Source organism: Talpa occidentalis, unplaced genomic scaffold (genome assembly GCF_014898055.3).
Source record: "Talpa occidentalis isolate TD23 unplaced genomic scaffold, MPIMG_talOcc4v2.1, whole genome shotgun sequence".
In the NCBI taxonomy this organism is placed as follows: Eukaryota; Metazoa; Chordata; class Mammalia; order Eulipotyphla; family Talpidae; genus Talpa; species Talpa occidentalis.
Window position 1 is genome coordinate 35,164,525 of NW_026555331.1, and position 143,307 is coordinate 35,307,831.

The 143,307-nt window shown below is 39.5% G+C and overlaps 2 protein-coding genes across 11 annotated transcripts; both read right to left on the reverse strand.

Annotated features, from left to right (window-relative positions):
- Window positions 1–5,127: 5,127 nt before the first annotated feature.
- On the reverse strand, window positions 5,128–63,347 carry DPY19L4 (dpy-19 like 4). 4 transcript variants are annotated; one of them, XM_037504027.2, is made up of 19 exons: window positions 63,257–63,347; window positions 56,279–56,389; window positions 47,503–47,627; window positions 44,170–44,260; window positions 43,318–43,439; window positions 43,067–43,212; window positions 39,712–39,835; window positions 35,070–35,204; window positions 31,658–31,789; window positions 31,446–31,544; window positions 30,835–30,908; window positions 28,285–28,443; window positions 27,092–27,211; window positions 20,705–20,825; window positions 18,120–18,176; window positions 17,382–17,464; window positions 14,314–14,446; window positions 11,498–11,656; window positions 5,128–9,304 (listed from the first exon to the last, which is right to left on the reverse strand). In XM_037504027.2, the coding sequence occupies exons 1-19, from the start codon at window positions 63,273–63,275 to the stop codon at window positions 9,140–9,142; spliced, it is 2,175 nt and encodes a 724-aa protein (XP_037359924.1). In that variant the 5' UTR covers window positions 63,276–63,347; the 3' UTR covers window positions 5,128–9,139. The 4 variants fall into 4 exon arrangements, with proteins under 4 accessions (XP_037359924.1, XP_054548076.1, XP_037359933.1 ...); XM_054692101.1 differs by lacking the exon at window positions 63,257–63,347 and adding an exon at window positions 58,057–58,178; XM_037504036.2 differs by lacking the exons at window positions 47,503–47,627; window positions 63,257–63,347 and having other exon boundaries at window positions 56,279–56,354.
- A 7,148-nt stretch (window positions 63,348–70,495) lies between these two features.
- Window positions 70,496–130,780, reverse strand: ESRP1 (epithelial splicing regulatory protein 1). 7 transcript variants are annotated; one of them, XM_037504069.2, is made up of 15 exons: window positions 130,323–130,780; window positions 129,707–129,835; window positions 128,375–128,488; window positions 125,327–125,441; window positions 111,409–111,507; window positions 111,224–111,278; window positions 109,654–109,764; window positions 109,402–109,534; window positions 109,265–109,307; window positions 105,715–106,016; window positions 102,258–102,476; window positions 100,149–100,335; window positions 95,724–95,892; window positions 84,964–85,114; window positions 70,496–71,996 (listed from the first exon to the last, which is right to left on the reverse strand). In XM_037504069.2, exons 1-15 carry the CDS (start codon window positions 130,452–130,454, stop codon window positions 71,976–71,978), a joined length of 1,980 nt encoding a protein of 659 aa, XP_037359966.1. In that variant the 5' UTR covers window positions 130,455–130,780; the 3' UTR covers window positions 70,496–71,975. The 7 variants fall into 7 exon arrangements, with proteins under 7 accessions (XP_037359966.1, XP_037359955.1, XP_037359985.1 ...); XM_037504058.2 differs by having other exon boundaries at window positions 100,137–100,335; window positions 130,323–130,484; XM_037504079.2 differs by lacking the exon at window positions 84,964–85,114 and adding an exon at window positions 81,465–81,574 and having other exon boundaries at window positions 71,961–71,996; window positions 100,137–100,335; window positions 130,323–130,484.
- Window positions 130,781–143,307: the final 12,527 nt, after the last annotated feature.

Below are 143,307 nucleotides of genomic sequence, written 5' to 3' on the forward strand. Positions count from 1 at the left end.
AATAGATCAAAGCAATTAATAAATGGGAGTTGATGGAAAAAGATGCCATAAATCATATTTAGGAAGGGCTTAGCCAAAGTAATAAGGAAATAAGTGGGCAGAGGTAACTAATTGTTAAAAGAGTCAGGAGATGCAATGAGATGCAGAGACCCTAGAAGGGACCATGCAACAAGTGAGAGACACAGGTTACTTAAAAGATTTGACTCCTAATATTTATTTCCTACAGTGACACTCTTTGTTCCCCGGTTTTGACTAGAGTGAGCAAATTTCTATTCCTTACAACTGAATGTGCTTGACTAAAGGGTTCTCCAGTTCTAACTGAACTGATATGATACCACTTTGAGTGTCTTTGCTTTCATTAAAACATTAAACTAGTTGTATATAAATCAGTTATAATTTAATTAGCTTTAACATAGAAGTTTCCAGTTGGCTCTCTACTCCAGGAAAGCAGGTAGTCATTAAAAGAGATGAGACCCTTAACTCTGATCAAACATACATTTTTCCTGTGACTGAAGCAGGGTGAATTTCTGAACTAGTCTTATAAAGGATGATCATGAAAATTCCTTGCATTTTACCCTTAAATTCAAATAATGAAAATTCATATCCAATCATAAGGACATAAATAGTAAGATTTGTTTAGATTAATACTAAATAGGGGTTAAGAAAGTATCTCAAGGGCCTCCCCCAGTGGCGCAGTGGTTGAGCGCTGGGCTGAGAAGCTGCCTGCAGCCTTTGCAGCACGGGTTGGATCCCCGGCCACCAGCAAGGGTCCCACATGGTGCGCAGACCTCTTCTGCCGCCCGCTGCTCCCCTCAGCAGTGTATTTCATCAGGTTGCCTGTTCTGCTCCCCGCTCTGACTCTGGTGAATTCTCTCACCCTCCCGGGCTTCTGACTGTACCCAGTGCTTGTATAAATAAATAAATCTTTAAAAAGAAAAAAAGCATCTCAAAAAATATATACACATATTGCTAAGTTTTACTTGGTTCAGAAGTCTTGAAGTCATGTAAACATATATTACTAGTTTTTGGGTTCACTATACTTACATTTATTTAATATGCCAATCCTTAGTTAGCTCTTGCAAAGTTAATTTACAATAAATTACTTAATGATTTTTAAAAGACAATACTGTGTAGAAGTTATGATAGCATGTGTTACGTATCAGGAACTAGATTTACTTAAAAATCACATTTTATTTCTCAATAACCTCATGGAGTAAACATTATTCACATTATACTTTGTTACTTATGAAGTCTATGAAATAGCATTATAACTGGATAGATATAGCACTTGTTTGAGTCTGTTCTCATTCCTATAAGACATTTTCTTTATTGGATTGACAAAAAACTGTTCCTTCCATCAAGAGTTCTAGTCACAACTTTTCAGGTAAGCAAAAATTATTACTTCTGTTTCCTTACCAAGGACACAACCAAGAGAGAAAGTCAATTAGTAAATGGTCTGCTAAAATTTTCTTCAGTCATTCATTACCAGCCTTAAAGCTTCTGCATACAGTCCCACACATGGAACAACAGTGTGTGGCGCCCACTGTGAAACAAGCATTAAATGGTGGTAACTATTTTTTTTAAAAACAACCATTTAAATTCTCCAAAACTTGGGGCCTCCCCGGTGGCGCTGCAGTTGAGCGCTGGGTTGCGAAGCTGCCCGCAGCCTCCGCAGCGCCGGTTCGATCCCTGGCTGCTCCCCGGCCACCAGAGGAGGGGCCCACATAGCGCGCAGACCTTTCCTGCCGCCCGCTGCTGCCCTCAGCAGTGTACTTCTGTCCTTCTGCCTGCTCTGCTCCCTGCTCTGGCTCTGGTGAATTCTCTTACCCTCCCGCGCTTCTGACTGTACCCAGTGCTTATATAAATAAATAAAATAAATACTTAAAAAAAATAACACTAATAGAATGTTTAAGATAAAATTAAATAAATAAATTCTCCAAAAATTGACCAAAAGTCATATAGCAAACGAATATTTACTCAAAGCATCTACTAAAACTCAGTAAGAACAGCCAGTCTGTAGCATTTGAAATCATATGGCATTTGAACCACTACCAACTCCCTCCATCTGCCCTCCTCACTCAACATGATGGAGACTCCAGTCCATGTGGGCACAGCCAAGAACACATGGCTACCTCCCCCAAGCCCCCTACCCCTCACCCCCTACCCCTCACCTCCCAGTAAAGGACTACACTATCTTGCTGAGAGAGGCAGACCACCAGATTCTCTCATCTCCAGACACATGTTGCAGAGGTTAAGTTATCAGTAGGTCAAGAGATAAGGGGCTACCTTCTTTAACTCAGCTTGCCACTTTAGGCATGATACAGTGAGAATAGTGGGCCCTGAGAATGCTCACCCCAGCTAATTTGCAGGGCAAAACTTCCAAATCAGGAGAGACAGATTAGGAAGACTAGAGGCTGACATCTTTACCCAGTAGCCTACTTTTAGAGGGACATATGGCTGGGTTTCCACCCTGGGCTTGAACTGTGGCTCAGTGATTTCTGCCTAGAGAGAGATCCAGGATGTAAGGTAGAGTTACGAAGTTATCTCCAAAGCAACTGACTACTTGAAATAGATGTAGGACTCAAGTCTATGGATTCTCAAAAACAACATAGATTTTGATTGAGCTTCTTTTTTTTTTAAGATTTATTTATTTATCTATTTATTTATGAATTTATTTATACAAGCACTGGGTACAGTCAGAAGTGCGGGAGGGTGAGAGAATTCACCAGAGCCAGAGCGGGGAGCAGAGCAGGCAGAAGGACCGAAGTACACTGCTGAGGGGAGCAGCGGGCGGCAGGAGAGGTCTGCGCGCCATGTGGGACCCTCCTCTGGTGGCCGGGGAGCAGCCGGGGATCGAACCGGTGCTACAGAGGCTGCGAGCAGCTTCGCAACCCAGCGCTTAACCGCTGAGCCACCAGGGGAGGCCCACAACATAGATTTTTGATAGGAAGATTTAAGAGGAAGCTGGTATCTTCAAAGAGATAGAAGCAAAACCACAGGCCATTTAGTTTACCAGAAAGACAGAAAGAGACATATAGAGACATATCCTGGCATTAGAACAAATCACAAACACACCCTCCACACACACACACACACACACACACACACAAAAGCAATCCCTTCAAAGGAGCCAGGATTTAACTGGATTAGGTAGTAGGAATATTTGTGCCCCAGGGCATCTATTCTTAAAAATAGAGCAATCTGCTGATTAGTGGAAGCCTAACAACTGGACAGGATCAAGAAAGAGACAAGTACCCCTACCAAAACCACTATCATGGGGATGACTGTACATGCCAAAGGCAGTGATGTCTGAGAATCAACATCAGAGGAAACAGACACCACCGAAATAGTCCTGCTGGACACTACAGAAATAAATAAGCCAACTGTAATAACAAGCTACAGGGAAAGGGGATACTAATATCCAGAGTTGCTACAAACAATGAATATCAATAAAGATTATTCTTTTAAAAAAAGGAAATTTTCAAACTGAGCTGAAATTAAAAATACAACAGGCAAGCTCAATAGTAGTTTCGAACAAAAAAAAATAGTAGTTTCGAATAGATGAGCAAACTGGTAAGATTATACAATTCAAAAAACAGAAGAAAAATGAAAATTGAACAGAAACTCAGAGAAATGAGTCACCATTAAGCACACCAACATATAAGAGAATACCAGAAATGCCAATTTTGATTTTTAAAAATTCTTAATGTATACAACCAAGAAATGCAACAAATTCAAAGTAGAACTATGTACAAGGAAGGTGACCTCAAACACATCATAGTAGAAATGCTAAATCTAATGTGAATGTATTAAACAACACAATTAAGTAATTTTTGCTTCAAAAGACATGATCAAGAAAGTGGAGAAAACCCACTGAATGGAAGGAAATATTTCCAAATCATGTCTCTGATAAGGGACATATATCTAGAATATATAAAGACTTTTATTAGTCGATGATAAAGACAACATAATTTAAAAATCAGCAAAGAATCTGAATGACCATTACTCCAAAAATTATATACAAATGGCCAGTAAGCACACTCAAAAAATGTTCAACATCCACCATGATGGAAATGCAAATTAAAACCACAATGACATAGAACTTCACGTCTACAAGGATGGCTAGAATCAAGTAGGGATATAATAACAAGAGTTGGGGCCTCCCTGGTGGCGCGAGGGGTTAAGCACCGCACTATGAAGCAATCCACAGCCTGTGCAGCTCAAGTTTGATCCCCGGTTGACCAGGGAGAAACCCACGTGGTGAGGCAGACCTCTCCTATCTCGCCTGCTGCTCCCCTCAGCAGTGTATTTCAGTCAGTCTGCCTGTTCTGTTCCCCACTCTGTCTCTGGCAGATCCTCTCACGACCCGCATCTCTGGCTTGCACCCTGGCTCTTGTCTGCATAAATAAATAAATCTTTAAAAAATAAGAAGAGTTGGTGAAGATTTAGAGAAACTGAAAATCTCATAAATTGTTGCAACAATTTTAAGTAGTATAGCCAGTTTGAAAAATAATCTAGCAGTTTTTCAGTTACCACATGACCCAGAAATTCTACTTATATACCCAAGAAAAACAAAAACATATGTCCACACAAAAACTTGTATATAAATATTCTCAGCAGTATTACTTACAATACCAAAAAATGGAAACAACTCAAATGTCCATCAATTGACAAATGGCTAAATAAAATGTAGTTCAGCCATGTAATTTAATCCATAGTGTTATTTCGCAATAAAAAAAAGGATACCTGCAACTAGATGACTAATCTTGGAAAACGTTATGTTAAATGTAATAAACTTAATCACAAATCCACCTATTAGATGCTTCCATTTATGTGAAATGTCTAGAATAGGCAACTACAGAGACAGAATAGTATATTAGCTGGCATGGTCTACAGATGGAGTAATTAGGAATGATAGCCAAAGGAATGGGCTCTATTTGGGGCCATAAAATGTTCTTACATTGACTGTGGTGATAATTACATATTCTGTGAGCACACTAAAAACTGTCAGTTGTACACATTAAATGGGTGAACTGCATGGTGTATCAATTGTATCTTAATAAAGTTGTAACAAAAAAGTTCATATATAAATAAAAGACAACTTAAAATTCTAAAAAGAGTTTTATTGTGGAAACAAAGAGTGTATTAAAGCATGAAGTTGATAAAAGTACATTTAGTGTTACAAAATCTGAGGTAAACTAGTTTTTCACCCAACTCTTTTTAAAGGGTTTATAATTATTAAAACTACTTTTTATCCTTTTGCAAAGATTTAACCTTAATTACATGAGGAATACATTTAATCTAAATATACATTGTCATAGATATGATTTAGAAGTCAACATACATAAAAACAATTGTAATCATCTCTGCTAAACAGCTACGTGAAGTGAATAATATAAAATATGAGTTGTTTATGAGATATTCCAAGCTATAAGCTTGGAATTCAAGTCTCATTCTGATACCATTATTCCACTAAATATACATATAGTGGTCAGATGTTCAGTGTATTGTAAAACCATCATAGGATTATATTTGCCAAGGTTAAAATATTGCAAATTCTTTATTTTTTTTATTAAAATGTAGATTCTAAGAGACTTATATAAATAGAACTGATTCAAAGGTGCAAAGGATGACAACTACATTCAGCAAATCTGGTTTCAAAATGTCCCCTTTTTTAAAATTATGGAAAATAAGTATTATATTTAGAAACCTTAATGCACCAAATAGTTGAGTCAAATACATTCCTTTGCAATTCTTAGATCTAATTTTATCTAATGTTTGCCTTACACATTCAGAAACTTAATGAGCTATTATTTCCGAAAGAAATTATTTAGCTTTATTTGCAGTATTTTTAATACTTACTAGAATCTAAAACTATTAGCAAATAGCAACAACAGAGACTGCATTTTAAAAACTAATAAATTTAAAGAGACTATACTGAGATGTAAATCAGGAAGTAGTTATTTGCTTTACAAAAGGTTCCTAAATATACAGATAATTCTTAGCATGTGCTCTTTAAATATTTGTGTATTTAAAATAAGTTTACTAAAAAGTTTGACATACCAAACTTTAAGAAACCCCACCAATTACATAAAAAGAGGCACTATTTTTACCCACAAAAGGCATGAAAATGTTTCAATACTTCAAAATAGAGAGGGTCAGAAACAGGTGATTTCTCAAAAACAAAACAATTTAATAAGATGGCTATTCCTGTGCCCTTCAAGAAATTAACTCCTACTTTTTAAAAAAATCATATTTTTCAGGCCTATTTGTAACACACTTTGACGTCCACTTCTGCTTTTCCATGAATTAGTCTGTACTGTAGGGAAAAGTGCCACACCAAAGCTACTGGCAATTTGGGTTAATGTCCTAGAAAAAAACCCTGTCTAAATATATAAAAAATACCAACAAAAATACCAGCTTCGTTCTGAAATACAATGCATACTCCTTAGGTTGTTAAAACTTTACCAATCTAACAAAAAGCACCAAGATACAAATGCTGAAGTTAGAAAAAATATAAACCAGCACAGAGTCATATAACTTATCAAGTAAGTTTTCATTTTTATTGAAATGTTTGCTATTTAGGAAGCTAAATAACTTAAATTTATAGACTAGAAATTCCATCTCTACCCTTAACAAAGATTTATTATTAAAGAATAAATGTTAAAACTAAAAACAACATTGTGAGTACTCTTTCTCCATACCTAATAAGCAAAGTTATTAAGTTTGGTAAAAAGTTACCAAATTTTCCAATGGAAAAGAAGTAATTTTTTTTGAAAATAAAAAGTAAACTTAGAAATAAAGGAATTAAGGCACTTATTTGAATTGCTTTGCAACATAAAGGGGAAAGTATGCTTTGTATTTCTTCAAAAACCATAAACTTTGTTCCTTTCATAATAGATCTCTATTGTCAAATCTGCCAATTCTAAGTTACCCAAATAGAACTGGGAGTTACAGAATTTCTAATTATGTGTTACTTTACATATAAGTAAAGAAATTAAATGATTCTCAAAGTTTTCTTGTAATATAGTTCTAAATAGTTAAAATAGAAGCAAATAAGCTTCTCTCATTTCCAGTATTATTTCTATAATAAAGTTTATATTTTTCTTTCCAACTGATGATGATGAAAATGTCATTATTTAAGAAATTCAATTAAAAACTCCAAATCTACTTTATTTAAGACATAAATTGACAAAAGCAAAAACAACTAATATGTCAAAAATAAAAACAAAAAAGCCCACAACAATCAAAACTAATTTAGCAAAACTAACTGATCAAACATAAATCAAAAAAAAAAAAACAACCAAAACCACAAATATTTCATGCTACGTAAGTAGGGCAGTATAGCTCCCTTTCAAAATATGCAAGCTGACTTTTAAATGACGTACTCTAATCACAAGCACGACTATGTACTGTGTACTCAGGTAACTAGTCATATTTTCATAAGGCTTAGAGCTAAATACTAATAACTCACTACTAAGATGTACACAGAACCTGAAATATCTTTGCTTGCAGTTATCTTAAATTGTTAGAAAATACATATAAAAGCATGAAATGAGACCCAAAAAGGTGAATGTACCAGATATATGACTGTCATCACACAATTCTTCAGCTCCAAAAGAGCAGAGCACCTAGTTAGTCTAAGAATACTTGTGCTTTTGTACTTTAAGTATATATACATATACACATAAAATAAAGACAATGGAAAGATACTCCTTTCTAATGTAATAGTTTAGAGTACTGAAACTATAATTTTTAAAGCACTCTAAACAAGTGAAAATCTAGAAAACCTGTTCACTAAACAGATATGCAAGATGAAACGAAACATATATCCTGTAGTATTAAAATGGTACATCTATCTTCAATCTATTTATTAAAAATAATGGCTGTTTATTGTTTGGCCTTTGGTTCCAATGCTTGAAAATCCAAAAATAACAAAAAAGATCTCCCCTCCCTCCAGTCCCCTTCTGAGTCTCTTTTTGTAAGTTCACATTAATCACTTAGGATTTTAATTAAGGATTTAAAATATTAAGTGTTTAACTTAAAGGAACACAACATTTAGACAGTGAAACTGTGATGTGAATTTCATTATAATTGTCATATCATTAATAATATTGAATACTGTCACAGTTTCATAAATAAAAGCACGTGTTTTATAGTAAATATATCTGTGGCAGAGGTATGTTTAACAGCATCTGTTCATTATCTCCAGAAATTTTTGCTCATTGTAGTGTACATATTTTTATTCTGAAAAAGATGTAATTTTTCCTTAATAGTTCAGTAGAAAACATGTGAATAGATTATACACTCCATTCCATATTTCTTAAAAATCTGAACCATCTTTTAAATGTCTATTTTAAAAATATATATAGGTAATAACAGTTACTGTTTTATCATGATTAAATTAGTATCCAATTTATGGGCTTAAGTGAAAAAGCTACCACTTAATAGACAGTCATAAAATAATAAAATGCAGTATCATGCACTATATATTACTAACAAAGTGCTCACTTTTACATAAGCAGCAGATGATGAAAACAGTATTATGAAAAATCTGGATATATCTTTATACATATATCCTTAAAAATAATTTTCTTTACATAATTTCCATTTTAATTTAAATGCCATACTTTTTCGCTAACATTTAAATTAGTTCTTTATTGTAATTATTCACTTCTATTATAAACCATGAAAACTTTTCAGAAACTGCCTTGAGAATAAGTCTTTCCTTCTATTCTTTAATTATATCACAGTAAGTATTTATTAAATGTTATGTTTGAGAGATATAATCTAACCTTGAACATATTTAAATTCAGTATCAATGTTATGACAGAAGGAAAATTTATGAGGAAAATTCCACAACAGTTTAGAAGGTAAAAACTTTAAATACCATGTAACAACAAGGAAAACATCAGGCTATAATATTGCAGAGTGCTAGAGCTGATATATTACCAAAGGACAGTAATGCTTGATTTTCTATTCCCCTCCAGAACTCTGGATCCAGTTAACATCAATAGGGGAAAAGCAGCAGCAACATTTTAAATGTCCATATTCTATTTCCAAAAGATAGCACGTAGGTAGAAGAAAAAATTTTTCCTTCAGTTGGTATAAGTCTTTGAAATGAAGGCTCTGCTATTTTTCAAGACTGAAAGGATATCACAGTGTTGATTTTATATACAAAGTAGGATCTGTTCCAGTATACTCTAGTGAAGTAATTCACATATGGAGAATAGTTAATTTTGACCTCATGACAAAATCGCCCGTATTTTGAGTAGGTTAACTTGTCACCTTCTTCACAAACCACCTATCAAAAGATATGAAACACAGTATTCAAAAGTTTATTAAGCTTGTAAAAGAAATGCAATCAATGTACAAATGACTATATTACATGAAAAAAAATATTATTTCTAAACATGGACTATCTCACAAGGGAAGGTGCTAAGCACCTCACATTGTTTAACAAATAAAAGCCTCTTCATAAGAGTCATCATGTCCAAAGAACTCTTGAGCTTCCCACTGAGGTTAAGAAAGGAAAGGCGTTGTCCCCACATAATTTCTTTAAAGAACCTTATCATGGAGCCTACCAAGGCTAAGAAACAAATATATTATATTCTTAATGTATATTTAAACTCTTCTTGTGTAGAACTTTTCCTTGTGTAGAATAATTATCAATATCTTAGTGAGCAAATAAATTTTTGTGACTTATCTAGTGCAAACCTTTACATTATCATCTTAATAATGTTTACTAAGATAGCTTAACTAGCTTAGAGGATTTTTTAAAATATAATAAAACACTAAATATTATTCTACTGCCTAGGAAAGATGTCAGCGAGTCAAGTTTAAGAGTAAAAGGATGGATTAGCTTAAGTTCATGCCTAGTAATATATGAAAAAAGTTGCCTATATTCAAAATGAAACAAAAAGGTGGGCAGCCAAAAGCAGAATAAAAAAGCTCCAAAAAGCAGATAGCATATAGCAGTAAATATTGTTTAATGAAATTCCATTTTGCTTCCAATTAGCCAAAGACCACAGACACCAAGTATCAATAAAGAAAATTCAAAATACATACAGCAAACAGGGCCTCCCTGGTGGTACAAGGGGTTAAGACGTAACCTATGAAGCTGTCTGCAGCCACACAGCACGAGTTTGATCCCTGGCCAGGGAGCTACCCACATGGTGCAGCAGACCTCTCCTGACTTGCCCGCTGCTCCCCTCAGCAGTGTATTTGTCATTATGCCTGTTCTGTTCCCCACTCTGTCTCTAGTGAATCTTCTCACCCCCCACACCTCTGGCCTGTACCCCAGTTCTGCATGCATAAATAAATAAATCTTTTTTTTGGTTTGTTTTTAAAGATTTATTTTTTATTTATACAATAGTTGGGGTACAGGCCAGAGCCACAGAAGGGTGAGAGGATTTACCAGAGACAGTGGGGAGCAAAACAGGCAAACGGACCAAAAGCACTGCTGAGGGGAGCTGAGGGGAGCAGCAGGAGCAACAGGAGAGGTCTGCTGTGCCATGTTGGAATCTCCCTGGCCGGCCGGGAATCGAACTTGCGCTGTAGAGGCTATGGACAGCTTCACAGCGCTGCACTCAAACTGCTGTGCCACCGGGGAAGCCCTAAATAAATAAATCTTAAAAAAAAATACATACAGCAAACAGAATTAAGTTTATACCACAAGATTAAGGAGTCATAAAAAAAAGAGAAAACTTATAAAAACTAATTTCTCACCTCCAAACTGTCCTGGGATGGTAAGAGAAAGAACTAGTTATTTAAGAAGGGACAAAAATAATAATGGTTGCAATCTGAACAGAAATGTGCACTCCTACTTAGAATGACTTACTAAACTTTTCCTAAGGTCCTCCACACCCAACTTTCCCAGGAGTAAAAGCATCCATTCCAGGCAACACTAATTATCAGCTATACACACTTCCCTGACAGTCTTCTTATTTGACAGATATACAGTATATACATTGCGGGCTAAGAAGTTAGAAAGGTTAGTACAATAGCTCAAATCGATGAAAAATATCAAGATACAGCTAAATCCTAAGGACTAAAAGGGCTCTGCACTCATGAGTAATAGGGTCTCAGAGTACAAGCTCTGTGATAACTTAGTAAGCATTTTTTCTAGATAAGTGTTAAATTACAGGAATTCTTCTATGTAAGAATATAACAAAGCAAATACAGTTAGTTGCTTTCTAGATTACTGTAATGAGTTAAAATCACCATTCAAATCAAATTATACCACCTTTTTAAAATAAATGTTGAACATGCACAAGTACAAGCAATGAATAAAAAAATGCAAGTATTGGTAAAATTATTTTTTACAAAAAGCCTAAATTTTCTTTTGTGCACTGAAAAAATACTTCAAAATAGTTTTACTAAGTTCCCCCATTGTTATCTAACTTTATATTCTTAAATTCCAAAAATGAAGTTTGAAGATTGTAAATTAAAATAAAGTCATTCTTGAAGAAATTCAACTTTCCAAATAATTACTTACATGGCCATTTGCAACGTCTAATAAATCTTTAACCCTACAGCCTCTCATGGTTCCAACCTCATTGCAGATAGCATCCTCTACAATTAAGTAATTAGCTTTGTATGATGTCAGTATTTTATAAATATCCTCAGCAGACCGCTTTGAATAGATTTGATAGATCTGAAAAGAATATAATTAAGAGTGATTTTAAAAGACATTCATAACTTCATTAACCAAAACTATATACTGAGCATCTACTATGTTTTGATATTGAGTATTATTTGTGAAAAATAAGATATTCACTAAGATTTGATTCTGCCCTCAAGAAGCTTAAGTTCATATATAACTATTGGCAAATTCTTTATCTTTTTGGGGGAAACATTCATTCAAGTCCTCTGCCCATTCTAACCAAAACTATATACTGAGCATCTACTATGTTTTGATATTGAGTATTATTTGTGAAAAATAAGATATTCACTAAGATTTGATTCTGCCCTCAAGAAGCTTAAGTTCATATATAACTATTGGCAAATTCTTTATCTTTTTGGGGGAAACATTCATTCAAGTCCTCTGCCCATTCTGTCTGAGAGATAAATGACATAACACTGTAGTTTTAGGTGTTTAATGAGTTAATTTTATATATGCATTGCAAAAGATCACCACTATAATGTTAACATTTCCATCATGTCACATAATTACCATTTCTCTTTTTGTGTTGACATTTTAGATCTACTACTGTGTTACCAACTTGAAAGTTGCTACGTGTTATTAAATCACTGGGGTCTCTCAGTTGGCCCAGGGGTTAATTCTCAGTACTATCACCACTACTGCCTGAGTTCAATCCCCAGCTAGGGAGATAACCCACATATGGCATAGCAGACCTCTCCTATCTCACCAGCTGCTCCCTTAGGCAGTGTATTTCAGCAGATCTGCCTATTCTGCTTTCCACTCTCTCTGGTGAATCCTCTCACCCCCCACACCTCTGGCTTACACCCCAGTTTTTGTATGAATAAAATAAATAAATCTTATAAATAAATAAATATGGCTCCTATTTTCATAGGCAAGTCACTTAACATTCTAAAACAATTAATTAGAACCTAATTAAAAGTGATTCTGAAATTATATAGGGGAAAAAAAAACATGAAAAAGACAACAAAAAAACAAGGCAAGTTCAGAGTTGGGTTGGTTTAAATTCACAAAAAATAATGTTCATCTATTATATGTTATATATATTCTATTATATGTTGTATATATTCTATTTTCAAAATAGGGGTGCAAAATTCTGCAAAATCTAATTACAGGCAGCTGTTGTCTCACAGGTAAATCACTCTCTAGTAGGTGTCCCCATCTCTGACCTCACCCTACTTCAATGTGCTCTCTCTGCTACGACCATAAATATCTCTGACACAGATTTAAGAGTTGCACTTTCAGGGCCTCCCTGGTGGCGCAAGGGGTTGAGATGCAATCTATGACGCTTTCAGCAGCTACTGCAGCATGAGTTCGATCCCTGGCCAGGGAGAAACCCACATGGTACAGCAGATCTCTCCTGACTCGCCCACTGCTCCCCTCAGCAGTATATATCAGTCAATCTGCCTGTTCTGTTCCCCACTCTGTCTCTGGTGAATCCTCTCACCCCCACACCTTTGGCCTGTACCCCAGTTCTTATATGCATAAATAAATCTTAAAAAAAAAATAGTTCCACTTTCAGATTTATTAAAGGTCTTTGATGACTCCCAACTTACTCCTCAAGGGTAAGTCTAAATTCTTCAGCATGACCTTGCAGATACTTCAAAATCTGGCCTCATTTTATTTTCTAGTTTCATAGCCACACAAATTTCAGGGCTCATGTTACTTTTTTAGTCTGGAATCGTTTTCTTTTCCCAATCACGTTTCTACTTATCCTTCAAGTCCCAGGTCAAGGAAATTCCCTTTATGAAGACTTTTTGGAGGCAGAATTGTTTCCTCTTGGGTTTGAACTCCTGTCTGTACTTTGTGCATTTATATGTATGTGTGTATGCACCTACAATTGCAACTTATAGTACATACTAATAGTATTTAAATTTGACTACATTTCTGGCATAGTGCATTATCTCAATTAATATCACATTTAGGAGTTGAGAACTATTATTATTTCCCCATTTAGAAACTTGGTAAAGGTCACAAAGCTAGTTCATGATAGAGCTAGCATTTGAGAACAGATGTTTCATTTCAGAGTCGCATTTTTAAGAGTCTAACCTTGGTATCAGAATCTAACATCTATATTGCTTATTTCCACCCTTAGAGTACACTGAAAAACTACAAGAAATTTTGTCAGCTTGAAAAAACTAGACTATTTCAAACTCAGGTTCAACTGGTCTTTACCTCTTCCAGCTATGAAGTTCATCTGAATTCATTATCAAACATTTAAAACAATTTATTCTCTGAACAAGAAGTAATTAGATATCATTCTAATGTTATACTAAATAATTACAAGTATCCCATGTGTATCAAGACATTAACTGAAAATCTTCCTTCAGTAATTTGAGAATAATGCTATTTTTGAAGGAATGGTTCCCTTTGTGAAATATTATACATCAATTTCCTTGAAACTCTGTGGAAAATGAAATGTGTCTCCTAGAAACAACAATACTATTCAAAAACAAGAAACTTTTGATATTTTAATTTTGGCTCTTCTCTTAGTTAAGTGAATTACATAGCTTTTTAAAAATTAAAGCTGATTAACTCTTCTATAATTGCTTGGATTTTCCTAACTAACAGGAAGATATATAGTACAGAACTATACCGAAATAAAGAATGATAGAAAAAAAGATCCAAAGGTAGAATCTAAAATGCCTTACATTTTCATTTCTCTTGAGAAGATCATCATCATTGTAAAGAGGCAAGCTTGTCACCATCCACCCAGTACATAATTTAATTGCACCCATTAATTGTGGGCTCCCTGCAAACACAGCTGCAACTGGAGCTTGTCTTCTGCAAAGAATCAAAAAGATTTACACAGTGAAAAGTATACTATTTAGATCACCAGTTTATATTAACTCTGAAATACCAGTCAACTTACTATGTATTACATAATTTTTTTTTTTTTTGGTGGGACCCTTGCCGGTGGCCAGGGAACGAACCGGTGCTGCAGAGGCTGCAGGCAGCCTCACAGCCCCAGCAATCAACCATTGCGCCACCAGGGGAGGCCCTTACGTAAGTTTTAATGTCAGTTTTTATTTTATTTTTACATTCATTTAAAAATATAAGTGTCTACGATGTACCAAGAGCTTTTCTGAATGCTGAGGACAGAAATTTTTATAAAAGGGAAAGACAGGGACATAAGATGAGCTCCCTGCTTTTGAGAGGGAGTAGAAGGAGGGAAGACAAATTAGGTGGTAATGATGGTATTAAAATATAATGCAGGGTTGGCCTCCCCGGTGGTGCAGCGGTTGAATGCTGGGTTGCGAAGCTGCCCGCAGCCTCTGCAGCCTCCGCAGCCTCTGCAGGTTCGATCCCCGGCCACCAGGCGAGGGTCCCAAATGGCACGCAGACCTCTCATGCCGCCCACTGCTCCCCTCAGCAGTGTACTTCGTCAGTCTGCCTGCTCTGCTCTCCACTCTGGCTCTGGTGAATTCTCTCACCCTCCCATGCTTCTGACTGTACTCAATGCTTGTATAAATAAATAAATAAATCTAAAAAAAATAATAATAATGCAGGGTAACGGGACAGTAACAGGAATAAACTGTTTTACATAGTGTGGTCAGTTCATTAGTGAGACTGTAATTTCTCAAATACGTATCAGGCAAATATTAACAACCACAATCAAACCGCTTTCATGTCCATCTATCCTCCTTCCTTCTCTACCTAACCATGTATCTGTCTCTACTTTGAACCATGATCCAAAGTTACAGACACATCCACTTACCAGGCTAGAAAATCTATAACAGGTCACAAGGGGCTGCTCTAATGCCTTCATTATTCACCCCATGCATCCAAGATTTAACATCCACTTCAGTATTTCACAATGGTAAATATAATTCATAACAAATATTAATGGGAAACTGTTAAGAGTTAAGAGTGACGTAAAGAAAACAATTTATATATATATAAAGGTTATCTTTACAGAAATAAGGCCTGATAATAAAACTATTTTCATTGCTATGTATCTTCTATAAACCCATTCCTCATTTCTAGAAACATTTCCTCTATATTTTCTACTCTTTTAAAATAGTGTTTTATTTTTATTCCTTTTTCATGGTTTAGTTTCTTCTATGTCCTTAATAATTATCAATGTAGTTATTTCATAGTTTCTACCCATGAAATTCTTCTCCCTATACTATGCTCTTGGAGAGAACACTGTTCTGGACATATGACTTGCTCTGGCCAATAAAACAACAGCAAACATAATGTGAGCAAAGACTTAACACATGATTGACACTGAGACTTCCCCTCCTCTTGCTGCTCTTGGGAACTCTATGAACACAACCTTGAGAACAAGCCTAGGCTAATCTACACTAGATGTTGAGAGTCACGTGGCCAAGTCAATTTCATGTCCTTAGCTGACACTTACCTAACGCTAAACTTGTGGAGAGACCATGCCAGATTAATATCAGCTGAACCAGACCAGACAGGAGGAATCTCCACCACTTCTCCTACCCAGCTGACCCTTAATATGATGCAAAATAAATGTTTAATGATTGTAAGTCACTAAATTTTTTAATGGTCTATTATTCAGCAAAAACTGACACAAATTGCTAGAGGTTGAATTCCACTGTTTATCACAAAAACAGTTAATTCTTGCTGTGTTGGACTGTGTCCTCATGTGTTTTGTAATTTTAGAGTTCATTTTCATGAAGTTTTATTTGTGGAATCCTGTGTAGCCTGGGTTGAAGATTTATCAGGAACTGCAGACCATCCCAGGACCACTTCTTATTAATTTCTTGATTTGGTATTTCTGGGATTCCACAAATGTAATTTCAAACTAGAAACCCATGTGAATTCAGATCCATTGCTACAAATTCAGAAGAGAGACTTTTTTGATCAAAAGGTGAGGCTAAGGAAGACATGCTTTCTTAACATCTTTCTCTACACAGGATGACATTTTGCAGTCCACCCTTTCACTGATAGTGTAGCCCTTTAGGATACCTTTGTTATATATGTGTGTGCCAGGGAATTTCCACAGACCCAAGACCACATCTCCTGTTCTGACAGGGCAATAAAATATGTGTAAGCATTAAAATTAACAATCCAGATTTAAAAAAAAATCTAGGTAACCTTGGTTACCAAGACTAGCAATCCACCACACAACCACCTTCAAACCAGGGCAAAAGAAGACTCTTCTTAAGTGTCTAAATAAAAGGGTATTTGTTCATTTTTATTCCACATCTCTAGGTATTTTATGGCAAGAATATCTCAAATGTATCAACCCTATATTTTCAGTGGAGATGGTTCAACTAGAAAATCAGAATTAAAAGTCCAATAAAGAAGTAAATACTGGGCTTCCCTGGTGGCGCAAGGCATTAAGCACCGCACTATGAAGCAATCCACAGCCTCTGCAGCACAAGTTTGATCCCCGGTCGGCCAGAGAGAAACCCACATGGCGAAGCAGACTTCTCCTGTCTCGCCTGCTGCTCCCCTCAGCAGTGTATTTCAGTCAGTCTGCCTGTTCTGTTGCCCGCACTGTCTCCGGTGAATCTTCTCACCCTGTGCATCTCTGGCGTATACCCCACCTCTTGTATACATAAATAAATAAATCTTAAAAAAAAAAAAAAAAAGTAAATACTCCCCCAAAATGTAGGGTAAAATTTCTGAGTTTCATGTGAAAATTTTGGGAAAGAATTAATTTATAATTTCCCCTATATCTACTCAATAGCATGCAATGATTAGTTAAAAACTTCACAATAGTCTTGGGTAGTTAAATTCTTACTTTATCCACGTCATAAGTTCCACTGTATCTGGGTCATAAAATTCTTGTAGTTCCGTTAATTCTGTCATTAATCTTGGAAAAAACTAAAATGTAAAACAAAATCCCCAGAAGTGTATGTAAGTATCTACAGATAGTTTAAAACTGTTCCAGAGTATTTCAAGAGACTTAAGATAAGCAATATTATAAAACTGTTCTCATGGAAAAAATATCATAAATCTCTCTGCTTTCCTTCAGTGACCTGCTCATTCTTGTCAGTCCAAATAATATATTTTGTGATTAATTTACTGCTTAAATTCAACAAATAATTTAATCACCAGTTATATCTTTGATGTACAAATGTACTGAAAAAAATAAGTAAATTTTAGGTCAAATAATTCACAGGTTTATTGACAATTAGTTTCATGATCCATTATGATGTCAATGAATTTCTATTATTTTATATACATTTCAACTTTGGAAACGCCAAAGTATGTTTTAATATAAAGATCTACTTATTCAGGAATTTCCTTTGCCAATTATAAGCTGAATTAAAAACAGCATTAAACTAGAGAAAATTTCATTAGATTGCATTCTTAAAATACTTAAAACTTTTCTATCCTGTTGCTAATGGTAAAAAAGTTAAGCATTAGAAAGAATATCAAACTATTTTGTTAGGACAGTTTCTTAATATAAGTGTCCTATACATACATACACTTTCATCACTACCATATAAAGTCTATAAAAATTGGATTTTCTTACCTCTTTCCATAAGCTGAGACCTATTATAGTTGGCACAGCCATGCTCAGAATTAGCGCCTAAAATATTAAAGGAAAAAAGTTAAGGATACATTTTTTAATATACTTTAAAAATATTAGATGCTGATACCATGACCAATCACACATCCTTCCAGTTATAAAAAGAAATCTAGTTCATGGAATGAGATGGGTGAAGACAAGTATAAGACATAACAGATTGAAGATAAAGTGAGGTACATTTACTATATAAATTTAAGACAGAAAAACAACAAAAACCCCTAATACTTAGAGTAATATTTCAAATAGTAAATCAACATTGGACAATTTTGCTAGCAAGTTATGAAGCACTAACAAAGGTTAGTGAACCTAAAAAGTTACCAATAAAGACAATGAATTAACACAGGAAAAATGGCTAATATCAATATACTAATATGCTAAAATAAGAATGTATAAATTCCTCTGGCAATAGACTGGCAAAATACAAAATGACTACACTTTTTTTTAAAAAGATTTAATTATTTATGCATACAAGAGCTGGGGTACAGGCCAGAGATGTGGGGTGTGAGAGGATTCACTGGAGACAGAGTGGGGAACAGAACAGGCAGACTGACCAAAGCACACTGCTGAGGGGAGCAGTGGGCAAGACAGGAGAGGTCTGCTGTGCCATGTGGTTTGCTCCCTGGCTGGCCAGGGATCAAACTCATGCTGCAGAAGCTGCGGATTGCTTCATAGTGTGGTGCTTAACCCCTTGCGCCACCGGGGAGGCCCCAAATGACTACTATTAAAGATAATTATTCACAATCTTCCTGCCTGTACTTCCTATTGTCCCATGTCTGGTGGTGACTCCAAAATTCAGTCATACAAACCAGAAATCTAGGAAATATCTATGATTTTGCCTTCTTCCTCATTTTCTCATACTTATTAATAAGCACCAAGTCATATTATTCTTTTTAGTTTTTTTACTCTAGTATAGCATTATTAATTGAATAGGCTTTAAAGTGAGAAAAACTTGGGTGTGAATCATGGTTTCCAAACATAAAACTATGTGATCTCATACAAGTTACTGTGCCAATTTAAGTCTTAGTTTCCTTGTCTATAAAATACAGATCTTAGCCTAACTAGTTGGTTCTTTGTAAGCACTGAATAAAAATGACCAGTACTTGACACATGCTCAGTAAGTTGAAGCTTTTATCACTTCTATCCAGCTTGGTCAGTACTTGGAGGTTGGCCTTCTTCCTGGGTTCAGTATGTCACCATTAAACCTATGCGTCACAGAACTGAGAGGGTCAGCTGAGAATTAGTCTACCGAGAGAAACTGTAAGCTGAGTCTCTCATCCTATATGGCCATCTCTATGCCCTTCTGGCTGCCTACCAAACAAGATCAAGCATCACAGCAAGACATTCAAAGGCATACATGAACTTCCTCTCTCTGTCTTCTCCAGTTTTGTTTGTTTTGTTTATACATGCACTGGGTACAGTCAGAAGCGCGGGAGGGTGAGAGAATGCACTAGAGCCAGAGCGGGGAGCAGAGCAGGCAGAAGGACTGAAGTACACTGCTGAGGGGAGCAGCGGGCGGCAGGAGAGGTCTGCGCGCCATGTGGGACCCTCCTCCGGTGGCCGGGGAGCAGCCGGGGATCGAACCGGCGCTGCAGAGGCTGCGGGCAGCTTCGCAACCCAGCGCTCAACCGCTGCGCCACAGGGGAGGCCCTCTTCACTTATTTTTATATTCTCTTTGATTATATCATGTTCTTTGCCTGCCTTTGTTTATTCCTTCTACCATGAATACTTTCTTTTCCCTTTATTTGATTAGTAATTCATCATCTTTCAAATCTTAATTAAGTAGCCCTTTACTGTGTTCCAACAGCATCCTATCAATACTTCTAATCTATTTCTATTACCAGGAGACTAATCTATTTGTTGAAGTTAATCATGATTTTTTATCTGTGAATTCAAGCATATTGCATGTAGCAGGCAGAATATAACTCTGATTCATTATTAATAACCTACTTTAGTTTTAAATCAAAAAAAGATATCAAAAATTCTTGATAGCCTCTCATGATTCACTTTTACCTATTTTTTTTTTTTAAGATTTATTTATTTATTATTTATACAACCACTGGGTACAGTCAGAAGCGCGGGAGGGTGAGAGAATTCACCAGAGCCAAAGCGGGGAGCAGAGCAGGCAGAAGGACCGAAGTACACTGCTGAGGGGAGCAGCGGGCAGCAGGAGAGATCTGCGCACCATGTGGGACCCTCCTCCAGTGGCCGGGGAGCAGCCAGGGATCGAACCAGCGCTGCAGAGGCTGCGGGCAGCTTTGCAACCCAGTGCTCAACCGCTGCGCCACCAGGGAGGCCCACTTTTACCTTTTCTTTACTAAGTTGTCTGCACTGAAATTCAGGACTCATAAAATTACAATACTATACTCAGGAATTATAAAAAGATGTTTTTCACAGGATCTTTTTTTCTATCTGAAAGTGATTTACTCATACCACTTCAATTGTATACATTGTGGTTTGCATTTATTACCATTTGATTTTATGTAACTGGAAGAGAAACAAGTACTTAACACAAAATAACAATGACTCACCAACAATACGGGGTGTACAGTTCGCAACCGAAGCCACTTGAAAAGCGTCATCCAAAGTTCAGGAGAGCACACACCAAATGCTGCTAACATGCACACATAAGGAGTCCAGAGATATTTCAAGCTGGGCAAATGAAAGGAATCACATGAGAGATATCCTATGGACATATTATTATGCATTTCTTTTCTGAGTTTTTTCCTATTACCCACAAAAATAGCAAAAAATTAAGGAAGTATAAAAAAGTTTAGCCTCCAATTCTCATCAAAAGATTGTTATTCTTTTTTAAATAGTCAATGACTATATGGGTCACTAAGTGAGGACGAAATAAGAGAATTAATACAGATAGGGTATAGTAAAATTGTACTTTTGGAAAAAATATAAACTATTGTACTTTTAAAAGGCAATGTAGCAAAATCTATATAAATTTTAAATACCCAAGACATTATGATGTCTAATACTCTATAGATAAATATAAGCATATGTATAAACATATACAACATGCTGCATGTTGTTTTGACAGCCAAAAAAAAAATTGGAAAGACCTAATTGTCCCTTAATAGGCATTAAATAAATTATGCAAAATGTAAAAAAAAAATCATGTATAGTGTTACCCTGGTTTTTGGTGTTTAGTTTTTTAAATGCAGGCACTGTACAACCAAAAAAATAACATCTGAAAATATTGCTAATAGTGGTGACATTTAAAGAGTGGGATGAAAGGATTTTCTTTTAGATTTTTAAAAACATTTTAATTTTTGGGCCTCCTGGTGGCACAGCGCTGTGAAGCTGTCCGCATCCTCTGCAGCATGGATTTGATTCCTGGCCAGCCAGGGAGATACCCACATGGCATGGCAGACCTCTCCTGTCTCACCCGCTGCTCCCCTTGACAGTGTTTTTGGTTGTCTGCCTGTTCTGCTCCCTGCTCTGTTTTTGGTGAATTCTCTCACCCTCCCACACCTCTGGCCTGTATCCCAGTTCTTGTATAAATAATTAAATGTTTAAAAAAATTTTTTTTAATTTTTTATTAATGTGACATTGGTTATAACATTATAGGCTTCAAGTACAGACATAAGTATACAGACATATATATATATATGTGTGTGTGTGTATACACACACAATTGTATTGCTACAGTATGTTCATCACCAAAAGTCTGGGAACAAATCTTTTTTAAAAAAAAAGATTTTATTTATTTATGCATACAAGAGCTGGGGTGTAAGCCAGAGGTGCAGAGTGAGGCATGAGAGGATTCACCAGACACAAAGTGGGGAGCAGAATAGGCTGAGAACACTGCTGAGGGGAACAGTGGGTAAGAGAGGAGAGGTCTGCTGTGCCACATGGATTAGCTCTCTGGCCAAGGATTGAACTCATGCTGTAGTGGCTGGCGATAGCTTGATAGTGCTGAGACTTAACCCCTTGCGCCACCAGGGAGGTCCACACACTTTTTTTTTTAAATCAATGTATGTCGTTTAGGTCATATAGTCTACATTGTCTTCTTTCATTAAAAAAAAATTAGTAATCCTTAATTATGGTTCCAATCATACTGAAAGACTTCTTTATCACATTTCTCCATAAAATCCTCCCTGATTATACCCCTCCCTCATATTTTACTTTAAATATTTCTATATTATTTGGGTTTCTTATCATATATATTATTACATCTGAGATTATTTAAAAAAAAACAAAGATTAAAAAATCAGGGATTGAAATAATAAATACAGGACCTCCCTGGTGGCACAAGGGGTTGGGCACAGCACTATGAGGCAGTCCACAGCCTCTGTAGAGCGAGTTTGATCCCTGGCTGGCCAAGGGGCAACCCACATGGCACAGCAGACCTCTCCTTGCTCGCCCGCTGCTCCCCTTGGCAGTGTATTTCGGTCAGTCTGCCTGTTCTGTACCCCACTCTATCTCTGGTGGATTCTCTCACCCCCTGCATCTCTGGCCTGTACCCCAGGTCTTTATGCATAAATAAATCTCTAAAAAATAATAATAAATTCAGATATTCAGAATTACTTTATGTTGTAAGTTCTAGAAAAAAAAAACAAAAGGAATGTATCACCTTAGAAGATGATAAAAGCTGAAGATGAGAGAGGAAGAGTTTAGGAAAATTCGTAGATATCAGTACTTCATACAGATTACCAAGGAAAATCAATATATCAGGAAATAACTTTTGAAATTAATATTAAGGGGCCTCCTTGGTGGTGCAAGGGATTAAGACACAACCTATGAAGCTGTCCGCAGCCACTGCAGTACAAGTTCGATCCCTGGTCAGGGAGAAACCCACATGGCGGAGCAGACCTCTTCTGACTTGCCCGCTGCTCCCCTCAGCAGTGTACTTCGGTACTTCTACCTGTTCTGTTCCCCACTCTGTCTCTGGTGAATCCTCACCCTCACACCTCTGGCCTGTACCCCAGTTCTTTGTATGCATAAATAAATAAATCTTAAAAAAATTAATAATAGAGAACGAGAGCCTTCCATGACAAATTCCTTGATATCAAATTCAAGAGACTAGAAGAATCTGAAGTCAGAGTATAAATATCAATCATTATTTTATAAAACAGCAATACTATAGAATGAGGAAAATAAAGTAGTATGCTTATTTATTTTATTTTATTTTTTTAAGATTTATTTATTTTTTTATATAAGAACGGGGTATAGTCAGAGGTGCGGGAGGGTGAGAGAATTCACCAGAGCCAGAGAAGGGAACAGAACAGGCAGACTGACGAAATACACCGCTGAGGGGAGCAGCGGGCATGGCAGGAGAGGTCTGTCGCGCCATGTGGGACCCTCGCCAGCGGCCGGGGATTGAACCGGCACTGCAGAGGCTGTGGGCAGCTTCTTAGCCCAGCACTCAACAGCTGCGTCACCAGGGGAGGCCCAGGATGTTTATTTAATAAACAATTATTGAGAATGCACTGCAGGCTGACCAAACTATAGAGAGGAAAAAGAAAAATAAGAAATGTCTTTTTTTTTCCATTAAGATCACATTGGTTTACAACACAGATGAGTCATTAGTATAGGATCACACCCTTTCAGATGTATGCTAACACACCTAACCCACCCTTCACAGAGGTCTTTATCAAGATAAAATAAAGCTGAACATACTGGAAACAATTAGAAAATAACAGTAAAAATTTTTTTCTTTTGAGAAGAAAGTACTTAATGAAGGTTTTTTAAAAAAGAATACTGACTCAGGCCTTGAGAGTAGTAGATGTGCGAAGAACACAAGTTGCTAATATAGAGGAACTGCTAGTTAACCAATATCTTCTCTTAACTTCCCCATTTCTAATATCAATCTATTCTTCCAGTCAGCCTGAATTAGTACTAGAGTATAGTGCATAGTTCCACTGAATTATATGTATATATAGAAACAAACTGGAACAGAAACTCCCTGCTAGTGATTAGACCATTACACCAAATTCAGCAATTTGTCTGTTTCCATCCCTCCCTTACCATTTAGCACAATAGCATTCTAATTAACAGCTCTATCTTCAGACTCTTTTCCAGTTCAACCAAATGCCAGATGAATCTTTTTTAAACATAAATAGGCTAAAACATTTTCTCTTCAAACATCTTCAATGGTTCCCAAGGGCCTATTAAATAAATAAAAATTCATCTAAATTGTTTTAGGGCTTCTAAATTTGATTCAGCTTTCCAGGTTTTTCTCCTACTGCATCCCTCAATGTGATTAAATGTTCCAAAGTCTGTAGGACAATCTCACTGTCTCTACTCCATAATGAATGTAAGTTTCTCCCTCCTGGTACAACTGTACCCCTCTCCAGTTGCTGCCTCTGATCTTAATTACCTTTACAGCCAGATTCCTTAAAGTCTACACTCATCTTTCCTACCTCACCTTCCACTATCTCTCATCATGTTCTCCTTCAAAAAGTCTTCCTTGGTTTCTGAGCTGCAACTCTTCCCTTGGCCCCTGTACTGCAGTCCATATTACTACTCATGCAGTTTCCAATTCCTAAATATTTTCGTTCTGGCCTCCTTCCTCCATCTCCACCACTATGCTCTTCTAGATTCTATTGTGATACCTTATTTGGTTTATTTCCCTCTAGTTTTGCCTTTCTCAAGCATTGGTGCCAGAGAGATATTACTTAAAAACAAATTTGATCATGTCCAATTTCTGCTTTGAAACCTGATCTGGGGCCTCCCCGGTGGCGCAGCAGTTGAGCACTGGGTTGCGAAGCTGCCCGCGGCCTCTGCGGTGCCGGTTCGATCCCCGGCTGCTCCCCAGCCACCAGAGGAGGGTCCCACATGGCGCGCAGACCTCTCCTGCCGCCCGCTGCTCCCCTCAGCAGTGTACTTCGGTCCTTCTGCCTGCTCTGCTCCCCGCTCTGGCTCTGGTGAATTTTCTCACCCTCCCGCGCTTCTGACTGTACCCAGTGCATGTATAAACAAAAACAAACAAACAAACAAATAAATAAATAAAACATGCCTCTAGAAAAATTAAAAGAATAAAAAAAAAATTAAAAAAAAAAAAAAAAAAAGGAAAAGAAAACCTGATCTGGAGGTTTCTGCTTATTTTCTTCAAATATATCTTGTGCTACTTCCATACCTTTATCCCATTCTAGTTACAAAAAATATTTCTGCCCAGATTGTACACACACACACACACACACACTGATGGTCTAGCCAAAATCTCAAGACTGTTACCCCATTTAGAAAACTTTCCTTAAAGTGACTTCGCCTGTCCACCCTCCACAACTAAGTACTTTTCCTCTGGGTGGCCTTTATATACCTTTCTCATAGCTTTTACATTACACTGCCCAAATCTTGGTTTACTTATATAGGAGATCTTTCAAATGAAAGACTAGATCTTGTATCTCTTAATTCCATACTGCCTCCCTAGTAGAGTGCCAAGCTCCTGACTAGTTGTCTAGTGCATCTTTTTTGCATAAATAGGTTATCATGAATAAACATTATAGAACTAATAAGTAAACCAAAGATTTGAAGATGAATAATAGAACAATGCAGCTGAGACAAATAAAAAGAATCTTTAATTTAAAATGGCAGATCAAACAATGAAGAATGATGGAAATAACAGGTTCTTTTGCAAAGAGAAATAAAACTAAGAGAACAAAAAAGAAAAAAGGTAAACCATGCTACAAAAGTCTACTATTGCAATGAAACCAGATGAGAGTCAAAATACGTTGCTAGGGCCTCCCTGGTGGCGCAAGGGGTTAAGACACAACCTATGAAGCTATCTGCAGCCACTGCAGCATGAGTTCGATCCCCTGGCTGGCCAGGGAGCAACCCACATGGCGCAGCAGACCTCTCCTGTCTCACCTGCCACTCCCCTCAACAGTGTATTTCAGTCAATCTGCCTGTTCTGTTCCCCGCTCTGTCTCCGGTGAATCCTCTCACCACCCCACACCTCTGGCCTGTACCCCAGCTCTTGTATACATAAATAAATAAATCTTTAAAAAAATGATTGCTAAAAATACACAGGGTTTAAAAACCTTTTCTTCCCTTTTTAAAAATAAGTATCTTTAACCCTACTTTTAGGCATTGTGAAATGTTAAGTATTAGAGTGAATCTCTATTCTTTCTTCATGTTTCCCTGAAGAGATTCTCACTAGTCATTGGTTTTTCAGTCTAATAAAATCTATGGACTCCGTATAAGACAACATTAATATGATCAAACAAATGGAAAATAAAAATTCTGCCTTACTGAACATTAAATGGAGTCTCATGTTAGTGGTTTGTGATGGGTCATTTGCCATTTATAGCAATGAGAAATGAAGGCAGGAAAAGTATAAAAGAAAAACCCCAAATTCTTTAATGAATTCTACAGGCCCTAGCCCATTCTGCTCTACTGTACCAAACTGAGCAATTTTCTTTCCTCCCAAAAATGCCCCAATTCCTACTTCAGGCAGGTGCATATGCATACCCTCTCCAGGAATACTCTTCCTTCCTTCATTCCCTAGTTCATACCTATCACCCTTCAGTTCTTAACTATTGTACCTTTTCCTTAGACAGACTTTCTGATCTTTAAGTCAAATTCCATTTTTATATATCCTTGTAGCACCATTTACTTCTCTTTCACTTATCAAAGCTGTAATTTCATTTTTGTGTTTTTAACATCTGTCATCTCCCAGAGGCCGTGAGTGACATAAGGACTGAGTGTCCACTTTTGTTCACTACTGACATCCAATACCTATAACAATGCCTGGCACTGGGAAGATATTCAATAATTTTTGAATAAATTAACGAATAAGTAAACATCAATTCACTGTACTACAAAAAATTGTAAAAACTCCAGTTAGATTAAGAAAGTACATAGATTTTGAGTTTTCATAAAATTTTATATATTCTTAAAAATATCTACTTACTACCATTAGAAAGAACAATTCTTTATACTTAGAGCAAATAAAGTACACTTACCCTTCCATAATCATTGCAAGAGAGCCAAATAAAATAGTGTGAATCACATGAAAAATTACTTCTGGCCGTTCTCCAATTCGTCCATCTTCAAGAGTAACAGCTTCTTTCAGTGACTTACCACTACAGAAAAGGAAATATATTTTTTTTAACATTTATTTATTTATGCATACAGAGCTGGGGTATAGGCAGGAGGTGTGGGGGCGAGAAGATTCACCAGAGACAGAGTAGGAAATAGAACAGGCAGATTGACTGAAATACACTGCTGAGGGGAGCAGTGGGCAAATCAGGAGAAGTCTGCTGCACCACATGGGTTGCTCCCTGGCAGGCCAGGAGATCGAACTTGTGCTGCAGAGGCTGCGGACAGCTTCATAGGTTGTGTCTTAACCCCTTGCACCACCAGGGAGGCCAGGAAATGTATTTTTTACTAATATTTTAAAAACATGTATTTGAAAAAGTCAAAAATCTTAACTTTCTTTTCCCAAGAAGAAATTCTACTGGTTCTTAAAATGTGAAAGTATAGAGGCTTCCCTGGTGGTGCACGGTTTAGACACAGCACTATCAAGCTATTGCCAGCCACTGAAACATAAGTTCAATTGTTGGCCAGGGAGATAACCCACATGGCGAAGGAGACCTCTCCTGTCTTGCCTGCTGCTCCCCTCAGCAGTGTATTTCAGTCAGTCTGCCTGTTCTGTTCCCCACTCTGTCTCTGGTGAATCCTCTCACCACCCCCGCACCTCTGGCCTGTACCCCAGTTCTTGTATGCATAAATAAATAAATCTTTTTAAAAATAAATAAATAAATAAAATTTGAAAGAATTTTAAGTTTCTGTTTGGAGATCATTTATCACTCACTGAATGATTGCTAAATCAATATAGGTAAGTCATAATCTGAATAAGTTTTCAAAATTAAGGTATTACACACAATCTCCTTTCAAACACAAAAATATTTTAAAATAGTCAGATTTTACAATTTAGTCACACTAACTTCATTTACATTAAATAGAAGAAATTATTATAGTATGTAAAAATGTGGGTATATTCGTGAACAAGTTTAACTGATTAATTCATTTCCTACATTAAATCTAGACCTTACATAATTGAATTTTATCTAAATAACTAATATTAAAAATAATTATTTTTTATATTTCTATAGTATATTAGTTAGCAATGTAATTGATTTTCATAGGTACTTACTTATTCCTCCTAAAAATAACTTGCATCACAGAAAATAAACAAATAATTAACACTAAAATATAGAAGGGTAATAAAGAAGACTGTGTTAATCTCAAAAAAAAGTCTTGAGAGGGTGCCTGCAGGGTTTCTTGACATAGGAGCCAATTCATTGTAAAATTCCTGTAGAAGAAAAAAGCATGACATTAAAATCACAGGTCTTTTTAAAGATTTACTTATTGCATAGAAGATCTGTGGGGTATGCCAGAGATAGGGGGTGTGTGTGTGGGGAGGGGGTGTGGGGGTGTGTGTGTGTGTACACCGGAGACAGAGAGGGGAACAGAACAGGTGGATCTTCTGAAAGACACTGCTGAGGGGAGCCGGGAGAGAGACAGGAGAGGTCTGCTGCGCCATGTGGGTTAACTCCCTTGCCAGGGGTAGAACTCAGGCCATAGTGGTGACAGCACTACCCCTAGATCACCAGGGAGGCCCAAAATCATGGGTCTTTTAAACTATTAAACATAGAAGTATTTTTATCTTAGGAAAAACTAAGACAAAACAAAACACATTTCCTAAATCTATTCACCTATAACAGGAATGTCCTACCCTATCTAAATGAAGATAATAGCATTAGTAACCCTCCTTAACAAACAGCTCTAACATAAATGTAAAACAGCTCTTTTAATTATCAAGTAATATGGCCATCTCTAGAGTCCAATACAGTTTTAAGGGAATTTCACTTCTATTTTTATCTGGAAGAAAACGAAAAATTCAGCTGTCCAAACTCCACAGCTACATTGTCCAATATGAGAACTACTAATTACATGTAACTATTAGTACTTGAAAATGTGGTCAACATAAATGGAGAGAGAGTACAAAATACAGCAATATTTCAAGGATAAAACAGAATGAAAAGAGGGATTTTAAAAAAACAAACTATCTCATAATTTTTATATTCCTTATATATTAAAATAACATTTTTAAAATACTGGATTAGATGAAATACTAAAATTAAATTACTTGTTTCTTTTACTTTTTTAATGTGGCTACTAGAAAATTACATATGTGGCTCACATATTAATATTGCTCTATACTGATTATCTCAACTAGAACCCACTTAAAAAAGAAATCTATGATTAAGATATTTCAGTGGATCTGCCTGTTCTGCTCACCACTCTGTCTCTGGTGAATCATCTCACGCCCCCCATGCTTCTGACCTGCACTCTAGTTCTTCTATGCAGAGATAAATAAAATCTTTAAAAAGAAAAGTCTGGGCCTCCCTAGTGGCACAAGGGATTAAGCACTGCATTATGAAGCGATCCACAGCCTCTGCAGCACAAGTTCCATCCCCAGCCGGCCAGGGAGAAACCCACATGGCGAGGCAGACCTCTCCTGTCTCGCCTGCTGCTCCCCTCAGCAGTGTATTTCAGTCAATCTGCCTGTTCTATTCCCCACTCTGTCTCTGGTGGATCCTCTCACTCCCTGCATGTCTGACCTGTACCCCAGCTCTTGAATGCATAAAAATAAATCTTAAAAAAAAAAGTCAGCTTCTAGTCTAATCTACTCTTACAGCCTCAAGCTGAGGTTCTTTGTTCTGAAATAAATATCTAATTGTCCACCCCTTTTAGTGTCTATACTCTTTTTAATGTAAGTATTATCTTGGTTCTCCTTTTACATTGCTGATGGGAATGCAAAAACTGGTCCAACTACTATGGAAAGCTGTGTGGAGGACCCTCGAATTACTAAAAATGGACCTACCATATGACTCAGCAATTCCACTCCTAGGAATCTACCCAAAGGATACAAAAACATTAATTCAAAATGAAACCTGCATTCCTATGTTCATTGCAGCACTATTTACAATAGCTAAAATATGGAAACAACCTAAATGCCCTCAAACAGATGACTGGATCAAGAAGATGTGGTATATATGCACAACATAGTACTACTCAGCAATCAAAAAAGATAAACTTATGCCATTCATAGCAACATGGATGGAGCTAGAAGGGATTATGCTCAGTGAAATAAGTCAGAAGAAAAAAGAAAAATATCACACGGTTACACTTATAAGAGGAACATAGGGAAATCATACAAAGGAACAGGAAAAAAAAGACGAAACTAGAAGGCAAACTATAAATCAGAGACATTCAGCAGGTAAGGGGGAGGAAAAGGGATAAAAACAAAACAGGAGGGAAGAGCACAAGAGTCTATGGTAAGAGTTCACGGGTGTGTTGGTAGTGGTAATTTTAAGGGGACAACATCTGAGAGGAGGAATCAAACACTGTACAAAAATGAACAACGATGTAAAAATATACAAATAAAAATGAAAAAAAAAGATCTTGGTTCTTTACTCATTTATTCAATTTAAATCTAATTTATTCTAATCTTAGGTTGCATATTGTTTGTCATCAGGGGAGACAGTAGCCTCAAAATAATGTCATAGTTCTAGATATCATAATATACCAATTATTTTCTAAGTTGTAGGTAATTAGGTGTCTCCTCTCACCAATGATTATTTTTACTATTTTCTAAAGTGGTATAGAGTTAGGTAAACTTACATAATCTAAAACTTACTTAGTCATATTTAGTCCAAATTTTACTTCAAGGAACTTCAACATATGCCCATTTTCTTTGTGTGGGACAAACATCTAGAGGAGAAAGATGCTAGTTACAACAGAGAATTACCGGCCATGCTCAATAGTAACAACTTTTGTTCAATATTAGAAGTTAAAAACACACTGAGACTACAAAGCAAAAAAATACGAAGTGAATAATACACAGAGTGGCGAAAAGCAATGAGATTCATTAGCATACATCAAACATATTTCCTTTTACTTAAGCAAAAAACTGTAATGGTGTAATAAGAAGATTTCAGTCTTTTCCTATCTGGCTTATGTAACTTACCCATTTTTATGAACATCTTTTACTCATCTCAATTCATTCCTATATCATTTATTGTGGTAGTGTTCACATTTTCAATTAAATGTCAAAAAGGATGTATGATTTTTTTAAATATAAAGAATCCAAATCCTATTCCCTCAACTAATATACTAGGTATGATCACTGTTTAACTAAAATTTTTACTATACCGCTCTATTACCTTGTTAACGCATTTTGTTCATTAAAATTTAGTCCAGCATATTCCATTTCTAAATTTGTTCTACATAAATCTCACAGTTACTTACCTTCATTATAATATTCAATGTCACTGTCACTGTACACACCAGATAAAAATTAATCACTTTCATTATTTTGGCTACAAAAGTTCCTTTCTTCACATTCAGCTGTGTGGGGGCAGGGGGAAGAGGGGAGTAGAAATCATATGAAAAAATAAGTTATAAAAAATTTTAAGTTAAAAACTTTACCATAAAAATGATAAAAAGGCAACTCTAATTACCTGAAGGCACTTAGCAAACATTAAAGCGACTACTAAACTTAATAAAGGAGACACCAATAAAGCTGAATTCTCAAATTGCAGTAAATATCCCAGAAAGAGAGAGAATATATAGATTTTATAAACTTCATGAACCTGTCGGGACAAAAGAAACATGTGTGAGAACAAAATGCTTTACTGTACATGTGTTCAATAGTTTGCTTACAATTACAAAGTAAAATTCTCTACTATAATTTAGGACAGCACTGTGCAAATGTTCGACCTGTACTTTTAATGGTATGGCATATAGGGAATTTATCACTTTTTTCTTAGAAACAACTTCACAAACAAAACAAAAATCTTTAAACTATAGTCATCTAATCAGACTGGAAGAAGCTTCTTTGGTTCTCAGCTATGTACTAATTTCACTTGGTTTACCTTGTTATTAAAATCCATCAAAGCAACATCAAGGATCATAAATCAAAAACAATCTTTCACATCATTACCCAAAACCTAGCTAGTAAAAATGTGGTTCCTTAACCAGCAACCAGGGAAAAGAAATTCTGTATGCGGGCCTCCCTGGTGGCACAAGGGGTTAAGATGAAACCTATGAAACTATCCACAGCCACTACAGCATGAGTTTGATCCCCAGCCAAGGAGCATCCCACATGGCACAGCAGACCTCTCCTGACTCTTCCGCTGCTCCCCTCAGCAGTGTATTTCAGTATATCTGCCTGTTCTGTTCCCCACTCTGTCTCTGTTGAATCCTCTCACCCCCCACACCTCTGGCCTGCACCCCAGTTCTTGTATGCATAAATAAATAATAAATCTTTAAAAAATAAAAAAAGAAATTCTGTATGTGGCCCATGAATAATGGCAATAAGAAAGTTAAAAATCAATGTCCTAATGGATCTCTAGGGAAATTACAAGTCTGAATAGATTTATTTTCTGAAATTCAGTAATGTAATAATATAATTCTATTATGAAATTACTTTTAGAAAGGAAAAACTAAGACCAAAATACAGGCATTATGGGGTTGGGGGAATCAAACGGCAGAGTATTAAAAGTAAAAAACAGACAGAAAAACTCTCTAAGAGGACAGAGGCATTTAACAAAATGGTACCTCACAATTGAGAGGCTAGAGCAATGTCTAGAGAAGGCACAACAGGACTTTCTGGGTGCTGATAAAGTTCTATTTCTTGATCTTGGGTGCTGGTTCTACAGCTGTGTGCCAGCTGTAGAGTAACTGTGTCTTAGCTCCACCGTTAGCCCACTACTATATCCCCTGCCTCAGAATGCTGAGGTTGAGTCTCTGTAACCTACATTTTTGGCTTTTCCTCTTGGTCTGCTATCAACCTCGACTAAAATAAAATGCAACAGATCACAAAGTTGGAGGGGAAGAGAGGAGTTTGTTCCTTTCTGTGCATCCTGTCTACTTGCTTCCTGTGAATACCACCAGAGCAATGCTTCTTCACTCTAACAGAGCAATTCCTTTCTGTGAAGCAGCTGAACACAACTAGTTTTCCCAATCCTGAAGAACTTGCCCCAGAGACCCCAGGACGAGCTGGACACTACTTTCCAGTTCAAAGACATTAGCAAAGTGGAACGGTGACCAAGCCTTAGAAATATGAGTTTCAGCTCCATGGAGCTCCTCTTCTAAGTTTCAAAGTTTTAATAATTTCAAATTCTTTCCTTTTTTCCCTTGACTCTAGGGTGGTGGTTTCTTCCTACAGTTGCTACCTCTATGATAGTTTCAGGTTATTAACCTTTTGATCAAGTTAATAACTTTATACTTGACTAACAATTCTTTGTTAAATTCTATATTCAAATAACATAAATGGTGTTATCATCAGGATTGGCCATCTGAGTATATGAGATGAAGGTAAGAAAGAAAAGAGTAAGGGGCCTCCCTGGTGGCACAAGGGGTTAAGTCTCAGCACTTATAAAGCCGTCCATAGCCATTGCAGCATGAGTTAGATCCTCCACCAGGAAGCTAGCCTACATGGTGCTACAGACCTCTCCTATCTCACCTGCTGCTCCCTTCAGCAGTGTATTTCAGTCAATTCACCTATTCTGTTCCCCACTCTGTCTCTAGTGAATCCTCTCACCCCCTGCACCTATGGCCTGTGCCCCAGTTCTTGTATGTATAAATAAACAAATCTTTAAAAAAAAAAAAAAGAGTAAGATACCGACATTTCCAGTTGGACAACATATTGAATACTTAATAAATGTTTATAAATAAAGAAAAGAAAGGTAAGAGTTAAAAAAGGGGGAAAAGATAAATAAACAAAGGAATCAAATGCTGACGGGAACCTTTAACTACTACTGGTGGGAATATAAACTAACATAACCACTCTGTAGAAAGAATATGCACATCATCTTTTGACTTGTAATTTCACCATGAAGTGTATACACTAGAGAAATCAGTGCATTTATGTACCAGGTGACATGTATAAGAATGCTTATAGCAGCACTGGTTATATGAACAACGGACTGGAAAAATATGAAATGTACCTCAACAGAATGTATAAATAAATAAAAATGAAAGAAATATAGCTTAGTCTATTACCATGAATGAATCAAAGCAAATCTGACCAAAGTAAATAAGACATTATTTACAACACATTTTTTAGGAATAATACATAGATAAGTGGTAAAAACCACAAAGGAAAAGAAAAAAGAGATTTGAAAATTCAGGGCAGTTAACTTCTGTTGGGGAGAAGCAGGATGTGACTGGGGACGGATGGTAAAGGGGCTTCTAGGATTATTCAAATGCTCCATTCCTTGGCCTGGGTGGTCAACTACTTACATTCTATACACTGTACATACAGCATAAATATAGCCTTATGTACATGTTCTACAGCTCAACTTTTTTTATAAAGAAACAGGGAAAGAGGAGAAATGGCTAGGAATGGAGAGGAAGCACAAGGTAGCTTTGGTTAATCAGACTGTATTTAAGGCAATTTCAAGTGCTTCTAAAATGATTAGGAGAAAATGAGTTCAGCAAACTTTTTGAGTAGAAGAATAAATCAGAGGCTATTGAAACACTTCAAAATAAAGCATAAAACTTAAATGGTTTTAAGATATAATATAAAAACATTTATTCTCTGCATTTAAAAATCACAATTTTAATAGCCTCCCTGGTGGCGCAAGGGGTTAAGATGAAACTTATGAAGCTAGCGGCAGTCTCTACAGCACGAGTTCGATCCCTGGCTGGCCAGGGAGAAAACCCACATGGCGCAGCAGACCTCTCCTGACTCACCCGCTGCTCCCCTCAGCAGTGTACTGCAGTCAATCTATCTGTTCTGTTTCCCACTCTGTCTCTGGTGAATCCTCTCCCCCCTGTCCCACAACTCTGGCCTGTACCCCATTTCTTACATGCATAAATAAATAAATCTTAAAGAAAAAAAATCACAATTTAAAAATGCCATAATACCTTGTCACTTTGCTCCAGTGAAAGACTATCTAGTAAGAACAGAGATATTGCTTGGAGAAACAAGAGATAGTGGCTGTACTCCCATATCATCATAAAGGTGTAAGTTGAAGCACTCATCAACAAGTAGCAAAACCTCTAGGGAAAACAAAAGAAAGAAACTAAATATCAATAGTTTTGTTACTATGAAACTATGAAGCTATTATCTCAAAGTTAATAGTTATTGTTTCAACTTTATATAATCCTCTAAATTGTTTTCAAATCACATATTACATAGTAAATTGTTACATAAACAACTAGAGCTTAAATAATGCACCTGAGAGGGAAATCAACCAGTTGTCCTTCAACATTCAGTATCATATTGACAATTTTAGGAAGTTAGAGAAAAAAAATAGTACAATTTTCATTCATCCCCAAAAAAGTAAAGTAATAAAGACAAGAAAATGGTGGCTTTTATTAGATTTGGCTGGTGTACTTTTGTTATTGTGAAACCCATTTCACATTAGAATTATTTTTACTTCCGCGGCACTTCATATTTCCTAAGATCTTCCAGTCAGCATACTTTGCAGGTGATTCCACAGTCCATGGGAAAACATTCAGAGCTTCTTTCATTTCCTCTCAGCAAAAGTGTGGCCTTATCTTTTCCAATGCTTGTACTATCAACCATATAAAACTCTTAGCTGTTTTCCTTTTGTAAGTAATAAAATAAGGATTTCACTTCCCTTATCTAAAAAATACCTGGCTAAAATGAATTCTGTCCTTCTAAATGTCATCTCCTAAGGAATCCTTTAGTGAGAACTCAAATATCTTAACACTGTCTCTTAGCATGCTTTTTTTTAGTATTTATTTATGCATACACAAACTGGGGTATAGGCCAGAGTTGGGGGGTGAAAGGATTTACCAGAGACAGAGTGAGGAAACAGAACAGTGGCCTGGGGATTGAATTCATGTCACAGTGGCTGGTGATAGCTTGATAGCCCTGAGACAATAATCCTTGTGCCACCAGGGAGGCCCCTCTCTTAGCATATTTCTAACAACCGTCTCTGCTTCTTCCAGGGTTCTACTATTTTATTCCCAATTCCTCTATCAGCCACGATATCATATGACTTTTTTTCTGAGAAATTAAGGAGGACAGTAAGAGTCAAGTCAAGAAATCTAAGATAAGATCTGTCTTTAAAACTAAATCTTTCAGGGCCTCCCCTGGTGGTGCAGGCAGTTGAGCGCAGTCCCACATGATGCAGCAGACCTCTCCTGCTGCTCCCCTCAGCAGTGTATTTCATCAGTCTGCCTGTTCTGTTCCTCGCTCAGTCTCTAGTGAATTCTCTCACCCTCCCGCACATCTGGCCTATACCCCAGTTCTTGTATAAATAAATAAATTTTAAAAAAAACAACAACTAAATATTTCAAATTCAGCTGATTATATTCAGTGATAAACTGTAGAGTCAGAAATAACACAGATAGCTCACAGATATAAAAAAATTAACACTGGAGAACAAAATGCAAGAGATTGGAAAACTACCAGTTGATCAAAAAATATCAATTGCAAAGCCCAGAAAGGATTTTTACTGACAGAACATATAAGCTTCTGTGTGGTTAGAAAAACACATGCTGGGCCTCCCTGGTGGCGCAAGGAGTTAAGACGCAACCGATGAAGCTGTCCACAGCCTCTGCAGCACAAGTTCGATCCCTGGCCAGCTAGGGAGCTACCCACATGGCACAGCATACCTCTCCTGACCTGCCTGCTGCTCCCCTCAGCAGTATACTTTGGTCAGTCTGCCTGTCCTGTTCCCCACTCTGTCTCTGGTGAATCCTCTCACCCCCCACACTTCTGGCCTGTACCCCAGCTCTTGTATGCATAAATAAATAAATAAATCTTTAAAAAAAAATACACATGCTGCTGGATTACTACTCCACAAGAAAAGGAGCAAACTACTGACACATGGAAACAACTGAAATGTATGTCAAGGGCACTAGGCTAAGCGAAAAAATTCAAAATCAACATATACCATGATTCCATTAATAAAAAACTTTCAAAGTGACAAAATTAAAGTGATAGAGAACGGATGAGTAGTTTTCAGAGGTTAGGGCTTGAGGAAATGTGTGACTATTAAGTGGTAACAAGAGGGAGATCTTTGGAGTGATAGTACGGTTCTGTATCTTGAATACAGTGATGGTTACCCAAATGCTCACATGTAATAAAAACTATACATCCCTCCTCAAAAAAAAAGTGCATATGAAAAACTTAGAATACATACTTAAATTTACAAATTTTAAAATTTGAAATAATTTGATTCACAAGAAACTATAAAAACAGTGTATGTCATTCCTATGTATCCCCTTACCCAGCTTTCCCCAATAATATTTTACATGACTATAATATATTATCAAAACCAGGAAACTGACCTTGATACAATACTATTAATTCAAGTACAGACCTTTAGATTTCAATACATGTGTGCACACACAAAGGGGGGGCTTTGAAGAGGGAAAACATGATAGAAGGGTTGGGCAGTTTGCTTTTTAAAAATTGTTACATTAAAGGGTTAAGAATACACCATAGGGGGCTTCCCCTGCAGCCCCTGCAGCTCCCAGGCCCAGTTGGTTCCCCAGCTGTTCTCCAGGGTCCCACAAAAAAAAAAAAAAAAAGAATACACCATAGGCCTCCCTGGTGGCGTAGGGGTTCATTCTCAGCACTATTATGGTGTTAGCGTTGTAGATGCCTGGCCAGGGAGCTACCCACATGGCACAGCAGAGCTCTCCTGTCTCACCTGCTGCTCCTCTCAGCACTGTAATTCAGCAGATCTGCCTATTCTGCTCCCCACTCTATCTCTGGTGAATCCTCTCAACCCCCCCTGCCCCCGCACCTCTGGCCTACACCCCAGCTCTTGTATGTATAAATAAAATAAATCTTTTTTTTTTTTTTTTTTTTTTTTGGTGGGACCCTCGCCAGCGGTCGGGGAATGAACTGTAGCCTTGCAGCCCAGCGCTCAACCACAGCGCCACCAGGGGAGGCCCTAAATAAAATAAATCTTAAAAAAAAAAAGAAAATCACTTTAATTCATAAACAGTAACATCACAAAAGCTGGTTTAAGCAAGCTACACAAACATCTGACAGTCCCAAACTCAGTATTTCAGTGAACTTTATACAATCACAACACCCTCTTCCACTGCAAATCTGAAGAGGAAGCTATTAAGGATAGAAGAGAGATTTAAATGATGGCTTTACACTTTGTATTTCACTAACACTTATATTTTTATGATAAATTAACTTGATCATTAGGGGTGATTTTCTATGTCTTCAATTTAAACTTCTTTTTTTAAAAATTTTGTACAATTCAAACTTCTTGATTAGTCTAATGAATTGGCACATTTACACTGTTTCAGCACCTCGCTGAAACTATCACAAAACTTAAGGTTACTGTCATTCTGGACACATTCCAAAAATGATTCATGTCACAGGGGCAGGGGTCAAACTGCTGCTGCTGCTGTTATGTTGGCTGGCTACCCTGAGGTTCCTGGTAAGTGATGCCAGACTGAGTGAGGGCTTAGCATTTCTTTCTCCACTGAGGCCCCCAAGTGATGGCATGACCTATTCATGTGCCAACAGCAGAGTCCACAGATAGTCCAGTTGCAGTGGCTGCCGTTTGGGCTATCAGGCCTGGCTTATAGCACCGGCAGGACAGCCAACAGCAGATTATGGAGGCTGGTTGCAGCTCTCACCTGAGGTGCCCTGTTGGCCTGAAGGGCCAGGGGAGTAGCTTTTGCTTCCACGAGGTATCACAACTGTGGGGTGGCTCCAGGAGAAGTACCAAACTCAGAGGATACCCAAGCAACTTCTGACCAAATAGGAATTCTTAACCCATGACAGACAGACTGCCAAAGGATTTCTACATTTCCCTCAATTTCAGTATAATTGGTTGCCTTTATAATCATATTTATTTTATGCATTTCAAATCATTTTGAGACAGAGTCCGAAGGCTTCATCTAATTGACAAAAGAATATAAGGCAAGGTAACAACAATAAAAGAATCTAAAGTATCTGGAACAGTTTCCTGACATTCACTATCCTCTCTATACCTCACTTACAGAAAACATATGATAAACAGAAATAGTGCTACCATTTGTAGTCACATCATTAATATGACTTTAATTTATGGTAACTAATGGTCATAAATGTTCCAGATATGAGAATGTAATAAAACAGCTGACAGATTAATATCCAAAATAAGACATTCTTCATGTATTTGTTGAGTAATTCCATTAAAACATGCCTGCATATAATTTAGTTCTCTCATAGCTAAGTGGCACACTATAGCATATTACTTTCTAAGTTAGTAAGTTACATTTCCAATTACAGATAAGCACTGGGTTATTTGCAAAAAATCAAAATTACAAATAGTAAAACCACACAGGCCAAGAAGCTATAGGTACAAAATCAAATTAACCTCCTTTAACTTAATAATAATTTACTATTGATCAAATTAGAGAATAACAGTGTATAACATGACTACATAACTGTATCCTTTATCAAATAATAACTAAGCCTTCACAGACTGTAACTCTTATATGATTACCTTTAAAACTAGTACCACATATGAAATACATCAAAGTTAACTGTGATGAATAAAACAGATTTGCATCTTACCTCTCCGTAAGTATTCATGTTGCTTTTTAAATATCCTGTAAGGGCAGCAACTTGGCATGCAAAATATGGCAGTGCCCAGTTTTCTCTTAAAGGAATAGAATATTCAATTCTTGTTGTATCTACCCTAAAATAAACCACAGTTGAATAGCAAAATAGCAACATAGTATATTTGTGTAACACCATTGTCTTCAAAGCAGTTTCACACACATCTGATTGTTCTCCATACAATCCTGTGAGGTGGTAACAGATAATCACACTGGTTATACAATACAAGATCTTTAACCACATTAATTAGTGTCTTACCCTAAGACTCTCTTATCTTCCACCCAGGAAGACCATGCATGTTGCTTAGCCAACAGATGGGCATCTGTGAGAATTTGAAAAAGGCATCCCTGCTTTGGGCAGATTCGCCATGATAAGGCACACAGCGTATTGCAAATTACACTGGATTTCAGCTTCCACCCTCCTTTCCCTAAAACAGATGCCAAATTTTCTCTAGAGCACTATATTATAGCACATAGGCAGATCCAGGCAGACTTAATGAAGGTCACACAATTAGGAGGTGGTACAATTAGGATTACAGTGCATATCTTTTGATATCCAGTGTTATAATCTTTTCAGTAGCAGGTTGCCCAGAACTAACATTACAACAGTCCTTTATGTGATATATTTAGAGACTTGTGAAAATTCTGAGAATCACATTTGCAGGTCTTTGTAGGTTCCTCCTAAATTCTCCCCCAATCAATTTTCATTGAAAGCCTGCTGTTTCCTGAATGTATCTTCACCTGACAGGGGACTATCAGTCCAACAATCATTAAACTTGGATTTCATACACTCACCAGCTATTTTCCACACAAAAACAAAGGCACCATTGCTTTAAAATACTTATGAATATTGCTGTATAACTTTCCTAATAGAGATGAACATGCTTGCATATAATTTAGTTCTCTCATAGCTAAGCGGCACATGTAGCGTACTACTTTCCAAGTTAGTAAGTTATATTTCCAATTGCAGATAAGCACTGAGTTATTTGCAAAAAATCAAAATTACAAATAGTAAATCCAAACAGGCCAAAGACACTATAGGTACAAACTCAATAAATCTGATATATCTAAGCATATCACAAAGAAACAGAGTTCAAAAAACAATGAAAGTCAATAATAAAATATTTTTAAGAAAGAAATTAAGGAGAAATCACATGATACAAAACACATAATAAATGCAAAAATCTTCTTTACTTACTTTTCCCTTAACCTCATATTTCTAAGTAATAACTTTCTCTTTCTATTCCTACCCCAATTACTATCTCATTCATACCTTCTCTCCTCCCAACCAGACCTTGTCCTTTTTTTCAGAGTAGAACAATGCCCATTCTTATGTCAAGTCATCAACACATCTCCCATGGACTTCTTCAAATTATATTTGTTGCCAACATGGGACTCTAAATATAAACGAAGTCCAACAGGAGATATCGTTCTTAATGTTGAATCTCAACAACTTGAAAGTATATTTTTTTCATTTGGCAATTGCCAAAAGAAAGTGTGAAACTGGGGTCTCCCTGGTGGCACAAGGGTTAAGTCTCAGCACTACCAAGCTATCGCCAGCCACTACAGCACAAGTTTAATCCCTGGCCAGGGAGCTAACCCACATGGAGGAGCAGAATACTCTTGTCTCACTCACTGATCCCCTCAACAGTGTATTTCAGTCAGTCTACTTATTCTGCTCCCAACTCTGTCTCTGGTGAATCCTCTCATGTCCCCCTGCACCCTGCACCTCTGGCCTACACCCCAGCTCTTGTATGCATAAATAAATAAAATAAATCTTTTTTTTAAAAATGTGAAACTGAATAACTGTTTTGTTAAAAAAAAAATCTCAAGTGTCATGAGGAATAAAAATGCTAGGGAGGGGAATGTCCATCATTCCAAAAATAAATTTTTGACATTAACCAATGCCAAGAATATTACTATGACATGTCAATGGTTAACCCTCCATTTCAAAGAAGCATAATATCCTATTCTCTTATTACACACTATTAAAGAAATTAAGTTACTTGATCACCATAAGCAATGGGTTTATTATTTTAAAGCACATGGTCCTAGGTTAATGTAGCATTCTTATCTGTGATTATTAATTTAATAGTGATGTATCTATCTGTTGCCTCTTCTTTCCATGAAACTATCTGTCATCAATAGCAAAAAAAAAAAAAGAGGAAAGAGGTATACCCATAGATGCCAATTTTTCAACTGTTGCATGTAATAAATATAATCTTTAAAAAAAAATAATAAATAAAGGGCATCCCTGGTGGTGCAGGAGTTAAAGTCTCAGTGCTATCAAGCTATCACCAGCCACTGTGGCATGAGTTCCATCCCCGGCCAGGGAACTAACTCACATATGGCGCAGCAGACCTCTCCTGTCTCGCCCACTGCGCCCCTCAGCAGTGTATTTCAGTAGATCTGCCTGTTCTGATCTTCACTCTGTATCTGGTGAATCCTCTCATCCCTGCACCTCTGGCCTACAATCTTAGTTCTTTTTTTTTTTTTTTAAAGATTTATTTATTTATTTATACAAGCATTGGGTACAGTCAGAAGCGCGGGAGGGTGAGAGAATTCACCAGAGCCAGAGCGGGGAGCAGAGCAGGCAGAAGGACCGAAGTACACTGCTGAGGGGAGCAGCGGGCGGCAGGAGAGGTCTGCGCGCCATGTGGGACCCTCCTCTGGTGGCCGGGGAGCAGCTGGGAATCGAACCGGCGCTGCAGAGGCTGCTCAACTGCTGGGCCACCGGGGAGGCCCTATCTTAGTTCTTATATGCATAAATAAAAATAAATCTGAAATAATAAATAAATAATCTGGAAAAAAAAATAAATACAGTAAGTGGCTAAGAACAACACAAATTTATTAGCTCACAAGCCCACCATGGTATGGATAGATTCTCTGCTCCGGGTCTCCCTTAGCTAAAATTCAAAGTATCAGTCAAGGCTATGGTTCTCACCCAAGGCTTGTAGTTCTTTTACAAACTCACTAATTGTTGTCAGAATTAATTTCCTCTCATTTCAATCCAGTCACAGCTTCAGCAAATCCTTCCCATGCTTTTAATATCTCTAACTTCCCCTTCTGTACCAGTTGGAGGAAGCTCTACACTTTTAAAGGATCATAAATTAGATTACACCCACTGAAATCTTCCTACCTTAAGGTCAATTATGCCATACAACATATTCACAGGAATGATGTATCATAATATTGACAGATTCTAGAGGTCACAACATGAATTGGGGGTGTGGGTAGTGGGGTGGTCATTTTTAGAACGGACTTCCATAGCCACAAGAAATTGTAAAACCTAATTTGAAACACCTTCTTACCTGTTTATAATGAACCATGCAACAGTAAGCATTCCTGCTAGCCAGGTTCCACTCATAAGCCAACTTGTAACAAATAAAGCAGTAACATATATTCCTTGCAATCCAAAAACAATGCCAATATAAAAATATACTGGCTCAATAATCTCCTAATTGGGAAAAAAAAGAGGAGATAATAGGATGACAATAAATAATTTTGAGGATTCACAAATACATGAGAAAATAAATATTAAAGTCAAAAGAAAAACACATACATTGCTACCAGTTGCTTGATATAAAACGCTTGCAATAAGTTCTGGATATAGAGACATTAGCTGCACTGCATTTATAGTCTTCAGAGATATGGTTTTATTATTGTGAGTCAATTCGTAAACACCTAAAGACAAAAATTTTTCTCCAGGTTATTTATTCTGTCTTTACAATTATTAAACATGTCATTCAAAAGTCACTAAATATTTTAAATCAAGATGTGGTATATATACACAATGGACTACTGCGCAGCTATAAAAAAGAAACTCTTGCCTTCTGTGACAACATGGGTGGAACTGGAAGGAATTATACTAAGCAAAATAAGTCAGAACAAGAAAGATAAATACCAGATAATGTCATTTATATGTGGACTATAGAGAAACCAAAGAAAGAGTCACATAAAGCCAAACCAGTGACAAATGTAGAAATCTGACTATAGAGGGCTACCAGAGGGAGACATGCAGGGGAAGAATATAAATTGGGAAGGGAGCACAATGGACTATGGTGGAGGATTATGGGTGTTTTGGTATTGGGTGTAGTGTGGTAACAACACCTGAAGGGGGAGATCTTACACCTCGAAATCACAAACATTGAAAACCAATGTTACCAATGTCTTTTTAATAAAAATTAAAAAATAAAACAATTTTCCTTCCTTCAAATAATATGATTTTAATTATCAAGAAAGATTCCAAAATATAGGTAGTACTCTGTGCCTCATTTTTCCAATTCTTAAATTAAGTAAAAAAAAGCAATACCTATAATTCTGAGACAAATATCCACATTCAAGAATTCCACATAGAAGAACAGTATTTTTTTTAGAAAAATAGTTCTTAAGAAAACAAATGCAGTTATCATACCTCTTTCAAATGAAGGTGCCTTTAACATATCTTTATAATAAGAGTAATAAATGGCACTGTCGCCTTGAAATGTGATTTCCCTTTCAAGTTCCTAAAAGAAAATGAAATTATTTGAATACAAATATCCTAAATTTCAACTGCAATTTTCTTTTAAATTAATGCTATTTATTTATCCTTTTATTCGAAGACATGTCTGAATTTTCCTTTAATCACTAGTGCCATATTAATGACAGTAAACTTTTCAATAAGCTGGTAATCATTTCCATGAAATATGTAAGGTTTAAAATGGGGGCCTCCCTGGTGGCACAAGGGGTTAAGCACTGCACTGTGAAGCAATCCAAAGCCTCTGCAGCACGAGTTTGATCCCTAGCTGGCCAAGGAGAAACCCACACGGCGCAGCAGACCTCTCCTGGCTCGCCTGCTGCTCCCCCTCAGCAGTGTATTTCAGTCAATCTGCCTGTTCTGCTCCCCGCTCTCTCTGGTGAATTCTCGCACACTCCCATGCCTCTGACCTCTACCCCAGTCCTTGTATGCATAAATAAATAAATCTTAAAAAAAATAAAATAAAATGGACTGCAACTCATACGTCATTTACATGTTATATATAAAGAAAATCTAGAGGGAAAACCAAAAGAAATGCCCTAAGGACAACAAGAATAAGTTAGGTAATGAAAAATGATAGTTGAAGAGTTAAAAATACACAGTAAAAAGATAACATTAAGAAGTATTATTTTTTAGGGCCTCCCCGGTGGCGCAGTGGTTGAGCGCTGGATTGCGAAGCTGCCCGCAGCCTCTGCAGCGCCGGTTCGATCCCCGGCTGCTTCCCAGCCACCAGAGGAGGGTCCCACATGGCACGCAGACCTCTCCTGCCGCCCACTGCTCCCCTCAGCAGTGTACTTCGGTCCTTCTGCCTGCTCTGCTCCCTGTTCTGGCTCTGGTGAATTCTCTCACCCTCCCATGCTTCTGACTGTACCCACTGCTTGTATAAATAAATAAAAATAAATCTAATAAATAAATAAATAAATAAATCTTTAAAAAAAAAAAAAAAAGTATTATTTTTTATTGTTCTTCTACTTCCCCATGTATCCATAATAGCAAAACCTTAAGTTAGTACTTTTTAAGAGTAGCAGACACCTAATAGTGCCTTTCAAATAAACTTCCAGGAATATAAGCAAGTCTTAAAATTCCTAAAATTAGGTTATACAGAAGAAAATAATTTGTCACATTAGAAAACCTACAGCTTTCCATGACTCAAATTTTCATAAATCTATAATCTTTTAAAATGAAACTTATTTTCAGGCCTCCCTGGTGGTGCAAGGAGTTAAGTCTCAGCACTATAAAGCTATCAGCAGCCACTGCAACATGAGTTCAATCCCCAGCCAGGGAGGTGACCCACATGGCGCAGTAGACCTCTCCTGTCTCGCCCACTGCTCCCCTCAGCAGTGTATCTCAGTAGATTCGCCTGTTCTGCTCCCCATTCTGTCTCTGGTGAATCTGCTCACCGCCCCCTGCCCTGCCACCTCTGGCCTGCTCTTGTATGCATAAATAAATCTTTGGAGAAAAAATGAAACTTATTTTCATATATATTTATCTATGAACACAAAAACATACCAGAGTAGTTTCTCCAAAGTTTGTAAACTCCTAATCAGTGCTTCTCAAATTTAATGTGCCTATGAAACTCCTAGAGATCAGAATAAGTTCCCAGGTGATGACAATTATTCTGGCTTATACACAGCACTTCAAAAAACAAGATTCTTGGCGAATATCTTGTATATTTTTAGACCTCCGGTTATTCTTAATTCTGCCAACACAACAGGATTGTCTGGAAATACTCTGTGAATTACTGTTTCCAGACACTCCAAACCCGCCCCAAGAATCTGTGAGGGAGGTTATTTTTTGAATTCTTCCTAGATTAATCTACTGTATATTCACTGTTGGGAACTACTAATAGTTAATCTGTATAACAATTTCAAGGAAATAGCATATGTTATAGTAATAGGTTTTGCCAAATCCATACAAGTGTAGTAATTATTCTGCAAAATGTTTTGGAGCTCTTAGGTAAATCAATGGCTTAAAAACATTTAGAAATCTTGACTACTTATTGCCCAAAAATAAGTTCAACAAAATAGTTTAGGCTAAAGGAAAAACACCACCATATAGTCAAGTGGTAACACTGTGAATTGTGCCAATGCACACTCCTGATGTATCTAATTGTGAAGTTTGAAAACAAATTTATTCAAAGGCCATATTATGAATTATAACTATGGTGACTAAAGAGCCTGTGAAATATATGTTTTAAAAATAAGCATAGGGCCTTCCCTGGTGGTGCAGTGGTTGAGCGCTGGGCTGCGAAGCTGCCCACAGCCTCTGCAGGACCGGTTCGATCCCCGGCCACCAGCGAGGGTCCCACATGGTGCGACAGACCTCTCCTGTCTCGCCCGCTGCTCCCCTCAGCAGTGTATTTCATCAGTCTGCCTGCTCTGCTCCCCGCTCTGGCTCTGGTGAATTCTCTCACCCTCCCGCATTTCTGACTGTACCCAATGCTTATATAAATAGATAAATAAAAATCTTCTAATAAATAAATAAATAAATAAAAATAAGCATTAACTATGTGGTAAGCATGTATGAGGCAACATCTTAGTAAATAATTCTACATTATGCCTGTTAATCATTTTTTCAAAACAGTCCAATTGTATAATGGATAATTAAAATATTTTAATGTTAAAACTAAGTTTTCCCTGAAATGTAAATTATCATAACTACTAAAAAGTGACTAAACTCTACAGCATTTCATTGATAAATTAACTGTATGAAGGGGACGTCCCTGGTGGTGCAGGGGTTAAAGTCTCAGTGCTATCAAGCTATCACCACCCACTTCAGCATGTGTCTGATCCCTGACCAGCGAGCTAACACACATGGCACAACAGACCTCTCATGTCTTGCCCACTGCTCCCCTCAGCAGTGTATTTCAGTAGAACCACCTGTTCTGCTCCCCACTCTGTCTTTGGTAAATCCTCTCACTTCCCTCCTGCCCCCAGCACCTCTGGCCTACACCCCAGTTCTTGTATGCAAAAATAAATATTTAAAAAATAATAATAAAAAATTAAAGCACCCTCATAGTTTCTGTTCTTACCCTGAAATACATTCTATTAAATTTCTCAAGGTTAGTATTATGACTGTGTTCTCAAAGTAACTTTCATACTATTTTCTTTATAATGAGTGTAAATAAGAAAGCACTCATCATATTTATTACACACATATGTTTCCTCGTAAAACACAATATTTAATATTAAATACAACAACTTCCATATGCTCAAAATTCTTTCTTCTTACCTGCCTGCTGGAAAACCAGAATTTCCGTTCATGGTATGCTGATAAGTAGAGAGCATACATCATTCCACTAGTAACTGCTGCAAGACAGCCAATGAAAATCTTTGCAAAGCGCTGAAATAATACATCTGTAAAAGCATATTAAAAGTAATCAAAAGGAGGGCCTCCCTGGTGGCTTAGGGGTTAAGTCTCACCTATCACCACTAAGGCCGGGGTTTGATCCCTGGCCAGGGAGCTAACCCACATATGGAGCAGACCTCTCCTATCTCGCCTGCTGCTCCCTTCAGCAGTGTATTTCGGTAGATCCACCTGCTCTGCTCCCCACTCTGTCTCTGGTGAATCTTCTCCCACCCACCCCCAAATTTCTGGACTGTACCCCAGTTCTTCTATGTATAAATAACAAATCTTTTTTTAAAGATTTATTTATTTATTTATTTATCTATTTATTTATTTATTTATTTGTTTGTTTGTTTATGCAAGCACTGGGTACAGTCAGAAGCACGGGAGGGTGAGAGAATTCACCAGAGCCAGCACGGGGAGCAGAGCAGGCAGAAGGACCAAAGTACACTGCTGAGGGGAGCAGCGGGCGGCAGGAGAAGTCTGCGCGCCATGTGGGACCCTCCTCTGGTGGCCGGGGAGCAGCCAGGGATGGAATCGGCGCTGCAGAGGCTGCGGGCAGCTTTGCAACCCAGCGCTCAACTGCTGCGCCACCGGGGAGGCCCAATAACAAATCTTTTTTTAAAAAGTAATCAAGAGGGAGTATGTACCCTTAATATATGATGAAAATGGGATTCTAACACTGTTCTTCCTCCCCAAAATTCATAATACCAGTCCACTAATAAGAAAAACAGCAAATTCTAATAGAGGGCATCCAACACTGTAAATGACCAGTATGCTTTACAATTGTCAGTCATTAAAAAAAGGAAAGCCTGAGAAACCATCACAGCCTAAGGAGACATGACGCAAATGTAATGTGGTAATTTGGATTGGATCTTGGAATAGAAAAAAGACATTAGGTAAAAACTAAAGAAATATGAATATAATAGGGATTTAGTTGATAAAAATGTGTCAATCTTGGTTCATTAGGTGTAAAAAAAATACCATACTAATAGGTTAATAAAATATGGAAAATTCAAGTGTATGGAAACTCTGTATTATCTGTTCAACTCTTCTGCAATCTGAAATGGTTTTAAAAATTAATGTGGGGCCTCCCTGGTGGCGTAAGAGGTTAAGACACAATCTATGAAGCTGTCTGCAGCTATTGCAGAACATTTCGATTTTGATCCCCGGCCAGGGAGCGACCCACATTGCATAGCAGACCTCTCCTGACTCGCCCGCTCCTTCCCTCAGCAGTGTATTTCAGTTAATCTGCCTGCTCTGCTCCCCACTCTGTCTCTGGTGAATCCTCTCACCACCCCCCACACCTCTGGCCTACACTCCAGTTCTTGTATGCATAAATAAATAAATCTTTTTAAAATTTAAAAAAAATAAAAGCTAATGTGTATCATAGAGAAAGGGAAATAAAAGGAATGTACTATCAAATATCTCAAGAAAGAATTACATTATTTAGAATTACTATTGATATTTTCTCCTTTTCAAGGAACTTTTTTTCATTTCTTTATTACGGAATAATTTATATACTATAAACTGTAGTCATATAGATTGTGTAAGTCAATGACTTGGTGATTATGTTTTTAAAACATTATATACCGGCCTCCCCGGTGGCTCAGCGGGTTGAGCACTGCTCTGTGAGGCTGTCTGCAGCCTCTGCACTGCGGGTTCGATTCCCGGCCTGCCAGGGAGAAACCCACATGGCTGGACAGATCTCTCCTGCCTCGCCCGCTGCTCCCCTCAGCGGTGTCTTCAGTCAGTCTGCCTATTCTGCTCCCCGCTCTGTCTCAGGTGAATTCTCTCACCCTCCCGCACCTCTGGTCTGTACCCCAGTTCTTGTGTAAATAAATCAATCTTTAAAAAAAAAACACATTATATACAACTGCTATATGTTAACTACTTCTTGGTGAAATAACTTAAAACTCATATGAATACTCAACAAATGGGATAATTTAGTCCTGCTACAGCCACTAAGAATAAGCATAGACATAAATCCTCAAAATCCAGTGTTCTGTTACTGAATGACTGACAGGTTTTTAAAAATTCTTGTTAAAAAAATTTATAAAGGGCAATCGCAGTAACATATTTAAAGACTCATCACTCAAAGCAAAGATAGTCAAGGAAAAGATAAACACCTGGGATTACATCAAACTGAAAAGTTTCTGCACAACAAAAGAGACATTACCAAAACAGAGAGACACCCCACTGATTGGGAAAAAAATCTTTGCACTTCATTCACTTGATAAGGGACTGATCACAAAGACAAAGAACTCACATGACTCAACAAAAACAAAATAAACAATCCAGTCAAGAAATGGGCAGAAGTGGGCCTCCCCAGTGTAGCAGTAGAGCGCTGGGTTGCGAAGCTGCCCTTGGCCTCTGCGGCGCCGGTTCAATCCCCGGCTGCTCCCCGGCCACCAGAGGAGGGTCCCACATGGCGCACAGACTTCTCCTGCCGCCCGCTGCTCCCCTCAGCAGTGTACTTCGGTCCTTCTGCCTGCTCTGCTCCCTGCTCTGGCTCTGGTGAATTCTCTCACCCTCCCGCGCTTCTGACTGTACCCAGTGCATATATAAACAAAACAAACAAACAAACAAATAAATAAAACATGCCTCTATTAAAAAAAAAAAAAAAAAAGAAATGGGCAGAAGAACTTAAAAGACATTTCTCCGAAGAGGAAATGCAAAGGCCAACAGGCATATGAAAAATTGTTAAACATCCCTTATAATCAGAGAAATGCAAACCACATTGAGATACCACCTTACACCAGTAAGAACGGCATATATCAAAAAAAACAAGCAACAAAAAATGTTGGTGCGGATGTGGTGAAAAAGGAACTCTTCTACATTGCTGGTGGGAGTACAAACTGGTCCAACCATTATGGAAGGCTTTCTGGAGGTTCCTCAGTCTACTAAAAATGGAGTTGCCATATTCCACTTCTAGGTATCTACCCAAAGGACACAAAAACATTGATTCAAAGTGCCACCTGTACCCCTATGTTTATTGCACACTATTTACAATAGGTAAAACCTGGAAACAACCCAAATGCCCAAAAATAGATGACTGGATCAAGAAAATGTGGTATATATACACAATGGAATATTATTCAGCAATCAAAAAAGATAAACTCATGTCATTCATAGCAATGTGGATGGAGCTAGAAGAAATTATGCTCAGTGAAATAAGCCAGAAGGAAAAACAAAAATATTGGATGGTTTCACTTAGAGCAGTAATATAGGGGAACCAAATAAGACATCAGAATAAAAAATAGTAACAGTTCGAAACACAACAAAGCAAAAACAGACAATTATAAATCAGAGATATACTGCAGGGGAGGAGGTGGGAGAGGGATCAGAGGGAGGGAGGGAGGAAGGAGCACAGGGGACTGAGGTGATGGTGCACAGGTGCACTGGTGAAGGAAACTCTATGGGGACTACACCTGAGGGGGTGGGAGAAGCAAATATTGTTTAAAAATGAACAATGATGTAAAAAAATTTTTTAATTATTTTTAAAAAATTTATAAAAATCAACCAGTTGATTTATTAGTTTAGCTAAACTAAAATCTTGGTATTCTCCAAATGATATTAATACAAATTAATATTAGTTTATATAGCATACTAAAGACATCAAATTAATAAAAATTTGATTTTAATTAGTTGAAAAACATGATTAATATTAGTATCAGCATGATACAGTTGCTTTGAAATACATTTCCAATAGCACCTGTAAAACATTTGGACTGGCTCAGTAAATGCTAGTTATTATTATTGGGCTAACAAGTTTATTTGCAAAATACATGCAAATAAAGCAATGTTGTTACAATATAAATGATAAAGTGCTTAGAAAACCTATGTATGAGAAAAATATATTCAATCAAATTCTATATATAAATACCTTATCATAATGGTAAGTATTTTGCTTTCAAAAGTTTTTTGTGAAGAGTCAAGGATGGAATCAAGCACTCATTGTTTGGTTTAAGTGTATGTATTTTAGAGAAAATAAAGTGCCCTAGGTCATGGCAATTAATGTCTTAAAAAATTATCATTTAAATCTAGAAATTGAAAAGTAAAGGACCTGACTTCCAATTATGATGGTAATAAATCAGCCTAATAACATAACTTCTGTGTGTTCCTGTCCTTCATTTGTAAAATGCTGATCATGTACAAAAAGGAAAAAAAAGAGTTTCATATGAACATCAGTATCAGTAACACAGGAAGTTAATATTTAAAACCAGAAGAAAAAAACAAATGACATGTTAAAATACACAGGATTCACTTCACAAAATGTAAAGAAGCATAAGTACACTGAAAGAATATATAAGCAATATTTGCCAAAATTTAATAGTAGTTATAGCTATTAAAATTATTCATATAATTTTAAATTATATTTTAATTATTTTCTACATTTTCTACCCTAAAAATATATTTTTTAGTCAGGAAGCATATTATCTAATAATGGTTATCTCTGGATTATTTCCTTTTCTTATATTTTCCAAAATATTTTGAATGACCACTCTAAGCTTTGCTGTGATTAAAAAAAAAAGTGACTCTAAACAACAAAAAAAACAAAACAAAAAAGGTCCATTTCTCGGGCCTCCCCGGTGGTGCAGTGGTTGAGCGCTGGGTTGCGAAGTTGCCCGCAGCCTCTGCAGCGCCGGTTCGATCCCCGGCCGCCGGGTGAGGGTCCCACATGGCACCCAGACCTCTCCTGCCTCGCCCGCTGCTCCCCTCAGCAGTGTACTTCATCAGTCTGCCTGTTCTGTTCCCCGCTCTGGCTCTGGTGAATTCTCTCACCCTTCCGTGCTTCTGACTGTACCCAGTGCTTGTATAAATAAATAAATAAAGTTTAAAAAAAAATCAATTAAAAAAAAAAAAGGTCCATTTCTTATTCATGTTACTTGTGGCCTGTGAGTCATCAATGACTCTCTACCCAATTCCAGGCTTCACATTAGCTGTGGCTCTTCCTCTTATTTCTTCTTCAGAGTTCAGATTGCGGTCAATTCCTACTTGGGGCATGCTACTCTCATGTCAGAGGAAAAGAGCAGAACAGGGAGAAGCATAAAATACCTCTAATAGTTTCTAATCAGAAACTGTGCTTCCATGGTATATGTTACTTCCACTCATACGTGGCCCAAGCACGTCACAGGGTTGAGTCTGACAGTGGGATGCAATTACATTCTGTTTCAAAGAAACACTCTAAATCATATGGCAATGGGAAAGAATGTATAGTCCACTTTTAGGGAAGGCAGTAAACATTTGGCAACAATAAAACAGTCCATTGGGGTCTGCTGTAACAGTCACAAATATTCACTTTCCTTTCCAAAGCAAAACATATACCTTCTTCAGAAAGATACCCTAAGAGCCTGCTTCCTATGAAGTTAGGGACTCGGACATCATTTTAAGATCTGAATGGTTGAGCCATTTTTAATCTAGGCTGCCAGTTCTTTTGACAGTACATTTCTCTAGAGAGCTTAGTTAGCAATTTTCCTAGGTATTTATCTAAGAGAAATAAAAACAGATGGCTACAAAAACATAGCAGCCTTATCCATAATAGCTGAGCAAATGTCTAATAAAAAGGGATAAACAATCAAGGCAATATAAAATAACCTCAAAATGATTAATTTTAAAGGATATCATATTGAGTGAAGTGAAAGAAAGCAGTCTCAAAGGCATGTAAGTTCTATGATTCCATTCATATGAAATTTTAGAACCTATAAAACTAATCAATAATCATAAATATCAGAAGAGTGGTTGTCAACGGGGGATTCAGGAGTTCTGAAGCAACTTTCTGTGATAATGGAAAGTTCTACATTTTTTTTTTCAGCTATATTCAAGTGTCAAAACTCATTTCATTCAATACAATCGACTCTATGCTACTGTGTTAATTATACCTTAATTAAAAATTAAATCCTTTGTTTTTTGCAAAGAAGCTTTTGATGATGTTTTATTACTTTTTTCCCAGTGAGCTCTATGTTCCAATCATTACAACCTAATTTTTTTTCTAGATATGCTCCTCTCAAAGATTTAAATACAGTATATTAAGCTTATCAAGCTTTCATGAGACCACACCCTTTGTTATGTTACCATGAGGGATTTATGCAACTGAAAGGCTTTACTAGGCCTATCCTTAATCCAGTCATACATTTTAACAAACTGTATGGCAGCTGTGCCCTGGACTTAGTCAGGATTCATTTTAGTCTGTTACTTTGTTACTAAAAGTATTATTTTTTATTGGTTTAAAAAGACCAACAGTACTAACTTCAACATTATAAGTTCCAGAGATTTTGGATTCTCTATTTTCTTCTTCATTTCCACTTGCAAATAAGAGAACTGTGTCCTAAATTCATCTCTTTCCTGTAACAAATGTAGCTGATAACCAAGGCACTCAATATAACACTGTTTTGCAATCTTGTTCCCTAAAATAATAAAAAATTAGTATTAAAATTACAGCTATTCACAGGAAAGTTTACTATAAAATGTTTTGTCATACATAATATGGATGATTTCTCCAACTTTCAAAAATGTTTTATTGCTGCTAGACCTTCAATTACATCTTTAGATGACCCACTGTCTTCATCTTATTTAAGCAAATATACATTAAGTGGGGCAATTCTCTATAGGCAGGAAGCAATTAAGGCCCTAAGAATGGCATATTCTACAAAGCCATCTTCAAATTTGGTTCACAAAGACATTGGAAAAGCACCTCCAAGGGTGGAGCCATGGACAACAGAGAACAGTGAACAATGGGGAAGCAACTCCTAAGGAACACAATCAGGGCCTCACCAAGAAACATTCTCTGCCCCAGAATAAGGAGCCCTGATTTCAGAATTGCTGTGGAGCAGCAGCTAGTGTGTCTCTTCCTCTTTTTGAATGGAAGAATTTATTTTGGTTATATTGTACTTATGCAACAACATATAATGGGAGAGGGGGTATATACTGAAAAGAGTTAAGTAGCAGACTGCAACTGCCTTCGCTAAAAAAGGCATGTTTGCAAGGTAGGCTCTTGGTTATCATCTGAGAACTCGGATTTCAGTAGGGTTGCCACTATTCAAAGAGTGGTTATTGGGCCAAACCTGTTTGTACAATGTGATTCATGCTGACTGCTCTCCTTTTGGGAGTCTAGAATCTTGCTGTGTGGTAAGCAGAGGTATGCCGTCAGGCACCAAAACTGAGCAGAATCATTGTGCTTCCCTGGTAGACACAACTTTGCAAATACTAATACAAGTGGATGCTGAAGGAATTAAGCACATTTTATGTGACTTCATGGGACAGAAATCTTAAAGCATGTGCCTGGTTTCTTGTGAGCCACAGTCCATAGGCCTTTTTCCTTTGCTGATGTTTTGTATTTTCACTGTGATAAATCACAGCTGGGCAACAACTATATTCTGAGACCTGTCAGTCTTTTATCTAATCACCAAACACAGGGGATGGTTTTGGGGACTCCTGACACAAGCAGGTAACATCTCCAGTCAACAAATCTCTGGATGAACATGAAATATAGTTGGCCCTGAAAAGACCTCGGGCTTCAAGACTAAAGAAAACTGAGTATCTTCATCATCTTGAAATGAAGGAAGATAACAAGTATATTTTTTCCGAGGGAAAGAATTAAGTATTTAAGACCAAAAAAGACAATTTTACAGGAAATTGTCCTTTCCTATAAGAAAAATACTCATACCAGGGCCACCCTGGTGATGCAAGGGGTTAAGTCTCAAAACTATGAAGCAATCTGTAGCCACTGCAGCATGAGTTCGATCCCCAGCCAGGGAGCTACCCCACATGGAGCAGCAGACCTCTCCTGTCTCACCCACTGCTCCCCTCAGCAGTGCATTTCAGTCAATCTGCCTGTTCTGTTCCCCCCTCTATCTCTAGTGAATCCTCTCACCCCTATACACTGGCCTGTACCCCAGTTCTTGTATGCATAAATAAATCTTTTAAAAAAAATTTCTCGTACCTACCACTATGTGACTTGCAATGTTTCCCTATTGTCTTATGTATACTTTTCTACCCATTGTCCAGATTGATTATGCAACTTGGTTGGGCCAACAGAACATGTGCACAAGTGACTGTGGGTCAGTTCAGTAGAAACTTCGAGATTGCATGACTGTCTGCTCTTTTCCTCTGTCACAAGAAAAACACATCTAAAACAGGGGCTGTTTCTTCATGATTCATGAAACGTCAGTCAACCTGCAGTTCTATCAGGTAATATTATTCAGAAATGTTTGCTTCAAGTCAGTGAGATTTAGAAGTTGTCCTAAATCAAAACCTAGTGAAATATTGTCTGTATCACCACATACTTAAAATATATTTATACATCTAAAATATTAATACAGGGCCTCCCTGGTGGCACAAGGGGTTAAGCACCACACTATGAAGCAATCCGCAGCCTCTGCAGCATGAGTTTGATCCCCAACCAGCCAGGAAGAAACCCACATGGCGCAGTAGACCTCCCCTGACTCGTCCACTGCTCCCCTCTGCAGTGTATTTCAGTCAGTCTGGCTGTGTTCTGTTCCCCACTCTGTCTCTGGTGAATCCTCTCACTCCCCTGCATCTCTGGCCTGTACCCCAGTTCTTTATGCATAAATAATCTTTAAAATAAAATATTAATACAAAACATACTACCTGGCATAACTATTTTGTAATAGCACAAAAACTCCAAATGTATCTAACTTACATCTTGGAGCTCTTTCAGGAATTGAAGTAACATTGAGTTTCTCTTCTTTGGCGGATTCCTTATTTTCTGAAGGCTTTGGCTTTTTTCTTTGGCGCAGTTCTACAGTTGGTCCTTAAAATATTTGAAAAATTATTGCAACATATGTATCCACATGTGTTCTCATCTGTAATCCAAACTAATTAATTTCTATTACAAAGTCACACAGAGACCTACTAGTACTAAAGATAATTTTTTCAGCACTCCCAGAAAAACTGTCTTTCATACAAACAAAATGACAATAGGTCTTACCTCTCACCCATGCTCTCAGAGTCCTTTGAAAAACAAACTCTTTTCCTAAGATGATGCTATTTTCAAAATATCCCCAAATAAGTAAACTTTTCCAGAATGATTAACAGAGTAGGTGTTAGTCACTAAATTAGCTTTTTATTCTAGTTACCTGTGTATCACAATCATCACTGACAGATTAACTTTTTCAAAAATCAAAATAAAATACATTGATCATAAACAACTTTTTCGCATAATTCTGAAAGTTCTGTAGTTTTACAGTGCCATGGTATCATTATCATAGTCTTACAGATTTATGTATTAGAAAATGAATGAACTTATAAATATCCTTGAGGGATATTTAAAGCAGAAAGTACCTTCAAACTAGTAAAGCCAAACTCCTGATTATGCAAGAATTTACTCTATTCAATTTACTTTCCCTCCTCAGGGTATCTTCTGGGGTAGACTATGACTATTATGTAAGCATAATGTGTCCTGTCAAACTTACAAGGTGGTATAAAAATTTACCTCCTCAACCTCATTCCTGCCCAGAAGTGAACCTCCAGCCTGCACCTGCCACCACCAGAAGTCAGTTTCCTAACTTACTGCCCAGGCTGTACCTGCCATACCACGTAGCAGCTGAGCCTTAGGCTCCCCATACAGACTTCTGTTGCCCTTAATAGGTTATATTTGGGCTAGCTAAAATGTCGCTGATGCTGAAATGAAGTAGGATTTTCGCTTGCTTTCTCCCACCTCCCTTCCAACCTCCCCATAATTTAATTCCTCCTTTTGAAAGCAGTTTTTTTTCTTAGTAATGACTTCCAGCTATGAAATGTGAGCTTAAAAAGAGTCCAAAAAGGAGAAATGAATCACTTGCAGTATACTGCTGATGAGATAGATGGTTCCTTGCTGTATTGTGCAAAATGAACACACTTTTAAATAACTTCAAAGCAAATATATGTTTGCTAAATGTTTTTAAACACTAACATAAGGAGGGGAAAATGCTGTATGCTTAGTGGATAGTGTCTGACTAGTCAAATGTCTAACCATTTTCTAGCCTATCAATTATTTTGTAGTCAGATTAAATAAAACCAGTGAATTCATTAGAACATGATATTATTAGAAACACCATACCTCAGATTTTACATGTAAATCTGGGTCAATTAATAAATAATACTATATTCCTCTTCATGATTCCCTTTTTAATTTCCCCTGCTCTGGGTTAAAGCAAAAGTTAAAAGTGGTTAACAAGAATTAAGATTTATACAAAGCCAAAGAAAGTTCAAGTGCAAGTAATTATTTTTAATTTTATTTAAAAGAAACACAAGGGGAAAAATATAACAAGAAATTTACTCAGTTGTACTTCCATGATTAAACACATTAATAGTATTGGATTTAAAAATGTTAACTGGGTAGGGCCTCCCCTGATGGCGCAGCAGTTGAGCGCTGGGCTGCAAAGCGGCCCGCAGCCTTTGCAGCGCCGGTTCAATCCCCGCGGATCCCAGGCCACAGACCTCTCCTGCCGCGCCCGCTGCTCCCCTCAGCAGTGTATTTCGTCAGTCTGTCTGTTCTGTTCCCCACTGTGGCTCTGGTGAATTCTCTCACCATCCCGCGCTTCTGACTGTACCCAGTGCTTGTATAAATAAATAAATAAATATTTTAAAAACTTAAAAATGAAAATAAAAATGTTAACTGGGTAATTTCAAAAATCAAATCAGTAGTTAACAAATGTATGTAACATGTATTGGGTAGCCCTATTATCAGACAAAGTCTAAAAGCACACATGTAAGGGAAAGATAACTTGGGAATGGGATATTCATATAAAAAATATTCTTTATAAAAAGCTATCCTATTGGGCCTCCCCAGTGGCGCAGCAGTTGAGCGCTGTGTTGAGAAGCTGCCCGCAGCCTCTGCAGTGCCGGTTCAATCCCCGGCCGCCGGGCGAGGGTCCCATATGGTGCACAGACCTCTCCTGCTGCCCGCTGCTCCCCTCAGCAGTGTACTTCGTGCTTGTATAAATAAATAAATAAATCTTTGGGGAAAAAAAAAAAAAGCTATCCTATTAGTTCTTAAAATATTTCTTTATAGGGCCTCCCGGTGGTGCAGCGGTTGAGCGCTGGGTTGCGAAGCTGCCGGCGACCTCTGCGCTGCAGCGGTTCGATCCCCAGCTGCTCCCCGGCCACCGGAGGAGGGTCCCACATGGCGTGCAGACCTCTCCTGCCGCCCGCTGCTCCCCTCAGCAGTGTACTTCGGTCCTTCTGCCTGTTCTGCTCCTGCTCTGGCTCTGGTGAATTCTCTCGCCTCCCGCGCTTCTGACTGTACCCAGTGCATATATAAACAAAACAAACAAACAAACAAATAAATAAATAAAACATGCTCTATAAATTAAAAAAAAAAAAAAAAATATTTCTTTATAAAAGGAATCACTTTACAGAGATTTCAATCAAAGCATTCTCTGCACAGATGTGGATTTTGTTTATAAAAGTATAATTTAGGGGGTCTCCCTAGTGGCGCAGGGGTTAAGTCTCAGCGCTAACAAGCTATTCACAGACACTGCAACATGAATTTATTCCCTGGGCCCAGGGCTGACCCAAAAGTGGAACAGCAGACCTCTCCTGTCTAACCTCCTATTTCCCTCAGCAGTATATTTCAGTAGATTCGCCTGTTCTATGCCCTACTCTGTCTCCGGTGAATCCTCTCACACACATACACGCCCCTCCCCATAACTCTGGCCTACACCCCAGTTCTTGCATGCATAAATAAAAATAAATTTTTTTCACAAAAAGTATGTTATACAAAAGTTTTGTACAAATCCCCATAGAGGGCCTCCCTCTATGGTGCAAGTAAAGTGGCACAAAGGGTTAAGCACAGCACTGTAAAGCGATCTGCAGCCACTGAAGCATGAGTTCGATCCCCGGCCAGGGAGCTACCCACATGGCGCAGAAGACCTCTCCTGACTTGCCCACTGCTCCCCTCAGTAGTGTATATCAACCTGTTCTGTTCCCCACTATCTCTGGTGAATCCTCTCACCGCCTGCACCTCTAGTCTGTACCCCAGTTCTTGTATGCATAAATAAATCTTAATGTTATGCAAACATTTTTTTAAAAAAAAATCCCCAAAGAATTTATGAAGAATATAAATCTTAACAGTCATCTCTCAAGAATCTATATCAGCAATGATCAAGAACCATACAATTAGGGCCTCCTTGGTGGCGCAAGGGGTTAAACACCACACTATGAAGTAATCTGCAACCTCTGCAGCACGAGTTTGATCCCCAGCCAGCCAGAGAGCAACCCACATGGCGAAGCAGACCTCTCCTGTCTCGCCTGCTGCTCCCCTCAGCAGTGTATTTCAGTCAGTCTGCCTGTTCTGTTCCCCACTCTGTCTCTGATGAATCCCCTCATCCCCCGCATCTCTGGACTATACCCCAGATCTTAAATAAATAAATAAATCTAAAAAAAAAAGAACCATACAAATAATCTCTAAAGGACCTATAATACTTTATTTTCTTGACTCTAAAAGATGCCATACATTTTAAGATACTAAATATGAGTATTTCAAGGGAAAAGATACTGCCATATTAAATGCATACACTGGTTTTAAAACATGTCTATTTCAGTGGCATTAAACTGTGGAGCAAAAAGTACAACTTGGAAAACCCAGTATTCATTTTAGCCTATCTTTTCAACCTTGTCCATAAAACTAAATTGCTGCCTGTCACCAAGAAACAAAACTGACTGGATGATATTTCACCTCATCTCCTTTATTTTTCTCTTATAACTTCATAACTGTTTCTTTTATGTTGGGCTTGTAACTTCATAACTGGATGACAATGCCAGGAATTCCTAGGTGGAAATTCAGCAAAAGCCATCACAATGAACTAAGTAGACTATTAATTCTGATAGAAAAGTTCTGAGATTGAATTAAAGTTTCCTTTCCCCTGTTTTATATTTCAGCATTGTAAAGAAAAAGTCAAGTGAAAATGATAATGTTACAAAAATAACCTGTTATTTCAGTCTACAATCCAGTGATCTTCACTTAGTAGTAGGGCTACAAATAGGCTTGCAAATGTACACAAAGACTATACATAGGAATTTCCCAGTGAAGTGTTAACATTGCTCTAGTCAGGGCTGTCACTTCTCTCTTTGCTCTAACATTTATTTGAGGAAGCATAGATATAAACACCGAGACCCTCTAATGCACCAAAGAAGACATTTTTTGTAAGATGAGATTCCCAAAAAGAAACAATAGCACAATGAGGAGGAGCATCCTTGTGAAGGTAAATAAGCTAAAAGGGATAAAGAGAACATCTAGGTGCAAGTAGACCACTTAGTCTCAATTTAGAACAGCAAATACAAGATAATTCCTGCTTTGAAAAAACAAGAAAAGAGCATGAAATAAATATAAAGCATTCAGAATGCCTAGCATATAAACATAAATTACTGGCATTATTATAATAAATAAGAATTTAACCGCCTTTCATTGTTAAGTATTATATGCCCTCACCTGATACAGCAGGTACCCAAATATTTATGGAATTTATTTATTTATTTTTAAAGATTTATTTATTTATTTATACATACAAACACTGGGTACAGTCAGAAGCACGGGAGGGTGAGAGAATTCACCAGAGCCAGCACGGAGAGCAGAGCAGGCAGAAGGACCGAAGTACACTGCTGAGGGGAGCAGCGGGCGGCAGGAGAGGTCTGCGCGCCATGTAGGACCCTCCTCCGGTGGCCGGGGAGCAGCAGGGGATCGAACTGGCACTGCAGAGGCCGCAGGCAGCCTCGCAACCCAGCACTCAACCGCTGTGCCACCAGGGAGGCCCCTATTTATGGAATTTAAAACTTTGTTGAGTGAAACTACAGTTGAACAAAACTACAACCCATTAGTTGTTCCATATAAGATGCATTTAATTGCCTTTGATTACCTCTAAATCTACAACTGAAAATCATTTTTCATTTTATATGACATAAGTAAATTTTATACAATGGCACGGTCTTTTTAATTGGTGCCACATCATATTTAACTAGGTATAACTCTATTCAAAAAACATTTCTCAGGGTCTCCCTGGTGGCACAAGGGGTTAAGCATCAGCACTATAAAGCTGTCTGCAGCTACTGCAGCATGAGTTCCATCCCTGGCCAGGCAAGTGACCCACGTGGCACAGCAGACCTCTCCTGACTTGCCTGCTGCTCCCCTTAGCAGTGTATTTCAGTCAGTTCACCTGTTTTGTTCCCCACTCTGTCTCTGGTGAATCTTCTTACCTCCCACACCTCTGGCCTGCACCCCAGTTCTTGTATGCATAAATAAATAAATCTTTAAAAGAAAACATTTCTCAGTTTGCATGATGTATAATTTTAAAGACTTTTTAGTACTGCAGATTATTTTCCAAGCTTTAATTTAAGCCTTTAGTACTCATGGAAACATACATCCTAGCTTATCAACCTACCACCATACATTTGCAATGAGTCAGAAAAGAGTAAAATACCAAGAAATGTTTTAAATAGTAATTGCAACCAAAGATAAAACCAAGGCAACAAATGGAATTATTCTTTCTTACCAACTACAAATAGCTTGGTTTGGAGGCTGTATTTTAGATAGAGGGTCTTAAATTTAGATCAGTTTTAACACTGAAAACTCAAGGAAAAGAAGGCAAATATAAAGCAAATGTGAGCACAGAGACAGCAAGTCACAGAGAAACAAAGACTTCTTACAATTTTTTAAAAATCATTTTCCACTGAATTCTTAAAACTCCCTTTACACTCTTGTTCATAGAAGGCTTAAATCTAAGTATATCACATTCATAATTCGACTCTAAGAGGTAAAAAGTCACGTTTTTCTACCAGAAAGCAAAAGTTTAACTGCTCAGTCAAGACACCCTCATATACACTTATCCCTAAAACTCAGACCGGTATCATTCTCATCACGCCCTGAGTGTTTCCTATCAAATCAATCACCAGCTATTAAGTTCCTCCCAACTCCTCATTTTTCTCTCATACCCATCATTCTCTACGAATAAATAATGCTTAGTGAGTTGATTTTCTTGACCTTGGCCCAGAGGGGGAATAGAAAGCTTTCTCCAGTTCACCTATTTGTGCCCTTAAAGCACCCCTGCCTCCTCATTCCCACACTCTTAACACTGAAATCCCTTTGTCCTTGGCCATCACCCCCTAACCTACAGGAGAATCTGGCCTTCTTCAGTTTCTGCTTGTTCATCCTCTCCGAACACACTTTATCCTGTTCATCCCAAATCCTGCCTCTTTTCATACCCTAAGGCGTGCGTTGCTTCTTACCCAGTGACTTTTTGTCAGTATCCACAGATCTCCAAAGAGCACACCAGGAATGAGAGGTATTTGGTTAAACAACTATCACTCTGAGATACACACTCAGTACCCAAACCTCCACATCTTCTAAACCAAAATCCCCACCCCATTAACATCTGTCCACAGATCCCAAATCAATCACTCACCCCAGAGCCTTTTCTATTTTTTACCCGACCCCCAACTTTAAGCTTCACCTTCGCTTCCCTCTAGGAGGGACAAAACTCCAAGCCACTCCCTCCCTCCTTCCCCCGCCGCCCCGCTCTTTCCAGCCCGCCCCGCGCGGTCGGGGCAGCAGCCGCCGCCGCCAGGCCTCCGGCCCCCCAACACCCCGCCCCGCTTTCCCCAGACTCGGGGCGACAGCTGGCGCGGGGGACCCGTGGGCCTTCACCTTCTTCCTCCGCCATCATCTCCGCGGAGGCCGGGGCGCCCCTCCGGCTCCCGCGTGGCCCGGAGTCGCCCGCCCTCCGCGTCGCCGAACCCCTCGGCCGCCCCAGGCCCGCTCCCGGCCGCCGCGCCCCCACTTCCTGACCCGCCCCCCTGCGGTGTCGCCGCCAACCGCGTCCCCCCCGGCGGCCCTGGAACCAGAGTGCGGGGAGCGGAGGGCAGCCGGAACGTTTCTCAGGCGCGCCTGGGCCTGGGCGGGCAGGAAGGAGAGTCGGCGCCGTAGACGCCGCCCACGGCTGAGCGCGGGCCCATGCCCCGGGGGGCTGGTGTGGTGGGTGGCGCTGCAGCCGCCTCTCGGTCGTGCTTTCCAGAAAAGGTGGAAGCCCGAGCGTGGTTTCCTCCACTATTGTGATTTGACTCCAAGACTAGATTCTGCCACACGCCTTTCAGATCCAAACCCCCTCCCCGCCCCACTTTACAGAGAGGAAACTGAACCCCGGAGGTTAAGTCGCAAAGCTGAACCCGCAGAACTGGAACCCAGGGCTCCGAACACTTATCAAGGGGAAATTAGCGAGCGCAGCAGAACGCTCTGATGGGGCGCTTTGCATAATTGTGCGGTAGGATGAATGGTTTTCAGGCTTTTCTGCCCTCCCACCATTAAAATGCCCCTTCCTGATGGGGTACCTGCTGTTGTTACATTGTTGTAAGCTGTCTTGTTTAGTTCTGTGGGCCATGGGAGGAGTTTTGAGATAGTCGTGGAGAGAAGCGGAAGCAGGAGAGAAGCAGCAGTAGAGAGAAAGGGACAAAGGCACAGAGGCCCAGAATGAAGACTTGCTGGGGGCTTGGAGGCCTACCGGCCTCCCCCCCACCCCCAACCCCGCCCCCGCCTCCCCTGCCTTGTACCTGTTTGCCACACTACCTGTAAAGCTCAATAAAAGCCCGAGAAAGCCACTGAGGGCTCCAGGACTCTCTTTTACCCGGTCTGCACGGATCATAGACATCCTGCTCCGTCCCATCCTGCCCCTACATATGCCATTTGAAAGAAAGCTTGTATTTGGAACATAGTGTATTTAACCACCCAACCTGGTTAAATAGATTTGCATGTTATGATACTTAAAGAACCAGAGATGTGGTGGTCATTATGAGGGTGGGGGGTGCAAGTAGATGTTCTACAAAATGGAATTTAGTTTTAACTTCTTTACACCCTCACTTTATTACACATGCATTCTCCAAGAAATACCAGGACCCTTTCTCTAACAGCGGTCAAATGTAAATTTAGGAATTGACAAAATTCCCACTTCAAAGAGGAAAGAAGGGCTCAAGAACTCACTGAGGTCCTGGGGTAATTAAGGATGTCCCATTCTTAGCAGGCTGCAGAATTCTAAGAGCTCCTTTAAGTTAGGATATTTGGGGGGGAAAGTATCAATTTTCAATGCTATGTAAAAACAGGAAATTTCCAGGAAATCTTTTTATGACTTTAGTTTCTTGTAAATATGCCTTTTTCCCTTAGCACTGGACCAGAGTTAAAAACATAGTGGAGGGCCTCCCCTGGTGGCGCAGTGGTTGAGCGCTGGGCTGCGAAGTTGCCCTCAACCTCTGCAGCGCAGGTTCGATCCCTGGCTGCCAGCGAGGGTCCCACATGGCGCGCAGATCTCTCCTGCCGCCCGCTGCTCCCCTCAGCAGTGTACTTCGTCAGTCTGCGTGTTCTGTTCCACATTCTGGCTCTGGTGAATTCTCTCACCCTCCTGCGCTTCTGACTGTACCCAGTGTTTGTATAAATAAATAAGTAAATCTTTAAAAAAATAAATAAAAAATAAAAACATAGTGGCGGTTTCCAGTGGCCAAGAAATGGCATGGGGTCAAAGCAAAGAGAGAGGGAGAGAAAGAGAACAGAATGTATGAACCTTGAAAAATGCAAAAATATGGAGGATCTATGGACATGGACCGTACACACCAAAGCATCTTGCTTATCAGAGGAGCTGCTTTGCAGGAACTCCACCTCAAGGGAGAAAAACATATGCCACCAGGGGAGGAGCACCCCTTTGTATGTAATGGGTATTTTTAGGGAGTGATGTGTAATATTTGTTTTAATAAGGTATATCTTTAGGAAATATAGATTAGGAGGATATTGTAATAAACTGTTTAAGAAATAAAGGCCTTCTTGGTGGCTCAAGGGGTTAAGTCAGCTCTATGAAGCTATTGGCAGCCACTGCAGCATCAGTTGATCCCTGGCCAGGGAGGTCGTCCACATGATGTAGCAGACCTCTCCTGTCTCACCACTGCTCCCCTCAGCAGTGTATTTCAGTAGATCCGCATGTTCTGTTCCCCACTCTGTCTCTGGTGAGTCATCTCACACCCTGCACCTCTGGCCTGTACCCCAGTTCTTGTATACATAAATAAATCTTTAAAAAGAAAAGTTGTTCAAAATATATTAATTGTGGATATGACTGAGAAGGCTAAATTAAGTTGTATATTTTGCACTATTGATGAGAACTATCCTTTGAAGTTTTGTGTCATCCTGTCACTGGTTCCAATTCTGATTATGGATTAATTCCTCCCCTTTTTATTTACAGATTTATTTATGGATACAAGAACTGGGGTACAGTCCAGAGGTGTGGGGGTAGTGGTGAGAGGATTCACCAGAGACAGAGTGGGGAATAGAACAGGCAGACTGACTGAAATACACTGCTGAGGGGAGCAGCGGGCGAGTCAAAAGAGGTCAGCTGTGGCATGTGGGTAGCTCCCTGGCGGCCCAGAACGAACTCGTGCTGCAGAGGCTGCGGATAGCTTCACAGCAGTGTTTTTAACCCCTTGCGCCACTAGGGAGGCTTTAATTTTTCCCTTTTTTGTAAAAAAGTGTATACCGTCAATCACTCTTGCAGTCGTTTCTCAAGCAGGCCCCACTTATTCTTTGCTTGAAACTGTACTTAATGTCTTTTGAATACATTTAATCTATAATCTCGCATCATAACAATCTGCTGTCTTCCTTTTCCACTGACAGGGAGAGATACAAGCATACAAACCAACAAAGTCAAACTGAAAACTATCAAATGTAATCCTCCAAAGTGTGATACAATTCTATTTAAATATTTTTGAATTGTGCAGTGACTTTTTTTTTTTGCAATTTTTTTTTTTATAGAGGCATGTTTTATTTATTTGTTTGTTTGTTTGTTTGTTTATACATGCACTGGGTACAGTCAGAAGCGCGGGAGGGTGAGAGAATTCACCAGAGCCAGAGCAGGGAGCAGAGCAGGCAGAAGGACCGAAGTACACTGCTGAGGGGAGCAGCGGGCGGCAGGAGAGGTCTGCGCGCCATGCAGGACCCTCCTCCAGTGGCCGGGGAGCAGCTAGGAATCGAACCGGCGCTGCAGAGGCTGCGGGCAGCTTCGCAACCCAGAGCTCAACCGCTGCGCCACCGGGGAGGCCCAGTGCAGTGACATTTTTGAAAGTAGTTTTTTCCCTAGCTAAAATGCTTCTGGAAAGAGATTTTTGACCAAATTAATTATATAAAGCAATATATATAAAGCAAAGCATTATTGGTACTAATGGCCTATTATTGAGATTTTCCCAGGAAGAGCGTCTATTTAATAGACACAGGTTGCTGACTTTGTACCAAGATTTTTCTACTTTCAATTGAGTTGAATTAAATTATATTGGAGTAGCCAGATAACATTTTAATACATGTCCCATGCAATATTTGAGCCATATTTATCCTAAAAATTATTTGTTGGTTATCTGAAATTCCCATTTGAGTATCTTGATTTTGGTGTGGGTTTGATTTTGTTTTTCTAACTTTTCAACCCTATTCATGGACTAATATATTTTTTTAAGATTTATTTATTTATACAAGAACTGGGGTAGAGTCAGAGGTGCGGGAGGGTGAGAGAATTCACCAGAGACAGAGCAGGGAGCAGAACAGGCAGATGGACCAAAGACATTGCTGAGGGGAGCAGCGGGTGATGCAGGTCTGCTGTGCCATGTAGATTTCTCCCTGGCCAGCCGGGAATCGAACCCGTACTGCAGAAGCTGCGGATATCCTCAGAGTGCAGCGCTCAACCCACTGTACCACCAGGGAGGCCCACCTATTTATGGATTGAGGTTGCCCTTATTTTTTTTTTTTTTTAAACATTTTTTTTTATTTTTATTTTTTATAGAGGCATGTTTTTATTTATTTATTTGTTTGTTTGTTTGTTTTGTTTATACATGCACTGGGTACAGTCAGAAGCACGGGAGGGTGAGAGAATTCACCAGAGCCAGAGCAGGGAGCAGAGCAGGCAGAAGGACCGAAGTACACTGCTGAGGGGAGCAGCGGGCGGCAGGAGAGGTCTGCGCGCCATGTGGGACCCTCCTCCGGTGGCCGGGGAGCAGCCGGGGATTGAACCGGCGGCGCAGAGGCCGCGGGCAGCTTCACAACCCAGCGCTGAACCGCTGCACCACCGGGGAGGCCCGAGGTTGCCCTTATTAAAAAGCCATCGAGCTTTGGGCCTCCCCTGGTGGCGTAGCGGTTGAGTGCTGGGCTGCGAGGCTGCCCGCAGCCTCTGCAGCGCTGGTTCGTTCCCCGGCCGCAGGTGAGGGTCCCACCCAAAGAAAAAAAAAGCCATCGAGCATTGCTGGCTCTCAAGCCTTCTGGGCATCTATAATAAGATTAATTTTTTTCTTATGATAGAAGTAAGGCTATTAGACAAAATTCTTATGATAGAGGGAAGGCAGTTAAACAGCAGATAGACTCTGAGTATCTCAATTTCATTAATTCAGAACAAATTCATCATTACTAAAAACCCTGACACATGAAGTTGCTTCTGCTGTTTTCCAGCTCTACAAAGAGCTCGGGCTCGACCTGGACAGGCCTAGTGTTGTTTTGGAGCTGCCACAGAACTACTCAGCTAACCAGTGCAGCTAATTTACCTGGCATGTCTAGACCCTGCTATGCTGAGGACTAAACACATGTCCAAATTAATCTTAAAACCAAAAGAGCACAATAATTTTTTTTAGAAAAAAATGTTTCTCACTAGTTACAATTTATTACCATAACAACTTTTGTGTGAGAAATTACCATAACTTTTTTTTTTTAAAGATTTATTTATTCATGCATACAAGAGCTGGGGTGTAGGCCAGAGATGCGGGGGATGAGAGGACTCACCAGAGACAGAGTGGGGAACAGAACAGGTAGATTGACCGAAGTACACTGCTGAGGGGAGCAGAGGGCGAGACAGGAGAGGTCTGCTGTGCCATGTGGGTTTCTCTTTGGCCGGCTGGGCATTGAACTCGTGCTGCGGAGGCTGTGGACAGCTTCATAGTGCGATGCTTAACCCCTTGCACCACCAGTGAGGCCCAAATTACCATAACCTTTTAATAGAGCAGAAAAACCTGTTTATCAATTATGAAATAATTTAAATATAAAATTTTTAAATCCTGTTCATTCTGGGTAAGCACTCTGAGTCCTGAAGTCAATAGAACTATATGTCCAGTAGATGGCAGAAGTAACCTAAATCATTAGATTTAGGTAAATTTGATATCAAGCTGTCTCTTTAGATGTGTGCACTGGTGTAAAAATGACTCCTGAATTTATACTTCAGTGTTAAAGGCATACCATTAATAACTAGTTATTAAATATTTTAAACATTTTTTAAAGATTTCATTTATGCATACAAGAACTGGGGTGTAGGCCAGAGGTGTGGAGGGTGAGATGATTCACCAGAGTGGGAAGCAGAACAGGTGGATCTACTGAAATACACTGTTGAGGGGAGCAATGGGAGAGACAGGAGAGGGGCCATGTGCGTAGCTCCCTGGCCAGGGATTGAACTCATGCTGCAGTGGCTGGGGATAGCTTGATAGCGCTGAGACTTTAACCCCTGCTCCACCCCTGTTGTATTTTGCTGTATTGTTGAATTCAGTTGCATTGTTTACTTTTGTGGGTCATGGCTGCAGTGTTCCACATTTGCCAAGGGAAACTTACGTGTAGATTACATGGAGAAAAACTCTTAAGGGGTGGATTGTAGGATAAAGATTTCTCAGCTTTTGCGCTATTGGCCTCTGTGGCTATCACCTGTGGTCTTGAAGGCAGGTGGCACTTGGGAGCATGAATTTAGGGCATGGATGCCTGATGGTGGACAATGGAGTATGGAGTGGGGATGCATAAATGGGCACACCTGAGCGTGGAGGCAGAGCATATAAGGGGATGCAGCAGAGGCCTATGCAGCAGAGTGCAGAGGAAAGCAGCGGAGCCCAGAGAACCGCCTGGGAGGTAGGACTCCTCCCAGTCTGGTGGGCCCCCTGCCTGCCCTGCACCTGATAGCCTGACTACAAATGGTGTAGAAAGTTTGCTAAAAGCCTAAAAAAAGCCACTGAGGGTTCTAGGACTCTCCTTTGCCTGCTTTGCCCTATTATCTGCCTACACTACACAGGTCTACTTCCTGCCCTTGAGATTATATAAATCTGGAATTGATATACTTGAGCTCACTGACAAAATATATTAGTCTGAAATGGTAGATATCAGACAAGACTTAACCAGTATCCTGAAGAACGAATAGAATTTGGATCAGAGACAACACTGGGTAACAACATTAGCAAAGATAGAATTGGAATTAAGAAGTATATAGGAGTCAAATACTAAAATTCTAGATCTAGGACCAATATTAGTATCTGTATACCATAATGGCCAAGAATTTCACACTCAGGTATCTCTCCTGCTGACCTGTGACATGCAGGTGCTTCTCTTTTACTCCTTTTCCTAATAAACCTTTCCTTTTTTAAAAAAAAAGATTTATTTATTTATTTATACATACAAGCACTGGGTACAGTCTGAAGCACGGGAGGGTAAGAGAATTCACCAGAGCCAGAGCGGGAAGCAGAGCAGGCAGAAGGACCGAAGTACACTGCTGAGGGGATCAGTGGGCGGCAGGAGAGGTCTGCACGCCATGCGGGACCCTCCTCTGGTGGCCAGGGAGCAGCTGGGGATCGAACTAGCGCTGCAGAAGCTGTGGGCAGCTTCGCAACCCAGCGCTCAACCATTGCGCCACTGGGGAGGCCCATAAACCTGTCCTTTTAAAATTTAAAAAAAAATCACAACCAAAGTTTCAGTTATTTATTCTCTAAGGATGATTGATTGGTATCTAGAAAGCGTTTATCATTAACAGTTTGTACAAATACAGAAAACACAAGAATAAACTTCAGGAAAAGATGACTTACCCATACCCACCCACCATTACCATAACTCTACTAGTAACATAAAAGATCACAAACATTGAGATTAAACCGGTAAATTTTATTATCAAATGTAACAATTCTACAAAAACTCAGTAGTATTGTAGTATTTCTGCCTAGCTTAAAGTCTTCAAAGCTTTGGGCAGACAGCATCTTTAGGCATCAAGTATAAAGAACTTTTTTCTGATCTTAAGTGCCAGTTATGAATTTTCATACAAAATGGTTTTCTTTTTTCCTACTGCAGTTAAAGGGCCATTGATGGTCAGTTGAAGAGGGAATATCTGGCTCTCTATTCAAGGTGTTAATCAAAATAATGCAAGTAAATAAAAATAGCAGCCACATAAATCTGCATGGCATTGCATCCAAGCAAAAGACAATGAGTAACTTAAAGAAATATGTGCACTTAACCAAATCCTGTTTTCCTTTTTGGAGTTATGTGAGGCAGCAGTACTTGCTAGCTAGTGTCTAATATTGCACGTTTGTAGCATAAACACAGTGCTAAACACTGACAACATCAGTACCTGCTCTAACCACATCATTGTTTACCCTCTTAGTCTAGCATGCTGGCTATAATCCTATGTTTTTAAAAGTTTTGATTATTCGACAGTCAAGACATTAGAGAAAGGTTTAAGGCTACTTTAATATATACAAGTTTTCATTTCCATTAGTATGTTTTCTAGAATACACTGTTCAAATGTTCTCATTTTTTTTGATATTAAAAACTATGGAATTTCTTATCAAAGTCCAAACCATCAGTAATGGGAAAAGCACAATATAAAATAATACATATGAAGCCACAATATTCAATTATACTTCAAACTAGAAATTACTACCTACCTATAGCTGCTTCATTTTTGGTTTCATATTTTGGCCCCTAGTTCATTCATATTTACAACTGGTTCCTGCTGAGAAACAGATCAAACTTTTTGAAACTATGTATGTTCTGCAGTTTCATCTAATGTATCCCAATGTGCTTTTAAAACTTCTTTTCATTGGTTTTAACTATAAGACATCATGTTGGTCAAAAGACTGGAAAATATCGGTGTTATTTTTAAGTTTGTGATTTAAGTATTCTAAGACCTTATTCTAGATTTTATTAGTAAGCAAGGGGGCATGATCGTGCAGGAGGTATGGAGTTAGAGAATGAAGAATGGAAACACACAAAATGAAGCTTCCATGAACAGAGTTCCTGGCGGAGATGGTAGACACTAGTGGAGGATTGTTTTGTTTTGTTTAAGACTTAAAACTTAGGAAACATCTATGATGCCACATTAGCTGGAAGTTAGGGAGACATCTGATTTCAAATTCACATTTTAAATGCCTATTTGCAAATCAGCAAGGAGCCTGGCATGCTGCTTGCCATTAAGATTTGGCTTCGCTGGCTCAAATTTTTCACTCCACCCAAAAGATAGGTCACAGGCCCACTGTCCAATCATGTTTGCTGAAAATACTGCAGCCTGAGTGGAGACAAACTTCCTCTGAAGTTGCTAGAAGTTGTCTCTTGTCTGACGGTTTCAGAATCACCATATATCTTTCAAACACTGAAAAAAACAAAACAGAAATATTACAGTCTATAAATTTTTCAATTCTCAGCAGTCAGGAAAAAAAAATTTGAATTCCAAAAGATCTAAAAAAAAAACCCTTTAAGTAGTTCAGACTTTAATTTCACACAGACATAACTGCCATTATGTGTCTGCCATAACTGCCACACAGCAAATTCTACAGGGTATCACACAGGCGATGGACGTATACAGGATGTTATTTCTACAACTCCTTACTGTGTATTGCATTATGTGTAATAATATCTAGGTTTCTACCTTCCTACTTGCCTCAACTCCCTTGTGGAGAGACTATTTTTATACTATTCATTCCTTTTCCTGGGTCCCCACATTATAGCAGAATTCTTCTGATGAAGATTCAGATGCCATTATCAAAAACCAGTAATAATTACTGAAATTGAAGTCTAGAATAATAAATTTCAAATAATTCCAAACAAATGTATTTGTATCAATACAAGGCACTAAAGAATGACATTATAGCAAACATGAGCTCTATGTGCCAGGGAGATGATTAGCAGCTGCTCTGTGACTATTTTATCCTCAAAACCACCCAATTAGATTACCGTGTCATCCCAGTTTTACAGGTAAGAAGACTAAGGCACACAGTGATTAAGCCAATAACTGGCAGATCCAGATTTAAATATAAATTGGTTATACTGTTATTTTACTTCCATATCACATAAAAATTTTAAAATTAAAACTTTAATGAGGCACTATGCATACTTCTACTTATGAGAAACAGAGATGGAGAGAGAAATAAAAATAACCCTTCAGATTTCTGTTTATAAGACCAGTTTGAAATTATGGTTTAGGGCCTCCCCTGGTGGCGCAGTGATTGAGCACTGGGCTGAAAAGCTGCCCGCAGCCTCGGCAGCGCCGGTTCGATCCCCGACAGCTGGCGAGGGTCCCACATGGCGGGCAGACCTCTCCTGCCGAGCCCGCTGCTCCCCTCAGCAGTGTATTTCAGTCCATCTGCCTGTTCTGTTCCCAGCTCTGGCTCTGGTGAATTCTTTCACCACCCCCCGCCATGCTTCTAACTGTACCCAGTACTTGTATAAATAAATCTTTAAAAAAAAATGAAATTATGGTTTAGATTACATTTTAATGACAGTTTCTAAAATTGATATAAATTTAAAATCAGGTATTTAAAAAAACAGTGGAAAACTTTTTTATGTCAGAATTCATTTTGAAAATGTGGTTTACAAAGTGACCATAACTTAACACTAGCCTAAAACAATGTAGCCTCTCTCTCTCTCTCTCTCTCTCTCTCTCTCTCTCTCTCGTGCACGTGCGCTAAGATTTATTAATTCATGCCTACAAGAGCTGGGGTGTAGGCCAGAGGTGTGAGGGGGTGAGAGGATTCACCAGAGACAGATTGGGGAGCAGAACAGGAGGACCTACTGAAGTACACTGCTGAGGGGAGCAGCGGGTGAAACAGGAGAGGTCTGCTGTGCTATGTGGGTTAGCTCCCTGGCTGAGGATCAAACTCATGCTGCAGTCAATAGCTGGATAGTGCTGTGACTTAACCCCTTGCACTACCGAGGAGGTCCTATAGTTTCTCTTTGGATACTACATAGATAAGAAAATCTCACACAATACTCTTACCATACCTATTATACCCTTCTGTTGGCAACAACATCTGAATTTTACTTAAATAAAGACCTCCTGTCATCTAATCTCCATAAAGAGGTAACTTTATCCAGCACAAAATAAAGGACCCATTCATAGCCAGTAAGTGTCATGTATATCCCTGGCCTTGGTGGTTTCAGAGATGAACTTAAGCCAGGCCATCAAACTCAATTCCTGACTTGCTCCTGGACGTGAAATGGAAGCGTGTAAGACAAGTATTGCTGGGGTACCTCAAAAGTGACTAAAAGTGAGGCCTTGCAAACAGCCAAATCAGTCAACCCTAGATCTATCAATGAATACTACAAATTCCTAGTCCAGGGGGCGTCCCTTGTGGCGCAAGGGGTTAAGCACTGCACTATGAAGCAATCTGCAACCTCTGCAGCATGAGTTCGATCCCCAGCCAGCCAGGGAGAAATCCACATGGCTAGGCAGACCTCTCCTGTCTCACCCACTGCTCCTCTCAGCAGTGTATTTCAGACAATCTGCCTGTTCTATTCCCCACTCTGTCTCTGGTGGATCTTCTCACCCCCTGCATCTCTGGCCTGTGCCCCAGCTCTTGTATGCATAAATAAATAAATCTTTAAGAAAAAAAAAAACATTAGGGCCTCCCCAGTGGCAGAGCGGTTGAGTGCTGGGTTGCGAAGCTGCCCGCGGCCTTTGCGGTGCCGGTTCAATCCCCGGCTGCTCCCCGGCCACCGGACATGGCGCGCAGACCTCTCCTGCCGCCCGCTGCTCCCCTCAGCAGTGTACTTCGGTCCTTCTGCCTACTCTGCTCCCCGCTCTGGCTCTGGTGAATTATCTCACCCTCCCACACTTCTGACTGTACCCAGTGCATGTATATACAAAACAAACAAATAAATAAATAAAACATGCCTCTATTAAAAAAAAAAAGAAAAAAAGAAAAAAAAAACATTATGTACAAAGAAGTCTTTTTAAGTTATCTGTATTTCAGCAACTGGTGATATGTCCTATGCAATGAACTCCTTAAAACACCTGCAATTCTGACAGGTTGTAATACTTTATTTCCTTAGTAACTTTGACATCTCTTCTGAAACATTTAAACCAGTTCTCACATTACTTTGTTAGGCGAAAAGAACAGCTTCTTCTTTATTTATAAAAGGTTAATCAAACTCAAATTCTTTAATCAAGGAAGTTAATAACCTTTTTGAATTTGTCATTTAAAATAAATGGAGTTATCAATTTTTTTCAACATTCTTCCCCACTATAAACAAATACTTGGAAAGGAGAGCAGGGTGGGCTGGGGAGAGAAACAGGAGAGGAGAACAATAAAGACATACCTAGTTCAGGGAATTTTGTTATGGGAGCCTCAACAGACTAAGACATTCACCAAATGATCATGGCTGTCATCACTAATGATGTCATGTGGACACAATATCCAAGATATTACATGATGAGAAGGAAGGCACTGCACCTTTATGGTATTCATTCCTAGCTCCATCAACCCAGACCAAACACAAGAAAAACATCAGACAAATTAAAACTGAATAGTAACCCACAAAATAAACTCCAAATTGTCAAGGTCATGAAAAACAAGGAAAAATTGAGTATCACAGACCAGAGGACACACTAAGGAGACAGACCAACTAAATGCATTGTAGAATCCTAGATCAGATCCTGGAATAGAGAAAGAAAATCAGTGGAAAAAAATTAGTGAAATCTGAATAATATCTGAAATGTAGATAATAGTCAAAATCATTGCTTCTATGATTTTTTTTAAGATTTATTTTTGCATAGAAGAATTGGGGTGTAGGCCAGAGTTGTGTGTGTGTGTGTGTGTGTGTGAGTGTGTGTATGGATTCACTAGAGACAGAGTGGAGAGCAGAACAGGCAGATTGACTGAAATACACTGCTAAGGGGAACAGTGGGCGAGAAGGAGAAGTCTGCTGCATCAAGAGTGGGTAATTCCCTGATCAGATGAACTCAGGCTGTGGAGGTGATAGCACTGAGACTTTAACCCCTACACCACCAGGGAGGCCCACTTCTATGATTGTTGTAGTAACCCAATAGTTATCTGTATTTTTGTATTTATAAAGAACTTCACACCTGGTAAAAACATTATACTCATTAATCTACCTAATTTTCAACCACCAACAAAAAATTACTTATGTAGAAGTGAATTTATTCCAGTTTTATAGAACAGGGAAATGTCACCTCTAAAGAGTTATCTCTACAGGAATGTAAAACATAGTTATAGTTAAGCACTTGTGAACAGATTTAAATTTATGAGATGCCCGAGCCCCACTGGGGCCACAGAAATATGAAACTTGGAACTTAAACAGGTAGCCATTCGCGAGCAAGAATTTAATATTTTAAACATTTTTTTTTAATTTCTCAAAGAAAGGGAAAAATTATTGTGCCCCGGGCAGACCTCACGGACCCAAAATGGGGGTCAGTAAAGCTGCCTAAACATTTTTTTAAGATTTATTTCATTTATGCATACAAGAACTGGGGTGTAGGCCCAAACCCTCCCCTCCCTAAGTCTAAGGAGGGCTTTTTCTAGCCAAGTGGCAAACCACCTTCCCACAGGACCTCTCTAGCATCTTCAATGGCTTGTGAGATGACCCTTGAAGTCTTTCATGACCAAAAAAAGAGGCAGATCTATAGCTCTTGGGGTACTGAACAAGTAACAGTGGGCTGATGGAACAGGTTGTGTGAGAAGACAGAACAATGTGACTTCTATGTCAGGCCTTGACTACCATTATCTGACATCTTTCTTTTCATCAATTTTTAGGACATTGTATTAAGCTTTCTATTGTATCACGTTTCAGTAACAAATTACCACAAAGTTAGTGGCTTCAATCAGAAATCTCTCTTACAATTCTGGAGTCCAGAAGTCTGAAGTCAGGCTACACACCTTCCAGAGGCTCGAGGGGACAATTTACTCTTTGCTTCCTTCCCGGCTTCTGGTAGCTGCAACTGTTCGTTGGTTATGTCTGCTTCACTCCAATCTCTGCCTCCATGATCACATTTCTTCTTTCTCTCCTGTATGTTTCCTTCTGCCTCTCTTATAATTACATTTAGGGCCCACCAGATAGCCGAGGGTGAACCCCTCCTATCAAGACCCTTAATTTACATATTGTGCCAAAAAAGGTAAGCCCAAGTTTCCAGAGATTAGAATGTGAACATGTATTTGGGGCTACCATTCAGTTCAAGACATGCTTGTACCCTGCCATTCTCTTATTTGGCTAGTGGAAAAGAACACCAAGAGCCAGGAGTTAAGAATCTTTTGGTTAGCTTGGCCTTACCTGTAAGACTCTAAAAGTGATCTAACTTCCCTGGGTTTTATTTCCTCATTTATCGATTGGAGCCATAGTTATCCACCTCACAAGGCTGTGATGAGATTCCAATGAGATTGCACAAGGGCCTTGAGGGCATAAGCCACTCTTCTGGTTTGGCTGCCTAAGTCTAAAAAGACCTTTTTCTAGCCAAGCAGCAAACTACTTTCTCACAAGGAAGGTTTAAAAGATGCTGGTGTAGGGGCCTCCCTGGTGGTGCAAGGGGTTAAGTCTCAACACTAGGAAGCTATGAGCAGCCTCTACTGCATGAGTTCGATCCCCAACCAGGGAGCGAACCCACATAGCACAGCAGACCTCTCCTGTCTCTCCCACTGCATCCCTCAACAGTGTATTTCAGTAGATCCACCTGTTTGCTCCCTACTCTGTCTCTGGTGAATCCTCTCACCACCACCTCTATACCCTGCACCTCTGGCCTACACCCTAGCTCTTGTATGCATAAACCAAATCTTCAAAAAAACTTAAAAAAAAAATAAAGATGGTGGTGTAAAAGCTACCACTGCTGATATATATTTTTTTTAATAGAGGCATGTTTTATTTATTTATTTGTTTGTTTTGTTTATACATGCACTGGGTACAGTCAGAAGCACGGGAGAGTGAGAGAATTCACCAGAGCCAGAGCGGGGAGCAGAGCAGGCAGAAGGACTGAAGTACAATGCTGAGGGGAGCAGCGGGCAGCAGGAGAGGTCTGCGCGCCATGTGGGACCCTCCTCTGGTGGCCGGGGAGCAGCCGGGGATCGAACCAGTGCCACAGAGGCCGCGGGCGGCTTCGCAACCCAGCGCTCAACTGCTACACCACCAGGGAGGCCCCCACTGCTGATAAATTTAATACTGACACAAATAAGGAGAAAAATATGTACCCACAAGGTCCAAAATTACAAGAAGGCATACAAAAAAGCTGAAAGGAAATATTCATTATTTCTGGATGGTGAGATTATCTCTTTATAACTATCTAAATTCAAAATTCTTTACAATGAAGATACAATCCTTTCATGAGATAAGCTATGCCAAAGTATTGCACAAGATTTCCTAGGTGAGCTTTTAAAAAAATTTTTTTAAGATTTATTTATACATACAAGAACTGGAGTACAGGCCAGAGATGTGGGGGGGTGAGAGGATTCACCAGAGACAGAGTGGGGAGCAGAACAGGCAGACAGAGGGGAGCAGCGGGTGAGTCAGGAGTGGTCTGCTGTGCCATGTGGGTTGGCTCCCTGGCTAGCTGGGGATTGAACTCTTGCTGCAGTGGCTGTGGATAGCTTCGCAGGTTGCTTCTTAACCCTTTGTGCCACCAGGGAGACCCCTAAAATTTTTTAAAAGAGAAGTCCTCAGGACCTCCCTGGTGGTACAAGGGGTTAAGATGCAACCTATGAAGCTGTCTGCAGTCTCTGCAGCACAAGTTTGATCCCCCAGCCAGCCAGGGAGGAACCCGCATGGCACAGCAGACCTCTCCTGATTCGCCCGCTGCTCCCCTCAGCAGTGTACATCGGTCAATCTGCCTGTTCTGTTCCCTACTCTGTCTCTGGTAAATCCTCTCACCCCCCACACCCTGGCTTGTATTCCAGTTCTTGTATGCATAAATAAATCTTAAAATACAAAGACAAGTCCTCTTTTAAAATTCTCAATATAAAGGCATATTAATCTGAGGTTATTAGAATATGAAAATACAAACATTTGAAATTTGATAAGACTCTTGATTTAATATGCTATTCTATCATGACCCAAATATATAAATGTTGGACACAATTAGAGGTAATAAGTAATGATTTAGAGTCAATTTAGGGCATTTCTATAATATTATAAATCAAATGGCTCCATTTCTAGTCCATTCTTATCTAAAGTACTCATTTTAGAATATAGACAATATGTTTCACAAATTCAAAGGTAGGATTATAAAATTGAAGAACATTTGAAAAGAAAGTATGGATGGAAACAAATTATCGACAGGGTAGACTAATGCACTCCCACCGCTGTGAACTAGAACAGAAGATGCCACATTCCCTCCTTAAGTATCTCAGCAAGATGCTCTCTGGTAGTAGCAAGACATCTTGAAACCTCACTGAAAATGGCAGAGAATCATGACGTCCAACACAGAACTGGAGTTTCTATAACTTTAGAATGAAAGTAAGACCCCAGTTGTCATTTTTCATGAACAATCCCACGACTCATAGAATCCCCTGTGTGGTTAAAGCCACAGGGACTGCATGGCAACAAAATTTGAAAATGACATGCTAGCAAACCCAGTAATAAAAAATGAAGTAAGGAACACCAATTCCTGAAATGTGTCCCTGCAACTACATCACTTGGAGGAGTCTGACAGAGAATGGCAATATGCATTAAGATTATAAATTAATTGATAAGGAAAAAAAATTTCTAAAGCACCTGGATCAGGGTTTTCATTTTAGAACAGAAAAAGAACATGAAACAAAATCTCACATTTTGGAAGAAAGCACATTTTAAAGTTTATGCAGATGATCTTAAATACATTATGCTAAGTGAAATAAAACCAGTCATGAGAGGATAACTATTGTGTTATTCTACAGGTACGGCACCTAGAATTAATCAAATTCATTCAGAAAAAAATGGTTGGGGCCTCCCTCGTGGCACAAGGAGTTAAGATGCAACCTATGAAGCTCTCCTCAACTACTGCAGCACGAGTTCAATCCCTGGCCAGAGAGCAACCTAAATGGTGCAGCAGACCTCTTTTGACTCACCTGCTGCTCCCCTCAGCAGTGTATTTCCATCAATCTGCCTGTTCTGTTCCCTGCTCTGTCTCTGGTGAATTCTCTCACCACCCCCGCACTTGTGGCCCATATCCCAGTTCTTGTATACATAAATAAACAAATCTTAAAAAAAAAAAATGGTTGCTACAGACTGGGAAAAGAGGAATGCAGATTATTTAATGTTCGTGTGAGATAGAAAAGTTGTGGAGCTAGACGGTGGCGATGACAATGCAACACAATGAATGTACTTAATTAATGTCACTGAAATGTACACTTAAAACAGTTAAAAATGGTAAATTTTTTGCTATATATACCACGATTTTTTTTTAATAGAGGAATGTTTTATTTATTTATTTATTTGTTTGTTTGTTTTGTTTATACATGCACTGGGTACAGTCAGAAGCGTGGGAGCGTGAGAGAATTCACCAGAGCGGGGAGCAGAGCAGGCAGAAGGACCGAAGCACACTGCTGAGGGGAGCAGCAGGCGGCAGGAGAGGTCTGCGCGCCATGTGGGACCCTCCTCTGGTGGCCAGGGAGCAGCCGGGGATCGAACCGGCGCCGCGGAGGCCGCGGGCAGCTTCGCAACCCAGAGCTCAACCACTGCGCCACCGGGGAGGCCCTATACCACGATTTTTAAAAAATGAAACTGGGGAAAACATATGCCCAATATAATAGAATTACTATTCAAGAGGATAAAAAACAGGTATACAGATATTTGTATGCAAAGGTCCCTATCACAGTTGAAACAACACAAATGTCCATCTACAGATAAGTGAATAAAACATCATTTATACACACTATCGATTATCATTCAGAGATAAAAAGTAATGAAGTACTGATACCATGGATGAAAGTAAAAAAGTATGCTAAATAAAAAAAGTGGATACAAAGTAATTACATAGTGTATGATTCCATTTATGTGAAATATTCAGAATATGCAAATCCCTAAGACAGAACTAAACTGGTTGCCAGGATCTATGGGGAGAAGAACCAGGGAACTAGTATTTACTGGGTATGAGGATTTCTTTTTTGGGTGATAAAATGCTTTGGAAGTAGATATAGAGCTTGCACATGCTGTGAATTCACTAATTAGACTAAATAATATAATTTAAAATGATTAATTTTAGGAAAAAATTGCTAATTCTATGTTATTTGATTTTTATTTGAATTAAAAAGACAAATATAAAACATATCCAGCCTGTATTCCACATGAGATAGAGAAAATAAATTTATAAGTGGAAAAGTTTTCCCTTACCCCAAAATAACAAACTTTATGCATAAATGTTGTTTATTGTTTTAAATGACAACCTGAATTCCAGATTCCATTCCTTCCAAAATTTCTCACATTCTTTTTTTCCCTTTTCTTTTGTTTTTAATTTCCTCTAATTTTTTTAAAAGATTTATTTATTTATTTATACAAGCACTGGGTACCATCAGAAGTGCAAGAGGGTGAGAGAATTCACCAGAGCCAGAGCAGGGAGCAGAACAGGCAGATGGATGAAGTACACTGCTGAGGGGAGCAGCGAGTGGCAGGAGAGGTCTGCGCGCCATGTGGGACCCTCGCCTGGTGGCCGGAATTCGAACCGGCGCTGCAGAGGCTTTAGGCAGCTTCCCGGCCCAGTGCTCAACCGCTGCGCCACTGGGGAGGCCCAAAATTTCTCACATTCTTAAATCACAGTGAAGAAAATGTAAGAAACCTTTCATCTGACTCCTAATATCCACCCTCAGATTCTTGACCTCCTTTGCTTGGCCCTTTATAATTTAACTTTCACATTATAGAGCCTTACCTTCTTTTTTGAGGTTGATCTAACTGCTGGGGCCCTTAAATACAAACCCATTCTTTGGGAAGAGTCCTGGCCTGGTCATTTGTGTGTACAAGTCCATCCTCGGTTGCATACTAAAATGCAAGTTAAAACAAACAGGATCAAAAGATGGACAAACTCACTATGGATGATTTATCTGCCAAAAATATTACGGGACATTTAGATGAGCTATATACTTAACTGCTAATCCTAACTCTTGATTCCTTATTTTACATGTCTAAATATTATAAAAATGCCATCTAGGAGGGAAGTTAGATTGAACACATGGATTAAAAAACAGCATACCATAATGACCACCACCAAACACTTTATGTCCCGGTAAATGTCTAGATTCCAAGATACAATAAGAATGACTAGATATCGGGCCTCCCCTGGTGGCGCAGGCAGTTGAGCACAGCGCTGTGAAGCTGTCTACAGCCTCTGCAGTGTTGGTTCCAGCTGATAAGCCTTGAGAATCCCACATGGCGCAGCAGACCTCTCCTGTCTGGCCCGCTGCTCCCCTCAGCAATGTATTTCCGTCAATTTGCCTGTTCTGTTCCCCTCTCTGTCTCTGGTGAATCCTCTCACCCTCCCGTGCATCTCACCTTTTCCCTGGTTCTTGTATGCATGAATAAATAAATCTTTAGAAAAAAAAAACTAATGACTAGATATCAAATATCTGAGCATCAAGTTTCTGCAAAGCATTATCTAATTACCCCATTATCACCAAACAACTGAGAACTTTAAATTGTGATTGATGTATTTGTAATCAATCTAATTGCCTGAATAGGACAGCAAAGAAAAATCTTACAGTGAGATGCCAAAAGAGAAAATGATTAAAGTTAATGCTTTTGAGGAGAAATCAAAACTAGCACTATTAAATGCAAAGTCATTGACAGTAAAGAGTAGTACAAAAAGCAAATGAATAAGATAAAGGAAATATAAAAAGAACACAGATATCCTGTTCTAGAACAAGAGGTCCATCAACTAAAAGGAACAGGTAGATTTCATGACCAGAATGACAAATTCATTCCAAATATTTTCATAGTAGTTCATCTTCAAAAATCCATTTCTCATTTTATTAATCTAATTCAGGTACTTTATAAGATTCCAGGTTTGATAGCAGAACCATGTCCTGCATCTTGCTTTAGTCATCAGCATTATTTCCTTATTGCAAACCCTTGCCCTTTACACTCCTCCCTCTAAACAAAGTATGGAAAAATTAAGTTGGAGTAGTTTTATGAAAGGATTTTGTTGAAGGTAGGGGAAACAATCAGAAAATTATATTTAAAAACATTTTTAAAAAGAATGACATGCCATTGTTTCATCAAGATAGAAAACTATCAAGAGATTTCACTCAACTAATTACCAAGGATTTGCTTAATTATATAAGATAATTATGTAAAAGTAATGAAAACCAGAAATCAATTGAAAACCTACCATTAAATCAACAGTGATAAATACATTGTAACAGGTAAAGATACAGATATGAGAACTCTTCGCAAAAGTTATTCACTTTGATTTTATCTCATGATAAATCCTTATATCTAAGGAAATTGGAATTTTGTTCATGAAATTGAGAACAAGAAAAAAATTAGAAGGCGTAGGTTGTAAAAAATAGTAGAAAATACAAACTTTTATGTAAGTGATATAAAATTAGATAAGATACCAAAAACTGATTCTAGCATTACAACTACCTCAAAGCTCAAAATAGAATTTGATATACTCTATTGGATCACTGAGGTTCCTATGTAATCTTATTTCACTGATACAATTAGTAAATTCTAAGCACCTTAGAAATAAAGGCTAAATGTCTTAATATGAAATAATTTTATATAGTCTTTGTGCTTCTATTTATACCAGATAACTCTGCTCTAACCTTGAAAGATTCTCTAGGAAATGCTAGAAAATTAAATGGCTATGGAATGAAGGTGATTTATCTGAATTTTGAAGCATGTCAATCTTTTACCCATAAATCTAGAAATAATGGAATACCAATTAAAAAACAGCCACAATACTTAATAAAGAACTAATTTACTCAATTTCACAATTTCTGTGGCTATTCAGTGTGAGTGTAAAAGTTAATCAAAAGAAACTCATTCAGTTGACCACTAAACCTTGACACTGTACTTTCCAGAATTAGAAAAGGCAGAAAATACACAACTCAAACGTTTTCTCCACGAGATAAAGCAAACTTTTACTAGATGTCAACAAAATTCCCTATTCCTTTCAAAATATATTGACTCACATTTGACAAGTAGATAGTATTTCTTTTACCCCTGCTATAAGGGCTTCCAACAGTGTATAACTGACAGAAGAGCAAAAAAACCTTCCTTCTAGTTTTAATGTGCAAAGCCAGGCAGTAGTAACAAGAGATTAATTGTCACCACCTTCATTCAGTTTTTCACAATCACACATATTTTCTATTTGTCAGAAATTATTCACTGTATGTTAAAATTCTTTAAAACCATATTAGTAACTTAGTAGTTCTGGGGCATCCCTACTGAGACCTTCAGTGTTCCATGATCCATAGACAGGAAGTTGGTAAACCCATTCTAATAGTGAAACAGACTCTGTAGACACAAACTTTATAATATAATGCTGTAGTGTAAAGTCTTGAGTGATTTGTTAGGATTTGACAATTACGCCTATAAATGCTTCTCGACTATAAAGAATCAAATAAAATTTAGCTCCATGAGGAAAGAAAATTTTGGCTATTAGTGCAATTAAGAAGACTATAAAGTACTGATTTTTTGACACTGCAGAAAAGGAGCTGGGACTCAAGATAATTTTATACTAGTTGAGAAAGAAAGGTGTCTGCTCAGATGAGATGGCAAAGAGGAAATTTGGTTCAGTGTTTTAAGAATTGTTATCAATACACACCCCATTCTTTAGCTTAAATCAGAAACAACTGATGGACCCATGCAGTTGTAGAAACAACTGGCAAGAGTAAATTTCAGATTCACAAGAATTAACAGTTTATCATTTCATAAACGTTTCACTAAATATCAGAGTTCATTTAAAGGAATTCATTGCATTGCCTTTGTTTTTGGCAGAATAGGCAAACAACCTTGACCACATTTCAAATACTCAAATTAAAACCTCATGTTTAACTATCTTTTCCTTTAATTAAGGATTTGACTTTGAGGATAACAGTTTCTTAGCCAACCCCACACCCACACTGTTCTGTGCCTGCAAGAGCTTTCCCAAATTTAGCCCAATTTTCTAAAAAAAAAAAAAAAAGCATAAATAGATTAAGTTGAAACAAAATATGGAAAAGTAAAGAGATGAGTTTGAAATTGGCACTCACCCTAGTCCCCCTGACGGTAATTCTGGTTCTATTTGCCTCCATAAGCAAATCCATTAGCACAAGCACATACATGACTTTTGAAGAAATCGGACCCTTTCCTGACTGCATTCTTTAGGAAAATCAACTTAAGTAATAAGGGCACTGAGTAGTTGTTTTCTTCTTCAAGCTACTGACCTGGTAACCTTGGAAGAAGTTAAGAATTTCCTTAACTCCAGTATTGTAGGTCAGGCCCTGCATTCTGACCACCGTGCCAGGCTGTGGAGGGACACCGCTAAGATTAGCAGCTGTAGGGAAGTAGCCAAGACTATTGGGCGAACCTGGGGGGCTAAAGGGAGAGAAAGCACAATGAACCAATAGAAATAGACAATGTTGAATATTTACTCTAAAAATATTAGTTACTTAAGGAAATAGACTTTCTCAAGGTTATCCTTCGTAGACTTCTTTGAGGTATCTCTCCCCCAAGACGGGTAGAGAACACCACAGCTATTTTGTCCCACATATTCACAAACCCAAAGGTTGAAAGGTAGAAGGGTAAATACAACAGAATTAATGCAGGGCTTCCCCAAAGATCCAGTCCTGAGATTCTGAAAAGGAGAGGAAGGAGAACTGTGCCTTCATAGTCACTCAACCACAAAGCACCACTTCCAAAGCCCAACTCATTGATGATTAACTGACTAGTGATCAGGAATGCTAAGGTATGGAAAGGCATGAATTCAAAGGACTAACAGGAACCATAGCCACAGACTAAAAGCATCCAAAGCACTGTTCCAAAGAATGGACTATTATACCCACAGATATAAGCAAATGTATAGTACAATAATACAGCAGAGTACACAAGTTATTTCTTACAAACTCTCTGAAAGAAACAAAAGCAGGGGAAGGGTAAATTGGAATCAGTCACCATTAACACAAAGAGAAAAACTGATGCATGTTCCTTTTGGTGTATCTATGGCAATTACCTCCAGAGGATTCAAATGAATACATAATTATTCTTTATGTGGCAACTCAAGTGATTATCACATTATGAAATTAGTTTTCCCCTTGTCCCCCCCATCTGTCTTCCACCACCATTAGTGTCCTGATACCCATAATTAAAAAAAAATTTATAGGAGTTTTTAAAGAAGGCAATAGCTTAAAGAGCAATAAATACCAACAGCTTGAGATTATTAACCCTTATGACTCCTCTTTTTATTAGCATGGTAACCTTGAGCAAGCCACTAATTTCTCTTAACTTCATCATTTGCAATATGGGGATGAGAGAATTTTCCTAGTTTCACAGAATTCTTCAGATTCAATGATTTAACATACCAAATTACTCCATAATCCATAAAATGTATTAACTCATGTCATTTCACTCTTGCTATAACCACAACCAGCATTCTATTTCATCATCTTAAAAATATGGGAGCCTGGGCCACCCTGGTGGCACAAGGGGTTAAAGCACCGCACTATGAAGCAATCCACAGCCTCAGCAGCATGAGTTCGATCTCTGGCAGGCCAGGGAGCAACCCACATGGCCAGGTAGACCTCTCCTGTCTTGTCCACTGCTCCCCTCAGCAGTATATTTCAGTCAGTCTGCCTGTTCTCTTCCCACTCTGTCTCTGGTGAATCCTCTCAACCCCCACATCTCTGGCTTACACCCCAGCTCTGGTATGCATAAATAAATTTAAAAAAATATATGGGAGCCTGAAAATATTATTTCACTTCAAGGTGCCCTTAATCTTTTAGGTGTCTAAAGCAGGGGTTCTCAACTTTGTTTGCATATTAGAGTCACCTAGAGTGATTTTTAAACTCTGACAAGAGCCCATTTAGATACTAAAAGTCAATTTACATGCAACTAAAGGAGAGGGAATGTCAAACTTTAGGTCTGAGTAGGGCTTTAGCTATCATTCAGCCACACCTCTTCATTTTTAGAGAGGTAGAAACAGAAACCAAGTCAAATCATTTCCCAAAGTCCACAAAACAAGTTAGCACCTCACCAAGCCAGAAGAATGGCACAGGTCTCAAATTCTAGTTCAATGCTTTTCATGAATACAACCACCATTCATTCGAAGGCCATATTTGTTCATGTCAAAAGACTGATACTTAGTCTAATACTCAAAGGCTATCAAGATCTCTCCAAATATTTTATTAAGACTTATTCAAACTTTGCACACTGAATATGAAAGTCAGATCATAGCACAGTGTACAGGTTACTTCTATGACTCTGTCCTGGCATAGCCTATTCCCGTTGCCTACTCATCACCTACAAATTAAATCTACATGTCTAATCACATCAAAATACAACCAAGATAAAATAATAGCAAGATAGAATTTCTCCAAATGGAAATATGAGGGAATAAATGACAACCATGATCAGCACCTATGAGGTAGCAACTATTTTGAGGAAGCCCAAAAACCAAAACTTAGATTCACATCTTCACTTTTTATGCAAAGATTACCTACTTCATAGAAGGAAAATGAGAGGTCAGAAATACTTACATTTAGGTTCAATTTATTTATTATTTATTTTAAAGATTTATTTTTATTTATTTATACATACAAGAACTATGGTGTAGGCCAGAAGTGCAGGGGTGAGAGGATACACCAGAGACAGATTGGGGAGCAGAACAGGCAGATCTACTGAAATGCACTGCTGAGGGGAGCAGCGGGTGAGGCAGGAGAGGTCTGCTGTGCCATGTGGGTTAGCTCCCTTAGCCAGGATCGAATTCATGCCACAGTGGCTGGTGATAGCTTGATAGCTCTGAGACTTTAACCCCTGCACCACCAGGGAGGCCCTGTCTTTCCATTTTCTTTATTGTGTTTTCCAATGTGTAAAAATTTTGTTACTGGTAAAGTTGACTTGTATGACTTGTTTCATTTATGCTTAGTAATTTTTGTGTCCTCCCTAAGAGGATGGTTTGAGCTCATGTTTCAGGGCTATTAACAGCTTGATAGTGCTGAAACTTAACCCCTTGCATCCACCAGGAGAGCTCCTCAATTTATTTTTTTTGACAGGGGCTTTAAGGCAATTCAATGATGCAAGCATAAATTATAATCTTTTCAATGGTTTTGGGACAAAGGAATATTATCATGTAGACTCCTACATTACACTATGTAAAAATTAACTCAAAATGAATAATATACCAAATGTAAGAACCAAAACTACAAAACTCTTGCAATACATAGTATATATCTTCATGGCACTGGGTTGTATACAACAAATGTGTAAGTGAGAAAAAAATAGGTAAGTTGTACTTCATCAAAACTGAGAACTTTTGTGCTTTAATGGATAACATCAAGACAATAAAAGATAACTCATGGACTTGGAAAAAATGTACATTATATGTAGTAAGGTCTCTTAACTATAATACACAAAGTAATTTTACAGCTGGAAAAAAACCCCAAATTAAAATTGTGCAAAGGATTTAAATAAACAGTACTGCAATGAAAATATACAAATGGCTAATAAGTCTATAAAATGAAGCTGAAAATCAATAGCCATTAAGGACAAGTAAATCAAAACAGTTAAAACAGAAGCAATAAAAGCTGAAAAGGATGTAGAGAAATTGAAACTCCCATACATTGCTGACCAAAATGAATATGGTGAACTCCCTCTGGAAAACAGCCTCACTGTTAAACATAATTAAACATAGTTATATAAACCCATACCTAGTTACATGCCTTACCCAAGGAAATTGAAAATATTTGTCCACACAAAAACTTGCATGCAAATGTGCACAGTAGAGTTATTCTTAGTAGCCAAAAAAATAAACATCTTCAAATTACCAACAACTGAGTAATGGATAAACTAAACTAGGTATATCCCTAACAATCGAATATTATTTAGCCGTAGAAAGATAAAAAGTACTGATATATGCTACAACATGAATGAACCTAAGAAACATGCTAAATGAAAGTAGCCTATAACAAAAGTCTACATACATATGATATGATTCCATTTAACAAAATATCCAGAAAAGGTAAATTCATAGGAGCATAAAATAGTTTGGTAGCTGCTCAGGGAAAAGGGAAGAGAACAGAGAAAGGGGTAGAAAAAAAGCAAATGGGAATGTCTATTAATGGACTCTAGGTTTCTTTTAGAATAATGGATTCTTCTAAAATTGTTCCATCATCTATATATATTTTTAAAAGATTTATTTATTTATTTATACAAGCACTGGGTACAGTCAGAAGCGCGAGATGGTGAGAGAATTCACCAGAGCCAGAGCATGGAGCAGAACAGGCAGACCGACGAAGCACACTGTTGAGGGGAGCAGTGGGCGCGGCAGGAAAGGTCTGCATGGCATGTGGGACCCTTGCCGGACCCTTGCTGGTGGCCGGGGATCGAACCAGCACTGCAGAGGCTGCGGGCAGCTTCGCAGCCCAGCACTCAACTGCTGCACCACAAGGGAAGCCCCTATCATCTAAAATTTAGATTATAAAATATTCTAAAATTAGCAGAAAATACACTACAAACCATTATTGAGTAAATTTAGTGTTTTATATGTTATTGCAGTCAAGTTAAAAACCAAAAATTGTCAGGTACTATAACATCACATAACCCAACAAGTATACCATACTTGAGCTGGCCGGGTGAGAAAACCTGCTGTGTTGCCTGAACAAACAACTGGGAGGTGGGGGTCTAGGGAAAACTTTAACAGGAAATGAAGGGAAAAAGAAAATAGCTTGAGGGGCTTTTCAAAGGTTTACATCAAGAAAATGATTTAAGTATCATAGCCATTCAATATCATTATTGCCAAGTTTCCTTCGCAAGTGCAATAAATATACATTAAGAAATTGGTGAATGAAACACAGAAGTGATTACTGATAGAAATTTGTTTAAGATTTCCTCCACTGCAATATCCCACATCCACTTGTAAACACATTCAGGTAAAAATGTTTTCAAACAAAATGTAGAGAGAAACTATTTTCCTGTGAGGGTATGATATCCTTTCCTTTTGAAAGCTTGAGTTTTGCAATTCAGCTTCCCCTTTGTCTGATTACCTGCTCTAAGCCTAATAATGATATACCCACACTAATTTAGTTGCCTAAGATTCTGTTGCCAGACTATCCAAACATTTCTCCCTAAGTTTTACTTTTCCCAGACACTAACTTGTAACATCTAATTCAACGTATCCTAATACAATGTATCCTAATAACTCATAAAATTCCTTGTAGAGCATGATACATGAAAATATTGGGGGGATGCTAAACACATTAGAATACTGCTAGTATGCAAAACCCATAATAGTCTTCCTCATTTATTTAATAATTACAAATTACTAAGTGTTGGCAACACTAATTATCAGGTGACTTTCCAAAATAAAAGGTAGCCATAGTATGTCAATAATCATAATTTGAGGGCTGGCCATATTTCTAAGCCATATTTCTCTAAGCATCGAAGCATTAGCTATCCAAAAACAGGGTAAGTGAAAAGACTAGAGGACTATATTACCTGCTCTGAAAGAATCACCTATGTTAATATATGAAACACTTGAAAAGTCCTGCAGAAAAAGTTTTCCACTGCCTTGCAAAATTACTGCACAGTTGTTGTATTAACATTCCTTGACACCATTCCCCTTGCAAGGACCACATGATTGCTAAATGACAGGAGGAACACCTCTTGGGGAAAGATTAGCCGATGAATAAGAAAACACTTTGGAATAATAAAGAAAACTTTCAGTTATCTATTTCACCTCGTTATTCAGCATATTTATATACTGTCAAAATACTGTAACTTCAAGTTACTGTTACATCACAGGTCCCAAAATACAACAGCAATCGATCATAAGTTCCAAACACATAGTAAAAGTGACAAACTGCTTACTAAAACCAAGATTGCACCCCAAGTCACATTTTTAATTGAAAATTGAACCATAAACTGGAAATTATTTTGAAAGTAATCCTGTTATTCAGTTGAAAATACAGAACAAGCTTGTTTTATAATTGAAATCTGTTGTAGAAGCACTTTTGTGTAAACCCTTACAGAGGAGGGAGGCGATCTCTTGAGGTTGAGCCCTCAGCAAACAATAGAAAAATGTAAAGGCCAGGATACAGGATAAGTAAGGAATTCCTCCTGGTCAGCAAAGACTGATATTTGCCAGCAAGCAACTGGAAGATGGACGTATTTTGCCTGCAACATTCAAAAAGAGTCCATCTTCATCTTGTCTTGAGATGAGGTGGAAAACCTTCAACAAGTAAAGCAGAAAGTAATTTGGCTGCCAATTTCTTACTGTTGGGAGAAACTAGATAAAGTATATATGGGATCTCTCTTTAATATTTATTACAACTGAATGTGAACCTATACTTACCTGAATTTAAATACCCAACAAATAAAAGGAAAAGGAAATTGGAATGAGAAATCTAAGTATTCATACTAGGAAATGCAGGCATTTCTCAAGAGTTTGGTATTCTTCTGGTTCAAATGCTAAGAATTCCAGAATAGAATACAATAACATTACAAAACAAACCAAGTATCAGAGTGCCTGAGTATTGCTAAATATACATATTTAGTGCTTAGATAGAAATAAGCTGATTTTATAAGAAATGGTTATCCCAAGAAAGTTTTTTCACATGTATGTGCAAATAAAGAATTACCCATAACAGGGGCCTCCCTGGTGGCGCAGCGGGTTGAGCGCCGCACTGTGAAGCTGCCTGCAAGCCCCTGCAGTGCGGGTTCGATTCCTGCCAGCCAGGGAGCTACCCACATGGCACCTCTCCTGTCTCTCCCGCTGCTCCCCTCAGCTGTGTATTTCGTCAGTCTGCCTGTTCTGCTCCCCGCTCTGTCTCTGATGAATCCTATCACCCTCCCGCACATCTGGCCTGTGCCCCGGTTCTTGTATAAATAAATAAATCTTTAAAATATATATATATATATAAAAAAAAATCACCCATAACAAATGTCCATTAACTTTTGCCCCCCCATTTTCTGATCAAGGTGATGTTACTATTACTTACAGTGTCCTACTGAAAACTAGGGCAGTGTACATTAGACATTCATGTTATCTAATATAATATAAAAATAACATTTAATAGAAAAATCTGCATGTTTCTCACCTGTGCTACAACTTGAATGAAAAAGACTATTTTTTACCAAAAGTGAGGACAGAATAAAAGGTAATGGGAGTAAGGAGTATGCTACAACTGATTTTTACGTGTTAAATGGGATGGGCATTGATATAGATTCACTTCAAATTCTTTTGTATCCTAAAAGCCAGCACTCTGGGTGCTGGCTACATGAGAATGTCCTTAAAGGGAAGAAAGGGAACAAATTGTCTATAAGCAGAAAAAAAGAAGACACACATGCTTTAATTTCACTTGCTCTTTAAGACACCATCATCACAGCCACAGATTTTTTGATAAAAATAGATAGGGCTAAAAATATATTTAATGAATGAAAAGCAATTCTTTGGTTTTTGGTTCCTCATATGTCCCTCAGATAACCTAAGGAATCCTTATGCTAAAGATACTGTATTTTCAGAGTAATATTCACTATTGAATTTATCTCCAAAATTTTTTCATTTTTTTTTTTTAAAGATTTATTTATTTATACAAGCACTGGGCATAGAAGCGCGGGAGGGTGAGAGAACTCACCAGAGCCAGAGTGGGGATCAGAACAGGCAGAAGGACTGAAGTACACTGCTGAAGGAAGCATCGGGCAGCAGGAGGTCTGCGCGCCATGTGGCCCTCGCCAGTGGCCATGGATCAAACCGGCGCTTCAGAGGCTGTGGGCAGCTTTGCAGCCCAATGTTCAACCACCACGCCACCAGGGGAGGCCCTTATCTCCAAAATTTTAAATATGCCAAGTCAGAGGAGGTAAAATAAGATGCATGCCGTCCAGTTGAAGGAACCCTTTGAAGCCACTGACAACAGACGGGGATAAATTCTGTCAGCTACTCTACAAAGGGTCCATGAGTTTTTAATTTTAATATTCCTTATGGGTCATTGATAGGGGTACTAAGTACTAGCTTAATCAGTTAAACATGAAGTTAGAAACAGTTCAAATCAATCACCTTTTTTTGCGAGGCATGCTTTAAGAAATTTGCAAAATACATCAGCATCTTAACATTTTAAAGTCTTGAACATGTTTAATCAGCCTGAAGTCAAACCATCATACATTATTCTTAAAAAATGGAGGGGGGATACAATGTTTTAATTTTTTTAAAAAAGACAAACTTCAGAATTACTTATAATCTTTTAATCTTCACACATGCTATCTCAGACTTCCCTACTTATCAGGGAAAGGCAAAAATATACTTGAAAGCTTATATAACAGTTTATCAATAGCTTCAAATATCTTATACCTATGTCAGGTTAGAAATTCATGGTATTCTGCTGAAACCATACTAAGTAAAAGCATATCCCAGTGTTTGAACTCTTTCTCTGTGTGTGTGGGGGGGTGGGGGGATTTCATTAGAATTAGGGAAATGTAAATTAAAATAACCATTGAAGATTATTTGGAAGTTTTAGTATAAATATGCGTGATCTTAAATTTAAAAATTCTACTGCTGTAAAATTATCCTATAGAAAATTTAAAGATCAATGAGTTTTATGTAGCAGAGAAAAACAGAATTAGATGTTTGAAAGATAAAAGCATCATTAAATTATGTATTTTCACTCTTTGGACACCATGTATAAGTTACAGAAGGTGGACATATACTGGTTTCCCTCACAATCCAAAAACAGAATGTTTCTACTTAGGCTATTTTTGTGTCTGGGAAGACTATTACCATTAATTCATATGCAAAATTTGAGCATTCCCAGATCCCCCAATATAACCTATCAAATAGGAATGTTCTGTTTTCAGACAGTAGGTGAAACCTATAAATAAATATCCCTTAGGGAAAAGTCGATGAGATGCTGGCAAATGAAGAAAGAAAAAAAAATAATCTCATGGGCGGTACATGTTAAGTGTGCCACATGATTTTGAAGTACACATACACAGGGATATGTTGTCTAACTGGCACTAGCATTTATTTCGGGACTTACAGTTGTGTAAAGTGAGAGTCTACCTTGACTCACTATACTTCTACCCTCTTAGACTTCACAATGAGGGCATTACAAACTTTAATACTAGTAAAAAAAAAAAAAAAATTAACGTAGAGGCTGAGGCCTAAAAAAGAACTATTAGGCCATGAATGTTAGTTCCTCCTGCTGCTAGGGCTTTAATTCCAGACTCAAGTTCCCATATCTCAGTGTGATGGAAAACTGAGAGAGTCCTTCTTTTAACAACATTCAGCTAGCACATCAATGGTGGAAATGGATACTCTGCAAATGTATTATAGGCACAAGAAGCTGCACCAGGCAGCCAGCAGCTCAATGCATTCCACTCCTGAAATTCTGGCTACATAAAAAAGGTAGACAAAAGATCTTCTTATAACCAAAGTCCACTACCACAGGTAATTGTCACAGGGTCCACAGAAGGTGACAGATTGGGACTGGAGCAGTGGCTGACACGGTAGTCAACCATGAACAATTACTCATGCTTCTGAATCTTTTCAAACCTTCCAAAGGCAGCAAGCTGATGCTTATCATGGCTTTCTCCCTATTACTCTTCCCCAGAAGAATAAAGAATATTTTCAAAAGGATTAATGACTGTTTTAAAAATTCCTAACAAAAGTAAATGTAATTAACAGTTGCTATAAGCGTCACTGCTGTACAGATTTTGAAGTTCTTCCTTTCTACTGGAAAACTATAGATGGAAAGGGAAGAAAAATTAAAACTTATTAACTGCAGGGATCAGAGAGGTTAGTTCCAGGTCACTTAGCAAAAACCTTTTTATTTATTTTTTTTTTTTTCCATTTTTTTTTTTTTAATAGAGGCATGTTTTATTTATTTATTTATTTGTTTGTTTGTTTATACATGCACTGGGTACAGTCAGAAGCGTGGGAGGGTGAGAGAATCCACCAGAGCCAGAGCGGGGAGCAGAGCAGGCAGAAGGACTGAAGTACACTTTGAGGGGAGCAGCGGGCGGCAGGAGAGGTCTGCGCGCCATGTGGGACCCTCCTCTGGTGGCTGGAGAGCAGCCGGGATCGAACCGGCGCCGCCGAGGCTGCGGGCAGCTTCACAACCCAGCGCTCAACCGCTGCGCCACCGGGGAGGCCCAGCAAAAACCTTTTTACATAATGATAGATATATTCAAAACATTTAGTCTAAACAGCTTGAGAAGCAAAAATAAAGCCTGATATAATTTTGAAATTTTTGAGTAATATTACTTATGCCAAAGTTAGCTGATTACTGGATAAATAGTAGTTGAAAAAATTCTTTGAAAAGATGACCATGAATGAGAAGTTATTATTTAATCAAGCTAGAAATCATAGACCTGGAAGAGAATCCAAGAAGTTGGCCAATACCTTCATTTTATAAGAACCAGAAAGGTGAAGAGAAATGACCCATATAAAAGAAATGAGACTAAAACTCAGGTCTTCGACATTACAGACTAACAATTTCTGTCCTTTATACCCTGCTGCTTCCCAGAAATGGATCACAACCAAAAAGAATATATTGATTCTAAGAAAGTCCTTAGTAACCTCATTTTGACTTGTTTATTAAAGAATTTGAAGGGAAGATAAAAGCCCTGTAAAATTTCAAACAATAGTTCATTTGTGGGTTGACATATCAATTCATGCCACTTAAATATATAATTGTTCTCTTTATGGATTTTCCTGCTTTGTAATTCCATTCACGATACTGCAATGATTACCATGCTACTCACATATGGCCTTAAGAGAAGGAAAAAGTTGTATACATAGGTAACCTAAAAGTACATGCTGTCAATAGATGGTTAAATAGGTTGTCTTGAAACAACCTCCGTGGTCAGAGATATAACCAGAAGCTGCTTGCTATGCTAAAACCTGCAATGTGGCAGACAATATTCTTTTGTGAACTCAGACACTGGTTATCAATGGTGTCCTTTGTTTCTGTCTCTCATTTCTACTTCCATATAGTCTCACCTGGGATAGTATGCTGTGTAGTTCATGAAGAGCTGAGTGCCTGCTGGGTAGTATGCTGTGGAGGGCTGCAGCGCTCGAGGGTTCAAAAGCACAGAAGGTTGATAAATGGCAGCTTCAGTAGGTATAACTGCTGCAGGAGCTGGAAATGTGTAGGAGGGAGGAGACAGGCCTAAATAAGCAAAGAGAGATGTTTTGAGATATTTGTAAGAGCTGTCATTATGTGTTAGCTCTAAAACCATGAAGATCACCATCCCATATAAATACATTAAAAAAGAAACTTTTTTTTTTAAATAACAGCTCAAGCAGTTTCTTTTTGATTCTATAGGTAACACCCAGAAGTTATCTCAAAGGCCACACTCTGTCAACTGAAGAAGGAAACATTCTTGGTTTGAAGTTTAGAAAAAATATCAAATGGATGGATGTTCAAGTCTTCTCAACCATTTCTCAAGGGCTGATTTTTTTATTTGTTTCTGAGAAAGAGGATGGAAACTATATCTTTGAGGAAGGAAACACGAGACTAATAATTCAATACAGTAGAACTTTTAAGAGCCATGTTGCTAGTCCATCCTGTTATTTACTCTATAGCACAGTATAAAATGAAAAGTTGTGATTAAACACTGTTCACCAGCACCATTGATCATGTCAAAGCAGAGAAGGAGTAGTAAGTTAAGTGTATTATTTCTACCAAAAGGAAACCCTAGATGTATCTAGTCTATATCGTCAAGTCCATTAAAGACCTAACCAAGGCCCCTAACAGGGCCTCCCTGGTGGCGCAAAGGGTTAAGACCCAAACTATGAAGTTATCCGCAGCCACTGCAGCACTGAGTTTGATCCCCGGCCAGGGAGAAACCCACATGGTGTGGCAGACCTCTCCTGACTCACCCACTGCTCCCCTCAGCAGTGTATTTTGGTCAGTCTGCCTGTTCGGCCCCCCACTTTGTCTCTGGTGAATCCTTTCATCCCCTCACCTCTGGCCTGTACCCCTGTTATTGTATGCATAAAAAAATAAATCTTTTAAAAAAAAAAACCTAACCAAACAAAAAAAAAGCATTCCAACCTCGAAAATAGCCCCAAGGAAATAAATGCCCAAGTCTTCATGAGAGTCATGGATACCCAGCTAACTCAGATTAAATAGAAAATAGGATCAAACTCCTTTTCCTTCTGGTTATCCACATCTCACAGGTCCACCAACTCACTCAGGTCAGACTAGGTGCTGATCACTGGCTTTAACACAGGAATGAAGAGAAGTATACAGACTATCTCTACCTGACAGAAGAGATAAATGAGAGGTTGCCTGAATTGAATCCCTGACTTCAACTTTCACATCTAGAACCAGCTAACTTATTTTACAAGCAGCAAAGGGCCAAGGAGTAATGTTTTACATGACAATCTCTATTGTCTTTCATTCTTAAAAGTTCCTACATGTCCCTAAAGATAAGTAAAAGTCAACTGAATACAGGTACATGAACCAAAAGATCAACATACTGATCTCATATTCAACTTTTGGGTACCTTTTTAATACTCACCAAAAGTTATTATTCATGTCAGATACATACTATAAGTAAATTTTAAAACTGATTTCCTGGCGTTAAGGAGTCCACAAAGAACAAAAAGAACAAATCGGGGCACCTAAATCATACAGAAAAGTATAAAACCTGTGTTCATATCCTGCTTTCAAAACTTTCATGTGATTTTTTTTTTTTAAGATTTATTCATTTATGGTGCCTCCCTGGGGTTAAGCACCGCGCTATGAAGCAATCCCCAGCCTCTGGAGCACAAGTTTGATCCCCGGCTGGCCAGAGAGAAACCCACATGGCGAAGCAGACCTCTCCTGTCTCGCCTGCTGTTCCCCTCAGCAGTGTTTTTCAGTCAGTCTGCCTGTTCTGTACCGCACTTTGTCTCTGGTGAATTCTCTCACCCCCTGCATCTCTGGCCTGTACCCAGCTCTTGTATGCATAAATATTTTTTTTTTAAGAACCGCATACAAGAACCATGGTACAGGCTGGAGGTGTGGGGTGGGGGGCAGTGAGAGGATTCACCAGAGACAGAGTGGGAACAGAACAGGCAGATTGACTGAAATACACTCTGAGGGGAGCAGCGGGCGAGTCAGGAGAGGTCTGCTGTGCCATGTGGGTAGCTCCCTGGCTGGGGATTGAACTCAGGCTGCAGATACAGTCATAGGTTGCATCTTAACCCCTTGCGCCACTAGGGAAGCCCCTCATGTGATTTTTGTTTTTTAAGATTTATTTATTTATGCATAGAAGAACTGAGGTGTAGGCCAGAGGTATGGGGGGGGGGTGTGAGAGAGAGGATTCACCAGAGACAAAAGTGGTGAGCAAAACAGGTGGATCTGCTGAAATACACTGCTAAGGGGAGTAGCGGGCGAGACAGGAGAGGTCTGCTTTACCATATGTGGGTTAGCTCCCTTCCAGGTGAAAGAACTCAGGCAGTCCTGGTGATAGTACTGAAACTTAACCCTTAGGCCACCAGGGAGGCCCCTGTCATGTGATTTGTAAAATGACAGTGCTTTATACCAATGAGACAAGCATATACCCTAGGTGTAGTACTAGTTTTCTGCCTGAAAACAAATTTCTGAGATTTAGACAGATTAGATTGCTCAGGCTTAGGTATTCCTCAAATGAAAGGACAGGTAGTCTTAGGAATCTACAAGAGAATTAGTGTATATTCATGGACTAGGAAAATGGACATGACCTTCATATAGTCAACTCATTGAAAATGTTAAATTTCAATGAACAAATTCAATTTAAGGCTTTAAAACAGTAAGAGTTCAGAATTTCCTTTCAATCTTTAACAAGATTTCACTATTTTACTACGTTAGTCACTGAGATTGACTCAAAATTTCTCTAAATATTTTTGATGGTTATATAAATGGGTAATCACTTAAAGTGAGTTGACAGAAGTTTAGTAGAACAGACATAATATTAGCATGTATAATTTGGAGTTCTGCTTTTTTTTTTTAAATGAGTAAACTCTTACACAGAAAACAAAATGGCCAAATTTCAGTTAAAAGTTTTATATAAAGTAATAAAAAGATAGGGAAATAGTTTTTTGTGGAAAAAATGCATTTTCGGTTTACTTTAGGGCTTGTGGGGGGAGGAAAGGAATTAAAGTCTTATGAAAAAACTCTGTAACAACCAGTTTTCTACCAGGAAGAGAGAAAAGTAAAAGGATATAGACACAAGAATTTTGATTACACATGATGGAGAAATTCCCATATCTCAGAATGCTTGGTAGATTATCACTAATTGAAACCATAAAAGTTCCTGATTAATATCTGTGGTTCATGGACAATATATAAATGATTAAGATTATTCTACGGTATTTACTTAAACAAATTTTCAAAACTCAATATTCATTGAAATTCAACTTTTAGATATTCACCAATAGCAAGCAGCAGATAAATGGAATATTAGCATTTAGGAATTCCAGGGAATACAAGGATTAAGCCCCACCAAATGTTACTAACACTTTATCAAACGGGTATATTGGCAACCATCCCTTTTGACTGGAAAGTAATATCCTAACACTTCCCATTTTATTGGAATCAAGCACATAATTTGGTGTATTTTCTCACTTGTCTTTGGACTGTATTCCAACTGCTACATTCTTTAAACATACCCAACTGTCTCCTATCAAGGTATGTCTTATTCAAAAGTGAAAAGTGCATTAAAAAATTCAAGTTTTATCTTCAGATCCCCAAATGTTCCTTAGCTACTAGCCAGAACTTACTCTCTAAAAGGGCTTATTCCTCTCAAACAGGAGACCAGATGACCTGCACCCAGGTGCCAATGAGCAAGAGCATGGCTTGAAATTAAGCACTGATCCTGTGATCCAATGGAAACTTTGGCTTATTTACGCATTTATATATTTATTTTTTTTCTCACTAACTTGCTCATTCCAGATACCCTGGAGAGCAAGAGAAGTGCTCTCCAGGCTATCTTTTCCCAAAAATACTCAATGCTCAAGAAATTGAGCATTGGGCATCAAATCTTCTTTAAAAAAAAAAAAAAGAGCTTAATGTGTTAGATAAAAAAATAAAAGCATCTGGCCATACTTATTTTACCTTTAAATGCGTATTAAAATATCTACTAGCCAGGTTGCCTCCCAGAGTCAGTGCTTATCTTGAGCACACTAAGCTTTAGAAATCAAGTGATTATCACTGGAAAAGCAAGAATATAATTTGAAAGGAGGTATTTGTAGCATCTCTAATTATGGGTGTCCACAACCAAGGCCTTAAATGATTACCACATACTACCGATTTCAGATGGGAAAGCCTTATGTAACCACCTCACTTGCCTCAGAAAGAACCAGGGGCACAGAAAGTTATGAAAGCAGCTTAAGCACCTACCAGCATATAGCGTAGAATAGCGCCAAGACCCAAGAAAAACTTACATGGTAACTTACATGGCGGTGGGGATAAGCCATTTCGATTTAAAGTGCCCCCCATTAACACAAAGTTCATCTCCTCAGCTGAACACTGAAAGACTTCAACATATCTGTCCTTCATGTTTTTTTTATGACACTTCTGTGCAGCCATAAACGCTCTGTCCGCAGACTTCATCTGGATAAAGGCATCTCCTGATGGGCGGCCCTGAGCGTGTGGGGGAAGAATAGAAACAAAAGGAGACTGTCTCCTTCAACAAGGAAATGGTTGCTTACAAAACATGCAATGTGACAATCACCCGTAGTATAGACATTTTAGCCACAAAATCTGGGTGACAGTGTGATCTACTGAAATCTGACTTGCATTTCATCACCTAATCACCAAACTGGCCCACAAAACCTTGAAGAAACAGTTTTGAGAGCTCTGAGCTGAAAATGATCCCTTTTGGGTTTCTATTAATTAGCATCAGATTTACAGAGTTTTGAAAGGGTCTCCTTGTGACTGTGGTTTCAAAGTATAAGATTGAATATTGAGTTTTACCCCTTCTGAAAAATCCGATTAAATCTCATTCGACTGAGAAAAGCTAGTAACAGAACCAGTATTAGAGTTTCATGTATCCACCTACATGAAAATGAACAAACCAGTGTTTGCTTTTGGCTCTAGTTCTATCCATCACTGACTGACCTGCAAATTCCCTTTTGCTTCTCCCTCATCCCTGAAGCCTAGGTTGGAATGTAGATTAAACTAGGAAATGAGGATAAAGAATTGGGAGTTGCAGAGCACAGTGTAGGTTGGTGAAAGCTGTATTAGCAGCATTACTTATAAGTTCTTTCACTTCCTCCCTTGCACTTCTGCCTGAAATCTTGGTCAAGCTGGCATTTGTAGACATTTCTATTACTAATAGCTTGCTAAAAATTCTATTTAGAACCAACTGGTAGATTTCTGTTCCACAGAACTACAGTGCCTTAGTTTTCCATAGAACGGACATTTATGTGGGAGAAAGAAAATCAGCTTACAAGATATTTTATGGATGTCCTCAAAATTCTCTGATGGACAATTCAGTGTAAATTATTACCATGCAAGTTACCATAAGAGTTACCATACCAGGGAAATTAGCAACAAACCCCATCCAAGATGGAAACCTAACATCTTTGAGGCAGCTAAGAACATGTTCATTATCAAAGAATTTCTCCCAAGTGCAATCACAGTAGGTCACATGGGTCAAGGAGAGGCAAATCTGTTCACTGTTGTTAATCAATGAGTAATAATAGACCCTAGTTATGGTGATTCAAAGAGAAACCAAACAATTCCCTGGTAATGTTGAATTGTGGGGAATTTTATTGAAATGGACTGCCACCATTGAAGCCAGGCCGAGAGGGTAACTAGTCCAATAAAAAGTTGCATAGTTTTAATATTGATGGAAGCATTAGAATGAGCACGTGCTGGTGTAGAAAACTATACAGATGCTCAGGGGATTTTCTGATTCCTGGAATTCAATAGCTTGCATTTTCTAGTGAGATAGGATTGTGTTTATTTACCTGTATCCAAATTGCCACATGAAAAGAAAAAGTGGATAATAAGCAATTTTTTTAAAAAGTTGGTATTTCCAATACAACCTATGTTTTCAATCTATAATGCTCAGACAACATTTCAAAAAATTAACACAACGTACCTTTGAACAAAGAACTCCAAAATTTTAATTGGAACTATTTGAATTGTGGGTTCTTAGAATTCTATCTTGCTTAGGAAAACGCAATATACTGCAAATTTTCAGCAACCAAAATGATCAATTTTTAGCAAAATCAAAAAACACCATGCTAAGAATTACTTTTAATATGCTTACAATATATGCTGACATACTGTAAGAGTATGGTTAGATTTTGCTTATTGATAATATCATGGATACATGTGATAACGGAAGCAGCACTTAATTTGGACTCCATATTAACTTTAGCATTCTTCCTGGAGTGCAGCTTTAATGAACATCTGTAATACAATACATCTAAAATGCATTTATAGTTCAATTCTTCTCTTAAAGACCCTCTAATTGTGAATATTTGTAGTATTTTATTGGAAGAGAGTGTTTAGTAATAAAAACAAAACATTTTTCTAATAAATGACTTTCTTACCTGGTGATTCAATACCATGTGAACCCCATGGGTTCGAATATCTGTGGAGAACTCCCCCAGAAAATCCAGGATGTCTTCAATTGTGGCTGCATACGGAAGACCTCGAAGGCGTATACAGTCTCTAACATTTGTAGGGGGCACAAATTGTTGAGGTAGTACTGGAATAATGGGAGGGGTTGGAAGTGGAATGAGAGGGGCCGAGGAGAATCGATTCAGCACCTGTGCTCAAAGCAAAACAGAAGTGACTTAGACGCTGGATGCTGCATATGGTCTGCAGACCAGCATTGGCATCACTGGGGAGAGCTTGTGAGAAATGCAGAATTTCAATTACACCTCAGACCTAATGAATATGTATCTGCATTTGAACAAGATCCCCAGATACTCTTAAGCATGTTAAAATTTCGGAAACACCCATGGAGAAAGACAGTCATGATTTTCAGCTGGGAAAACATGGTATCAACTTGTCAAGCACAAGTTGAAATATATAAAACACACAACATAACACACTTAGATGAAGCATTTCTCAACCTGGACAAATGGATCACTATCTTTGAAGAAGTTTGCTATTTGTATAAAAACCTGGACATAGTAAAGGCTGACTTTGGGAGTATCTAAGGAATTTCATTTCACTAAATACATATAATTTTTTTAAAGATTTAAATATTTATTTATTCATTTTTGCATGGCACAGAGAAGGAAGCAGAACAGGAGGATTTACTGAAATACACTACTGAGGGGAGCAGTAGGTGAGACAGGAGAGGTCTGCTGTGCCATGTGGGTTAGCTCCCTGGCAGGTATGAACTCAGGCCACAGAGGTGGTAGCACTGAGACTTAACCCCTATGCCACCAGGGAGTCCCTAAATACACACAATATTGTTTCCCATTGACATTGTTACAAATCCAAACTGAAGACATACAGAATGCTTCAGTAAGGAAATGGGTCAAACAATGACCCTGGAATAATATAAAATATAATGCCACCTTCGTAATGCTATACAAAACACAACACAGAATGGTTGGAAAATATTTTAAAGCATTATAATCAGGTCCCCCTGGCAGCACAGGAAAAATGTCTCAGCGCTATCAAGCTATGCCAGCCATGAGTAAAATGACTGGCCAGGGAGCTTCCCACATGGTGCAGCAGACCTCTCCTGTCTCACCCGCTGCTCCCCTCAGCAGTGTATTTCAGTACATCTGCCACAGTGGCTGTCTCTAGAGAATCCTCTCACCCCACACTTCTGACTTACACCCCAGTTCTTCTATTTATAATTAAATAAAAAATAAATCTTTTTTAAAAATGTTATAATCACAAAAATAACCATTTAGTTTTGTTGTGAATTTGAGAGAGTGGAAAAACAGAATCAAGATTATTTTAAAATTGATGAATTCAGCTATTTTGACAATGGATCAAGAATAGCTCCCAGGTAAAAACACATATGACTCTCTTGTCTATTTCCGTCTTAGTATTATCACCCAGTAGCCATGTTCAAAACTACTTGGTCCTTGTGCAAACACCTTATGTGGGATCCCAGGTTTTTAGAACAATTTCCCATGGCAGTCTATTATCCTGTACACTGAAAATACAACATATATCATCTCTCAAAAATTTGTCCTACTGTCTTTACTCACAACTGGTCCAATTGTTATCTGAATTAAGAAGTGAGAAAAATCAAAGAACAAATATAGCCAAAGAATTTCATCACAAAGAGGCAGAAAACTTTAAAAATTATACAAATATCTCAGACATGGCACAAACACCATAAAAGGAATCTTTTAATATGCTTACAATATATACTAACATGCTGTAAGAACATAGTCAATTTTGCTTATTGATATTATCATGGATACATGTGAAGATGGAAGCAGAATTCATTTGAACTCCATACTACCTTTAGCATTTGTCCTGGAGTTCATCTTTAAAGACCTTTAGGTCTTTTACATTAGGGGGAGAACATGAATAAATAAATATAGTTATAGACAAACTCAGAATAGGAATGGTTAAGCTCTTTATGGTACTTGCCAAATAGGAGGTGAGTAAGCAACTACTGAACAAAATGATTATTAGAAATGAAAAGAAGATAGTGCAGAGCCTATGTGTACTTTAGCAGTTGTTAAATAAATTTTCAGGGATGGGGAAGTGGCGAGGAAGTTCACACACTTTATTTAAACCATCTTATGGTAGAATCATGTAGAGGCACAAGACTTGACACCCAAGCCAATATGTAGTAGCCAAGGCCTGGGAGAGTGCATTTTATACCATGATTTCCATGAAACTGTTCTTACAAGTAAAGATTTAAAATACCTTTCTTCTAGTTTGGAAAGGTTTTATGTCATGTTTGAAGATTTAAGTATGCTTGGCAAATTTTAGAGACTGAGAAAGTATCACCCTCACTCCAGTATGATAGAGAATTGTTTAAATTACAAGTATGTTTGTAGATTAGGATACAAGAGCACCTGTACAATAAAACACAGAACTTCAAATTTCACTTATTCTAGGCTAAAAAAAAAAACAACCAAAAATCCTAACAGATGAAAGTTCCTCAGCAATAGGCAGTTATGGGCCTCCCTGGTGGCGAAGCACTGTGAAGCTGTCCACAACCTCTGCAGCACTGGTTCAATTCCCGGCTGGCCAGGGAGATGTCCACATGGCGCAGCAGACCTCTCCTGCCTCGCCCACTGCTCCCCTCAGCAGTGCTTTCCATTGTCTGCCTGTTCTGCTCCATGCTCTGTCTTTGGTGAACTCTCTCACCCTCCCATGCTTCTGACTGTACCCAGTGCTTGTATAAATAAATAAATCTTTAAAAAAAAAAAAACAATAGGCAGTTATTTTACAAAGGAAATACTAACTGACCCTTAAAGCCAACAATATGCAGCTGCTAAGTCAAGATGAATAGCCAAAAAGGCTTAAGAACTTATAGATGGCTTCATGCTAGGATCTTAGTTTGTTTTCAGAAACTGATTATCCCAACTATACCTCAAAACCAACACTGAATTTTGAAAGCTAATAACGGGACAAAAGGGCACCATTGGACCTTTACACTGTCAACAGCAGTGTGAAACTTATCAAGAATTTTGAGAAATAAATTTACCTAGACATTACAACCTTGAAAGGTCAGAGTTTCAATTTAGTGCTAACAAAATCCATCAGAAATTGAGAATTTAAATGGCCTGCTCATCTAAAATTTCTATGAGAGGAGGAAAAAAAACCCAAATATAAGCAGAATTTATAAATTATGTACTTTTATGAGATGTTGATTTCAAGATGAAAAATTTTTAGGTATGAGTAAACTTTTAAAACACATAGTTTTAAAGCAGAATAAAAAGGTATAACTGTAGCAATAGTTCACATTTAAAAACATTTAGTATTTCAGTTTTAACATGGTGAGGGATGTTGGGTTGCTTTTAGAAATGACAGAAATTAATGCAAAGTCATCAACATGCTCTTGAAAACACCAACCTGCTGAACTTCAGCTGCTGTGCTCCTGAAGAGTTCAATGTACCTTTTGCCCAACAAGTCCTTATGCTTCCTCAGCGCGCTCTGTGCATACTCCTCACAAGCAAAGAGGACAAAAGCATCCCCTGTTGGCCTACCATCTGGGTAGGTAACAAAGAGGATGCCTTCCTTCCCCCCAGTGATGGGGCAATGCTGTCCAAAGAAGGCTACTACTTCATCAGCTGTGGCAGTGAAAGGGAGCCCCCGCATACGGACAATGACTTGATTTTCCTTGGAGAGAAACTGGGCTACCTCATTGGAAGTACCTGGGGAACACAAATATAAGGATGCAAGGGAAAAAATGGTTAAACTGTCAAATTTACCAAATTTTACATGACAACATTCTTGTCTTAAGATCATAGTTGATGGGCCTCCCTGGTGGCACTGGGGTTACTCTCAGCACTGTCAAGCTATTATCAGCTACTGTGGCATGAGTTCAATCCCCAGCCAGGGAGCTAACCCACATGGAGCAGCAGACCCCTCCTGTCTCACCCTCTGCTTCCCTCAGCAGTGTATTTCAGTCAGTCCGCCTGTTCTGCCCTCAACTCTGTCCCCGGTGAAACCTCTCGCCCCCTTACCTTGCCCCTCTGACTGATACACAGTTCTTGTATGTATAAAACTTTTTTTAAAAATTCATAATTGATGCACACTCCCACTGAATTCATAACATCCATGAAACAATTCTCTTGTCATAAATTTAAACATTTTCTCCTACCATTCTCATAAACACCTTCCTAAATTTAGGAAGGTAGCCAGACAAACCATGGATAAATCACTGTATTCATCTCCTGGAGAGGCAGTAAGTCATCATGGTGATAAAGGACAGCTTCTGTCAAGGTCCAATCTTTTTATTTTTAAGAATTATTTATTTATGCATACAAGAGCAAGCCAGAGGTGTGGGGGTGGGTTGAGAGGATTCATCAGAAACAGAATGGGGAACAGAAAAGGCAGATTGACCAAAGTACATGGCTGAGGGGAGCAGCAGGAGAATCAGAAGTCTGCTGCGCCATGTGGGTTGCTCCCTGGCTGGCCAGGAATCAAACTCGTGCTGCAGTAGCTGTGGATAGCGTCATAGGTTGCGTCTTAACCCTTGCACCACCAGGAAGGCCCTCAATCTTTATTTTAAGATTTATTTTACTTATTTATGCATACAAGAGCTGGGCTATAGGACAGCAGTGCATGGGTTGAGAGGATTCAACAGAGACAGAGTGGGGAGCAGAACAGACTGATCTGCAATGGCTGTTGGTAGTTCATAGTGCTGAGATTTAAACTCTTGTACCACCAGGGAGGCCCCTCAAGGTCCAATATTTACCTTTATTTACTTTACTTACTGAGCGTGACCTCAGTAAGGTTTAACCTTCGTGTCTTAGGGTCTTATATCTGCAAAATGGGGAGTAAAAATTACCTAGCTTCTAATTTATGAGAGATAAGTTAATGCATAGAAAGCACTTTGGTGATTTTTTAATTTTCCTCATTACTTTTTATTAAGAAAGGTGCAAGCCAATTCAAGTAGAAAAAATAGTATACGTGGCCCTCCCTGGTGGCGCAGCGGTTGAGTGCTGGGTTGCGAAGGTGCTCGCAGCCTCCGCAGCGCCGGTTCAATCCCCAGCTGCCAGGAGAGGGTCCCACATGGCGTGCAGACCTCTCCTGCCGCCTGTTGCTCCCCTCAGCAGTGTACTTCATCAGTCTGCCTGTTGTGTTCCCCACTCTGGCTCTGGTGAATTCTCTCACCCTCCCGTGCTTCTGACTGTACCCAGTGCTTGTATAAATAATAAATAAATAAATCTTTAAAAAAAAGAGAAAAAATAGTATAAGAAATTTACTTGGCAGTCAATTTCAACATTTATCAACACTCTGCTTAACATAAAACATTTTGTACAGAACTGCCACGTAGAAAATACTCAAATACACAGTCTTCAAGTTCAATATACTAGTAACATTTTTGCTTAAGAGCAAATTCTTAACATACTGCCCACATACCATGAAATCCTAAGCATTAATGTGAACATTAGTTAACTTTACCATCTGCAATCTATTACCTATTACAGAGACTCAGAACCGGAGCAAATCCAAGTGTACTTTATCTCCAACTAATACTAAGCATTGCTTTGGAACTTCAGAAATATTAATCTCAAAGCTCTGAATTTCGAAGCCTTGGATTATCTAAAGCCCCAAATGCTAGAACAGAAATATACTAAGAAAACTGTGCAAACAGGATGCAGTTACTACAAGTTCTACAGTTGCAAAGATTTTCACCAGAACTCTACAATGGAGGGATACAAATGTTCTCTGTATTTAAGTGAAGGTCAACCTATTATATTTTGGCAATAAATGTCAAAAGCCTCTTAAAAGGTTTACCCACATTCTTTGATTCAGTTATCCTTCTTTTAGAGATTTATTCTAATACATCTTAATACATTTATCCTAACACATGTAATTACCTTTACAGAGGTAAAAAATTCACTGCAAAATAGAGTGAAGAGTTGGAAATAATCTCTAAATGTCTAATGGGTGTTTTAAAAAACATTATAAATATAATACCATATAGCAATTAATATTTAAGAATATTTGTGTTAATATAGAAAGATATTGATAATATATTATAAGGAGAGGAAATTAAAAAGCAGTATGAACACAACAGGAATATATAAGGGAGTTATATGTATGGAAAAAACCTGTCAGAAAAACCAGCTAATAGTTTTCACGCATCTGCTATTTTTAGAATTATGAATCTTTTTCTGACCATGTTACTACAGACACTACATATCCCAAACACAAGAAACTAGCAAGCTATACGTTTCCTTGTCACTTATCAGTTAAGGAAGTTTAGAGAAAAACTAAGAGCAGATATTCAACAATTCCTGGTAGTCTGGTGTGGCAATTTCAAAGTAGCTTCCAGAATATTGAAATTCTTTTAGAAACAAATCTTTCCCTTTACACACAACTTCATGTGACTCTTCACCTTTATATAACACTACTGTTAATAGCAACTATGATTGGTTGACTGAAGACTCAGGGCAAGGGCCTCCCCGGTGGCGCAGTGGTTGAGCGCTGGGTTGCAAAGCTGCCCGCGGCCTCTGTAGCGCTGGTTCGATCCCCGGCTGCTCCCCGGCCACCAGAGGAGGGTCCCACATGGCGCGCAGACCTCTCCTGCCGCCCGCTGCTCCCCTTAGCAATATACTTCGGTCCTTCTGCCTGCTCTGCTCCCCGCTCTGGCTCTGGTGAATTCTCTCACCCTCCCGCACTTCTGACTGTACCCAGTGCATGTATAAACAAAACAAACAAACAAACAAATAAATAAACATGCCTCTATTAAAAAAAAAAAAGACTCAGGGCAAGTGTTATACATCAAACTCATTGATATTATTGATGTTTCTTCCACTTATTAGAAAAGAATTAATTTTTGTGTTTCACTGTGAAGTAAAAAACCATTTATGACCCTAATTCCTCTATCCCTGGCATAGATGTAAATCTTAAATTTTCCTATGATAACTGTATTATATAAAGTACTCACCACCAGCAATTTTAAGAAAATCTTCACCGGTTGCTTTGTAAACCTATGAAAAGAAAAAGAAATTAAATATAGTGTCTCAACTCTCTAATGTTAATATTCATGCAAAAGGTCAAAGGTCGCAGACTGTGAGGCCATACCTCAATGTACCGAGTCCCCATATGATGTTTGTGCCTCTGCAGTGCTAGGTCTCTGTGCTCCTCACTTACAAACCTAACCAAAGCTTCTCCATTCCTACGACCCTGGGCATTCAGACAAAGTGCTGCACCTCCCCTGTGAAAATAAAGAAGAACAGATGGCAGTAGAAAAAAAACACAGTGAGGAAAAGAATTATGGGAAACCCACTATCCCTATGGGATTATTAAAAAAGAGAGAGATTAAAGAAAACCAACTTGGCAATATTGAGTCCTTTGAAGAATCGGGCAATATCTTGATCTGAAGATTGCCATGGTAAACCTCGAGCTCTGACGACAGTATTGTCATCAATAAGTTCCATCTTGCTGCTGTGGACCAAACAAAAGTTCAGGTTTTATGATTAATTCTAGTGTGTCTGATCTATTCCCCTGTAAGACAAATTTGCTTAGTTAAGCCTGAGGAATTCATTCTTTGGGTTCAGACAGACATCACAACCTCAACAATTATCTGAGCACATGGGCCTCCCCGGTGGTGCAGCGGCTGAGCGCAGGGTTGTGAAGCTGCCCGCAGTCTCTGCAGAGCCGGTTTGATCCCCAGCTGCTCCCCTGCCACAGAGGAGGGTCCCACATGGCGCGCAGACCTCTCCTGCCACCCGCTGCTCCCGGCTCTGACTCTGGTGAATTCTCTCACCCTCCCGCGCTTCTGACTGTACCCAGTGCTTGTATGCATAAATAAATAAATAAATAAATCTTTAAAAAAAAAAAGCTCTTTCATAGTTTAAAAAAAAATTATCTGAGCACAGTTCAATGTAGTCTTTAGGCAGTTTACCATAGAAAGGTGACTGTGCAGTTTCAAAACTGTAGGTTCAATACTCTGCAAACCATTTAGCAGATGAGGAAGTGCTTGCTTCTCACAAAATCAAAAGAATCCAGGATCAATTCATAGGAAGCAGAGTTTTCCCAATACCCTGATGGATAGTAAAGTCCTAGAACCAAGGAAGTTTAAATCCACTCTCAAATCCAGCCAGTACATGAGTCGGGGTTAAATCCAGTTTGACAACAAATTTAAAGTCCACATAAAGCTGGCAATTAGCCTACAACAGGAATGTGTGCATGAGGCCAGAAGTCTGCCATTAAAGTATCTCTCCTATCAAACAGGGGGCCATCAGAGTGTTTATGGAAATGCTTGAGTCCCCACACCTTAGTGAGTCATTTGCAAATCACCAGTTATATATATTGGTGTTTTTTGATGTTCTATTCCTCTCATATTCATATTTTCAGTACTCCTAGGATATTTCCCTAATGAGTCACCTTCCCCACAATAAATAGTCCTCAATGTCTCTCTATGGGCAGATGCGAGTTTCTGTTCACCTACAGCACTAGGCAATCTCATGCAATTCACATAGTGATTTACAAACTTAAACAGGTCTACTGTGATCACAAACAGAGATAACACCACTTCATACTCCTCCCCAGCTATTTCCTTTGCTTTAAAGTAGAAGCTGATAGAACTTACTTAAAATTATCTGAGTAAAAATCATTTAAAGCCTATGATTTTTTTCCTTTGGAAGTTTTCCATGGAGAGGATGAATAGTTGATAGAAACCAAAATAAAAAATCTGATGTACCTAAGATCATAGTGACTATAGATGCAAATGTTTCATAAATTTTAAACCCCACAATGTTTCTTTAACACAGTCTTCTTTTACAAATGATCTAATATTTAAAAAAAAAAGGATATCCAAAAGATTTAATGAAGAAGTTACATATCACGATATGAATTAAAAAAAAAAAAAAAGACTCAAATGGAACAGCACTCAAGGACTTACCAAGTGCCACTTTCAAATTTGTAATTTACTCTCTCCGGATCTGAAAACCTATGATCTAAAAATAACAACATATAAGTCATTGTTTTAGTTATCAAGACAAAACTGGAGAAAATTCAACAGTATATATGAGCAAGAAAGGGGGGGATCAAATTCTAGATCCATGTTGTTACAAAAGCAATACTTACTGTAAGGCTCTGAAATCATTGCTAAAATTATATTCCCCATATCTTCAATTTGAGAGGCTCCATACCGGGAAACTGAACTATTCTTCTCAAAATTTAAATCTGGGAGTTTAAGTCAAGAACACATTTTGAGGATGTAAAACATCGTTGCTTACTCAAAAACAAATGACACAGAACCAAGAAGTGACATAAAATGCATCTACTGATAATTCTTTGAAATGTTAAAATGCCCATTTCCTGAACTTCATTCATCCATCCTTAATTTCTAATTGACCTCTTGGAGAAAATCCTGTCATCATGCACTTCTACTCACACTTCCCTAATCTCTACTTGACCTCTTGGTAAAATGACCCAATCAATCCTGTCCTGAGGTACTACCAATAATAAAATTTCTCTTTGAGGGTCTTCCTGGTGGCGCAAGGGGTTAAGACTCAACCTATGAAGCAATCCGCAGCCCCTGCAGCACAAGTTTGATCCCCAGCTAGGCAGGGAGCAACACACATGGCGAGCCAGACCTCTCCTTATTCCCTCTCCCATCAGCAGTATATTTCGGTTAGTCTGCCTGTTCTGTTCCCCACTCTGTCTCTGTTGAATTCTCTCATCCCCCACACCTTTGGCCTGTACCCCAGCTCTTGTACACATAAATAATCTTTAAAAAAGACTTATTTATTGAAAAAAAAATAAAATTTCTGTTTGAATAACAAATGTATGATCACTTCTAGTTTCAAACAATGAAGGGACAATGTTAATGGCAACCCTCCCTCCTATCTTTACAGCACACATAAGGCAATGACAAGTGGATTTAAAGATATGGCTACACTATGAGGTATTAAATAACTTTTTTCATTCTAATGTTCAAAATTGAAACTCAGATTATTGATGTCACTATTTCTAGGATGTCATTTTTACTCAAAATTTCCCTTCTAGATTATGTTTATAGAACCCTACAGTATAAATATCCTTGAAGGTAACAAATGCTATTCCTTCAAGAGTAAAGTTGAAAAACATTTAAGCACTCAGAGCCAACACTGGTCAATGTGGCTTTTAGTCAAGTGAGTGCACATGTAGGCAATCCAGGAACTAGAGCTTTTACGAAATATATGAATCTAGAAATCATACTAGACTTCTATAAAGCTTTACAAATTTGCTCTCTCTCTAAAGTATGCATATGTCTTTGTCAAAAAGTTACCTTAGGAATGGTAAAAATCATTTCGAATGTTTAATTTTTTGATACTATAGTCACATTTTTGTATTGTATGTAAATTTGCATAAAGTTTACGATATAGTATAATGCATACAAAAGATGGGATTCTTCTCTCAGCTTAAACTGAAACAGTCCTCTGAGTGGTTACTAGAATGTTTGCCTTATTTTAGTTTTATGAATAGTAGTTGATAGAGTAAAAAAATGAAAACAGGTATGAAGAAAATGTCCATATGTATTATTTTACTGCAAACTAACATGACACAATGTTAACACAATTCATAGAAATCCCTTCTTTCCTATTCAAGAATTACAACCGGGGCTTCCTTGGTGGCGCAAGGGGTTAGACACAATATATGAAGATGTCTACAGCCACTGCAGCACGAGTTTGATTCCCAACCAGGGAGCTACCCACATTGCGCAGCAGACCTCTCCTGACCCACCTGCTGCTCCCCTCAGCATTGTGTTTCAATCAATCTGCCTGTTCTGTTCCCCACTGTCTCTGGTGAATCCTCTCACCCCCCACACCTCTGGCCTGTACCCCAGTTCTTGTATGCATAAATAATAAATAAGTCTTTTTAAAAAAAAATTACAACCAATCATCCTAAGAATTTATTTCAATGAGTAATGTCTTTTTTTTTTTTTTGAGTAATGTCTTTTTATACAAAGTCCCTTTCCATTTTATCCCCCAGCTTCCTCCTTCCTTTCTCCAGTAAAGAGCCATAACTTCACTTTCCTAACCTTCTAGGTAACTTTATGTTTGTGTTGTCCCTCAACCAGCTACATTTCTCCGCAGTTAAACACACTACATGTAGAAATGCAGCCATTTGTTCTTTGGGAAGAACAAATTACTTAACCTCACTGAACTTCAGCTTATCTATAAAGCCAAAGCTGTGATAATCTTTACCTCCCCTGGCTTTTCTGTGAAGATTAAATGAGATAAAACAAGCCCAGAGCACAAAGCTGGCATTTACTTAGTGCTGTCCTCCCCCTTCTTCCTAGAACCCTCAGGTGACCAACTTTCATAACCCATGATAATCATACTCTAATCATGTATGACTGAAAAATCTGAACCCACCAAATGCCTATTTGTATACTCATAGGGTAATCACTAAGCAAAAATAGTAGATAATTTGTGCATTCGCCTCCCATATGACACCCATTTCTAGTGATGAAATAAACGTGCTGCCCACTGAGAGATTACAAAATCAACCCCAGGAGACATCCAAGCAACAGAGCAATGACCACTAGGGTCATTAAAATTACTATTCACTAAAAGTAAAGAATATGATGAGACAGAAAAACCAGGACCAAAGGATAAAGATGCTTGAGTGAGACAACTGCTCTAAATTTTCTGGAGAGGTGATGGCAACTTTAAGAATCCTGGGCCTTGGGCCTCCCTGGTGGTGCAGTGGTTGAGCGCTGGGTTGCGAGGCTGCCCTCAGCCTCTGCAGCGCCGGTTCGATCCCCAGCTGCTCCCTGGCCACCGGAGGAGGGTCCCACATGGCGCACAGACCTCTCCTGCCGCCCGCTGCTCCCCTCAGCAGTGTACTTCGGTCCTTCTGCCTGCTCTGCTCCCTGCTCTGGCTCTGGTGAATTCTCTCACCCTCCCGCGCTTCTGACTGTACCAGTGCTTGTATAAAGAAATAAAGAGGGCCTCCCCGGTGGCGCAGCGGTTGAGCGCTGGGTTGCGAGGCTGCCCGCGGCCTCTGCAGCGCCGGTTCGATCCCCGGCTGCTCCCCGGCCACCAGAGGAGGGTCCCACATGGCGCGCAGACCTCTCCTGCCACCCGCTGCTCCCCTCAGCAGTGTACTTCGGTCCTTCTGCCTGCTCTGCTCCCCGCTCTGGCTCTGGTGAATTCTCTCACCCTCCCGCGCTTCTGACTGTACCCAGTGCATGTATAAACAAAACAAACAAACAAATAAATAAATAAAGCATGCCTCTATAAAAAAAAAAAAATTAAAAAAAAAAAAAAGAAATAAAGAAATAAAGAAATTAAAAAAAAAAAAAAAAAAAGAATCCTGGGCCTTCCTGGTGGTACAAGGGGTTAAGCATCACACTATGAAGCAATTTGTAGCCTCTGCAGCACAAGTTCAATCCCCGGCCAGCCAGGGAGAAACCCACACGGTGAGGCAAACCTCTCCTGTCTCACCCGCTGCTCCCCTTTGCAGTGTATTTCAGTCAGTCTGCCTGTTCCCCACTGTCTCTGGTGAATCCTCTCACCTTCCACATCTCTGGCCTGTACCCCAGCTCTTGTATGCATAGATGAATAAATACTAAAAAAAAAAAAAAAAATCCTTGCAGAACTACAGAAGATTTGCTATGACAAGCCCTTAGTTTATCGGGCAAACTGCCACCCAACAACCACCTGGAACCCTCAACTCTGATAATAGTATCAGGTTTGTAAGGTCCCACAATGGAGTAAAGAGAAAAGTGTCCACTAAATAGAGACCAATCCCATCGTATAACCAGTTTCTAAACCTTCGCACTATTGACCTATATGCCAGATATGTCTTTGTTAGCAGGAAGGGTTTTCCTCTGTATTATAGGAATTTTAGTAGCATGCTGGCCTTTATCCAAGCCGTTAAGCAACTGAAAATGTCTCCAGACATTGCCAAAAGTCTTCAGGTGGGTAAAAACCATCCCACCATCCCATGTTAAGAACCACTGGTATAAGCAAAAAAGTTCCAATAGTTCCAACTTCACTTCTTGCCACCTAAGAATCCTGCAGAGAAAATGTTTACATATAAGAGACCAGTATTGGACAGATTTTGAAATGGCCAAGGAAACACTATATAAGAACCTGATGCTGTGCCAAAACCCCTGTCAGCAAATACAGATGCACCCAGAAACATCCTTTGCCTTAAGAAACATGGAAGACTAGGCTTTAAGAAGTCAACCCTTGATTCTCAGTCTATTTTTGTGCATCTGAGAGAAAAAACTGTATTCAACATTTTTATTTTTATTTATTTTTATTTATTTTTTTTTATAGAGGCATGTTTTATTTATTTATTTGTTTGTTTGTTTTGTTTATACATGCACTGGGTACAGTCAGAAGCGTGGGAGGGCGAGAGAATTCACCAGAGCAGGGAGCAGAGCAGGCAGAAGGACCGAAGTACACTGCTGAGGGGAGCAGCGGGTGGCAGGAGAGGTCTGCGCGCCATGTGGGACCCTCCTCCGGTGGCCGGGGAGCAGCCAGGGATCGAACCGGCACTGCAGAGGCCACAGGCAGCTTCGCAACCCAGCGCTCAACCGCTGCGCCACCGGGGAGGCCCTGTATTCAACATTTTTAAAGAATTATAAAAACAATGTGAGCAGAGACACGTGTGGCTCACAAGAAACCTTAAAATATGGACTATGGCCCCTCTGAAAAAGTTTGCTGACATCTAAAATAGAAGAATGGAGATGATCAGGCCTCCCTGGTGGCTCAAGGCGGTAAGCACAGCACTGTGAAGCTATCCACAGCCTCTGCACCAAGAGTTTAATCCCCAGCCCACCAGGGAGCTACCCACATGGTGCAGCAGACCTCTCCCGTTTCACCCACTGGTTCCCTCAGCACTGTATTTCAGTCATTCCACCTGTTCTGTGCCCCACTTTGTCTCTGGTGAATCTTCTTACCCCCTACACCTCTGGCCTACACCCCAGTTCTTGTATGCATAAATAAATAAATCTTTAAAAAACAAAAAAAAAGAATGGAGGGTCTCCCTGGTGGTGCAAGGGGTTAAGACACAACTTATGAAGCAATCCGTAGCCACTGCAGCTCAAGCTCGATCCCTGGCCAGGGAGCTACCCACTTGGTGCAGCAAATCTCTCCTGACTCACCCACTGCTCCCCTCAGCAGTGTATTTCAGTCAATCTGCCTGTTCTGTTCCCCGCTCTGTCTCTGGTGAATCCTCTCACACCTCATACCTCTGGCCTATACCCCAGTTCTTGTATGCATAAAGAAATCTTTAAAAAAAAATAAGAAAAAAAAAGAGATCATCAAAAAATGGCCCAAACCAGAAAATGTCACAGGAATGTTTTTCATATAACTTTCTATGCTAAAAAAGAATGTTGAGAAAAAAAACTAAGCCGTGAGTCCTCCCTGGTGGTGCAAAGGGTTAAGACGCAGCATTATGAAGTTATCTGTAGCCACTGAAGCATGAGTTCAATCCCCAGCCAAGTAGATGACCCATATGGTACAGCAGACTTCTCTTGTCTCCCCTAGTTCTCCCCTCAGCAGTGTATTTCAGTCAGTCTGCCTGTTCTATTCCCCACTCTATCTCTGGTGAATCCTCTCACCTGCTCTCTGGCCTGTGCTCCAGTTCTTATATGCATAAATAAATAAATTTAAAAAAAAAAACACAAAAGTAAGCCACAGAGGAGTAGGAATGGGGAAGTCAATTCTAACCACTGTTTTCTCTCTTCTATAAATGACAAGAGGTATCTAGCTTTCTCACCTTTACTCAGGTAACTCCCCTAAAAATCACTCTTCCCAAGCCCCTAACCACATCACACCATGGCTAACTCTGAGTAATGATGTCTCCTAACTGCTCTAAGCCACAACCATGAACTTGAAGAGTAAAGGATACACTTTCTATCATATTCTACTCTCTTCTCAACTGTACTATACATTCCTGAGCATAGGACCCACCTATATCTGATCTTTTTCTTCTAAAACAGCTATCGCACTCGAGAAGCTATTGACATAAATGACAGCATTTATTTAATGCCATTTTGTGCCAACTACCATCTATTTTCCCTTAATTTGTGCAACAGCTTTGGCAGGTAGATAAAAGTAAAACCAAACAGAGACATTCTATAGCTCACCCTGACTGTAGGTAATAGAACTGAAATAACAATACAGTTCTGATTTGACTATATGTGCATGATTCTCTGCACCAAGATAAGAAACTCTGCATAATGTTTTGTTTTAACCAACACTTTAAGCAACATTCTAAACTTACACAAAAAAGGCAGGCATAATGGATAGATCATAAGTAAAATGTAAAGTATCCTGTCCATGTAGACCTAAATTTGTAGCTGAACATTTTCCTGAATTTTATTTTTTAATTAAGAATATGTCCTAGACATATGGCTAACTTGGATCCATGTAACACGTCCCAACATGTTTTCCTACAAGTCATCATACACCAAGATCAGCAGCTTTAAGCTCCTAATAACTTTTAAAAGCCACCCAACCTCCAGAATGCCCAAACCACCACCCCCACACACACAGTCACACACACACACACACCCCCTCCATCTTCAGAAGGTTTGTCCAATCCATAATCCTTACCAGGATTTAACATGAACAACAAATAAGAATGAGGGAAAAATTTTAGAACCAATCCTTTCCCCTATCAATTTATAATTATATATTAAATTACTTGCTGCACGTCTGATCTTGAGGGAAGGAAAGATGAGTCTATGCCTCCTGATTTATGACTTGTCATGCAACTTACTCATTCTGCCCTTGAGGCAGCAACAACAGCACGAACTGGCTTAGCCAGCTTTACGAATGAGAAATGCCACAAGGAAATGAGGAAGGGTAAAATCAGACATGGTGGGAACAAAACTAACATTTCAGGCTACACTTAAGCAAAGTGCTACACTTATAGAACACAGAAGTCCAGAGATGTTGCTTATATTTGAAAAGGTAGAATGTTTCCCTTAGTAAAACAAAATTTTTTTTTAGTAAAACACTAATTTTTTCTTAGTAAAACAAATTTCAGGATTTTACCCAGCTTGCATTAACTAAAAATTAACTAGAAATTAACTAAAAATTAACTAGAAATTAACTAAAAATTAACTAGAAATTCAGAGAAATTTTACAAAATTCCATCAACTTTAGCTTATCCACTCAAAAAAAACCTGCCTTTTCAAACTGCATAAAAATGGACACGCTGGTTTTAGAACACCCAATTTTCACTTGTAAATAATATTTTTAAACTAAGTTTTTAGTTAATATCTAAGAAAATCACACATACAAAATAGTATACATTGTAGAATAATTGAGTTTAAATTACAACTGCATCCCAACTCAAAATCAACTCACAGCCATTTTTCCCTGCCATAGACCCCTCAGAATTCTACTGTGTTTACTTTTATTTATACTATAAATCAACTTCCTTTATTGCCACATATTACAATAAAATGTCTATCCTAAAAAAATAAAATATCTATTGCTAATGAACAAAGGAAGAGCAAAGATAAAATATGACAGAAAACTTGAGTCAGTGCTCCAAAAACTAAAATTTGCCTATAATCCTATGATGGAAAAAAGGGAAAAATTCAAGTGATTAATTACCCTTAGTGACTTATAAAATTAAAAAGAAAATAGGTTGTGTAAGTATTCTGGTATACATTAAAGTGATTTTTGAAAGAAACAAATTCCTCTTGAAATTTTTATCTGAGAGCCAAACACACAAAACATTTTTATGTCTGTAATTAAAAATTTGGAAAAGAAAGTAAACAGTAATTAATTCTAGTCCTCTGACATTTATTGTTTTTTAGAGAAAAAGAAATAAGCTCCATTCTAACAAATGTTCTTTGGGAGCTATTATTGTAACAAAGCACCAGGTAAAAATTTCTAACAAAACTGAAGAATTTTAAGTTTAGAAGAAATAAGGCAGAAGAATGGACTAATGCAACGAGATAGTTTTTACTTTAGAAAAAGACATTTATATAGGATAGACAAATTAGGAAAGGGATACTCTAGGATAAAAAGTCTTCTAAAGCCATCTAAACAAAGATCTTGTCCCTGGCCTTCCTGGTAGCGCAAGGGTTTAAGTCTTGCGCTATCACACTATCAGCAGCCACTGCAGCACAAGTTCAATCTGTGGTCAGGGAGCTAATCCACATAGCACCGCAGACCTCTCCTGTCTTGCCAGCTTCTCCCCTCAGCAGTGTATTTCGGTCAGTCGCCCTGTTGTGCTCCCTACTCTGTCTCTGGTGAATCCACTCACCCCCCTACACTCTAGCTTACACCCCAGCTATTGTATGCATAAATTTAAAAAAAAAATCTTAAAATAAATCTTGTCCTGGAATTTCCAAACTTACATTTTAAAAGTAAAGTATTTTATAATTAAAATAAACCACATAAAATTAACATAACAACTCTTAGTGCTGGCCAAGAGTTTACAGTATTTCTAGTCACTTATTATAGACCACAAACCCAAGTATTTGCAGATTTGGCTCACATCACACTGATGTGATGCCAAAAATAATTTCTTCCTCCCTCCAGCTAACAAGGTCAACTAACTACTACCCAGCTTAAGTGTACACCTGGTGAGATTTAAAATCCCTTTCAATCACAGAAAAAGGTATCAAGGAGGACTCTACACTTCACAGGCAGGGCAATGAAGGTTTGTGAACTTAAAATGCCGGGTTCAATTAATCAGGACAAATATGAGGTTCTATACAGAATGAACCAAACTTGCCCACAATACTTTATACATGGAGAAGCAAAATTAACTCTGAAGTTTACCTGCACTAACATATAGATGATGGTACTTTCAAAGTTCTATACTCAGTCTCCCATGAAGTAACAAATTGTTTAAATAAAGTCTTAAATCAATAAGGAAGTCCTTTTTGAAGTGCTTGGTTGCTGCTTTTCTTCTTCTGAGACACCCAACAACTCAATATAATTTGAGTGTTCAGTCAAAACTGGAGTGTGTGACCATTGAAGCACTGGTGAAGAGGTTGCATTATTCATATGCTCTCTCATTGTTCCTTAATATAGGCAAGGCAATTTTAAGATGGGAAAACTAAGGCAGAGAGGTGTGATAAATTCAGCCCCAATAAATCCGTCCCCAGAGCTTTTGCTCTTAACCACTGTTACGGCTATCACCTCCATCTTTAATATATGGGAAAAACAGAGGCCAACATCATACTGTTCACAGTGCTCATGCACATGCACACATATATGCAACCACCCTGCTTACCCTTAGATGGGCAAGCAATAGTGCTTAGTGATCTTTTTATCCTATTAATGGAAATCTGCATTGATGGCCTAAATTAATAACATCAAACAGATTCAACACCCTGCAAATGGATGGACATATTACCAAATTAACATTCCTTTCCTGCTGAAAGTTTAGTCATGTGCACTCAGGAAATATAGAACATGAAGTTATAAAGCGACAGAATCTATTTAAATAGCCAACCTTAGATGATCTTTATAAAACTAGAATGTTATCTGAGTCAGATAGACTCAAGTTCAAATGCTGGAGCAGCTAACAAACTTAAATACACTAAGCCCCAATTTTCACAGCTATTAAATTAGAGTGACACCCCCCCACTGGGTTGTTGTAAGGTTATGAGTAGCACAGATACGAAGTACACAATTGGTAGCTACCCTTTCATCTGGTCTCTTTACAAGGCCATACTTTATTAAAAATAAGTTCTTACCAAAGATTTCACAAAGCAAATATAATGGTAGAAGTCTTGACTTATGAGAATGAGTTCATGAGGGGCCTCCCTGGTGATGCAGGCATTAAGTCTCAGTACTATAAAACTGTCAAGAGCCACTGCAGCATGAGTTCAATCCCTGGCCAGGGAGCTAACCCACATGGTGCAGCAGACCCCTCTTGTTTGGCCTGCTACTCCCCTCAGCAGTGTACTTCAGTAGATCTGCCTGTTCTGCTCCCTACTTTGTCTCTGGTGAATCCCCTCAACCTCTACAGCTCTGGCTTACACCCCAGTTGTTGTATGCATAATAAATAAATCTTTAAAAAAAATTAGGAGGAATTAACTCCACCCAACATTGGAGGATACAGTGGTTGCTCCTTCTGAAAATGGATAAAGGGAGTCATTTAAACAGTCCCATAGTCAAAATGTCCTTCAGCAGGAGACAACTAGTCTTAACTATTAAATTTCTCTAAAGTGCCAAGATAATTTCTTTAAAAAAAAAAATCACAGGAGCACCTCCCCAGTGGCGCAGTGGTTGAGCGCTAGGTTGAGAGGCTGCCCGCAGCCTCTGCGGCGCTGGTTCGATTCCCGGCCACCTGGGGAGGGTCCCACATGGCACGCAGACCTCTCCTGCTGCCGGCTGCTCCCCTCAGCAGTGTACCTCATCAATCCGCCTGCTCTACTCTCCCCTCTGGCACTGGTGAATTCACTCACCCTCCCGCGCTTTTGACTGTACCCAGTGCTTGTATGAATAAATAAATAAATCTTTTAAAAAAAAAAAATCACAGGGGCTCTAATCTTTATATCCTCACCACCTCACCTGATTAAGTAAAAATGCTTACAAAATGCCACCCACAGTTCACCTGCTAAACAAGATCTTTCCTCCAGTTGGGATTCCTTACCAGCTAGCAAAACTGCAATAGCTTGGAAAGGCTGAACACCACCAGAAATGGTTTTAGAGCACAAAGACAAAAGAGAGAAGTGCTGAAGTACAACCAGAACTGTATTCAAGAAATTCCTAAACTCTTTATTTTAACAATGTGTTATACTTTTTAATTTTACATAGCACCTGATAGTTTACAAAGCTTTCATTTGGGAATACCTGAGATAAAAGTGAGAGTTGGAGAAGGCAAGTAACTTTTCCAGGAAAGCAATGCTGCATATTCTCTTACTTGTTCCTTCCAAGTGTTGGCAAAAACTTCTCTTCCTCCCGCACTGGTTTACCTGGTGGTATAGGTAACCCCCTCAAGAGCAAATGGCAAAACCATCAAGGATGTGTAATGACCATCTTTATGTTTCCAAATTCAGTGTCATTCCTATGTTAGAAAATGTTTAGTTGTGGGAAATCACAGCACAACTCTTTAGACACTGTAGAAAACCTTTGCATAGATAAAGAAAATTTGATAGTCAGTTTTAGTATGATTGCTTTTGACCACAGGAATTGGTTTAGTGGCTTAGTCACGGAAACAATCAGTCCTGTGAATAACAGTATGAAAATAATATTAAAATATTTAAGAATAAAACCTACTTTTTTAAAACAATAACTTTAAGATCCCAATATAAGCCCAAAGAAATTAGAGTACAATGATTTTTAAAGAAATATAAAATTCCAAAATTTGTCAATGAATGTATTACTGAATGGCCATGACATCATTCCTCAAATTTCAGGTTTGATAGCATGAAATGGAACTCAACTTAGCTTTATTCACAATTCATCCATTTTCTGTAGTCAAATATTTCTGATTTTCATCTCCATGGCTCTTGGAAGGACTGTCAACAAGTAACTATAAAACTGAAATTAAATGACAGAATAGGAGGCCGCCCTGGCGGCACAGGGGTTAAAGTCTCAGTGCTATAAAGCTATTGCCAGCCACTGTGACATGAGTTCCATATCTGGCCAGGGATCATGGCACAGCAGACCTTGCCTCTCTCTCTTACCACTCCCCTCAGCAGTTTATTTCAGTAGATCTGCCAGTTCTGCTCCCCACTCTGTCTCTTTCCTGTCCTTCTTATCCTTCCATGAGACACCTGGAGGAGCTTGCCATCTGTATGCCACCAAGACTCCTCACTAGTATAGAACCATTCTGCCACCCACACCTTGGCCTTCCCAGGCTCTAAGACTTTGAGACAATTATACTTCTGTTGTATAAGCCACCCAGTTTGTCATATTTGTTACTGCAGACTAAGCAAGCTAAAAAAAGCATTCAAACCTTCCTCCCTGGTGGCGCAAGGGGTTAAGACACAACCTATGAAGCTATCTGCAGCCACTGCAGCATGAGTTCGATCCCCTGGCTGGCCAGGGAGCAACCCACATGGCGCAGCAGACCTCTCCTGTCTCACCTGCCACTCCCCTCAACAGTGTATTTCAGTCAATCTGCCTGTTCTGTTCCCCACTCTGTCTCTGGTGAATCCTCTCACCATCCACACCTCTGGCCTATACCCCCTTCTTGTATGCATATATAAATAAATCTTTATAAAAAAAAAAAGCATTCAAATCAACAAAGAAAGAAATTTTCTGTTGTTCCAGTCTTTAATAAAATTCTTAAAGAATTCCCTTAATGGGCCTCCCTGGTGGCACAGAGGTTAAGTCTCAGCACTATCAAGCTATCTCCAGCCACTGTGGCATGAGCTCCATTCCCAGCCAGGGAGATAACAGCAGACCTCTCCAGTCTCGCTTGCTTAACATGAGCTTATTCTGCCCTCATACCATCACTACCAGGAACTAAACCAATAACTAACTGGTAGCTAAACCAGCTAAAACAAAATTTCAGGTAATGGCTTCTACAAAGAAGGCAAATAAAATGGGTTTGACCTGCTTATAGTAGCTACGAACATTGTGTAAACAACATTTTTCAATTAAGAAGTTTTGAAATAGGGCCTCCCCGGTGGCGCAGCGGTTGAGCGCTGGGCTGCAAAGCTGCTGCAGCCTCTGCAGCACCGGTTCGATCCCCGGCCACCGGCGAGGGTCCCACATGGCGTGCAGACCTCTCCTGCCACGCCCGCTGCTCCCCTCAGCATTGTAAGAAAAAATAACAATGTCTGATAATGTAATAATACACTCCCCTCAGCAGTGTATTTCGTCAATCTGCCTGTTCTGTTCCCCATTCTGTCTCTGGTGAATCCTCTCACACCCCCCACCTCTGGCCTGTACCCCAGTTCTTGTATGCATAAATAAATAAATCTTTAAAAAAAAATGTTTTGAAATAAAACAAAATCAGGTTTTAGCTCCTGAAAAAGAATGAGAAAGTACAAGTATTTATAACCCCAAAGTTCCTGAAAATAAATGACTTCATGATTCCTACAATTGGTTTTGGAACAGTCGCTCAACTCTTTCTTCTATTACTCAATTTCACATCTGATATGTTAGCACACAACTGCCTATTAGCACTTTAAAGGCTTATTGGATGAAAGATAATGGGGTCACTCATGACTACAAGATGTATGATTATAAAATTTACTACACATAGCACATCAAATATACTATCTTGGTAATGAAAGAAATTAGGGTAACATCTCAACCACATTTTATCAACTGAGAATATGGCTTGTTATATTACCATGATCTTATATGTATTTGAGAAACCCAGGGAAGGTTAAAAGGGGTATCAATGAATAGCATTTTGTAAAAAGCATATACCTACTATTTAAAAAATTCTTATCCATTGAAAAGAAGCCAAAAACCAAGGTAAGAAAAATAAGTTGCCTTGGAATTGGCATCAAGGTGAGTAGCCTTCACATTCTTCAATTAATCTCACACATACACCCTTCTATAATCTAAAACAAATTCTATTGTTCAACTTATAGAAATCCTTCTTTAAAGCCATCTGACTAAATCACTGTTCAAATGCAACAAGTTATAACTACTTTGAATGATGCCTATATAATTGTATTATTAGTTATTCTTAGATTAGAAAAATATCGGAGAGGTCAATTTTATCCATATGCTAACAATTTTAAAGATGTTTTAGACTCTCAGGCCTCCCTTGTGGCATAGGGGTTAAGTCTCAACACTGTCAGCTATCACTGCTTGTAGTTGCAATCTGAGTTCGAGCCCCAGCCAGGGAATTAACCCGCATGCTGCAGCAGACCTTTCCTGTCTTGCCCACTGCTCTCCTTAGCAGTGTATTTAATATATCTCCCTGTTCTGTTCCCTACTCTGTCTGTGAATTCTCTCACCATCTCCCTCTCCCCCCGCACCTCTGACCTGCACCCCAGTTCTTTTATGCAAAAATAAAATCTTAAAAAAAAAAGTTGTAGACTCTCTTGAATTACATTTTTTTTCTGGTACCATCTTTTCAAATAATTCCTGGGTAACCACTTAAAGGATACACTCTGTCATTGCTGCAACATCCAGTTTATCAATATCAGGTGAACCAGGACAACACTTCTTGAATTCTTTTCGAAGATCAAAAAAGGAGTAGAAGCATTCAGGCAATAATACATTCTGAGGAAGGACAATGTAGACACTATTAACCAGAAGAATTTAACTCGATGTTTTCCTAATAATTAGAAACTTAAGAATTGAATTGAGGGCCTCCCGGTGGCGCAGCGGTTGAGCGCTGGGTTGGGAAGCTGCCGGCAGTCTCTGCAGCGCCGGTTCATTCCCCGGCTGCTCCCGGCCTCGGGAGGAGGGTCCCACATGGCGCGCAGACCTCTCCTGCCGCCCGCTGCTCCCCTCAGCAGTGTGCTTCGGTCCTTCTGCCTGCTCTGCTCCCCGCTCTGGCTCTGGTGAATTCTCTCTCCTCCCGCGCTTCTAACTGTACCCAGTGCTTGTATGTATCAATCAATCAATCAATAAATAAATCTTTAAAAAAAAAAAAAAAAAAAGAATTGAATTGAATATAAATATATTTTACAACTAAAACTTTTTAAAAAATCTGAGTGACTTTATTTTCCGTTACAGGGTTACATTCTGTAAACAGTGGTTGTGCACTTATATGCTCTCCGTTCAAAACGTTTCTGAAGTTTTAATACATTTGGGCTATTATATTTTGTGGGTTTTTTTTTTTTTGGTGATAAAACTATACTTTTCCCAGCCATAATCATTTTACATTATCTGTATTTTCCGGCAGTAATATTAACCTGCTTTGTTATTATACAGATACCTGTTTAAAATATACACTTAGACATAGAATTAAGTTATAAGACAGTAGTTTTAAATATTGGGCTCTGATAATGTTTTCAGCACTAAAGGAAGATTAAGATAACAAATTTCTGATTACCTGGAAGGAATTATTTCTGTGCCAAAATACATTCCTACCTTAGTTTTTCTGACCTCTCTTCTAGCACCCAAGAATTCAAATTAGACTTAAAGAAAAAAGATATCACAAACCTCAAGGCAAAAAAGAAATGGTTACCTGCTGTTCTTAGCTACCAGCACCAAACTAATTAGCTTAAAATTCAACTATGTGGATAACTATTACTGTGTTGTTTTCCATAAAATTCTTCATTGAATAACTTTGAAAGATTAATTATTTTAAACTGAGTCTAGACTTGTTATAAAATTTAAAAATAGTTCATTTTCATTTACTGGGAATTTCTTAAGGTTTGTCACCCATCAACATTTATGCAATGTCTTTCTATTCAACTTTCCTCTAGTGTAGTATATTAGATGTGATCTGCTCATGTTATATTTGAAATTCATTATCATCACATCATATCAGTTTTAAAGTTACCAAAAGAATTGTGAATCCTCAAAATGTTCACTTACGAGTTGTTTATAATGATAAATCACATGCCCAATAATAAAAGATTAACTTTAATGGCTGTATCCAATTAAAATAATATTTTATTAATTGCTTTTAAAAGATATTGATGTTATAGTACATATTAAGTAGGCTAAATGGTTTGTGTGGTATTTCTTGTAAGGTTTTTCTACAAAAATTTGGAAAAAAAAATTGGAAAAATATCTAAATGTAATTAGAGAAAACCACTTTATACATTGTTTTCTGAGTGACATTGTCTTTCATGTTTTATCATTTTTTTCTACTTTTCTTTAATAAACAGAATTACTTGCATAATATTAATTTTTTATTTCTTGTATTTTATCAAAATCCTCATAGAACTGACTCAGAAAAATGTCTCAATTTTTCTCTGGGGATTTTCCTACATCCCAAGCAGTCCATCTGAAATAAAAAGGTATCTGTTTTCCTGCAGAAACAGGAAAAGGATTAAGTCTTTATCGTCCCTTCTCATGAGTTTGAGGAGGGGAGAATCTTCATATATAACTATTTCTAGATCAAGAGCATAACAATTGGTCTAGCAGGTAATTAACAATAAATAGTCCCCCCCCTTTAACCAAATAATTACTAAGATTGGTATCAAGGAGTTATTTATTGAGTATTAAGAGTTATTTATTTATGCACTGACTACTAATTTATGACAGTCTAACCTTTCATTGCAAGACTAGCCTTTTGCAGTTTTTTTAATAAGTTTTCTTCTGTCTTTTCAAGTTCAGTATCTGCCTGCCACAATAAAAAGTTACAGCTTAAACTAATTAAGGTAGTAATAAGATCAACTATATTAGCAATGATTGGCCAAACTGACTCTCCTGTCTGTGCTCTCCATTTTCCCACCATTCCACAAGATTCTTCCTAGGGAGAGAAATCATGCTACATATATAGTAAGACTGTATTTTTCTCATTTTGTCTTCTTCCATATCAGAAAATAAGGCAAAAATGGGGTTGACCCTGTTGTTTTGATATACCATTCTGTTTTGAACACATACTTGAAGTGAGACAAATCAAAGTGTACTATAAACTCTTACCAGTTGTGTGGAGAGTCTTTTCCTAATACAATGCTTTTTAATGAAATTATTAGAAATACAATTTAAAAAGGTTTAATTGAGCTTTTTTCTTTGCGACTTCCTATGTAGGATAAAGCATTTTCTAGAGGGATAGGAATACTACAATGTGTTAAAATACTGTTCTCTCCTACTCATTTGTCATTTTAAATGCAAAAAATTCATCTAATCAACTTTAGAGAGGGACACCATCAAGCATCTTAAAAACCTGATATGAAAAGAGAAACTTTAAGTAACCCAAGGGTACTCTTTATAAAATTACTGCAATCTCAAACATCTACATGAAAGTATCAGATTTTTGTTACAGAAAAATACGAATAAAATTTACCATGTTAACCATTTTTAAGTGTAAAGTTCAGTGACATGAAGTACATTCACATCCTTGTACAACCATCACCACCACCCCTTCTACCCCAACCCCTTATCTCCTCAAATTGCAATTCTGTATCCATGAAACATTAACTCTCCATTATGCATCCTTTCAAAATAGAGAAACTTAAGATAAGCCATGTTTTTTAAAAAGGGCTCCTGTCATTCAAAAGCCGAATAGTTTTTTGAGAAGTCAACACTCTTACCTTCTTGGAAGCCTCGGGATGCAGGACTTGCCTGATATGAAGCTGCCCATCAGTACAAAGACAGAAGGAAGTTCCCACTCCAATATTCAGTTCATTGCTCACTGACTGATTAAACTGGAAAGAACAAGATACACACAGGGATGCAATTGATATAAGATTTACAAACTACAAAGTCGCCCCACTTGTTATGAGAAAAAGGTGCTAATTGCCATTGAAGGGGAACACCGGGGCTGGGGGGAAAAATCAGACTCTTCCTATAAAGAGTCTAGCTTCCTTTCGGTGGGGTGGGGTGCTTTCCAATTAACGCTGAGTTTACAAGCGGAATTTAGTAAATCAATCTTCCGTCCATCCCTCTTATTGCTTATTTATTTATTTAAATACATCCATTCAAGATTTTAAAGTCAGAGGTCTCATTTCGTCAGCTGATTGCCTTCAGATTACATCATTCCCTGGTGTTACTTTTATTATTATGTTTGGTCGTCCCAGGCTTAAGAAAGATGCCGGTTTCTGATAAACAAATGTGGAGTAATGGAATACAGATCTCTGGGAAGTCTCGAAACACGTCTCCTGGAACACATCCCAGAAAGGGTAACTTTCTCCCATAATTCGCAATTCATGTGCTAGGGCAGGGGCCATGAGAGCAGCGGACACTCACCTGTGGACAGGTGTTTAGCGCCCCACCCTATCCCCAATCCAGTACCGTCAGCACCACTGAGCAACCGGTTTTTAGGTCAAGTCTAATAAGGGGATTCCACCCGTTCCCTGGTGACCCAACGAGCAACCTACAAGTTCGGGCCTGTAAACGCTCCCCGGCGCTAGGACCAAGAAGTAATAATGGAAGGGGAACCGAGCCTGTGGGAGTTGAGAAGCCTGAAACCAAGAAGGCACCTTCAGATTCCCACCAGGCGGGCGCGGGCCCGCAGGTCTACACCACAGCGCCCCCTGCCCCGGGGCCGAGCCGCCGACCCAAACCCCCGCGGAGGACGGGAGCTTCTGGGGTCGGGGTCCAGGATGGGGGTGCGGGGGGTGGTTAGGACTCAAAATCCGCACATCACTCGTTTGGTAAAACCCAGCTGACACTCTGGCTCCAGGAACGAATCAGTAAGCCACCCGAAACCCAGAGCGAATGTGGCCTGGAGGCTGGGAGGTGTAGAGCCACGACTTCCTCCCGAAAGGTCCACTTGGTCCTCAAGGCCGGGCGAGCCCCCACGCGGCCGGGGCTCTGGCCACGCGGGCCGTGCGTGGACATCGGGGGCGGCCTCCGCCCAAGCCTGGCGGGGCTGTGTGGGCTCGGGGGGACGCCCGGCGGCGCGGCCTAACGAAGGTTGTCACCTGTCGCAGGGCTTGGTCCAGCTGAGGCGCCGAGGACAAGCTTTCGGCGTCAATCTTAGTTTCTTCTTTACAATCCTCCGTCAGTTCCAACTGATCCGGTCTAACTAGTACTTCGTGCAACTGTCCCACCTCCGGGGGAGAGAGAAGAAGCGGGGGTCAGTTTCTCCCTCCCTCAATTAGGGATTCCCTTTCTCCACGCTCTGCCCTCCCCCCTCGAGGGGTCTGGCCGCAGGATCCAAGCCCACCTGTAGCCAGGGGCGGCCGTGGCGGCGAGGTCCGCGAGACCCTGCCGGGGTGCCCACCCTCCCCAGGTCGAAAAGGCCCTGGACGTGGGCACCCCTTCCCCAGGGATCCCACCACGGCTTGGCAGGGCACCCCCCGACAGGCAGAGTACCTGGCTGGGCGGCTGGCGGCCTCCGCACCTGAGCCAGGTTTCGGAGGACCGAAATGGCTCCAAGGCGGTTGGCCAACAAGTTTGGTTTTACTCTGATTACTCTAGGCCTCGGGTCCAACTCGCAAGTGTTTTAATAAAAGGACTTGTTTCCCCACTCGCCGCACTTAGACAACAAACTTCTCGCCCCACTCCTATCATTTGGACAGAAACGTGGAGAAATACCTTCTTGTTGGCCAGATCCACGACTTTCCATAACAGCAGGATCAGCTCCTTCTCATCGGAGCCCAGCTTGGTCCCGGTGGCCCCAGCAGTGATCCCAAAAAGCACCACCAAGTAATCCGGAGACGCCGTCATGACGATAGGTGGGGAGGGGAGAAGGGGGGTCGGGAGGCGGTGAGGTGGGGTGGAAGTGAACGAGAAAACCTGTGCTAAAACCTCTTCCAAGAGAAAAAGAAAGAGGGCCCACCCCCCCCCTCGCCGCCGCTGGTGCAAAAGGCGGTAACCAACCACCCAAGCCCACACCTGGCCCGTGCTCCACACCCTGGGCAGGAAGGGGGTGGGAAGGAGCCCGCAGGAGGCCTGCCCTTTTTGTATTCAATTGCCCGTGCGTCTATGCAAAAAGCCTGGAACAGGGCTGCACCCCCGGGAGGCGCGCGCAATGGCTGAAAGCTTTTCTGTTTTGGGATGTGGCTCTACCTGCCCGCCCCTTCCCCCTCCCCCACGTGGTGCAGGTAAGAGACACCTGGCGGCGCCGGCCCATTGGCTCCTTCAAACCCCGACGTGGCAGCGGTGGGGGAGGAGGCCTCCGAGGCCAGCGCAGGAGGGGGCGGGAGACAATAGCTGGATGAATGGAGAGGGGCAGGAGAAAAGGGAGGGGGAGACGCGCAGGGCGGGGAAGAGGCGGTTGCCACCCCGAGGGTGGCGGAGGCCAGACGGAAAAAGGGTGAGGGGTAAAGGCGGGAAGGGGCGGGCCGCAGTCGCCAGTGGGAAGGGAGGTTTATCCCTTTGGAGGTAACTAGAAGCGCAGGGGGCTTGGAGAAGCTCTGTGGGTGTGAAGTCGGAGGTTTGACCCGCAAGGTACTGTGCGGAGTGAGGAGGCGAAAAGAGGCCCGAGGTGAGGCCGGTGGAGCGCAGCTGCCCAGGGCGCGGCGCCCCGAGAGGGCGACCCGCGGAGGGAGGGACCGGCCAACGGCAGCAGGGAGGTGGCGGGACAATTGCCAGGCACCGGAAAGGCCGCTCCCGAACCAACACACCTTTAAGAGCAAACAGCAGGCATAATCCTGCGGGCCCTCCCTGCCCCAGACTCTCCTCCAAAGCCCTGTCGCTGCCCACCTGAAGGGAGTGAAAGCCCAGCGCCCGGCGGGGCAGGACGCCCAGCCACCAAGTTCCGCCCAGGACTCGGCTGCCACGCGCAGAGCAGCAGGGGGACCCCCGTGCGGACAGGCAGGCACAATGGACCTCCCTCCCTTTCGGTCCAGGCTGCTTGTTCCAGGCGGGAGCCTCCTGCTGGGCAGGAGCCCCACCCACCCACCCCGCTCTCCCTCTGATTTGCCTCAAACTCTAAATAAAATGCATCTGCCCTACTCGCCTAATGTTTTCGTAAATCTGGCCCCAGCAACCTTTTCCCGCAGTTCCGGGCTCCAAACCCACGCCCGCTACTTAAGCCTTTGTGTTTATATGGATTTGGCGAGGTCCTCGGGCAATCTGCCTGCTCCAGCTCAGCCTGGTCTGCAGACGCTTGTGCACCCCCATCACCCCCATCCACAGCCACCAAGTCTGACAGCATCGAGGTAGATCTGTTGCCACTTTTTCCAGTTTCATTGAGATACCATTGACATGCACCTTTGTATCAGTGCACATATTTGGACATACACTGAAGTGCTACGCAGTAAGATTAGTTAGCATCCGCATCTCAGATACAGTAAGAGAAAACTGCAGGACGTTGGCGAGAAAAAAACTAGAGGTGAGGTTTCCTCGAGTTTTATGTTTTAACTATCCTTGGAAACAGAGTTCCGTCTTAAGTACCACCACTTTCGCTCCAGGTGTTGCCCCTTTATAAGCACGATGTGAACTCGACCACCACGCTGACCCATTCCAGGTACGAGAAGGAGAACCTTTCAGAATCTGCGCCGGGGATCGCGCTCCCGGGCTGGCGAGGGAGCGCTGACCCCGCGGGGAGGAGAGGAGTTTGAGGGGCAGGAGGCGGTGCCGCCCTGTTTCCTGGCAGGAGGGCGTGCTGGTGGAGGCGCAGGTAGCAGCCAGCGTCCCCCGAGAGCGCGCGCGGCGGCCGGACCTGAGCGAGGCCGGGGCTCGCGAGTGCGCACGGTACCGCTCTCGCCCGCAGCTCCAATTTCAGTGGCGTGTGCTTCCCCCGCCGGCACTGGAGGGTGGCGGGTTGGAAAAGAGCGTCCGCAACCCTCGGCGGGCTTGGCTCGCGGCGGCGCAGCCCCGCCCTTGTCCCCGTATCTCGGAGCCACCCTCCCGGGCCCGTAGGCGCCGCGGGGGCAGGGACTGGGCGCGGACCGAAGCTGGGAGGAACCTGGAAAAACCACCCAGATTGCATTGCAGCGAGCGAGGCGGCCCGGAGGAGCCGGTTCCCCAGGGCTTTTCTCCGTGCGCTGTTCTCAGGTGCTCGTCCCTGCCGGCCGGGGGAGGTGCGGCCTCGTAGGGCGCGGGGCTCCGTACGCGACCCCAGCTTGGCCGCCTGGAACGCGCGCGGCTGTGGCGGGGAGGCCCCAAGCCTCAGCGGGCGACTGTCGCTGAAAATGTAGTAGGAGCAGCTCACGAAGTTCAGCCCCGCCCGTCCTTTCGGGCTCTTGGCTGAGATTAGTCACTTGAATCGCACATTTGGATAAACTGAGAACTTTACTACCGGCGCCTTTGCAAGGATGCCCCAGTATTATGCACATTGGAATCGAATCTGAGATCTGCCCCTTTCACGGCCAGATGCTTTCTCGGGAGTCAGATTCTTGGATTCTCAGTTATAATTTTAAATTTGTTCAGCTAGGTGACAAGGACGGGGGTTTTGTTTTTCTCTTTAATGTATTCCCAGAGCTTGACATGTACTAGGCACTCAACAAAATATTTGTTGAGTACTTTGAGCAACACCCACCAATTTCTGCAGCTCTTTGTCTCTTGAGCTAGGGCATAGTTCATCACTACAAAGGTGGAATTCTGAAAATGGGGGTCTACTGGTGATTTAAATCTCAAATGTTTAAAAAGAATAGGTGGTAATTCTTTAAGCCTGGTTTTAAAGAAATCGAACCCTTGTAAAATGCAGGTGAACCGAGAAGAAAATCTACAAGCAGATTAGTTATGGATATGAAATTTTTATTGTCATCTCACCATCTATAAATCTAATATATAATATAGTAAGATGGCTGAGAGGAATATTGAGAAAGGCTCACTTTAGGTGTGGTGTTGAGTTTTTTTAACTCCTCAAACAAATGAGATTTTGTTTTATTTTAAAAATAGAGACTCAAATCGAGGGACAGGCTGCAAAACAATAGCTTGTATCCTTAAAAAATATTATGATCATGAAAGACAAAGACTGAAAAACTGTTTCAGATTAGAGGAAGTAAAGAGACATATCAACTATATGCAACATGGACCATGGGTCAAAAAACTTTTTCCCCTTTTGCTTTAAAGCACATTAGTGGAGGGCCTCCCCGGTGGCGCAGCAGTTGAGCGCTGGGTTGCGAAGCTGCCCGCAGCCTCTGCAGCATCAGTTAGATCCCTGGCTGCTCCGCGGCCACCAGAGGAGGGTCCCACATGGTGCGCAGACCTCTCCTGCCGCCCGCTGCTCCCCTAGCAGTGTACTTCGGTCCTTCTGCCTGCTCTGCTCCCCGCTCTGGCTCTGGTGAATTCTCTCACCTTCCCGCGCTTCTTACTGTACCCAGTGCTTGTATAAATAATAAATAAATAAATCTTTAAAAAAAATTTTAAAAATAAAGCACATTACTGGAACAATAGGAAACATTTGAATAAAGTCTGGATTAAAGAATAGTTCTATCAGGATTAATTTCCTAATTTTCAAATATTACTGTGGTTTAGCAGAAGAATGTCCTTTATTTTAGGAAGTACCCAGTGAAGTATTTAGGGATAAAAGGGAATCTTTTTTTATACTTTTTTTTTTATAGAGGCATGTTTTATTTATTTATTTGTTTGTTTGTTTGTTTATACATGCACTGGGTACAGTCAGAAGCGAGCCAGAGCGGGGAGCAGAGCAGGCAGAAGGACCGAAGTACACCGCTGAGGGGAGCAGCGGGCGGCAGGAGAGGTCTGCGCACCATGTGGGACCCTCCTCTGGTGGCCGGGGAGCAGCCGGGGATCGAACCGGCGCCGCAGAGGCCGCAGGCAGCTTCGCAACCCAGCGCTCAACCGCTGCGCCACCGGGGAGGCCCAAAAGGGAATCATTTTTAAAAATTATTCTCAAGTGATTCTGTGTGTGTGGGTGTACGTATAATATATAACATATATATAAGAAAATGATGAAACAGATGGGACGAAATGTCAATATTGGAGAAGAGTTAGGGAATTCTTTATACTATTCTTAGCAACTTTGAGCAGTTTTTTAGAAAGTGTCACAGAACTTTTTGCTGCCACCACCATTTGGTGTTTAACAAGTTTCTGTGTCATGACTTTCCTCTGTGCTAACCTCCTTTTGTGCTAACCTCATCCTTCATACTATAGAATGAAAACTTTTCTGTCTTTAGTGAAAGAAAAAGAAAAAGTGACCATTTCCTGTATAGCAATCCTTTCATATACTTTAAAGTTGTCCTTAAATAACTCTCCTAGACTAAATTACTGCAGGCTCCTTAAAGCTTTCATCCTGAATCTTGCTTTCCTGCTCTTTAATTATCTTCATTACTCACCTTTGACCCTTTGCCTCTTATCAGTTTTGGAGAGCAGCTCTTGACCTGCCCTCTAATGCAAATGTGTCTGCTGTGACCTGGCCATTGACACAGAGCGGTACCTACCTGGCATCTTATTACTTGTAATGCAGTTCCCTTTTTAAGACTACAGTAAAGCTCTATATTATATGCTGGCTTCAGTTTCATTGAGATGTCTAGATCTTTCTTGGAGTAGTCAATTGCACGTGCCTAGTTGTTCCTTTGTATCTCTGAGAAAAGATCCTTTAAGTTAAAGTATAAAAATGTTCTCGAGTAAGGCAGTGGTGATGGTTGCCAAAGCTTCTGAATATTAACCAAAACCACTGAATTGTACACTTCAAAAGAGTGACTTATGGAATGCGAATTGTATCTTTTCTTTAAGCAAATCAAAGCAAAGCTGTATTCTGAAACAACTACAAGCCCCTTGATATTTCTTAGTCATTTGAAAAAGAGATCACATTTATAGTCCCTATACAAATCCAGCTTCTGAAGAGGAAGGGGGAAGTGACGGTTAAGATAAATAAATACATTATAATTTCCTACGAGTTACTCTATGCATTACACATTAAACAAATTACTGGCCTGGACCTTTATTATAGCAATTATTATAGATGATCTGTGTAGAAAAAATACGGGTTTATTAATTGGCCTTGCCGTTTTCCACCTCCTAACCTTGGGTGTGTTCCTTGAACTCACAGAGACTTAGTTTCTCACCTGTAAAATTGTGGGTGATAAGGTACACTTAATAGGTGTCAGGACATTGTCACCTATAGATTGCTAAATGATTATACAATCTATACAAAGTGTTAGACCTGATAGATGCATTTTTTAGGTTACTTAACAAAACCTTCTTGATGCCATACCAGGTACCAGGCAATAAAGACACTAGACACTGCAAATATAATCATGAATAAACACAAACACCACCCTTACTTAATTAAGTGAGAAAGACAAATAATTACAAAAGCAAATGTATTATTATAGTATTAAGTCTTCTAATGATACATGGTAGTCTGGGGTTTCACAAGGAGACAAAACTGCACTAAGGATAGGGCCTCCCTGGTGGCCCATGGGGTTAAGACGCAGCCTGTGAAGCTGTTTGCAGCCTCTGCAGCACAAGTTCGATCCCCAGCCAGCTGGGGAGCAACCCACATGGTGCAACAGACTCCTCCTGACTCGCCCCCTGCTCCCCTCAGCAGTGTACTTGGGTTGATCTGCCTGTTTTGTTCCCCGCTCTGTCTCTGGTGAATCTCTGGCCTGTCTACCACAGCTTTTATATGCATAAATAAATAAATCTTAAAAAAAAAAATTAAGGATACCAGAAAGAGTTCAATGAGCAGTGTCTTTTGAATTAAAATCCAAAGGTAGACCTTCCTGGTGGCATAAGGGATTAAGACACAACCTATGAAACAATCCACAGCCACTGCAGCATGAGTTTGATCCTAGGTCAGGGAGCTAACCCAATGGTGCAGCAGACCTCTCCTGTCTCATCTGCTGCTTCCCTCAGCAGTGTATTTCAGTGGAGCTGCCTGTTCTCCCCACTCTGTCTCTGGTGAATTCTCTCACTCCCCACACCTCTGGCCTGTACCCCAGTTCTTGTATGCATAAATAAATCTTTAAAAAATTATTTAAAAAGTTATAAAATTCATTTCTTTTTTTTTCTTTTTTTTTTTTTTTTTAATAGAGGCATGTTTATTTATTTATTTTGTTTGTTTGTTTGTTTTGTTTACACATGCACTGGGTACAGCCAGAAGCACGGGAGGGTGAGAGAATTCACCAGAGCCAGAGCGGGGAGCAGAGCAGGCAGAAGGACCGGAGTACACTGCTGAGGGGAGCAGCGGGCGGCAGGAGAGGTCTGCGCGCCATGTGGGACCCTCCTCTGGTGGCCGGGGAGCAGCCAGGGATCGAACCAGCGCCGTAGAGGCCGCGGGCAGGTTCGCAACCCAGCGCTCAACTGCTGCGCCACCGGGGAGGCCCAAGTTATAAAATTCAAAGGTGTAAGTGAATAGGAGAAGATAAGGAAGAGAAAAAGAGCCCTCTTTGCAACACTTGGGTGTGTGGAGGCCTATGGTAGAGGGCAGTGGAAATAACCCAACAAAGGACCCAAAAGATCACACTGGAGAAGATACTGCAACATTGGAATTACTTTGACTTCATGCTCTGCCTACTGGGTTACCAAGTCCCTTGGAGCATTCTCCAGTGACCACATGCTTGGCTCTCCCCACCCACCATTCTTCATGCACTACCCCAACCCCCAGAACTATAGAATCTTATCAATGACTACAACTCTTCTCCTTGGTGGACACTGACCTTTCCATTGCATGCAGGGGTTCCTAGGAATACTGGATTTCACAGATCTTTAGAATTTACCAAAAAGATGGGCCTCCCCGGTGGTGCACAGGGTTGAGCGCTGCCCTGTGAAGCTGTCCGCAGCCTCTGCAGCATGGATTCAATTCCCGGCCGGACAGGGAGAAACCCACATGGCGTGGCAGACCTCTCCTGCCTTGCCTGCTGCTCCTCTCAGCAGTGTATTTCGCCAGTCTGCCTGTTCTGCTCCCCACTCTGTTTCTGGTGAATCCTCTTACCCTCCTGCGCCTCTGAGCTGTATTCTGGTTCTTGTATAAATAAATAAATCTTTAAAAAAAAATTACCAAAAAGAAGGAAAAGAGTGACCACCATTGAAAAAATTTCAATTTTAAATGTTGCTAAGAAGGATATTTAAAAACAAAACCAATTACTATTTTCTAGTCCCTTCATTTTATCAAACGAAGACTAACACACAAAAATAGACACATCTCAGAATAAAGAGCAATTTTTATATTAGTTTCATGAATCAGATTTATGAAAAATTTGCCACATCATTCTTATTTGTCTCATTTAGCATTACACTGGGAAAAATCATATACCAAGTTTTGGGGCCACTGCCTTAATCCCTTCTGAAAATAATCAAAAAATTGAAATTCCTGAAACTTATTTGTGTGTGTGTGTGTTTGGTGTTTTGTTTTTTGGGTTTTTTTTAAATGTATACAAGAGCTGAGATGTAGGCCAGAGGTGCAGGGGTAGGGGGTGAGAGGATTCACCAGAGACAGTGGGGAGCAGAACAAGCAGATCTACTGAAATACACTGCCAAAGGGAGCAATGGACTAGACATGCTGCACCATGTGGGTAGCTCCCCAGCCGGGGATTGAACTCAGGCTGCAGTGGCTGCCAATAGCTTCGTAGTGCTGAGACTTAACCCCTTGCGACACGAGGGAGACCCCTCACTTGTGCTTTTAAATTAATCTATATTTATTTAAATCAAAGCAATACAAGCATATGACACTTACAAATTATAATTGTAAATGGTTCATTATAAAAAACTGCAATTACCTGACTCTCCTCCTGCATAACTCTGATTCCTGTTTCCGTGAGGTAATCACTATCCACTTTCAGCTATTTTTCTGAATTTACTACCTTATCTGTAAATAACATATACTTACTAATATTAAGAGTCTTTTTTGTAAAGTTTAAAAGCCTACTTTTTTTAAAAAAAAAAAGATTTATTTTTATTTATTTATACAAGCACTGGGTACAGTCAGAAGAGCGGGAGGGTGAGAGAATTCACCAGAGCCAGGGGAGGGGGGGCCAGAACAGGCAGAAGGACCCAAGTACACTGCTGAGGGGAGCAGCGGGCGGCAGGAGAGGTCTGCGCCCCATGTGGGACCCTCCTCCAGTGGCCTGCGCCCCATGTGGGACCCTCCTCCAGTGGCCGGGGAGCAGCCGGGGATTGAACCAGAGCTGCAGAGGCTGCGGGATTGAACCAGAGCTTCACAACCCAGCGCTCAACCGCTGCGCCACCAGGGGAAGCCCTAAAAGCCTACTTTCATCTTGTTGCTCCCCTTCTCAAATTGAATTGGGCTCACGAACAAAATATATTTGATATACCTTTCAGCTCAAATTGCAAATCCATCTAAGATGCTTCCCAGATAGCCACACCCTTAGTGATTACCACTACAGAATATATACTTACATAGGGGCCTTCCTGGTGGTGCAAGGGGTCAAGTTGCAGCACTGCAAAGCTGTCCTCTGCCACTGCAGCATGAGTTCGATCCCTGGCCAGGGAGGTGAACCACATGGCTCAGGAGACCTCTGCAGACTTGCCTGCTTCTCCCCTCAGCAGTGTATTTCAGTAGATTCATCTTTTCTGCTCTCCACTCTGTCTCTGGTGAATCCTTTCACCCCTACCCCCATCTCTGACCTACACCTCAGCTCTTGTATGCATAAATAAATAAATCTTTTTTAAAAAATTTAGGTAAGTGCTATTTTAGAGGTTGGAGTAATAAGAACTCAATGTAACTTTTAAATTCTTAATAGTACTCTCCAAAGACATCAAGGGAAGAAAAGTATGACTACTATTCCTAACAGTAATTGCAAAAATATTTTGAAAGCTTAGTAGTAAGAAATTTCAGTGAAAAATTCAAATTTTATGTTCCTTCCAATAAACTTCAAATTGAATAAGAACAAAAAAGGATAACAGCGACAATTATATGGGTGGCACTGATATCTGACTCTACTTTTTTTTTTTTTTAAAGATTTATTTACTTATTTATACAAGCACTGGGTACAGTCAGAGGTGCGGGAGGGTGAGAGAATTCACCAGAGCCAGAACAGAGAGCAAAACAGAGAGAGTGACGAAGTACACTGCTGAGGGGAACAGCGGGCAGCAGGAGAGGTCTGTTGGGCCATGTGGGACCCTCGCCTGGTGGCGGGGGATCAAACCCGCACTGCAGAGGTTGGGGGCAGCTTCGCAACCCAGCGCTCAACCCAGCGCTCAACCGCTGCGCCACCGGGGAGGCCCATATGACTCTACTTTTAACCCCTATACTATGCTGAACATGAACCAACCACTTTGATATTTTAGAAAATCTTTTTTTCTTTAAAGATTTATTTTATTTTTTTTTTGTGCAAGAACCGGGATACAGGCCAGATGCACGGAATGGTGAAAAGATTCACCAGATACAGAGCAGGTAACAGAATAGGCAGACTGACAAAATACACTGCTGAGGGGAGCAGCGGGTGAGACAGGAGAGGTCTGCTGGGCCATGTGGGATTCTCACTGGCCAGCAGGGATCGAACCTGCGCTGAAGAGTCTATGGACAGATCGCAGTGGGTCCTCAACTGCCTGCGCCACCAGGGAGACCCTGATATTTTAGAAAATCTGATTAATAAACCAAATAGGTCAAATTGTCACAAACTAAAACCCACCTCCCTTTGAGAATTGGGCTGCAACAGATACACATAACCAATAATGAGTCACAGAAGCAAAACTGCAGTAAACTGACTCAAGAGTTGATTACCACACCTTCAATTTTATAAAACAATCTACATTTTATACCTCAGCTTGTTTACAAGATAACAAAGAATTATTTATGAAGTATACTCAAGATCCATTAAAGAGGTAACATTTAAAATAATTATAAATAGGGTGGTAGTTAAATATTAAGTATGTCAGCAAAGCTTACCCTTTTCATATTGGGAAGAAACTTTTGTATAAATTTTATTCTAATTCCCTCATTTCACAAGTAACTTGCCCAACCAAGGTGACACAGCTAATTAGCAGTAGGACTATACTCAAAGCTCAGGTCTCCTGGCTCCCAACTCAATGCTCTTTCCCTGTTGTGTCCATGACTACCCAGAGAGGGTACTCCCTCTGAGAATATAACAGCCTTTATAGATGGAACTTGGAGATTTCTGTGCAACTGTTTTTGGTTAAAATTACCTCTCTTGTTAAAGTTTTGGTAGAGAGAAAACACCTTGGTTAAGAGATCTTCCCTGCAGCTTAGAGAATGGAAATAGACAGTGGGTATTCAACCTGACGCTGATGTACTTCTTGCTATTCAGGAGTCTGACTCTGGAGCTATTGCCTGATCCACTGGGAAATTAGAACTTTTGTTGGTAGTGCAATATGTAGAAGGTAGAATTTCTTTTTTTTTATTTTTTTTAAATAAATTTTATTTTTATATTCCCCATACAATTGCAACCCCCTTATTTTGACCCCCCTCCCCTCCCCGCCCCCCACCCCCATAGAGTGTCTCTGGTTCATAGTTGTTTGTTGATTTTGATTTTCACTTTCTTATAGTTATTCATTTTCCTGGTCCCTTATTTAAGTTTTCTAGATTCCTGCTATGAGTGAGACCATCCGGTATTTTTCTTTTTCTTTCTGGCTTATTTCGCTGAGCATGATCCCTTCTAGCGCCATCCATGTTGCTGCAAATTGCATGTGTTTATCTTTTTTGAATGCTGAGTAATATTCCATGGTGTATATGTACCACATCTAGAAGGTAGAATTTCAATGAACGATTCTTTTTTTTTTAATATTTATTTATATATGCATACAAGAGCTGGGGTGTAGGCCAGAGGTGCAGGGGTGGGGGAGAGGATTCATCAGTGACAGAGTGTGGAGGAGAACAGGCAGAACTACTGAAATACACTGCTAAGGGGAGCAGCGGGTGAGACAAGAGATGTCTGCTGTGCCATGTGGGTCGGCTCCCTGGCCAGTTATCGAACTGGTGCTGCAATGGCTGGCCATAGCTTGATAGCACTGTGTCTTTAACCCCTGAGCCACCAGGGAGGCCCTAGAAGTATTCTTTACTGACTAACTGCCTACAAAATTTCTCCCCTAGTTTGGTCAGTGGCTCTATTCTTCTTTGGTAAAAAGCCCTCACTAACTTCCCTACCTACCATGCCCTCAAAACAATAGAAACACCACCACAAAGGAGAAGTAACAGACAGGTCTGATGAAGTCTATATCAAGCATTCAGGCCTCCCTGGTGGTGCAAGGGGTTAAGACACAACCTATGAAGCTGTCCGCAGCCACTGCAGTACGAGTTCAATCCCCAGCCAGGGAGATACCCACATGGTGCAGCAGACCTCTCCTGACTCGCCTGCTGCTCCCCTCAGCAGTGTATTTCAGTTAATCTGCCTGTTCTGTTCCCCTACTCTGTCTCTGGTGAATCCTCCCACCCCTTCCCTTCACCTCTTACCTATATCCCAGCTCTTGTATGCATAAATAAATTAATCTTTAAAAAAAATCAAGCTTTCAGTGTCCTGTCTCCTCTCTCTTCAGCCTGTCTTCCCAAATCCTGTCTTTTCATTTGTCCAACATATTACCCATGCACATCTTGTTTAAACAAGTTTTTTTTTAAAGACTTGTTTATTTATGCATATAAGAACTGGGGTACAGCCAGAGGTATGGGGGGTGAGAGGATTCACCAGAGACAGAGTGGGGAACAGAACAGGCAGATTGACTAAAATACACTGCTGAGGGGAGCAGCGGGTGAGTCAGGAGAGGTCTGCTGCGCCATGTGGGTTACCTCCCTGGTGAGAGGCCAGGGATCAAACTCTTGCTGCAGTGGCTGGGGTTAGCTTCATAGTGTTGCGTCTTAACCCCTTGCGCCACCAGGGAGGCCCTATACAAACAGGTTTATAGAAACTTATTTCTTAATTTTCCAGAACTGGTCACTTACTCCTCTAATCTCACAGAACTGTCCTTATTTTCTATATTATATTTACAGTATTTAAAGAACATATCAGCCAGATGGCTTAACTGTTGATTCAACCAAATATTTAAAGATGAATTGATACTAATCATTCACAAAATCTTGCAAATAATGGAAAAGGATATTTTTCCAACTCATTCTATGAGGCCAATATTACTGTGATATCAAAGCCAAAGGCATCACCAGAACAGAAAACTGCAGACCAATCCCTCTTATGCACACAGACAATAATATAAACTAAGGGGCTTCTCTGGTGCTGCACGGGCTAAGTCTCAGAACTATCAAGTTTTGGCCAGCCACTGTGGCATAAGCTCATTTCCCAGCCAGGGAGCTAACCCACATGGCGCAGCAGACCTCTCTTGCCTTGCCCCTGCTGCTCCCCTCAGCAGTATATTTCAGTCAGTCCACCTGTTCTGCTCCCCACTCTTTCGTGAATCCTCTCACTGACCCCACCCCTGCACCTCTGGCCTGTACCTCAGCTCTTGTATGCTTAAATAAATAAATCTTTAAAAAAAAAAAAAAACCTAAGGTGATCTTTGTACTTCATTGACACAGCTTCAATGTCCTACTTTCACACACTTCTAAAGCCAGAAACCTACTACTAGCACCTACATGGACAGCTTCCTTCCTACTCCCTTCAACAAATATTTATCAAGCACTGACTTTTGGCCAGGTATTGTGCCAGGCACTGGATATGGAGGCGAGTAAGTAAACTATGCTATCAAAATATGTCATAGGGGGCCTCCCAGGTGGCGCAAGGGGTTAAGCATCAGCACT

Bases quoted from the DNA above. Each gene is read 5' to 3' on its own strand.
- DPY19L4 (XM_054692101.1), bottom strand. From the start codon at position 58,150: ATGGTGAGAGAATTCACCAGAGCCACAGTGGGGAACAGAACAGACAGA. The intron at 31,790-35,069 runs GTATTATGGCAT...TTGTCCCGACAG, and splicing joins CACTGGAGCAAAGTGACAAG to GTTCATGAAGTTTATAAAAT. The intron at 20,826-27,091 runs GTAAGTGTACTT...TCATTTGCCCAG, and splicing joins CTTGCAATGATTATGGAAGG to CTTGAAATATCTCTGGACTC.
- ESRP1 (XM_037504107.2), bottom strand. From the start codon at position 130,454: ATGACGGCGTCTCCGGATTACTTGGTGGTGCTTTTTGGGATCACTGCT. The intron at 128,489-129,706 runs GTGACAACCTTC...TGTTCTTTCCAG, and splicing joins TGGACCAAGCCCTGCGACAG to TTTAATCAGTCAGTGAGCAA. The intron at 109,535-109,653 runs GTTGGTTTTCTT...TTATTTTCACAG, and splicing joins AAAGGACTCAATATTGCCAA to GGGAGGTGCAGCACTTTGTC.